The sequence below is a fragment of the Anguilla anguilla genome, chromosome 8, assembly GCF_013347855.1.
Source record: "Anguilla anguilla isolate fAngAng1 chromosome 8, fAngAng1.pri, whole genome shotgun sequence".
NCBI lineage: Eukaryota > Metazoa > Chordata > Actinopteri > Anguilliformes > Anguillidae > Anguilla > Anguilla anguilla.
The window spans coordinates 21,115,488-21,245,673 of record NC_049208.1 but is presented as its reverse complement, the minus strand read 5'-3'; the positions used below and the strand labels follow the sequence as shown (position 1 = coordinate 21,245,673).

General features: G+C 39.7%; 8 protein-coding genes and 1 long non-coding RNA gene across 22 annotated transcripts; 4 read left to right on the top strand and 5 right to left on the bottom strand.

The window, feature by feature from the left end:
* Positions 1-9,623: 9,623 nt before the first annotated feature.
* On the bottom strand, positions 9,624-26,305 carry snap47 (synaptosome associated protein 47). 4 transcript variants are annotated; one of them, XM_035429307.1, is made up of 5 exons: positions 26,189-26,305; positions 24,284-24,841; positions 22,025-22,530; positions 20,681-20,811; positions 9,624-13,649 (listed from the first exon to the last, which is right to left on the bottom strand). In XM_035429307.1, exons 2-5 carry the CDS (start codon positions 24,775-24,777, stop codon positions 13,503-13,505), a joined length of 1,278 nt encoding a protein of 425 aa, XP_035285198.1. In that variant the 5' UTR covers positions 24,778-24,841; positions 26,189-26,305; the 3' UTR covers positions 9,624-13,502. The 4 variants fall into 4 exon arrangements, with proteins under 4 accessions (XP_035285198.1, XP_035285196.1, XP_035285199.1 ...); XM_035429305.1 differs by having other exon boundaries at positions 26,199-26,305; XM_035429308.1 differs by having other exon boundaries at positions 24,284-24,829; positions 26,199-26,290.
* A 2,435-nt stretch (positions 26,306-28,740) lies between these two features.
* Positions 28,741-34,164, top strand: jmjd4 (jumonji domain containing 4). Its single transcript, XM_035428080.1, has 6 exons — positions 28,741-30,077; positions 30,531-30,696; positions 30,857-30,982; positions 31,491-31,758; positions 32,297-32,443; positions 32,794-34,164. Exons 1-6 carry the CDS (start codon positions 29,822-29,824, stop codon positions 33,103-33,105), a joined length of 1,275 nt encoding a protein of 424 aa, XP_035283971.1. The 5' UTR covers positions 28,741-29,821; the 3' UTR covers positions 33,106-34,164.
* On the bottom strand, positions 33,866-39,606 carry iba57 (iron-sulfur cluster assembly factor IBA57). The gene is made up of 3 exons (XM_035428089.1): positions 39,110-39,606; positions 37,912-38,264; positions 33,866-35,792 (listed from the first exon to the last, which is right to left on the bottom strand). The coding sequence occupies exons 1-3, from the start codon at positions 39,460-39,462 to the stop codon at positions 35,401-35,403; spliced, it is 1,098 nt and encodes a 365-aa protein (XP_035283980.1). The 5' UTR covers positions 39,463-39,606; the 3' UTR covers positions 33,866-35,400.
* A 2,198-nt stretch (positions 39,607-41,804) lies between these two features.
* On the bottom strand, positions 41,805-77,947 carry cx47.1 (connexin 47.1). Of its 7 annotated transcripts, XM_035428082.1 has the most exons (4): positions 77,809-77,947; positions 76,938-77,006; positions 65,473-65,640; positions 41,805-47,265 (listed from the first exon to the last, which is right to left on the bottom strand). In XM_035428082.1, the coding sequence occupies exon 4, from the start codon at positions 47,243-47,245 to the stop codon at positions 45,989-45,991; it is 1,257 nt and encodes a 418-aa protein (XP_035283973.1). In that variant the 5' UTR covers positions 47,246-47,265; positions 65,473-65,640; positions 76,938-77,006; positions 77,809-77,947; the 3' UTR covers positions 41,805-45,988. The 7 variants fall into 7 exon arrangements, with proteins under 7 accessions (XP_035283973.1, XP_035283974.1, XP_035283978.1 ...); XM_035428083.1 differs by lacking the exons at positions 65,473-65,640; positions 76,938-77,006; positions 77,809-77,947 and adding exons at positions 52,437-52,518; positions 54,581-55,598; XM_035428087.1 differs by lacking the exons at positions 65,473-65,640; positions 76,938-77,006; positions 77,809-77,947 and adding an exon at positions 65,196-65,462.
* LOC118232876 lies at positions 51,009-65,735 on the top strand. Of its 2 annotated transcripts, none has more exons than XR_004766415.1 (4): positions 51,009-51,352; positions 51,460-51,504; positions 51,783-51,916; positions 65,598-65,735. It is a non-coding gene; the product is annotated as an uncharacterized LOC118232876 (long non-coding RNA). The 2 variants fall into 2 exon arrangements; XR_004766414.1 differs by having other exon boundaries at positions 51,779-51,916.
* Positions 73,533-76,162, bottom strand: LOC118232872 (5-beta-cholestane-3-alpha,7-alpha-diol 12-alpha-hydroxylase-like). Its single transcript, XM_035428079.1, has 2 exons — positions 74,498-76,162; positions 73,533-74,457 (listed from the first exon to the last, which is right to left on the bottom strand). The coding sequence occupies exon 1, from the start codon at positions 76,122-76,124 to the stop codon at positions 74,589-74,591; it is 1,536 nt and encodes a 511-aa protein (XP_035283970.1). The 5' UTR covers positions 76,125-76,162; the 3' UTR covers positions 73,533-74,457; positions 74,498-74,588.
* A 3,206-nt stretch (positions 77,948-81,153) lies between the features above and the next one.
* LOC118233077 (atypical chemokine receptor 2) lies at positions 81,154-83,238 on the bottom strand. Of its 2 annotated transcripts, XM_035428423.1 has the most exons (3): positions 83,096-83,238; positions 82,134-82,753; positions 81,154-82,019 (listed from the first exon to the last, which is right to left on the bottom strand). In XM_035428423.1, the coding sequence occupies exons 2-3, from the start codon at positions 82,732-82,734 to the stop codon at positions 81,637-81,639; spliced, it is 984 nt and encodes a 327-aa protein (XP_035284314.1). In that variant the 5' UTR covers positions 82,735-82,753; positions 83,096-83,238; the 3' UTR covers positions 81,154-81,636. The 2 variants fall into 2 exon arrangements, with proteins under 2 accessions (XP_035284314.1, XP_035284312.1); XM_035428421.1 differs by having other exon boundaries at positions 81,154-82,753.
* A 3,754-nt stretch (positions 83,239-86,992) lies between these two features.
* higd1a (HIG1 hypoxia inducible domain family, member 1A) lies at positions 86,993-90,971 on the top strand. The gene is made up of 4 exons (XM_035430808.1): positions 86,993-87,110; positions 88,262-88,333; positions 88,620-88,754; positions 90,323-90,971. Exons 2-4 carry the CDS (start codon positions 88,264-88,266, stop codon positions 90,394-90,396), a joined length of 279 nt encoding a protein of 92 aa, XP_035286699.1. The 5' UTR covers positions 86,993-87,110; positions 88,262-88,263; the 3' UTR covers positions 90,397-90,971.
* A 584-nt stretch (positions 90,972-91,555) lies between these two features.
* ccdc13 (coiled-coil domain containing 13) lies at positions 91,556-110,336 on the top strand. 3 transcript variants are annotated; one of them, XM_035430807.1, is made up of 16 exons: positions 91,556-92,342; positions 93,615-93,797; positions 94,370-94,518; positions 95,448-95,590; positions 96,300-96,386; positions 97,180-97,296; positions 98,418-98,522; positions 99,529-99,687; positions 99,896-100,072; positions 101,807-102,013; positions 102,240-102,337; positions 103,109-103,186; positions 104,315-104,434; positions 105,702-105,856; positions 105,943-106,051; positions 109,141-110,336. In XM_035430807.1, exons 1-16 carry the CDS (start codon positions 92,335-92,337, stop codon positions 109,307-109,309), a joined length of 2,064 nt encoding a protein of 687 aa, XP_035286698.1. In that variant the 5' UTR covers positions 91,556-92,334; the 3' UTR covers positions 109,310-110,336. The 3 variants fall into 3 exon arrangements, with proteins under 3 accessions (XP_035286698.1, XP_035286696.1, XP_035286697.1); XM_035430805.1 differs by having other exon boundaries at positions 93,612-93,797; XM_035430806.1 differs by having other exon boundaries at positions 91,557-92,342; positions 93,612-93,797; positions 105,946-106,051.
* Positions 110,337-130,186: the final 19,850 nt, after the last annotated feature.

The following is a 130,186-nucleotide window of genomic DNA, read 5'->3' as shown; positions in this document are numbered from 1 at the left end:
TTGTGAAATCCTCTGTAAAATAAAAGACATCGGCTTGTTGAACCTATTTTAAAAATAAACCTGTGAGAGGGTTCTAGAAGCACTGGATTCATTTCATGCATTCTTTTTACCAAGAAAATATCCTTGAAGTAGCAACTTCCCCAGGATTCATAGTCCGTGTCAGGTCAAAAATTTCAGATGGATCCTTCGTTCTCATTCATAAACCACTCTATCCAGTATCCCGTCTGCTAGATTTATCAAAGCTTTGTTGACGTTTGGCCCTTAAAAACCATACTGTGCAAGTGCACCACCACCCTAGCCCTACTCAGATTTATCCTATCAATATTTACAATTACATTCCATTACAGGCATTTAGCAGACGCTCTTATCCAGAGCGACTTACACAACTTTTTTACATAGTATCCATTTTACATTTTACATTGTATCCATTTATACAGCTGGATATATACTGAAGCAATTTCGGTTAAGTACCTTGTTCAAGGGTACAACGGCAGCGTCCTACCCGGGAATCGAACCTGTGACCTTTCGGTTACAAGTCCAGTTCCTTACCCACTGTGCTACACTCCGTCACCTCTGAATCTGCAATTAAACGGATGGAATCTGATCTTAATTAGCAGTCTAAAATGCTCATGACAGCAGGTTCTTTGGGAGAACCAAAGGTTCCTCATGATGAATGGAAATACACTTGAATTTAAAGACACTCACACAACTCAAAAGCAAGCTAAGGCAGACAAACAGGTCTCATACCATAGACATGTTTTCCATAGCACCCTCTGTACAGTGTAACAGCATGGGCTGTTTCCACATGCAGCAGAACGTTCTGTTTATGCATGGCAATCAGGCAATTGTGCTTTGCTGGAGAGTTTCAAATGCGGTGTCACTGCTATTCATTGACAGAAAACACAACTTGTGCTTCACGCCAATCTCTTTTTTTTAAATGAAACTTTCCGTTTCCCCATGTACCCTTTTGACAAGTGCCGCATAAACAGAGTTTTGGTATTTCCTACCACAGTAGGTTCATGGACTTTGCTATAATGAGCAAAGTTAAACCATGAAACATGCAACATAGCATTTCCTCTGTACTTTTGATGCAACTCCTCTGTCAGTTCAAATGAAGCATGTTTTGCTTCAATGTTTTGCTCAATGGATTCTTTACTGTAGTACGAAACTAAGTGTAATTTTAAAGTTCTGTTTTGAGAAATTGAACTGTAATGCATTTTCATCAAAACATACTAGGCAACAACGGTTGCATTGTCATGCAATGTCAAAACACCTGCATAACAATTTGCAATTAAATAAAGGATCATGTACCTAATATGAGTAATGGACATGCATACATACCAAACTCATATTTCCAAAATGTTTATACAATTAAATTTCTTTACACATTTGGGTTCTGACAAAATTACTATAGGATTATTAGTTCTTAGACTTTTGGAATTAAAACAATGGGATTTCAGAATCCTTTGTTTTTGCATAAATGTGGTAATGCACTTTCATATGTTAGATGAATAAACCTATCCTGAATTTTTTATTTATTTAAATTATTTATTTATTGATTTTGGGTCTGGGGTTATATTGTCACTAATGTAACAATATAATCCTGGGGGACTGATATGTAAATCAGTGTGACAGATTGAATGACAGTGTTACATTACAAAATGTTCCCATATACTTTAAAATGAAACAAAGGCACTGTTCATACTTTACCCAGCGTGACAATCTTTATTCCTAAGCACAAGCTATGTGGCCAGCAACATGTTTCCTATGATGAACTGGGATTTTATTCCATTCACTGCAAACGCAGACAAAACAGATCTCTCTTCACTTTTGCCTTGAGCCGGTCATGACGATAGCCAAACTGTTTTGGAACATGTTTGCAAACAGAAACCCGTGCACATTCTCACGCCATCCCACAAGCTCGCGGGGCTGGTTTCCGGGAAATCTGTTCGAAGGGCCTTCTGGTTAGACACGCTGCTCGGCGAAGAAACTGACCATGCGGCCGCGCTGAAAACAAGATGGGTGAGTCAGTGCCATTAAAACCGTTGTCTCTGCAGCATCCCGACAGAAAGACGATGCCGAATCTGGTGTATCTGTGGCCAGCGCAGACCTCCACCACTTCCTTCTTACTGCCGGGCTGCTTAAAACCACACACATGTTTTCCTTCTGCCTTGGCCCTGTTTCAGTAGCTGGAATACTCAACTGCCTCCAGAGTTTACAGTAAGAGATCCCCACTACACACACACACACACACAAATCAAAGACATGCCCTACAAATTACACTTTCATTTACAGGAAAAATTAAAATTAAACTTTATTTCAAGATTCCCAAATCAAGTAAGAGCCACATACCTTCCTTTTTTAGTGAGAATTGCAGACAACAATACTAGTACACGAAAAAGAGAAAGGAAAATAAACATAAAATATTTACACAGGTAAATATGTAAATAATGTAAACAAAGGAAGAAAAAAATAATAAGTAGTAACTTCTGAGCATGGGCTGTGCAATTCACCACTAAAATTAATGACAGAAGAATCATGCCGAGCACTATTAGTGTCGCTATTACTGATTTTGATCACACTTATTAAAAACTTCAATGACTGCATTATCAATAAAAGTTAAAACGAGGAGAGTTGGGGTTGGCAAGACAGAAAGAAAATAATTTTTAAAAATTTGTATATATTTTAAAAATGTATATATTTACAGAAGGAATAGTCTGAAATCTTGCAAGAAAAAATACTGCATTTCAGTTGATAATGGACTACTATGAATTCTTACAGATTATTCTGGTCTGAAATGCAGTTACATAAACAACAGTGAGATAGTCCATATTAAAGTGAACATTTCTAGCGCCAAAGTAACTTTGATTGTTCTAAAAAAAGATTCCCAATGTTGTAACCTTTTCACTTAATTTGATTACTGTATGTATACTGTATAGCTATAGATATAGCCTATTAGTACATTCTATTGCTATGTAGAGAAAAAACTACTGAAGTTAAACTGACTTGATCACAAGCAGGGTCCATAGATCTACCATATGCATATATGATCGAAAATAACAAATGCCCTGAAAAATGAGAATAAATGCCCTGTCACATGCAGATGCTGTGTATTACAACACATGGCGCGTGCGTGCACATGTCAACGTGATGATCTATGCCGTGGTACAGTTGTCACCCACCTGTCTCGAGGCCACGCTAGGCCCGGTTTTTCCATAAGCACTCATTTTTCTGGGCCGCAGGGCGTGAGCAGTACTCAAAAAAGAAACAAAGCTGTGGTTTTGGCCAAGCATTCTTGCTCAATGGCCACCCCCCACCCCCTGCGTCAGGGACACCACCACCTCCCCTCTGCCCCTCTGTCCCCTGAAAGGAAAGGGGAGCGGTAAGGGCCGACCCGCCAGGCTGGATAGATGGAATAAACGTAGCCCTGTTCCTTTTTGGCTGTCTGTCCTCCTCAAATGCTCTGGAGCTCTTGCGGTTGATACAGACAGTAAGTGATTTTCTCCACGCGGCGCCACCACCTCCATTCATTTTCAATGAGAGGTGACTGGTTGCGTTCACAGGGCATGCTGGGATAGATGGCGGCACAGAGCTAGCTGGAGAAGCGGCAGGGAAGATAAGCCAAATTTAATTTCAAGCCAGAGGTGGCAAAACTTTGCATCGCGATGACCAATCACATTTGATCTCTATGGGAGTATTATTGTCTCAAAGATAAATAAATACACGTAACTGATCCACAAATAAATGTAGCTGATTTACAAATGAATGCAGCGGATCCACAAATAAATGTAGATGATCCACAAATAAAAGTAGCTGATGAACAAATAAATGCAGCTCACCGATCCACAAATAAAGGTAACTGATCCATAAAGAAATATAGCCTATCCACAAAAAATGTAGCCGATTCACAAATCAAACCACAAAAAGGCAGCAGCTGACTCACATTTGTGCATCGACTGCTGCCTGCATTTATTTGTGCATTTTTGAGAAAATCCTTGTGATACGATATACAAAAAAATCTAGAAAAAGGTTTTTATTTTTTTCACTGAGTCTAGCCCAGCCAATCAGAGTTTGAAGACGTCTTTTTGCTAACACCCACATTCCTCCCACCAATCACAGCACGTATACAGTTCAGGATTGTGTTGTGCAGCTCCAAGACAAACACTCGGTCACGAAAATCTAATCAGGAAAATTTAATTAACAAATGAAGCCTTCAAACCGTGGAGCAATGTGAAACCACATGATCTTATATTACTACAATACTATCCCATTAGATTGGAGAGGGGCTGAAGAAAAAAGCTGTAACGTTTAGTCAACATGGACACAAGAATTGCAACACAACTTCTTATATTTAACTAGTTAGCTTGCTACTGTAGGCCCAGCACAAACACTCATTTTAAACCACAACTATAGACGGGGCTAGTGTCATTATAGTGCTGAAGGCATGCTAGTGAGCCACAGTTTGACAGACACTAATGTTGACTAACTAGCTCCTGCTGGCCGAGTATGTCAGCAGGATTATTTGCAGTACTTCATTGTGGGACTGTTTTCAATAAGTGCGCTAATTAGCAAGCCAACCAGTTGAAGTTGTAACTAGCAAAGTGCAGGCTGATGTCAGGATTGTTTACCCTTTTACAGCATGATACTCAAGTGTTGCAGCAGCCGCAATTATTTGTGGATTATCAGCTACATTTATTTGTGGATCAGTTACATTTATTCATTTATTTTTAAATGATAATACCCCCATAGATCTCCGACGTGTAAATTGTCCCCCCTTTCAAATTTGTTCCCCAATCATTCCAATGTTCCGTCATAGAGCACACATTAATAACACGGTGACGACAGTGTTCTGGGCTGGTGTTATTTTAATTTGTATTTATTTTCTTTTTTTGGGGAAAATAAAAGCGAGAATGTATCCTATTTCATATGGGATTAATTAAATGAATTCAGACCCCTTTCTCCAGTCTCACAACAAATCACAAATATAGGGCTTTACCACCTGTGGCCTAGGCTATATTTAATAGCCCGACCCAAATACAAAATTCAATCTTCTGTTTTCATTTTTTTTTTTTAAATTTAATTTCAAATGGACAATGATAGCATACAATACTAAACTCGGCCAATGTTTAACAAACAGTGTGTAAAAAATAGAAGACCCACACAAGCGGCCATGTTTTCACCTTTAGGACAGCTCCGCTGCCGACATCAATAACGGAGGTGGGGTGGGGTACGTTGCCACTTGCCAAATGCTGTCATTTCTTCTTCTATTTACGCGGATGGCATTTCATGCGAGCAATGGGCAGGTTGGGGGGTTGCCGGGGCGACCGGGTGCAGACAGCTCAGAGGCCAGCCCTTATTGGAAGCAGATCTCCGGGGCTTCGTCTTCAGGCGTAATCGAAAGCGCCTTGCGGCCCTGCCAAATCAAATTAATCTGCGCTCTTGGCTCACGGTGGTCCCTTCTCATGAAAGTAGCAAGACGGGGCAGTGAGCAGATGCGGAACTCCTTGTGCCAACGGGCCGTTATAATAACAGGGTTCCCCTGCAAGTATGCGCGGCTGTTTACAAAGGACCCTGTTTTCATTACTCGGGACTGGTAGCAATTTTGACGGCAAATAGCTTCCGATGTCATTTCAGCAATGTTTTGACAGTCTCCATGCCTATTTATAAAGTTTGAAATACTTATGGGTGGTTCTTATATCGCCTTTCTGTAAATATTTAATTCTTAATTTTGTATTTATTTATTTTTTATTTGGTTTTATTTTTGTTTTGTTTCACAAATCAGGCAGCTTGGCTTGATCCTCCTCCTGTGATTTCATCCATGAGTATTCACTAGGAAGTGTCTCGGTGCCTGGAATCTTAGGGATTTCTTGGCCAGATTTTTATTTATGGCACAACCATGGTCTGATTCAGAACTGCTTTGCAGCTTCAGGCATTAATTGCTCCCGTGTTACCAAAATGCAGTCTTCTGTAATCTGACAGGATTTTCAGGATTGTTTCATACGATAAATTGCTTTCTTTTCACACAAAGCTGATATAAACTGGCTAAAAACAGCAAATTCATGATTTAGATGATAATGTGCAAGCTATATGTGGCTGAGTTTTAGTTTTAATATGCAAATATAAGATAATGGAAGGTGTTTAAGAACTGCCCAGTTCCATTGCTGACAGACAGTTCATTAAAAATAATTAGTAAAGAAAATATATCAATTCATAAATGCCCAGAACATCCTGTGATTAATGCACTTTTTCATAAAAGCATTCTAAAACACTATAAATACAAAAATACGAAAGATTTGACGCAGATGTTTGGGTCCAGACAAACAAATGACTAAAAGCAGAACACATGCACTGAAATGCCACAGTTAAAATAAACATGCCCAGAATGACAAACACAACCTCAAATGAACTTTTCAAGTCAGTTGGAAACAACTGAGAAGATTGGTTTATTTAAGCAATTTTTCTGAGTATTCACTACAGTGATTTTTCATCTTAAAATCCACTCCTTTTTCTCCATGTCTTGGGGAAGGCATGGTAGGGGATCTTCTAATCTGAACATGTTATGTAATGTGCATTCTCATTAAAATGTGTTGATTTTAAAACAGTATTATGTCTTCAAGCCTTTATAACATTTTGTGCAGAAAGAGTGAATAAAGTGTGATTAAAGGGGCAATGTACATATTTAAGTTAAAAGTGTATTCTTTGTTAAAGCTAAACTAATCAAAGTCAGCTTTGACAAAGAATATACTTTTAACATGAATATGTAAATGAGACCATTAGTCTATTTAAATTGTGTCTTACATGGTAGCATTTTTTGCTCCATCTCATGGGTGCAAATTATTCAGGTAAATGGCTCACTTGATTAAGAAAAAGAAAGAAAAATATAGCTGCAAGCAGCGATTCCCATGGTCCAAGCAGCATAACAAGACCTGGCAAGCACAGAGACTCTATGAAGGTGGACATTAACTTAAACAAACATATATATGTTCCAACTGAGCTGATAGACCATGCCAATAACTTAGGGACCTGCCTGACACAACAGTGATTTCTACTGAATTTTATAGTATTTTTAATATTTCCTCTATAACACAGTGTGGTTGGATTAGGCTGGAGGGCTGGAGTCTTGATCTAACTGTCAATGCACATCCCGAGTTTAATAACTTTATGCCAAATGGTTTTGGAATAATTAACATTTTTGTGAGAAGCCACGCACACTGCTAATTCATTGGCTTGTCATTCAGCTATATTTTGACAAAACCACTACAAAAAGAATATATCAATAAAGGTTTGTGAGATGAGGCAAAATACCAAATAAAATTTAAAAAAATTGGTTAATTTTTGTAGGACAAGAAGCATTTTACGTGTTTTCATGAAATTCTAAATGGCAGAAAATACTATACGGCAGACTTTATGGGTCCTTTAGGTAAATTTGTTCATCCTGAGGAGAGGGACCTACACCAATTTTTTGTGACACTAGGGCAAACAGGGCACAGGGGCTGGGGTCATGAATGTCAACATTTTTTCACACCACATCACCACCAGGTGTTCAATTGGTGTTTTTTTTTATTTTTTTTTACCAGCTGACAGTTATTTGAGGTGAATAAATAAATAACAAAAACAATATGGTTCCAATGGCTTTTATGATCAGTCAAGGCTATTGACATCAAGTACTTGGTACATTCAAACAAACACTTTTTATACATCTATTGAAAAAAGAAGCTTGATGGTAAACTTGATTTGTTTTTCCAAGTTTCCGTTTTAGCCTGGAATATCCGGTTTTACAAAGTACTGTTGCTTGTTTTAAAGTTCTTGCCAACATTTTACTGCATATAACCTACATTTCCATTATAATTATGACTGAATTCAATTTCTTAACTGATTTTTATCCACATACAAAACATGCCCAACATGTAATTATATTTAAAATATAGCAACTTGTAAAATTGAGGGAGGGAGAACTTTGAGGTCAAACTAAATTATATTCCAGAGCCACTGGTGATTCCTTTGGCAGGTCAGGTCTAAGACTGAACCAAAAGCAGTGAAGTTGGAGAAACCTTCAAGGAAAGGTAACACTTCTGTGTGCCATGTCTTGGACATTTCCTGAGTATTCACATTTGTGATGCTTTTAACTTTTTTGTTTGGAAAATATCCTCATTTTTTATGTAGAATAGCATCCCACTAGGTTTTAAATGACTTTTTAAAAGACAAAAAAGCATCATAAATTAAGAATTATGTTCAATAACATATTAGGTCAGGGGACTCAAATTGCACCTTTCCTGTACAGGCAATACAAAAAATATATGCCAACTGGAGAAACAGTAATGGTTGAAAAAAAATGTCTTCATAAATCCAAAAGTATAAACTGAGCCAAGAATAATTAGTCTTGCTCAGTACAAAATGTATATTTTCATGGTATTTGTTGTGGTTGTCAGCTCTACTTTGGTCACACTTTCTCCTGATTTCTCTAGCCAGGTGCTTGAGCTGATGGTCTGAGGGCAAAATCAGTTCCACATTCATCCACAAAAGAAATGTTTAAATAAATCTTGCCATCAGAATATCATAATCTTCACAACTGTTTAGTTGAATGTGAAACGTCAAAGAGAAAAATCCAAAATTGTTCCCTTGAGGCAAACTCATTTGCACACTCATTTGCCTGGTTGTTGTTTTTTTTTTTTTTTTTGAAAAGGCAAATGTATGTAGGGTCATTGATGGCATATTTTGTCTAGGACAATGCATCAGCCACAGCAGTGATTTGATCAACTACTGGTTGATTTTAATTCCTGCCTTTTAGGAATGGTCTTCCATGTGGTCTCAAACTTACTTACTTACTAAACAAATTTAATTAACAAAATTAAAAAACATATCACCCCACACACACACACACAACAGTGTGCAACTGTATATAAAGCCTTGCCCATTTCAAATCAAATGTCCTAATACACCAAGCAAAAACACTCTTGCAGCTTGTTTCTATGGACATTCTTCAGAGCTTTATTAAATTTATGTGTTTTTGAGCTTATTAGCAACACCTGCTTGGCATGACTCCCCTGCCAACTGAGTGGCAGCCCTGTGCTTGAGCTATAATAAGTCAAAGACTTTTTTATTTTCAGTGACACTCCCAAAAGTCAACATGCTTCAAGAAACATCCCGGCAACATAAGTGGAGCATCGGGGGAATCTAAACCCATAAATGTAATTTAACTGTAGCCCCCCAGACATCTTCCACTGGTACAGAGCCACTGGAGGAGTCCTCCAGTCAGCTACCCAGCCTATGTGGAGTTCCGGAGTATCATGTTTGTTACTAGTAAGTTTATGTTGTTTTCGCTGGCATGGGTGCAGACAGGGAAAATTTGACCGCCCACTCCCAAAAAAACAGAAAACTCTAAAAATAGCCCTGCTAATAATCTATGGCAATTCTGCAAAATCAGCTCTGACACCCCCCCTCCCCCATGTGCAAACCCGATCCCTGACTGCTCCAGTGTTTCTGTTCCTCCATGAGCATCCACCGGCCAATCGTTTCAAAGGCTCATGGGTTCTGAAGTAAACATGCAATTTCAATCATGAGGCCATCATTCCATAATTTCTAGATTTTGTGACAAGTTCATTGTAAATAAGCACGACGGCCGGTTAAGTGCATTATACAGTTTATTAATGGTCACACTGGCAATAGTTACACATTACTTTTGGTAGAGGTTATAATCAACAATGTATGCACCAAAAATCTGAAGGACAAGTCAAATAATGAAATTAACAGTGACAACACTTGAGAAATATCACTGCAGTGCAAACAAACTCCCTTTAGTTACATCACATCATGTGTGCCTTTCTACAGGCTGTAATTTGTCAAGTGGAAACACTGACTGAGGTTTGCCTAGAGAATCAATTCATTAATAACGTGGTGCCCTATGACCTGGAACTTTTAACATAGCATTTCCTTTCAACAAAGTATGGTTCTACAAGGGACAGACAAAACATCGGTATTCAACACCAAGGCATGCTACATTTCCAAAGCAAAGGGTACCAGGCTGGGATAGCTGGGAGGGATGCCAACTGGAACTGGAAAATAATAAATGCGCTTCATAAAGACAAGTGAGCGAGGGGGGCGGTTTAACTGGATTGACCATGGTGTGCTCTTGGGGGGGGGGGGGGGGGGTAGATGAGCTATTTGATCATTCTAAAATGTTACAGAACTCCCAGTCCATTGCAAACCAAGCTTGTGCCCCAGGGAACAGCAGCTGGCATCAAGGCCCAATGGGTGACAGACATCACTTGTGTCTACCAATGCTAGGCTGTGTGACCCCAAACGTTTGACATTACTGCTCCTCTTGTTTCTCCTTACAGAATGGTCGCCTCATCTTATGTGAAGACCTAGTCAATAAACTTGAGGAAATTATTTATAATCACAGAAACCCACTGTGTTTTATTTTGCTGTTGAAACTGACATAAAGCTGAAGTACTATGTTAAACCTGTTACGAAGCAGTTTAAGTTGCTTTGCTCTTTCCTTTGAACAGGACGTTTCTGATCATTTGAGAACAAAGAGCAGCATCAGATACAGGTCCAAACTATGAAATAGTCCGTCCTTCACAAACCACCGCTTCATACACAAAATGCTAAAAAGGCTAAACAAAGTAGTGTCCACAGTAATACTCAACAGAATTATTAAAAAATAACATTTCAATTATTTTGGAAAAAGTAACATCCTAAAATCATCTAAACACCTAAAATCATATTCATAAAGATTCATAGACGATTTAAATAAATACAACATTTAAATAAGACGCAATGTATAAATAACTTTTTTCTTTTTTACATTTCTGACAATTCACAGAGTCCTTTCCCACGACTACCCTGGGAGGCTAAATAAACAAATGAGTTTCATTCCAGTACACCTGCGTGAGCTAGCAAATGGGGGTCTCCTCCATTCTCAGAGAATAAACAGATTGCATCAGCGTTCACGTCCACTAGTTCCCTAGTATTGAACGGTCATCCAGATTGGAACAAGAACGAATCAACATTGTGGCCTGCCAGTATTTTTTGCAGTGACTGAGGTCTTCCAACAACATTTAGCTTTTTTTTCCCAGATGGGTCAGGAAAAGTTTAGATATTGAAACTCATGAGTCAGTCTCCATGACTGCGTCTTTGCACCCCATGCAGCTCCTGTGAAATATTACTGTAAGGCCCAAAGTACAGTCTGATTCAATTTCCAGCAAAACCAAAAAACAATCTTAACCTGTTCTTCTATGTGCAGTAGACCACATTTTCTATGCTGTATACAGCTGAATCAATGTCCCCAATTATTTTGGAAGTTTAACAGCAGTGACCAAAAAGCTGCAATAATGTATTTTGAAAGCTTTCTGTATCTAATTTTGGATAGTTTCAAGGTACCAACCAAAATTAGACAAAGAACTAGTGTTCTGTATTGGAACTTGTGGTGGTGATGATTTGAACATTTTGGGCAAAAAACAGTATTAAAATATCGACAGTATTAAAAAGAAATTAAAATTTTTTTTTTTTTTAAATCTATCACCAGGGCAGCAAAAATGTTACACAAAAACAACATGATTGAGGGAAATTTGGGGGACACTGGGAGAGCAGTGTGGTGGGGTTCAACCTGAATTTTAATAAGCTAGCTTGGGCTCAAATCAGCAAAGCCATAATGCTGTAATCTAAATTCAACTTCACAAAGAAAAACAAGCCTCCCACTCAACTGTCAGTACAGATTTCAGTGATAATTAAGGGCAGTACTTTCACATGACAGCTTCTATTGTTTCTAGGTCGGATTCTTTTTTTGGGGGGTATATTGTTTTTCAGTCATCGGTAAAGACAGCCATTTTCTGGTCCACAATGCTCGTCAGTCTTTTCTCAGTTCTGTAAAGAATGCATTGAAAGAAGAGCCATCTTTGCTGCTATTGTTTTTCGTTTTGTTTTGAGGTTTTTTTTGTCATTGGGAACACATTTAATTTTTCTTTTCTTTTCAATTCTTTGTTGACTCTGTTAACATTTTAAGAAGATGAGAACAGTTGGCACATGTCAGATTACAACTAGAGGATCAAAATTATTTGCATTTACAAGCTTTGTACAAGCAACCATCACTTTCCTCTTTGTATCTAAATATGTTACAGTACAGTACCTTTGGGAAAGTAAATATGTAAAATTAAAAATACCTGCAATTAGGATTATGGAAACTACTGATTCTTAGCATGTGTATAAAAATTGCAGTACAACCACCACGAGCAATACATTAGTAGCCAACAAGATGCAACTTGATCGCGTTTTAAATAGCTGTGCACAGTATATCTGATGTGAGAGCTATGTACAAGCTGAATGACAACTAAAAGAGGAGTGACACAACATTCACCTTTTGTACAGATGTCTCTCACAAGTAGCAACACAAAGTCTGTTTAGTGCATCTGCCTGTTAATTTCCCAAACTGTGCAGTACATTTCACTATTCAGCTATACATGTAAAAATAAATATTACTACAGACTTTTAATAAATATCTGAATCAGAAAATCTACATTTCACAGCCCTCTCTCCCTTTCATCATCTGTGGATCTTATGCTTATGCTGATATCTTTTTATCTATTTTTTAAATAACTTTTTTTATTCTCTCACCATGATTCACTGAAACATTCAAATGACTAAGCGAGATGACAACATATTTCACTTCGGCTGGTATGAATCCCATCAGCAGAGGTGAATTTACAAGCGAAACACAATCTGGAGTTTGATACAGTACAGACATCTGACAGAACCCCTGGTCAGAGAATGGGTGCCATTTATTTGCGGTTGGTAAGACAGACTTCATTTGGCTTTACTGAACAATATATTCCCCTTTTTTCTACATTGTATTGACTCATTGACTGAGCTGGTACTGTTTCACTAACAGCTGCCCGAAAGGAAATGCTGCTAAAACAGGCGGACTTCTCCAATTCACTCACAATGTGCTCTATTTTCTACTCCGCTGGACATACTGCATGTATCACAACTGCCAAACTAAAGGTGAGACTAAAGGTAAAAATATCTTTAAAAAGCATTAATTGAAATAGAATTATTTTCATAAACCTACATACATCCGCTGCTCCCAATCCAGGTTGCAACACCGCTGCTGAGTACTTCAACAGCCATCATCCTGTTCCTGTAATAACGCTTCCTATCAGCTCAGACCCACCAGCTTTTCTCAAACATAATAATTAGCACGTTAGCATTTATATGGCCTAGGAATGGCGTAGCCAGTGACCTGACATAACTCAGGTCTGCTAACTGCAGTTCAAAAGGCTGCTCTTTCAACTGCTTAGCTGTGCTTTTTAATAGCGCTGAGGGGAACTGCACACAGTGACAGGAGGGGGTTTGTCTGCATCTGGGACATTCTGTTGCAAAGCCACACGTTTCATTTGGGTGCAGGGGGGGAGAAGCGGGAGGCACTGTGACACACAAAGTTCTGGGTATATATATATATATATATATACATACATTTTTTTTGGGGGGGGGGGAGGTTATGGGGCTTACAGCAGCTTCCTCATGCGGCGAGTGTGTTTGTCGATGTGCATGGTGGCATGGTCAGTAGAACTGGCGATGGCGTCGAGCGCCTCATCCTGACGCTCCAGCTCCGTCTCGGCCTCCAGGGCCAGGGTCTTCAGCTGCATCAGCATCTGAGTGGTGAGGCAGGAAAACAAATGAAACTGCTTAAATACTGAGAGTGTTAGAAAAAAACAATGTCACCCATACATCTGTTTGTGATACCAATGATATCTCAAACAGCTTCCTTCCTGGTTAATGTAAGTAGCCGTAGTTCCATTGGTTTTTAGAAGCAAATACAGTACTGAGAAACAATAATGTGAAATTATCACAAAATTACCAGAGACAAAACTGTTTTGGAATTATGACTTTCTATAATTTCCATGTACAGACCTCTAAATACGTAGCATTAGAACAGCCAACAACAATACTTTAACATGAAAAATCTGTATGTGGTTAACACCTCAACCAAACTGTATGGAATTAGGCTGAATCACCATACTACCATGCCCACTGGTCCACCTTCCCAACAAGCGAAAAAAAAAATGTTAAAAAATAGACAGAGATTCAGAAAATATATATTTCTAAAGATTAATGTAATTTTCAATTGGGACTCTTGCAGCCCATACAGACATTCAAAGTTGCCAAGCAGCCAGTTAAAAAACCTATTATTGCTGAAGAGCAGCTGAAATATATCGTTTTCTGCCGGCGGCCATTTTGGTAACAAAACAGATGTACTTTTGAAATCTGTGTGTCCCATTACCAGGGCTTTAGTGGGACTGCCAAGGTTCCTGTTACTCAGCGGTCAATGGCATCCATTACATTTCATGTCTGCCAATTTGTAGGGATCCATCCATCTGCCTGCCTCCGAAACTGTGTAGCCATGCACGACACAGTCAATAGAACAACTTAAACAAACCAGGGACACGCCAAGTAAAATCTAATAAACACTCAACCCAAAGCCCTCCGTGGCAGTTACTAAACTAATATTATCCCATCCTACACATATACACACCCAGTGACATTATGTCAGTCTTCAGCAGCCGGTAGACATGGGCATAGCTGCAGACCACAGGAACTGTGCCAGACTGGCAAGAGAAGACAGCTGCTGACTTCACGCAGGTCGAGTGACCGCTGGCATCACTGACCCAGCATGTGCGGTCGAGACGACAACATGGATTCAGTGAAATCAGCGGGGTGTGAGACACGCAAACCCGACAGGCACAATGACTGTTTTAACTCAGGCCCTCCTGCAACTGTCAGTCACCTGTCCACAGCAGTCATACACTTTGGCTTCAAAAATGTTCATTGTAATGTATTTTCCTTATCAAGTCACTATACATTAGCTATGCATTTAATGCATAAAAGTAGCTATTTCAGATGCTCTAAAATGGTTCCATGTTTGTTGTTGGGACAGCAAAATTGTTTTTTGAGATATTTTCAAATATTTTCTTACTCCATGTGTGAAGCAGCCAGAGCTAAACATTTGTTACTGCTATGAACTGGTTTGTAAGAAACAGGCTATCTAAAGTGTCCTGGTATACACATTTATGCACATGGTTCTACATGGCAAGCTTTGGTCATCATTTGTTAAAGGCAGAGAATGACACATTGATGTGCCTCAATGGGCATTTGTCTCCCTTGTTCTGTCATGTATACATCAATGATATAAGCATCTAACAAGAGAGGAATAATCTCTTAAAAAATAAGTACCCCAGGGAGTAGTGCTTGGCCCCTTTGTGTTTCATTTCACTTACTTTGGACTATGCGCAATACCTTATGGTTTTTCCGCTATGGCATCTTTCTTCACTGCCCCATCCCCCCACCCCCCACCATACACACACACACACACACAATGGAATGAGACTCCTGCTCACATCCAAACAAGAATATAAAATTACTCTTGATGTTACTACATACTTGTTTGCTCCTACTCTGAATGTGAATAAATCTGAATAGAATGGATGATCAACCTCAGATCATATTCCTCCTCTTTTTTATGATGCACTGCACAGTGTTCAGAGCATGAACAACAGCAAAAAGAGGGCATTACCTCAGCACTGCAGTGATTTTGTTAAGAGAACAGTGGGATTGAGACTGTTTTCTATTTAGCTTTGCCCAAACTATGGTGCACACAGAGTTCCCATTGTCTTATCACAAGTCGCCCAAATTGGTGCTAAGGAAACCACAAACTAATGGGAACCTGTAACACCAAATTAGCCGGAAAAGTTTTTTAAGAGCCTGTAACTATGTTTTATTTGTGTAAAGAAATCTAAACTCTGATTATGGAGATGGCCACCAACTTTGAAACAGCAAAACTCCTTGACACTCCGCTTATTCATGCAAAGTAATGACTTCAGCACGTACTGGGTCAATGCTCAAGCAGACAGGACCTGGAGGAAAGTCCATGCCACCCTATTTCCACAAAAAGCTGTTGTAAATGGGAAGCGACGTAGGAACCCTGAGCTGATGGAATATATTTCAGAATACACACAGCCTGGCAACTTTATAGTTTCTAAAGCCTTTAAAAAGTAATTTCACTCACTGTTTCAGCCTGGCTTCGCTTACTACACAATATTGAAAAATGCTTCCTTGAAAAACTCTCAAACTAGGCACTGAAGATCAAATATGAATCAAGATTCAGCAAGTACATGGTCTATTTCTCACCTCAAATGTTTTTAGCGCAGTGGTCTCAAACTCTATGTGTATGCTGGTTTTTATTCCAGCCTCAGATCTTGATTATATAATTAGTTCAATTATTTTCTGAATTAGGGATGCAGGTTTGCACATAATGGTGACCCAACATCTATGGTGATACACATTTTCTAAATAAAAACTTGCTTATATTCTGTGCTTCAATGCAGTTAAATGCATATGGCTGAATGAGTAATTGGACTCAATTAAGGCAGCATTAATTGGTTGGAATGAAAACCTGCATACACACGGCCCTCCATGGCAACAAGTTTGAGACCACAGGTTTAGCGGATTTTTTAGGTTGAATATCAGAGTTAGGTTGTCATTTTTCTGCAAGTTTGAAAACGTTGGACTGAAACCAATCTAGCCGCTCAGGTGCCGGCAGCGTTCCGTCACATTAAAAAGTAAACGAACAAATTTCCGGCAACAATTTCCCAAACGGACATCTTGATTGACATTTATATGACGCAGAAGTACCTTCAAAGAGGTACTCAGACATCACAGTTGGGGCGGGAGTAGAGTGGAATGCAGAAGTAAAATTTCAAACATTAGAGGGCGGTAAAAAGACGTTTTTCAACCAGTTTTTCTCTGCCAAATGATATTATTTCAGAAATGTTGAAATAATGACATGAGATTAAAAGGCTTCATTATAAAGTAGGCATACAAACATGTTTACAGCTAAAAAAACGTAATCTAGAGTGTAATTACTCTTTAAAGAAAGAGAAGCACTCGGCAGAATAAACTGGAATTAAGCAAGTCTTAGCAAGGTCACAGTCATTCAAGCGCCAGCGAGTAAGAATTTCATACTTTATTAATTCTTTCTTTAACCTCTGCCAACTCGCTATCCAAGGCATTGTGCATGCATCGATACCTCTTCAAAATGTCATCAGAGACACCACCCTACCCTGGACAAAAATCCTTTTTAGAGGATTACTTTTAATAGTAAATTACCATTTGGTTGCCATAGCACTCTTCAAAGAATTTCGCTGGAACACGTAAACACAAACACATCAGCTCTTCATTCGCCAAACGTCCTGAAACGGCCAAAAGAATGGCAGGTGTTTACGGCAGCTTAAAAACAAGACACGCTACTGCAGCGGGAGTGTCAGCGACGGCAAAAAGAGCTTTGATGATGATGATGATGACGACATTGTTAAGACTTATCATTACCTAATAAACAGCAATTACATAATTAAGCAAATGCCTTAGCAGATTAACTTAACACCGAAGCTGTTTTTGACTGTTGCACATTGTAGATCACAATGGCCAAGTAAATGCCATACTGTGAAGTGATGCTGATGTCGACCTTTACAAAATCGGAATAATTGGTTAATTGCTCTTTAACCCCCATATCCTTCGAGAGACGTAAATGCAAGACATTTCTGAGCTTTTCCGTATTAGGGAGGACATCAATGGAAAATTTCACCCAGAATTTAAACGGTCTAATATTTGCTTGGGCATACAAAGGTCATTTGAATAAGATCAGGTTCACAGACGTAAACAAGCAAGAAAAACACTTTTAGAATTTACTATATACATATACACACAAATGTACATGCATATACATATAAATACAAACACATGCACGCACACACGCATACACACACACACAGACACACACAAACACACGTCACACACACACATGCAAGCATATACTTTCAAAGATTGCAGTTCAGTTAACAAGCCAAAATGAGTGTGTATTTGATTTCCGACCAATGTCCTTAGTGAAAAGAACAACAGCCACGCATTTGTGACGTGCTCGTCTGAGCTGATGTTAAGAATATGCCTACTTTGTACACAGTACTGGGCGCCTTTTGAAGAATGTACAAATATTTAACGAGACCGTACAGTAACTCAGCTGATTACCAGGAACCCGGTCATTTGTGACAGAAGTGGCAAGGGGCTGTTACGTTTAATCCCGATCAGTACTTGCAGGGAGTGAAGAAACGAGGTGGTGAGCCTGTTCGCAGTCTTGCTGCTGTCCGTCACTGTTGGGGTCTAATCGCATAATTAATCGCTTTGCGGTGTGTCCACAGACGAGCGGTTCCATGAAAGGCTTGCAGGCCATCGTGGCTTGTGATAGCGCGAAACCGCTCTGCTGCCAGCAAACTGACTCACCGACACGATGAAGTGGACTGAGAAAAAGGCTAAACAAACGGAAACATTTACAGTGTTACACCGTGAGGTCCCGTAACTGCATGATAGGATTTATCCAGTGTCACTCTGTGGTATTAGTTTGAATTGAATAAACCATTTAAATTAGACAAATAAACCTTCATTGTCCTAGTAATTACAGGCACTCGGGAACCTAATGCAAACATTATCGTCCCATTTGCTCGGCTTCCTTGCACAGTAACAATGCCAGTCTTTCCTTATTGGTGCATTGTAGTGGACTCAGAAACCCTTAAAACTGTTTATTAAATTATAAATATAATTTCTAACCACTAATGTGCAAATCAATCAAAGGTCTGGCCAAAGACTTGAGTGAACATTTTATATACCAGTGAGGATGTCAGGGAACTGCAAATGGGATTATCTGCATGACACAACTGTAGAACACAGTTCTAGGGTGGGGTGTAGGGCCATATAGGTCATAAAGATTTTTAATTAATTCCCTTTGATCAAAGAAATTCTTTGCATGGCAGGAAATTTATTTTTAAAGAATAATTTGGTAACCTACACACATATAACCACGTGAGGTATAACATTGCTATATAAGATGTGTTGAAGTTATGTGAAGTGTACTTTCTTACTTTAGACCACAAACCCTGAATGCCCCCATACCAGCCAAAAGACTGTCAGAAACTTCAGTCAATGCCTAAAATATCCTTTAATGGACACACAACTATCTAAGCCAATTGAAAACATACACTGAAACATAAATATCAAAAAACATTTTTTTAAACCAACTATCACTTTAAAACAGTAAAAACACTATACTACTTCAAAAGTGCTTATTTTTTGCAATTTTGCCTGAAATATTATAATACCTAATTTTGTTTCGACATGCGTCTGGACTTGTTTATAACATTTAAAACGTATTGCCGTCATGTACAGTGGAAAGAACAGTCTGTATAGAAAAATGTAGCTGCTTGTTGCCAGCTTGTTACTGCACCGTCTGCCAATCAAAAAAAAAAACTTTCCAGAGATAAAAAATTCAAATACTACCAGGAAACAGCATCAGCCCTCAAAGTACATGCCATTTATAGTATTATGCACGTAAATGTTTTTATTGCGGAGCAGTTTTGTGACCCAAGGCCTGAGGGGTGTAAGAAATGAACGGCCGTGGAAAGTTCTCCCTCTCGGGTTCTGAGCGTGATGTCGGCGCTCGCTGAGGACCCCGAGTGAACCGCTATCCTGAGGGAAAAGGGGGCGCTAATGTGTGTGTGTGTGCGCGCACGTGTGTGTGTGCGTGTCTATGCGTGTGTGTGTGTGTCTATGCGTGTGTGTGTGCGTGCATGCGTGTGTGTGTGTGTGTGCGTGCATGCGTGCGTGTCTGTGTGTGTGTGTGTGTGTGTGTCTATGCGTGTGTGTGTGTGTGCGTGCATGCGTGCGTGTCTGTGTGTGTGTGTGTGTGTGTGTGTGTGTGTGTGTGTGCGTGCATGCGTGCGTGTCTGTGTGTGTGTCTATGTGTGTGTGTGTGTGTGCGTGCATGCGTGCGTGTCTGTGTGTGTGTGTGTGTGTGTGTGTGTGCGTGCATGCGCGTGCGTGTGTGTGTGTGTGAGTGTGTGTGTGTGAGCATGTGGGCAGGGGGGTTAGGGGAATTCCAGGGCACCCGACTCGCCCGTCTGTGCTGCGGTCTGGCGGAAGTGTCAAATGGAAAGAGCGCGGACTCATTCCGTGCCCTCCCGGGCTTACATCATGCTGGCTGCCACACACCGTGGGCACCCTCTCTGCCCGTGCCCACCGTGCCGCCGTCTCTTCCTCTCACGATAAGAGGGAGAGAGTTCATGTCCTACCTGCACTCTGGCTATATATATGCATCATTACACTGTTTCTGCTGCTACATGTCGACAAGCTGGGACATTTAACTTCTTTAAAAAGCCAGCAGTCACCTACGTACACTAGGTGCGCTAAACAGTATGTGCACTGCTGACATGTGTAACCAATAGAATACTGTCATGCAATGAAGTTAATTCAAATTCAAACTGTCAGATTTACTCCTTCTTATGAGACAGTAAGCACATGGGCTTGTTTAAAAGCCTTGCATTCATATTTATGAAATGCTATTTTCCACACCTTTTCAAAACGGAAAATACGAATGATCAAAAAAATTCAAACAGCTAAAATACCAAACTCCTTATTCTTGCCCACGCTGCAAGGAATATTTAATGCCTTTAGACATGAGTGGAGATGTAATACCAACTTTTCCACTAATTAGTAATTATACGAACAATAACTGGCCCTGGTCATAGTTCAGTGCGCTGTGACCTCACAGCTGGGACGAGCCAGACAGACACAACAGCCTCACCTGCTTCAGCTCCTGAGCCTCTGAATCTGTCACCGTCGGCTGCAGGACTTGCACCTTCAGCTGGGCCAGGTCACCTGCAGGCACCTCCATAGGCACCTCTGTCTCCTGGCAACGCTGAATGAAGCCTGTTGCTATTTAGGGGGCAGGGGAAAGAATAGAATGACTCAGATCACATGCCCAATTAGTGATTTACACCCCCAATAGCATGTGTGACATCCCCTTAGCACGACACAGGCCCTCCTTTACAGACACAGACACTCTTTCTGATAATGCCGGTGTCAGAATATAAGGATCAAATCACTAGATATGCAACAGAAAATTTAAAGCTTCTGGCGTTAACTAACCTTTCTTGAGGCCACCTTTTGACTAACCCGAGCCTGCCCCGGATTTGTGCTAAAGGAGTCTCATGGCACTAGTACGCCTAACTTTTTGTGATCTAGCTAATCACCTCCTCACACTAAATGCCAAGACGTGCATGTTTACCAAGCACCTGTCATAGGACTTTACTGCCATCATGTGGTTAAAGAATTAAAGCAGAATGGCAATTCATCTACGTATCCACAATTACAAAAACATCGAGTTTAGACCAGAAAAATAAGGTATTGTAATTTATATGGGGCATGCCCCCGCCAAGGCGTAACTTGGCGGGATGGCATACCTGCCATCCCAATATACACATACACAAAGAAATTTGTATTTCACCACATCCAAGATATGCAGAATATTATGTGGCAGCTCAGCTTTGGAGTGTACAGCATATATTTTCATTGCTATTTGCTGGGATCTGTGTACATTTTCAAATCCATCAAAATTATAACATAAGTTTCAATTCCAAGAGGACCTCATAATAATATAATTTATTTTTCTCATAAAATAATTTTTATTTTTACTTCTTTTTCATTTTATGGGTGGCAGTGTAGAGAACTTAACTTGAAGCTCAAGAGGTTGACTTATCGTAGTAAATATCCAGCTGTGTGTGTTATATGTAAAACATTGCGCCACTGTTTTGCAGTGTAATCATTGTGTTAACTTTCTTTGATAATCACAACCCAAGGTAGTCAATTGCAGTTTATACTGTATTTGAAAAATCTGTCCTAAACTTTCCTCCCCATTTGATACTGCATCATCTGCATGCTATTACCTTTTGTACCTTTAATTAAATTCAGTTTGACTTAGATTTACTGTCCTGGAAAGGCAATTCACATTAATGTAGTAACTAAACATTAAATAAAAGCCCATAGCTGCGGAGTACCTTGTCTGACTACAAATGTTTGCAGAAATGGAACAGGCACATGAATACAGTAAACCCACACATTCCACAGGAGGACGGCCCTCAGTTCCTACCTGCGCTCCACACTGAGCCGCCGTCGGGGTCGCAGGGCGACGTGGCGGGCGTGGTCTGGAAAGCGGCGTAATCAGCGGTGTACTCCACCTTCTTCTTGTACTGCATCTCCAGCAGGGGGAGCACCTCGGGGAGCTTGGCGGAGAGCAGCCGGAAGCCCACGTCGGGCTTCCCGATGAAGCGCTGCCGCACGCTCAGCTCGTAGGGGCTGTGCACGCGCACGTCGTCCACCTCCTCCCGCTCGAAGCGGTGCAGGAGCCGCCCGCCGCCCTCCCGCACCTCCAGCGAGGACACCAGCACCGTCAGCGAGCCCGGCCGCAGGTCCGAGTCCCCGCCCCGGGAGACGATGGCCGGGATGCAGGTGATCACGCCCTGCCTCCCGGGCCCTTGGGGGCCGGAGGACGAGGCCTGGGCCCTGGCAGCCTCTTCGCTCTTGGCATCCTGCTGGCTCTTCCAGGGCATCTTCCCGAACGGCCACCATGGAGGGGACTCCAGCTCTAACAGCAGCCTAGGGACAGTTTGGAAGAATCGTACACTCATGACACATTCAAAAATAAAGCACAGTGATATAATGTAGACATGTGCACCAGGTCATCATCTGTATGGAATTCCTTCATGGTTAAAATCCATTATTCTTAATTCTTAATTATCGACCATATTTTGACGCAATGCACTCTTTACAAACAGGCAAGGGGGTGGGTGACATTTCACAACTATAAGCCAAAGGAAATATAATCTTGCACATCCCCAAAACAATTATATCTTAAAAAGCTTTGTGCTATTTAAAAACAGAGCAGTGGTTTGCAAGAGTGTGGTTTTTTTGTTTGAACACTAAACCTGAACAGCGAACTCTGGTGGCCAAAGACTTTATTATATACAAGTAGACTTTATTACAGTACAAAACTTAAGTTGTCATTTAAACATGAAGGAGTTATGTAAGGGTGATATCCATTTCCATAAATTACCTGTGCACATACCTCTATGAAATGATGAAAGAATGAGGTTGAAAAAATATGCCAACATGTGATTTTCTTCTGTTGAAGGTGTATTTATGACCATTATTTTGCATAGATGACTTGTTTGTAAGGTCAGAATAACTTATTTTGATTGCCCTTGCAACGTTACAAAATGAATGAGATTATTACCCCTATTCTTCCCAGAGATACAGACATCTTCCCAGATACAGATGCCTCCATAAACGGTGGGCATTTTGGATTACCATTGATCATTTATTTCTCAATACCTATTTGTTATCTGGAGCTCTAGCTTCAGTTTAATCTTTACAGATATGTAAGAAATATGTATATTAAAAATGAAGAAATTCTGAGGAACAGGCCCAAAGGCCTGGTCCATTTCCTGTGGAATGACTCAGCTGTACCCATGTCTCAAATTAGAATGTGTAAGGTCAGATGTGAATCTTGCGGTTAAAGAGTAATTGCATTTACTGTTTCAGCCTGGCTCCACCTACGACATAATTTAGAAAAATGCATTCTGAGGTGGGAGGACAACTCTATATGCAAATTAATTTGTACAGTATAGTGGCACCTGACTCATGAAACTCAGATCAAACTGTCAAATAAAGTGTTTCAGATCGAGTATTAATCAAGATTGAGAAATTACATGCCCAATTTCTCTCCTCAAATGTTTTCAGGAATTGAATCTAGCCAATCAAGTGCCAGCATTGTTCTGTCATATTAAACAGTAAACGGACGAATGTGTGGGTGGCAACAATTTTCCGGCTGGATATCTTGATTGACATCTAGGCTACATGATGTAATAGTACACACAAAGAGGTATTCTGATATCATGATTGCGGTGGGGCCAGAATGGAATTCAGAAAGCAAACGTTAGAGGGCAGCACCAAGATGTTTTATACCAGTTTTTTCTGCAATATTTCAGAAATGTTGAAATAACAGCAAGGATTAAAATGTTTCAGTAGGTATATTTCAAGTAGGCATACAAACAGCTAAAAAAGTGATCTAGGGTGTAATCAGCCTTTAAAAACACTCCTCTTCACCTGCTTTGTTCTGTATAGATAACTAGTAGTGTTCTATTAATATTTTTAAGTAATTCATACAAGTGTATGAATCTCTCAAAATGGAGTGCTCCACAGTGGAACATGTGAACCTGAAACAAAATTCCTTTCTCAAACTTGCCGGGCAGTCACTTCAGCAAACCTCTCACTACTCTCAGGGGGAAAAAAACACCAAAGTGTCAATTATCCCAGTGCCAACAACAATTTCAGGGCGCAAGATATGTACTTGTCTGCCACGCCCAAATCAGACTCGATCTTGTCCAGCCCCTGCATGATGTTATCGAACTGCTCCCCCTGGTGGCTCAGCACTTTTCCTGCGTCCTCGAGCCTCCGCTGCGCCCCTGCCACCAGCCCAATCAGTTCCCTCCCTTTGCCCGGCTTTGTCTCAGATGCCTGGGCTCCATTGGGTGACAGCAGCCTCTCCCTCCAGAAGTGCTCCAGCACGTTGTAGACTACCACGCGGTTGGGCCGCAGCGAGCCGAACCAATGTTTGATGTTACCCTCTTCCAGCACGGTGAGGGTGCTGAAAATGAAGCTTGATGACTCCATCTTGATCTCCATGATGCGTGAGAGGCGGAGGCTGGCCAGGCTGCCCTCGCCCTGGTCAGGGGTGAAGCGTAGGGTGGTCCGGGTCAGGGACAGGGTGCCGCTCACCCATCGCTTCTCACTGTTGATGTAGTATGACCCGGGCCAGCTGTGGATGGGGATGTCCCTGTTCATCTTTTTCCCCCTCAAGAGGCCTGTCTCAAGTTCCCCTGGGCTGGATGCTCACCTATCAGGAAAGCTGATGTGTGAGAGCAGTATTTTAGGCTTTGTACTTAACAAACATATAAAGGTTTATATCTATAAATCGTCAGGAAATGTGCAGCAAATGCTCTCCTTAAATTGTTAAAGGACCATGGCTAAAATTAGCATTCAGGGGTGTCAAACTCCAGTCCTGAAGAGCCGGTATCTGCAGGTATTTGTGGTTTCCTTTCAATCAGCAGCCAAGTAAGGCCTTGAGAACATGGTGCGTGAGACTCTTTAGCCATGACGTAAATAAATCACTCATGCTGAAGAACACCGCAAACCAGCAGACACTACAGCCCTCCAGGACTGACACAACTGGTGTAAATCTGGTGTAAAAGTACACTCTTATTCCATACAACACCAGTATACATTTTGTTATTCTCTGCATATTATAAATAAATAAAATCCTCAGTTTTTGAATGTATTTGGTAAAACTACCCAGATTAAAACACAATTCACAGATTTATCTGGATGTGTACCTAATTTTAAATGAAGATTACTATCACATTTCTATTTCCTGATCTCAAGTGTTGTTACTCAGCACTATTAAACAACTAAAGCAACAGTCTACGTGGTTAACACTCTTCACCATGTTTCTTGGGTTTTGGATGCTAATATACCGATGAAAAAAAAAAACCTGGAGCCTATACAGATCTCCAGGACCATGGCTGCAATCCTCTGCATTCGCATATCTAGCCACAGTATCAGCAGTTACATATTTCGATAAACATTTAGCTAACGAGCTCAGTTAACTAACGTAGTTCTATTGCTTTGTGGGTACCATGGGATTTCGCGATGAAATGCACCGCAATCACCAGGTAATGACGTCATGGTACACAGGTAGTAGGCAAGAGGAATACAACATGCAAAGATAGCTAAACTATCAACATACATGGTTAACGTAAAAACAGTTGATTAAAAACTTATATGATTAGCTAGGAGCTAGCGACGAGCAATCAGGAAACAAACAGCAATAAGCCATCCTGACTAACGACATGACATTCGTACCAAGGCAGCCACCGTCAGCTTAAATACTGAATTCTGTACATCACTGGAAACTGCAAATTATTTAACAGGCGACCTTCTGTAGGTAAAATGCTAAATGAGCTAACAGGCGACCTAATGTAGGTTAACGTTACCTAATGTAAGTTAAGTTTAGCCCAGATTTGCGGGTTAGCTAGCAAGCTACTAGCTAAGTTTATTATTAACAGCAACATGAACTAGGCTACTAGCGGGCCAGCAAGGCATCGTGTACAAAATTACTGAACAATATGTTAATACACGAGTGTTTTAAAACATTGTGAACTCTAGTGGTACAAAAATATACGCATAATGTTTTAACCTTTACATACTGTTCCTGTTGTTGAGCTACATTTCTGTTTTGCTTTTTCATCCGCGTCGTTATTGTTTTGCACTTGCACCTGCGCAGAATCCAATCCACACCCACAGTAGTGACAACTTCAATTCAGGACGCATTGATTGGATAGAAATGGAACCCCAAGGCTTGCTTTGCGATTGGAGAACATTTAGCCAATCATAAAGCAAGCTGTGGACAATATTTCATAACTTTATTTTCTGACGTTTTTTCCTGCTATGTGTTTTTTCCAAAGGTTTAATTTAGCTTGTGATTCAAGTACTGGTTTTATATTCGTAAATAGTAGGCCATTTTTAGTGATATGAACAGATTCAATGTTGATGATACACACATAAAGGGAATAGCTGATTCTTTTTCTGTCTCATTTGGTGATGTGATAAGCTACGGGGGCTTGAAAGGCAAAACACACTGGTGATCAGAGTTAGCACACAGATATAGAAAGTAAAAATGGAAACACAGCGCTCTCTGTTGAGACATTTCCCTGCATTTCTTGCATGCCTTGGCTCCATGTATAAGTGTAGAAGACTAGGTTGTTGCCAGTTGTTAATTAATGTCAATGGGTAATCATCTTCACCCAATGTTTCTTTCCTGCAAAGCGGGATTTACTTTAAGATGACAAACCTCCCTTCCTCAGAGCATGTGTAGCCACCACCTGGCTTGAAGATGATACTGACGCTATCATATACGTTCGCCTTCTTAGTCAAAAACCATCTTTGAGGCCAGGATGTCCCACCAACACAAAGCACGGTTAGAGACCAGTGATAGATTCCTCTGATTTGCACATTGTTATAGAAACACATAAAACATAAACTGAATTTTTTTTGTTGTATTTTTACCATTTTTATTCTGGAAATTAATAGTAAATACAAGACAATCTGTTGTCGAACCAGCAGTCACAAATGAGGAATAATCCACTGTAAAACAGGTACTTTACATTTATTAATAAGGATGTGGGCGTTTAACTGTTATACATAGTTACTCTATTTATTCTGTCAGGAATTCTATAAGATTGTTGTTAAAACTGATTTAGTTTCACCCTGGGCTACACATGGAGGCACAATAAGATTATATATTCTCCAAATAACTACAAGACCCGAGAAAAATACTTATTAATAGATTTGATATATTTCAATATCAGGTTTTTTTTTCAGTTCAGTTGCAAAAACAAATATTTTCGTCAAGCGTTTTCATACATACAAGCCTATTATACACACAAAATGACATGTCATGATGGTGACTTGAAGATGTGTGAAAGACCTCACGCAAACTATGTATGAGCTCCACTTAGAATGTATGGGTTCTGCCATAGAAACACAGATGTTGCAGCTAGAAATTGATGGACCAGTACACCAGTTTAAACATAAAATTGCTCTGTGTTTAATGTACTTTATTTTTCAGAGTCTTGGAGCATGTATCAGCCATAAATAACAAAGGGGAAAAAGTGAGAGAGTACTTAAAGTGCAAAGGAGGGAAAGAAAGTCACTGTGCATGTACTTGCATGTGTATTTGCCTTTAGGTCAGACAGGGAAAGGAGGGAGTTAGTTGAGGGTGGGGTGCTTCAACATAAATATTTCCCACGAGAAAGAAATTCAGCAAACTATTCACTTTTGTGCTGGAATATTGGACCACAGTTGTGCATCTCGATTTTACGTACAAAGCCTAAATGTTAGACAGAAGCACACAGCCAACCAGTAAAACAAACAGGTACAAGAGTAATCTGGTTAAATAAATTAGTATCAATTAATTTATTCACGGTGATTAAGGAACTGTGGTTTCTACCCCAACTGCTGGATGTAATTCCCTGAAAAATAAACAGAAATAGTTTATTCAATATCCATAGTTTTAGCACAATCAAATGTATTAATAAGCTGTTGGTCCATGCAACATTTAAGTCTTCCCAGTAGTGCCTATTTTGTTTGTCTGTTCCTCTCACTGATCTACAAACTGAATATACCCAATCCCCCACTCTGGGGGTTACAAAAGTTGGGAAACTGAATCTCAACAAATACTTCAAAGGACTATGGGTATGGTTGATAATTACTTCCAGATTTTTTTTTGTTTTTTTGGTTTTTATTTCTATTTATTCAGCATAAATCAATTCAACATAATCAAGGCAAAAAATAATGTTTTGAAAGAAGTATAAGTCGGTTCAAATTATCAATATTTGGCCTAGTTATAGGACGGAGAATTGCAAAAGGAAATCACAGATCCCAAACTTTAGGATACACACAAATAATATAAAAATGTCAAACATCCTGGCTCCTCGTGCAGAAACTGTTTCCATTGACTATGCATCATTCACTAAGTGATATGAGGCGTGTTTGAAGGTTTTTGTGACACTCTGCTGGATATCTATATACACATGACTTGTTAGGAGGACTACGAATACTGCTGGTGCTTGTGGCACAGGGACGTCCCTCCCCCTGCCATGTCAATGTTTACCTCCATGGTGAGAGGGGATACATTTTTAGCTTATTATTATTATTATTATTATTATTATTATTATTATTATTATTCTGATTACACCATGCTGTTCAAAGCCGCACGTGGACTATTTAAGTGATAGCGAATCGTTATGGTTCAGAACTGTCTAGTCGTGGCTGGTAGCAGTCGGGGTGCCACAATATTTACAGTCCGACTGCATTTCTGTGTCAGTCCTCAGCTAAGCTGTATAGGTAGCTGACTAATAACGTTTCTCCAGTTTAAATAATTATCTGAATCGGAAAAGAACGCTCACATGATATGAAATGTGGTTTCATGTAGCTAAAATGCACTGATGATGTTAAGGAACAGACCTACCAAAATAACTTGCTAGCCAGTTAGGTCTTGTGCGACAACAAGGAGTTCCCCCATGTGGAGTTTTGAAGCTGGTACTGTTGACAGCATCAGACAGTCATTCACATTTGTATTTTTGAATGGTCACGTTACATCGGCCATTAAAGCTATGTGTAAACCCCAGGCGGTGCTGTTATTAATATGAAATGAGGATCATTCAACGACAATCATGGGGAACGTTTGGACTTTTTCCTTGCTAGCTAGCTAACGCTACCTACCTAGCTACTACATGGCTAAGATGCTTTGATTCGAACGATGTGCCTTGGCATTAATGTGATACGTAGCTAGCTCGTTACCAAGCTTAAGAAAGTATTGCTTACATTAAATTAACATGAATTCTAGCATTGAGTGGGTTTATATGGACGTTTTCCGAACAGCTCATTCAAGTGAGTCAGTTAGCTATATTTAGCTACGTTTTACCTTTGTGAACTATTTATTGTGGCTAGCAGTTGGCTACTTCACTCGCGGCGGTAACAAGCTGATAAACCGGAATTTGCCACTTGGCTCGTCTGACGAAACGTTCTTTACTGCTAACGTTATTTAATAACGCTAGCAACTTGTATAATACAAAAATGATGACGAAATATTAGACCAGACTGTAGCTATGTCTATAGCAATCTGGCTGTAGGCATAGCTAGCTAGCTAGCAAATGTTTACTAGCTACGGACATAAGAATCCGAATAACTATATGTGGTTGGATTTTATTTATTAATTTATTTCCGTAATTTTGTTAATTAGTGTTTAGCTAGTGAGTCTAACCACATTATGGATAGAGAGACTTTTCATACGTGCTGCAGCCTGGTTAAAATCCCCAGGCAGTCGTACGAGCAGTTCAGATCTTCGCACTTCGTGGACTACATAGAAAAGAAGGATTTCAGCTATTCCCGATTCTTTAAAAACTACTTGCTTCCAAACCACCCATGTGTTTTTTCGAAGAGATTTACCGAAGACTGGAATTGTCGGAAGCACTGGGTAACTGAAACCGGGAAACCGAATTTCCAAAGACTACTGCAAGATTTTGGTAAATTGAACCTATCCGCTAGTTTTATAAACACGGCCTCATAGAAACGGTGGCAGTGCATGTGTATAAGGAAAAATACGTGGTCACTGTGAGAATTATGTTTTCCTCTAAGAAATAGGTGCAAGCGCATTACACCTGTACAATAAAACTACGTATCGTTTCCCAGCAACATAGGCCTACAACAAGATTGTGTTTTTATAATAGGACAATGTAGCCTATGTATTTGCGCATTTGTCTGTATTAAAACAGTGATGTTTTGTTCAAGTAAGATCCTGATCTTTATGTGAAAGTCACCAATGTAAACCCGTTAATGCAATCTGAAAGATACTAAAAATAATTGCAGCCACAGTGGATCTTATTATGGTTAGTCTAAGCAACAGGTTTTGCATCTCATGCTTGTAAGTACCAGGCATGGAACTGAAATTCCACTTTGTTTTATTGTGCATTTTCTAGAAGACACTCCAGTCCCTGTCGCCAATTGCAATGCAAGAGAATACAATGCCAATCCCAAGCAAATACTTCCTTTTAAAGAATTTATAAGCTACTGGAGGGAGTACATACAGAATGGACACTCTTCACCAAAAGGATGTCTATATCTGAAGGATTGGCACATGCACAGGTAGGCCTATGTGAAGGTGACCTGCAACTGACCTAATAGACATTTCTCCATATTTTGTTCATAGATGGATAATGTGTTTGTATACACAGATATTTGTGGGGTCATAAAATCACAAAATGTATGCTGTAGCCAAGCTGGATGTTTTGTGTGTCTCTGAAAGGGAGTTTCCTGAACACAATATCTACAGCACACCTGTGTTCTTCTCGTCTGATTGGCTGAATGAATACTGGGACACTATTGAAGTGGATGACTATCGCTTTGTCTACATGGGACCAAAAGGTTCATGGTATGACATCTGCTTATAATCATATTTAGAATGTCTATCTTTGTCAGCTTTATTATTATTAGTAGTAGTAGTAGTAGTAGTAGTAGTTGTAGTAATGTTTATTAGCAGTAGCAGCATTGTTAGCTAATATAAAAGAATCCAACTGCAAGGTCATTTACAGTATGTAAATGGCTTTGTATCTAACAATGTGTATTCATTCACAATTTGTCAGTTGTTCATACACTATAACAAACTAGACATTTCATTACATAATACAGTTATGCAAACACAATGTAAAACTCAATGAAAGAACAAGGTAATGCCTTTGCTCCCAACACTGTCCTCGCAGAGCTTGACTGCCACAAGCAGACTTTCTGGGACAGCCTGTCTGAAAGGAGACTATTTGGGACTGTGTGGGACACCTCTCTGTAACCATTACAGCTAAAAAGTTACAGAGAGACTACAGTAATTGAGCTTGATTATAAATTACATTGTTAAAAAAGTGTGGAAATTTTCCCTCTGTTACCAGGACTCCCTTCCATGCGGACGTCTTCCGCTCATACAGCTGGTCAGCCAACGTTTGTGGCAGGAAAAAGTGGCTTCTGTATCCCCCCGGCCAAGAGGAGTACCTGCGCGATTGTCACGGCAACCTGATCTACGACGTTACGGCACCCGTTCTTCAAGACAAGGGACAGTACCCTCACTACGAGAAGGCCTGCCAGCCTCTGGAGATCATCCAGGAGGCGGGAGAGATCATCTTTGTGCCAAGTGGATGGCACCACCAGGTCTACAACCTGGTGGGTGTCATTTAAGCCAATTTGCATGAGCTTTTCCAAGGCCATATTGTACGAAAATCCTTTCTCTGTTCTGTGAGCGAGAGAGAAAAAATAATACATAAAGATTTGTGGTACACCTACAGTTAACATTAATATGTCCGTGTATGTCTAGTCTGAGTTTTACATGAATGTAATACTTTTTGGAACATAATGGAAATAAATCATAATCATAAACATGGGAAAATCATCAATCAGACAGTTGGAACCAGGAAAAACTACAGTTGTAGTTATAATGATTAAGTTTAAATAGCAATCTGAGTGCGTTCATGGTAGCATGTTCCAACTTGGATTGGGTTTGAAGCAACAAATATAATGAAAAGTGAAGTGGCTATGGTGGAGTAAACATTGAATGTGGAACAGGGGAGTACCTCAAAGACAGAATTACTTTACAAATCTGTGTTGAAGGGACTCCAGGAAATGGCACAATGCTTGTATCATGCTCACCTGGTTCCTTTCAGATTATTCCGTAACATGGTTATTGGTTAATCTTGGGTTCCAGGAAGACACCATCTCCATTAACCACAACTGGCTGAATGGCTGCAACCTGGACATTATGTGGCAGTTCCTGCAGGGGGAGCTCTCTGCAGTACAAAGGGAGATCAGTGAATGGAGAGACTCCATGGACACCTGGCACCAACACTGCCAGGTATAGTTCAGGCGCATCTCAGGCACAGGCTCACGCATATACCCATGTGGGTACGCTTTTGAGCAGTGTTGTTCTGCACTCTGGAAGATTGGGATGATGATGTAACAAAGAACAGACAGAAATGACATAGTTGGCCATTAGACGTGGCTGTACAATACTTAATGTGTGCACAGAGTATAAATCCCCAGGTGTTTACCCCGAGTACAAGTAAGGATTGCATACATTTGCCCCAGATGTAGAACAACATTTACTTTCATAGAAGTCATGGGAGAAATGTCCAAGTATAGTTGGCCACGCAATTTAACAGTAACGTGTGGTTCAAAATAAGCATGAAACTCATTTTTCCCCAGGTAATCATGAAGTCGTGCACGGGGATTGACTATGGGGAATTTTCCTCATTCCTGAAGATCATTGCCAACAACCGCCTCTCGTTCCTGAACGCCTGCTCAGGCACCTCTGCTCCCGGGTGCCCGCGCCACCTGTCTGACACCCTGGCGACGTTGGGGCCCCACCACGCGGCCTTCGACCTGCAGCGGGTGGCGCACATCCTAGAGTGTATGCTTAGCAACGAGGACTTCCTGCGGCTGGACCCCACCTCTCTGAGCTCGCAGCCCGAGAGCCTGCTCCAGCAGATCCGTGACGCCATGCGCTCCGCGCTCTGACGGGGGGGGGTTGCACCCCGCCCCCAACCCCCTGACCCCTTCACATGAACATGCTACGATGAGCATCCGGAGCTGACTTAGATCCCGCTCACAATGCTTACAACTTAAGTTTTGTGCCCCCAGACACAAGGAGCCTTGCTCAGTCAATTGCCATAGCTACAAACGATCACAATTTTGATGTGTTCACACTTTACATTAATGACAAGTAATGCAAAGAATGTTTCATGATTTTAATGTACGAATGTTCCAGCAGTATTAATATTATAGTGTCATATTACAATATGTTGTGTGTTGACATGGCAACACAATTAGAAAAGGCACTCACTCCAGGTTAGTGTAGTAGTTGGTGTAGCCTCATTGCTTGTACCGTAGCCACTGTAATGAAAGAATCATCATTGTGTGGGTCAGTAGCTTGTGAGTACCACCCTTGTATTTTTTTCCTCACATAGACTGACCTTTGTGCATGCGCTTATTTTAAATTTGTGCTCATATATTCACTTGGCAATGCACTTTCAGCTGGGCTATTCGGAATCAAAGATTCCAGTTTACAGCAAGTGTGGATAAATCCATGCTTACATAGTCTTGTATTGTCGTGCTATATAATTTATATAATAGATTTTGCTTAAATGGGAAGAGCATATTCCATACGACGTGCTCACAATTTTTACAAAAACTCATCATGAACATCGGCTTAGCGATTTTTGTTCGTAGTGCAGTCAAATGTGAACTAAAACATGAGTAAAACACATTTGAAGCGATGTATAAATAATTTTATTTTTATTGATTATTAAACAATCCTCTTGCATGTACTGCATAGTCACAGGTTATTTAATAGCAAACGTGTTATTTCCCTGATTACTATGGTACTGTACCAAGACAGTGAGTGGCAATAAACTATGGAATGGACAGACCGATGCTACGCTATCACTGTTATCAAGGGCAACAATGTTGATGTGCAAAAAAATGGCCTTTGCCAATGCCTTTTCTGAAATTGTTTTTCACTTTGCTTACGAGTGATAATGAGCATGACAATGAAATAAACGGTTTGGATTTACCGTTGCATTTTGTTGCTAGAGTTATTGAATAGTCCAAGACATCCTCTGCATGTTTTATAGTGCTTTTCATCTTATGACTTCATAATGATTTACAGTGAATGGAAGAGAAACTATTCATCTACCACCAATGTGGGGCAGCCGTTTTGCACCAGAATGTTCACTGTACATCACAGGTTGTGCAGGGGTAGAGACATGAATTCATCATTCTGCCCAACCGCATTTCTTAAAGTAATCATTTGGCTTAGATGGCAAACCGGCTGTTTTATCATGTGCACATGAACTTCAATTTCAGTGAATCAGACAGACCATAGCGCCTCAGATGTGGCCTGAGCAGAGCCTATGACTGAAAGCCGGCTGGGACCTACAGAGTGCATTATTGGTTAACATGATGAATTCAGTATTCAAACTTCTCCCATGGAAAGTAGCCAACACATGTTCAGAAAGTTTCTAGAAGATGCTAAATGATGCCAAACAATAATTTGTACGTTTATGACATCACATACTTATGTGTATATGTGTGTTATATATAACTGTGTGTTATTAGTGGACGGTCGACTGTAGCTTCTCTCTGCGCTCACTAACCAGCCGGTTATGTCAGCTGTAGAGTGATAGCTAGCGCAAGAAAGACAACCCACTGAGCAGAGTTGGTGATGGTTTCCAAGGAAGCTGATGTCTGTTTAAAAAGTCGCTAGATTTGTTGCTAGGCTCTTTAAAAAAATAAATAAATAAAGTCGCTAAAGGTCTGAAAAGTTTATAAATGCAACGACAGTCACTATGTTGGCAACAGTGAATGAATGGAATAATTTAAATGTATATGAACTAAATAAACAAAACGTGGACAGGATTTAGCAGACAGGTGTTTTAGATGGCCAATGTCCTAAAACATAATACAGAAGTAAATGTAATGCAAAGCACCACACAAACATCATCCATTAAGAAAGCTGAATTCAAACGGACCATTATACACAATAATGGACCATTCACACAATAATGGACCATTACAATGCTGAAATGTCCAGCAATCACAAATAAAGGAAATCTTGCACTCAAAGATTGAAGCTGACAAGCTGGATTTTAGTTCATTAGTTTGTCAAAAAATTTTTTTGTTGTTTTTTTTTTTTTGAAAGCAAGTCAACAAACACCCAGCGCTAATTCAGGTAGGACGTGCATCCTAAAAGATCAGGGAAGGTGGTGTCGTGGTGTGCGTTCTCAGCATGGCGGACGGCCCGGCTCGCGTGGCTCACTTGGCTTTGGGGTCTCTGGGCCACCAGTCCGGCGCCCAGGCTTTGACGGTCAGGGCGTTGTCCTCGGAGGGCTTGAGGAGCAGCGTCTCTTTGGCGTGCGCCAGCCGCACCAGGCTCAGGCCCAGCTCCCCAACGTCTGCCCGGTGCTTCCCGGCCGGCTTGCCCGACTCGGTGAACAGGTCCGCACCCTCGGCTGGGACCCGGGCCGGGGGCGAGAGGCGCACGGGCATGAGCCGCTTGCGCACCACGCCCGTGTGGTGGGTCCTGGCCGTCAGCTCCTGGCCGATGTAGCAGCCTTTGGAGAAGCTGATCCCCTGCATGTACACCAGGTTGGACTCCAGGGGCAGGGCCACGCCTGGGGGTAGGTCCTTCACCCCTTCAGGAAGTCCTGTGTAGGCAGGAGGGAAAAAAAAAAGAAACAGGCTTAATGAGTTACTGAAGGAACTTATACTGAGCTTGTCTGGGATGTCAAATCAGCTTCTGTTAATAGTAAAAAATTAAAAAATAAATAAAAACTTCTACATAATGCTTAAAGTAAGCAAACACTGCCATGTAAAGTTCTTCAGATGATCAGAAAGGCTTTAATTCAGTAATATCAAGAAGTTATGCTCAAAATTAAATGCATCTTAATGGTATTTGTACACGGCTCACAGCCAATGTAAGAACACAACCGAGTTTCCTATATTCTTTAAGGCAGCATGCTGGTCATGTCATGTGACTAAATGAAAATTAAATAATACAGTTCAGATCATCTACCCCTGCAGAACCTTGACTTTTACACCCTTCCTTACCAGAGCAGAACCAGTTATTTCAAAAGGAAAGAAGCAGCAGAGTGACCCCCACCCTTATAATCAAGTTATTTTAGGACCAAGGAAACACTCCATTAATTTCAGCACTGCCTTTCTGTGCACAGATCTGGATTTTAAACATTTTAGCCAAATGAGGTAAACCATGCCTTTCTTCATGTGGGCTATTCTAAAACCATTTCTGTTTGATGTTAAAAACGGACAGCTTCCATTCCCCACTCTGTAGATTTTCATGAGCGACAGTCTGTCAAAACATTCACTCGAGCAGCCGTGCGCTGGATACCCCTTCCTGTCCCGACTGACAAGAAACAAACTCCCTGAAGTGCACTTACAGACATTTAAAGAACATGTTCCAGGAAACAATTACTCAACAACTGAAGGAAGTTTCCCCCTCTTCACAGCCTCAAAGAATTGATTTTCACAAATCTGTTTGTCTGATCCTGATGTCTTGCAATTCCAATATTGCCCATAGAGTGGCAGCAGAGAGAAATTCATGTAGTTACATTGTTTATAAAAAACGCTTTTCCCTAAAAGATACAAATGTGAGGGATGCAGACCCTTTAACGTCGCAGGTCAGGGTTTAGGAAAATAGTTAGTGGCGGGGGAAGTGCCTCAGAGGGTAAGCAGCGGTGGCATGAAGTGGGGAGCTGTGGTATTCACATGGCATAGCCTAAACCTGACCTAGGGAAAACATGACTACACCATGCCAATTTTGTTAAATAACACACATTTATTGGATGTTCAACATAAGATTATGGAGATCTGAGTCAGAGGTTTTATTAATTTTTCTCTGATGTTTGTGGAGGTGCTCATGAATTCAGCAATACCTCTGCCATTAGTACCTGGGTGAAACCATGCAGGTTCCAAAATCAATGATTGTAGCCATTTCATCTCAAACCAACTTTGTTTGAAATTCAAATTCTTCATTAGCAATATGTTCTCCTGAAAATTTTGTTGTATGTGTATGTGCTCCCCAGCTTTTCTGAATGCTGAATGCTCACTGCTGAAAGGTCAAAGTAGAACAGTCATCCCTCTCTCTCTGCTGGCATAGAGGGTAGGGATGGAGTTCCTCATGTAGCCTTTCTGCAGATATTTTTCAGAGCTCAAGTGCAATTTGGGGTCTTGCCATGTGCATGCGTGTGTTTGATGTATGAAAACATTTAAAAGGACGACAGCAACATTTAGTTCAACATCAGACAAACAGCGGTCCGCTTTTTTCTTTTCCCACGGTCTCCTTTTCCCAGACAACAAAGTGTGATTTTTGTGTGATTGCGGGCACTAAAGAAAGATAATGCATTATGGCAGCTTGGATTTTCAGACAGTTGAACTGGAAACTGCTGAGAAAAAAATTATTTTAGCTTGATTAATTCCAAAATTTACAAAAATGAATATGAACATTACATTCATGCTACAGTCAGGATAAAGGACAAGATATTGTTAATGCTTCTAAATTCTACCTTAGGTGGTATGTATAAATACATGAAAAGCAAAGTGCATGGATTAAAATCTAAATGACAACTATTTGTTGCTCACAGGGAGTTAATCCGGTGGAAAATTAAATAAAGACATCCCCTGGCTTCCCATGGACCAAACAACAGCAGCTTCCCCTTAAGGGCTATCCTTGTACATCTCTTATCTGAGCTCAGTGGAGACTAAAGCCAGACATCAGTGCTGTAGTTTTCAGAGCCGTTTGCACTGTACCTATTTTGTAGCGATGCCTGTGGTAATGCTCTGTATCCCCCTGCTGGACGTCTGCGATCAGCTCCAGAGGGCTGACCTGTTTGTCCATCACCAACCTCCAGCCCATGGCTTTGGCTCTAGGGTCCGCCCCCCACACCAGCGCTTTCTCTGGAGCTGTGAGCTCAGGCTGTGCGTCCCCCCCGACCCCCTCTCTGTCCCGGGGAAGCACAGCCCACAGAGAAAGGTCCGCACAGGGGCTGATGGTCACCTTTCTGCGAATCTTGTACATCTTCAGATGCCTCTGAATGGAGTCCTGCACTGAGCTGTCGCACTCCAGCAACAGCCTGGTCTCTCCCTCCTGCTTGTCCTTCAACCTACGCAAAATAAGAAAGATCAGTACAAGGACAAGGATAGTAGTTACAACATTCAGCATGTATTGTGACACCACAAAAATACTTTTCTAATGATGGAAAGAAAAGTTAAATTAATAGTATACTGCAGCAGCTTCCACAATATTACAATAAAGTACATACTTCTCTTTTTAATTAATGGCCTTTAGCTAAACAGGTAAATAGGTTGTTGGATGAGGAACGATGCATTGGTCGTGTGGGACTAAGTTTGATGGCTGGATGATTCCTTTAAGCGTGATTCTACAAGCGGTAAAGTAAACACAGTCAGGGGCAGAGCTAAGGGAGAACAGTGTACAGTCATATATAATCAAGTCAACTTTATTATCCCAAAAAGGGGAAATTCATTAGCCTCCAACACACAAGAACAACACCACCATACAGTGCACAACGAGGAAATACATTTTAGCTCCAGCACACAACACAAAGTTTAATAACAAAGACAACGGGCTGGTCATACTTTGATCACTGATCATTTCACAACATGAAGACAACCCATGGTCCCACTAGTAGCTAGCTATTCCATAAAACAAGGCCTCCTTCCATAAAAACAAGGCAATCTCCACATACCATACGGAGTTAACAGTCGACAGCCAGCAACCTACTTAACACCATAGGGCTTATCTGTGAGAAGGCAGGAGTCGTGACAAGATAAGCAAAACCCCGGCAATGCAAACTGCTGTATATCTTTAAAACACAGACAAGAACCGTTGCGTTGCATTCTGCAACTTGTAAAACGCTAATACCACCGATAGGGGTGAAATAATACACAACTTAAAAAGTACATTAATAATAGAAAGATTTAACCTCACCTATACATGATTACGTCATAAAGGGTCCTTCCTTGGACGTTTAGGATGTGGGTATAAATTGCAGTCTGCATGCCTTTAGTCAACAGGTCCACATCGTTGGTTATAAGACCTTGCAGAAAAGACCCCGTGTCGTGGCCTTGGACTTTAATTAGGGTCCTGTGCAGCAGGCTGTAACACACGAATTTATTCTGTCCTGTTACACAGTGCGCTTGTCTGCAGTTCCTTCCATCCAGCGTTCCATTACAAAACCCGAGTCTGCTCGAAACTGTGTCTGTTGTGTTCAGACCCAACCTGAAAACATTTCGAAAAACCACTGCTCCAACAATGCTATGAGCCAAACAGGCATTATACATTCTCCCTCTTTAGTTCGAAAGACTGTGTAATGTAAAATCAATTTATATTCTCCTCAAGGAGACCTTTCGCCATGAACAACTACAACCGTATGCACCATTTTGCATCCCGTCATGCTGCACAGGCTAAAGAACAGTCAACGAAAACGACACGTGATCGACTGACTGACTGCTTGGGTTATTTTTTGCTGCCACCTTCTGTCTTGGAATAATAGCGAAATGACTAAAACAGCATACCGGCAACACAAGGACCAGCGGCTCGGGAAGAGCTGGTGTTGGCTTTAATTCCGGTGTACGCGTGCCTGCTCATACCTTTTACAGTGACGATGATACTCATTTCAATAAGAAGTGCAGCACGTCTGATAGTTTACATAACACAGCTAGTAAGAATATCAGCCAATACCTATTTTATATATAATTATAAAATGTCCTCCTTTATTTTTCTTATGGGTACAAACATTATGGACTATTATGTTTACAGTGATTTGATATATATATATATATATATATATATATATATATATATATATATAGACGATCACTGTCTAGTTGTCCTTCAATAAATGTATTTGACTATATAAAATAGAGGAAAAAAGCGTTCACTGTTCACGTTCACGTTTGTAAAATTGTCTGCTTTGCTTTCTGCGTTTGGGAAGTATAAAGGCTAAATGTATTAGGCAACTGGTGTGAAGTTCACCATGGCAACTTCACATTCATTAATTTTATTTCAACCTAATTTGTTAATAAGAAGTAAAAATAAGGTGCAGGGCTTTCAACTTATTCTAAATATATGGTCAAAAATGCCACTGCAACCATCTGAACCTATGAAACATAAATGAGCAATAAAGCACGTGTTCGTGTGTGCGCGTGTGTGGATGGGTGCATATATATTGGTGCTGGTGGTGGGGGAGGGGGTTCTGAGGAAACAAGGACACAAGCCCCTGAGCTGCTGTCTCACTGGACTCAGCTCTCATATTCCAAAGCTGCCCCTGCGTGTCAGACTGATATCTCGCAATAATAACAACAAGCCTGCTAACTTACTCAGTTGGCCTTCTGGTTTAGTTCGTTCAACTTCTGTAACAAGAAAGCACTTCAAAGCCACCCCCTGGGCTACAGCTATCAGGAATATGAACTGATGGCTGAAATGCTGATCCTGAAACCAAGCAAGCAACAAACCCAACAGCATCTGTGGTCATGGAAGGTCAGTCGAATTCTAGCTTCTGCAAGCTGCCTGAAGTGACCCACAACTGAATCCACTTTGAGGTCCACCCCTTACTCTGATACAAATTTAAGTTTTTCTTTCTCACTGTCACTCATATACAGTAGCAGTGCCCAAAAAATCAGATGAGTTATGAATGAACTGAAATGCATGTAATTTATGAATTATTTGCTGAGTAAAAACTAAATTCAGCCGACCCTGTGGCTATCCACCACAGCTTATGCCTTTTATTTACACACTCGTGTCTTCTTTTTACGTGCTGTCAGGTATGATTTACATCAGAAGAGCCTGTGAAGAAAGAAGAATGTGGAGGATTCATTGTGTTGCCCTCTGGGCATAGCAACAGTAAATACTTCTCCATAGACCTGTTTTTCCTGAAAATATATTTTTTGTTCACTCATTCAAACTTTCAGTAAGCATTTGACATGCACAAATATGGTTAGTGAGGCACTCCAAGTTTCTTAAGCGTAGTCAAGGCACTGTTACCTTTTCTTGAAAAATAAATCTGATTTGATTTTCTTTTTCTGTGACCAATAAAAAAAAAAAATCATTCATAGATTTGTCATCATCCCCATTCACTTTAACATACAAATGTTGTAATGGTTTTATGCAAGGTGCAAGTAAAGGACAATTAATTAACAGGGACATTATTTCTTTATTTTTAGAAGTTTATTTAAAAAGTAGTTTCTACCAGGACATAGGAGAACATACAGATCTTTAAAACAACAGATATGGAGTTCAGCAAAAAGTCTTTACATGCAGGTATCAAAAATAAAGCAAGTACATATTTACACAATTATTGCTAATTTTGTACTAGCATCCATGTTGAGCAAAGAACTCAGAAGTAAATTCAAAAGGATCAAATTTCCCATTTTATATTCAAACACAATGTTATTTTGAGCAACCTCTTTGCACCTACTTAAAACCACTCACTCTATTATTCTGTTAATTCAAGTATTTCCAGTAACAAATTCTATATTTCACTGTGATCACTAGTCATAAGGTCACTAAATAAGAACCCCCAGAATCAATTCACTGTGAATGTTAAAAAATATAATTTTATATTATAATATGCATAGTATGCACCATGCACCTTTTTCTTTTTTGGGAGGCGGGGGTGGGGGGGGGGGGGGGGGGGGTGGGGGGTAGGCAGAATAAGTAACAGATTAAGATGTGTGAGTCATATTTTTTCAAACAAAAAAGTAGCAAAAGAAACATAAGAAAAAAGGATTGTAATCTGGAATTTCATGTTTATAGGTGGTTCAATGTTCATTATATACAGTATATATTTTTGTTTGTCCTAAGTTATTAATGTACATTATGAAACAGTCTTATCTCATCTAACAGTGCACTCTAAATCTGACTCAAATATTCAACTATGTGTGCAAGTACAAAATAAAATGGTTTGTACATAGTATATAATAAATTTATACTGAAACAGATGTAAATGCATAATTTTAAGCAATATAATTATTTATTTGAACCAACACTGTTCCTCTGTTCTTAATGGCTAAGGCACTTGGTTCTTTGAAAATTATGCTGAGGCAATTGACTTTTTCACCGCATCACTTGAAAATAATGTTGCATAATCTGGAGTAGACAAAAGATCACTAGAATACCTCGTGGTTATCAAATCCTCTTTTTTGTATGTTAAAGCAGAGTATCTATAGCTACTGTATCTATGCCATTGTTAGCACATATATTTAGACGGTTGCCTATATATACATCCAGGCCTTATATTCTGGTCATCAGACAATCCAAATTAATTATAACATAACAGCAATATAATTTTGTTATATGAGCAAGAAATGTATTGCATAGTAGCTATGGAATTAATTTGCATAAGGAGTGTTGTGTTGTGGATACTGTGGGTATGCAATTCATATGTTCACAAAAGTAAAATTCATAAGAGTGTACATTGAAAACCAAGATATGTTACACAGGACTAGGTGTAACTTATTTGGAAGCACCATGCAGTTTAAAGTTGTTGTTTTTTTGCCATTTTTTCCCTCCATGTGCAAATGTTTCATCCAGCACACCAATAACTAATACAGCAGCAGAAGAATCTGTTAGGGTAATGTACCGTGTACTTAAAACTGAAAACAAACTTGCTACTTTTTGTGGGGTTATCAAGCGGCCAATCCTGCTACAGTTCTGGTCTTCAGAATAGTGACATGCCTAACATACTGGTATTCAATTCCGAAGCCAGTGCAGTGATGAGACAAAATTAGAAATAGAGTATGACTGGGGATTCAATTTTGATATATAAGGACATTGTGATAAGGACCTGTTTTAAAAATTGTGCTTTTTGGTTCCCTGACAGAATCAATTGACTTTAAACTAGATCCTTCCATGACACATTGAGCCCTATTTTGAGGATTCAAAAGGCCTATCACTAGCACAAACTCAGAATTCACAAATGCAGATTGATAAATGGGAAAGGCAAAATAAGAAATGAAATGATGTTTATGCTGAGGTTACTATTTTCATCTGTCTTATAGCACAGGTTCTCAGTAGAACAGGCTGTCGGTTGTTTAGGGTTGTGAAAACCTAGAGTCTCATTTGTGAAATGTTTGTACAATATGTGCAGATTTGATTATAAAACTGTTGAAACCACTCCATTTATAAACCTCCAACTGGCCGTGAAATTGTATGAAATTAATTCTGAACAACACTCTGACCATTAAGAGCAATGATCTTTTAAATGTGATGGAAATCAAAAGGAATGAAGTGAACATTTATAACAGTCATTCCAAGCAGCCTTTTCAAATAATTTTTCAAAACGTGCTGATATATTTATATATCAAGACAAAATGCTGTTGACATTATTCTCATTGTTATTTAATGTAATGTCATGTTTGTGTCAAATTTAATTTGACAATGAAGCCCTTGTCCAGAGAAAGATATCTCACACTTAAATTGTTCATATTCATACTGTCCTCTGGATTAGATTAAAACACCCACTTAAACATTCCACTGCAAAACACACCTGAATGCTTGAACTCAGATTGAAAGGCATAGCCCATATGAAACAATTTATAATAAGGAATGATTTTGCAGGGGTTTTAAAAGAATAACTAACAATAAATAACTTCAAGTAATTTTCTTTGGATATATCAGTTATAAATATGTGGTCAAATATGCATATTTCAACATGTTATGTTAAAGAGTTATTTTTATTTTTGTAATGTAGCCTAAAGATACACATCTTCGACTGGAAAATACTGTACACATGACAAAAACAATGAACAGCAAAACATTTAAATATATACTCAATGTTTCAGTCTAAAAAATCTATTGTCATCAGTTTAATGTGCATGCCCATTTAGGACTCCACATGAACATTTCTCCTATTCATACAATATCTGCATGTGACCTTGAACTATACAAGCCATAACTGGATCGTTTTATATTTGATGGAACAAAGCAATTGAGTGTGAGGTCAACAGATTAAGGCACATTGCTGTTCCATGATGTAACTGGCAAATCTAGCTATATCACTTGTCCACTGGGAAAAAAGTACTTATTTTACATTTATTGCGTGTCCAAATGTATTTCAGCCATGAAAAGTAACTCTGATGCTGTAATGCTGTTAAAAGAATGCTAATTATAAAACTGGATGAGTTTAGTGATAAATATTTGCGCATACCATGCACATGTTTGAGCATTTAAAAATGAAAACACTGTATTCTATGTTTCTGCAACTTACTTTCAGTCTAATATGTTACTTTGCTCTTTTTCAAGGTTCAATTAACTGCACTATAATACTGCAATTCTTACACACATTTACTCCAATATTACCACTCATAGCAAACTGTAACTGTAAAGTGCGACAAAATGTGTGTTTATAAAACTTATTATAAAACTTATTCGCTAAGACATATTTTGGCATTTAGTGGGGGAAAATGTTTGGTATATGTTCATTCCAGCCATCCAATCTAAATGACAACACCAATCCTCGGAAGCAAATAAGTTTCATCAAGTATTATGAATGCAAACATCACCATCTCAATAAATATCAATGGTCGACTAATCAGTGAATAGTCCTAGATGACAAATTAAACTTTTCTGATCTACATTGAAAACGAATACATCTTCAGTGCACATTGAAGTATCACTATAAATCCATCACTAAAATCAGTGAATCCAAACAGGACTTTTCCTTGCGATTAAATAATAAACACGTTATTAACTTGTCTAAGGAAATTACTGCTTAAAAATTTTATGTAACTTCCTGCCGAGTCAGAAATAAATGGTAAATTGAACTGCTGGCTGGAAAATGCATAGAACAATGAGTTCATAATAGTGAATTTGACAAGACCAACATTATAATAGAAAGCTCAGATCTTCTGAAATGCAGTTGCCCATGTTTGTGCTAACATTTACATCTTTAGGGTATATTATACACTTTGGGTCATTATTTTTGTGACCCAAACGTGTTATTTTGATGTGTTAATAGTATGCCCAGGGCTTTCATTGTATTCACTCTTGAGTTTCTACAAATAAATAAGACATTTAAAAATATGGGTAATGGCACGCATGAGAGATAACCAATTAGACATTTTTGTGCAAATATTTTCACATTTTCTTAACCTGATAAATATAAACAGCACATCTACCATTTCTTCTCACCCCTCAGTTTTTGAAAAACACAAACAACTTTTAAATGTATCATTAAAAAAATTGTATTACCTATGGGTTCTCTTGTTCAGGGGTACTGCAAGGGATTTTGGGCCCCATGAAAAGATCTCACATTGGGCCCCACCACCCCAGACGATCCCATCCCTGCGCAACCTTTTAGGGACCCTATCAGTCAGGGCCCTTGGAATCATGATAAAGCCCCCACCCCAAGCACCCATGCTCTTTTTATCAATTATAATTAGGAAAGAAACCAAAATATCATGTGTGAAAATGTGTACAAAAATTATAATTATTATAACAAATATAATAATTACATAATTATATAATTTTAATTAATATATTATTTAATAATATAATGATTAATTATGAAGTCAAGGATCATATTTTAAAGGATGCAGGAAGGCCTGGTTGCATCTTCATCTTTTGCTTCCTTTCACGAGGCTTGCTCTTGAGCCAAAACCCTTTCTCCGTTTCAGCCTTGATCTAGCACATTCCTTTGGAAAACTTTCAGCAAAGCCTTTGATTTCCAACCCACCTTTCCAGGCACTGTGACAAATCCATGTCCCAGCACCGCCCATCATGACTCACCTTAAACAACTCACAGAACACTTCCTTTATAAAACCTCTCCGAAAGCGGCTTGTCACCTGAAAACCAAGCAACACTGGCCCCTAAATCCAAACGGACGTCTTGCCATTTTTTATTACGGTCCCAGGTTTCTCGGCACTGGATTTCGGCCTGGCCCCTTGCTTTTCCTGGGCTGTGTTGACCCGGTTCTGTTCAGCCATGGTGCCCCCCGAGGCGGGGCTGCTTGTTCGGGAGGGCTGCGGGTTGCTCTTATTGTTGTATGTCTGGAAGGCCATGTCCAGCTGCTCCTGCGCCACACGCAGGTGGTGGTGCAGGCTGGCCAGGTCTGAGGGGATGTTCTCATCGGGGCTGGTGCACTGCTGCTCCTGGGCCACATTGGCCAGGTTCTGCTCGTGAGTTATGAGGCTGTTGGGGATCGGGCCGGGCTTGTCCGACTTCACCACCAGGTTGTACCCTGGAGGGGAGGTGGGGATGTTCCGGTGGTAGGGGTAGCTGTACGAGGGCCGCTGCCCTTTGCCCCGGCGCCTGCGGAGCATGTCCCGGAAGGCCCCGATGCCCAGGTGGAACATCTCGCAGACGTTCAGCAGTAGGCAGAGGCAGCTCACCACGTACATGATGAGGAGGAAGATGGTCTTCTCCGTGGGCCGGGAGATGAAGCAGTCCACGCTGTGAGGGCAGGGACTCTTGTTGCAGATGTAGGACGGGTAGACATGGAACCCGTACAGGAGATACTGGCCTGCCAGGAAGCCCACCTCAAAGACGGCGCGGGCCAGGAGCTGCAGCACATAGATGCGCATCAGGCCCTCCTCCATGATCCTCCGCCGGCCGTCGTGTTTCTGCTGGTCCCGCCCAGGGGGCTTGGCCGGCTCCGGCTTGATCTCCTGCACCTCCAGGGTGTCCTCGTAGATCATGGGCTCCTCCTCTTCCTCTTCCTCCAGGACCTCCTCCAGGGTGCGGGTGGCCCTCCACTTGATGGCGTGGGGCTTCTTGCGGGAACTGCGATACCTGCGGCGCTCCTCTTCCGAGGATCGGGCGATCTTGTGGATGGCGTAGCCCAGGTACATGATGGAGGGGGTGGAGATCATGATGATCTGGAAGACCCAGAAGCGGACATGTGAAAGGGGAGCGAAGGCGTCATAGCACACGTTGTCGCAGCCGGGCTGCTTGGTGTTGCAGGTGAACTTGGTCTGCTCGTCCGAGTAGATGGACTCCCCACCAACCGCTGTCAGGACAATGCGGAAGATGATCAGGACAGTCAGCCACACTTTCCCCACAAACGTGGAGTGGTTGTGGATTTCTTCCAGAAGACGGGTGAGAAAACTCCAGCTCATGTTGGTCATAGGGCCTGTTCAACTAAAACCTGCAAGTACAGGAACACAGTCAGACCCTTCATAGTCAGACATTTCCACACATGCTAAACAGCACTGACAATATGCTCTATTTGTTCATTGTTTTCCAGCTGAATAAATGGTGATTATGCACACTTGCTTTTTCAATTGAAAATGGAAGTATTATGAACTGGGTGCAACAAAAGGATTCTGGATGCAGAAAAGCCAATCTGGACCTTCAAAATCTCCGCAAAACCCAAAATGTGATTGACATAAAGGAGACAAATGGTACAGCATTTTCATGTATTCACAGATTTATTTGTTGCCATTGTAAAATTATCTCTCAAAAAAAGAAAAAGTTCATCAGATCAAACTAATAATCTGGGTTTACAAAAAACTGGCAATGTTACATGCTGCTTATTTTAATAAATTAAATCATAAAGAAATAAAATAAAAATGATAAACTGTAAGAAAGTTTGTATATTCATAACTTGCACAGCTCTTTTAGCACATTCTATGAGCCTGCGAGCAGACCTCAGGAGTTCCCTGCCTGATACAACCTCTGGCAGCTAAAAGCCAAAAAAGTAATAACCCAATTAAATTCATACTATATTGTTCACAAAGTATCTGAACAGGAAAAGGCTCCAAGGCAAGTCAAGGATATGATGCTAATTAAAACCAACTTCCGTACAAAATTACCCAGTGACCATTTTAAAACCAGTGCTACCTAAAATCTTTTTCACACATTTGACAGATCAGCTAAAAAATGTAATATTTACAAAAAGTCTCGCATTTATGTATCTGTTCTGTATTTATTAACCTCATTCTAACACAAAGCCAAATACAGTTAGCCACACCACTGTACTAAAAATCAAGTCTAAATACAATGAACTGAACTGTAAACTTAAAGAAAGGAGCATATTGAGTCTTATTTTCACTCATATTAGACCGAACTATACAATTCAGGTTTGTCACACCATGACTCTTAGGCAGATTAATGTTGTGAATTAGTATTCACATTATGTATTTATTGTGTCTCAAGAACAGTCAGTTGTGCCAGAAGATTAACCCAAAAGATAGTTTCACATATTTGAGAGACTATACAGTAAGGATACTGGTAGATCACAACATACTTTTTTAACGTTACTATGACATCCACTGCAATTCACAAGCACAATGTGTTTAAGGCACAGTCATTTAAAAAAAATGGTATGTTGGATGTTTCAGATACATATATATGTGTATACATATTTAAAGATGTATTGCAATTTGTAATATAAACTCAAAGGCACATTTTGAAAACATTGTTTCACCTACGTACGCTCTGTTAAAATATTGTTCTGCTAATTCATGCATTCACATAATTAATATAAATCTTCTCTATTCCTAAAAAGTGGTACACAGTACAAAGACAAAAATATGGATGATTACTCACTGATCATGTCCTCACCCTGAGAGGAGTACTAAGCTCTAAAGTCTGTGATGTGCCTGTTTAGCTTAAAGTCCTCCACCTTTCTGGTGTACTGCCAGCTCCTTTTCCATGAAACATTTTGCCTGAACATGACTTTTGCATGCTATTTAAATTCCACCCGCCTCATTCCGCAGAACCTGGACTTGGCTCTAAACCAACGTACAGTCACGTACTTAGGGACTGAAGATGTGATTAACCCCAAACCCTGACCCAGCCTCTGGTCACAAAAAAACTGAGAACTGCAGGCACTGCTGACATTTCTATACCAGTTAGAGGGCTCTTGGTTCACTTCCAAAAATATTCTACTATGTAGGCCTATGCGTTACACTTTTAATAAAAAAATAAATGTCTCAATGAAAACACTATTGAAACTAAAACCACAGACTATTGGGGGCATGGAGACTGTATAAAAGGAAAACAAAAATGACACTTGAACAAACACAATAGTTTCTTTTTTCCTATAATACTTTTCTACTCTTAAGTCTTTCCTACTCACAGCTAAAATGAAAAAGAGCCTTTGAGAATGTCTGCCGCTCAGAGGGAAAGTGCTCCAAGATTAGTAGCATCTTTAATTCAGCGTTGAACAACTGAGGGCTACAGACTGCACTGAACATTAAAATCATTTTTATGCAATATGTCTTGACAGCAACTCGAAGTGACAAGCCTCCATACGCCTCTGAGCACTGAGCTAATATTCTGTTGAGCAAAAATAGTCCTAATGCAATTTGCCTTTTTGCTGAGTTTTTTTTGTTTTGTTGTTGTTGTCAGAAACCACACTAAAATGGGACCCACCCAGGGAACCACAGACTGATAACACAGTTTTATTGAGAATGGGCTAAAGCCATAAAACACAAATGGTCAAATCCAACCATTGTGGTCTTTGTTTAGAGCCTCCTTTTACTTAACATGTGATCTACTGAGGCAGAACAGGGAACGCCCCATCACCCTCTGGGACTGAAATATCATAACCCATCAGAGAAAGCAAAAATGGAATTATTATTGGTTGGTTTTGTTGGTGAGAGGAAAGTTTTATGCATATGTACAGGCACGCTTTGTCCCTCTATTTAAAAGTATGGCCGCTTGTTTAGGACGTCTAGGATGAACTAATACTAAAGGAAATATCACTGAATTTTTTTTATTAAATGTGTAAAAATTGCTAATGCAATATTCACAGATATGTACTGTAACCCCATTACATTTTCAAGGTTGTAAATCTGTACAAAGTCTGTCTGTAAAGACAGTGCTATATACATTTGCACCACAGAGGGGGCACTGGTTTGCAGTGATACACAGACATATGGCAGACTGAAATCTCTCTCTCTCTAGGCAACGCTATAGCCAATTATCCAACACCCTGTGAGGCTGCCAGCCACAGTCAGCACTAGTGTGCACTGAATTTGATACCAGACTGTCACACGCCAGCGTGACACCCCTGGGCGGGAGATATGGCAGTTTCGGGAAACACTGTTGGCTGCCGCATGGAGAGAGAGAGAGAGAGAGCGCACCCACACAAACCCAAAATCAAATAAACGGACACCTTCACCCTCCCCCCTCATGGGTTCCAGGTAAAAAACAATAAACTAAAACAACAAGCTAAAATAACAAAGACAAAAAAAGTAAAACGTCACAACTACTTTCCAGTGCACCACCCCTAGCTGGCCCACTTTCCAGCCTGTGCCCACTCCTCCATCTTCGCAGTGGCGTATTAATTTCTTTTTCATTCCTGATTGCACAAAACTCCAAAATAAAACAAAACGAAAATCAGAACCACACTCTCGGTGTGAGCTCCTGGTCTCGCCCTTGAACTGTGGAGACCAGCACACCTTTAAGCACCTGGGCTGATTAACTAATGCAACCCAGGTGTGTGTGCTCTGTCCACCAGTCAGAGCAGCCGAAATCAATCCGGTTTACCACCACACCAAATACCACAAAGACCTTTAGGCCAATAGTGTACTTTAAAAGGATGAGCTACCTAGCTCTCACCGGCTCACAATTGAACAAACTATGCATTGATGTTGTCCTTAAAACAACACACACGTAACAACCATGACTTTTATTCAGGGGTTTGTGCTCTAAAGTACTAAAAAACACTTCAAGCAACTCCACACCAACTTGTAGATGTTATTTTTCCAGGGGCTTGAAAACATACACTAAAATTGAAATAATGTTTCGAGAATAACTCCAGAAACTGAACTACCCCTTTAAACTTCTTGGATACCTTCATGGCCTGTTATGCCTCGTCATCAGAAACAGGGGGCAGCAAAGTACCTTATTTTTTCCCTTTCTTCACCACGCAAGAAAATATCTAATGATGTTAAATTACAATTTATATAAAATGCTTTGTATTAATATAAAAATTCAAAATCCACTGACAAAAAGTATTTTGCTCTTCTTTATGTGTGAATGGCATGGTTGTTTTTTTCTTCTGATACACTCATACCGTGTGAGGACAAGGTGCTGCAGAGAGCTATATTTTATGATAGACGGTCATCGGTCAGACTGCGCACATATACCGCAGTGATACGTTTCATCACAGCATGTTTCAGAATGAGGGGGGCGCAGGAGAGGCGCTAATTACACCCCGGGATGCAAGCGAGACGACCGGCGTCATGGCAGGGGAGGGGTGACTGCTCTCTCGTCCTTCTGAGGTAGGCCCCGCCAAATAGCCTCAGCATTGCCTGCTTCATGTGCTAAACCTTCAAATCCGATGTGATCTTGGAATGCCCAGTGTTTACTGAAATTTTTCACTGGGCAGATGCCAAGGTCGTGCGCCGAGAGAAGCCTCTTCGGAAGCGTGAGTGTGAGTGGTCTCTGTGTGTGAAATGGGTTTCTGAACATGTGCTAACTTCTAAGATTTTAACAACTAAATACAAGTGGTGGCAAATGAATACGGACCGCAAATAGGTTGGTTCTAATTCATTAAAAATGAACATGTCATGGCCATTAAATACATTTCAGTAACTGAACAATGTTTTGGCAGGAACGCTAAATATGCTACAGTGTGCCTGTATTTTTCATTTCTTTTTATTTTCATTCATTTTAATAGGTCTAAATTTGGGATCTCTCTCTCCTAGGCAGACGGTTAAAGAGAATAAGCATGACTTGCCATCTTGGGCTTTAGCATCACACCCCTCCCTCTGCTATGGGACATATCTTGATCTACACGGGGACTGGGATTGAATGGACAGAGCATGAGCGCTGGTGATGCCTTGGTGAGTAGCTGCAGATGGTTTTCACCATGTGGCATTCATTTACATGCGTGTGATGCCTTTGGAGAAACTACAAGCTGCCTGATTGGATCCCAATCGGGGGACGCAACCCCAGCCTTCTACTCCCCCACCCCCACCCCCACCCACAAGTATAACAGGGGCGGGTTGTTCTCTCTCCCTCCTGCCTCTACCACAGACTGAACCACCAGATCACTTAAACTGTCAGACCCTCTTCACTCACACTGATGTTTAGTAACAATGTAATATGTACATTATTTTTACAAGACTTGGACCCCAGCAGCTCCCAGGAGTGGGCCTATTCAGCTGGTGGTGTAACTGGAGGAAGAACTTTTGAAACCGCTGTAAAAACATCTATTTGCGATTATTTAGATATTACTATTGTGAATTCCTCTTGCAATTCAATCAAGATTACCTGCACCTGCATAGAAACTTGCTTAGAAATCACTTTGCGTTATATTTTATGTATGAAAAGTGTTATACAAATAAGGTTAATTCTTATTACTTCTGCCAAGGAGGTTATGTATTGACGTCCATCCCTCCGTCTGTCTGTTTGTCCGTCCGTCCTCCGTCCGTGACAGACAAATCTGGAAAAATAATGGTCGTGTTGCCGTGAAATTTGCTGTGCACATTCATGTTCACAAGAGGAAGAAACCATTTGATTTTAGTAACCCTATGCCCTTTCCTCTAGCGCCACCCTCAGGCAAAACATATTTCGAAAGTAATGACTGGACTACCAAAATATTTGCGGTGCACATTCATGCGAGGGGAGATTGTTATGCCTTCCTGGAAGCCTGCATGTTCCCTTCTAAATGCTCTTCTTATAATGATGGCTCCTTCACTGACAATCGCCTCTTACAAACGGTCCATTCATTTCTGCTGTTGGTGTGTGTGATGTCACCGGGGGTGGGTGGAGTGTACTATGAAGTGAGATTATGGGGTTAGCAAGCGAATTTAAAGGGATATTTCACGTTGCTATAACACAAGTAATTTTGTGGAGCTTACCTTATTGTGTTTGAATAGCGTGAATATGACCAATATCAGCAGTCCCTGTTGACCGTTAACGGCATCGCCATTCCTCTCGGTTCTTCAGCTCCCAGTTCACTCCCATTCATTTTTGGTTGAATCATGTGAGCTGACAAGTTGTTTACAGGTTTACAGATGTGTAGAAATACAGCAAACCATAGTCTGAGTTTTTAATGCAAGTGCCCATGTGAATATGTTATTGTGCTCAAGGATACATCGCTTAGCTAAAATAACAAAATTTTCTGGATCTTCTTTTTCTTTTAGTGTCAAAATTACATCAGATATAAAAAACTTATGATTGTGTTTTAGTACTCTCTTTTATCAATCTATTATTCTCCATAGTTATTTTGGCAAGGTCTTGAAAATGAATGGGAGTGAACTGGGACCTGGACTACTGGGAACGGCAATACCATTAATGGTCAGCATCGACAGCTGATGTTGCTAGTATTCACGCTAAGCAAATGCAATGGGGTAGGCTCCACAAAATTGCTTGTGTTATACCATAGTGGAATTTAAGTTTTACCTCCAGGTTTTCTATATCACAAAGCTGACTCATTTTAAATTTGGGTATATCGCCATGGTAATTAATGCTGTAGAGCCAACTTGCAGGGGCCTGTATCATGAAGCAGGCCTTCCGAAGTCATTCTGCGAAAAAGAAATTCCATACCTCTCTAGGCTCATTGTTGCAGACACCGCCCCTTTTATGGGAACGTGCATGAGCTTGATTAACAAAGCCAGTGACCACTTAGCAATTTGATAACCACCATCATGATACCAGACAAGCTCGACCGCAGTTGGTAGGTTTTTTCAAGCCAGATAACGCGAAGAAACTCTAGGTATGTTAAGCTTCCTTTATAGTATAACTCCCAGATGACTTATATAAGCTATGTTCATGTTATCCAGCTGACTTAAGTTTTAACCTTAAGAGTTTTTGCAGGATTGGGCTTAAGACCTTGTTGCTAAAGTCTGGCTAAATTGTGAACTCCCTTTGTGAAACCAAAAATCCTGGGTTTATCCCAAAATGTCTAAACTTATCAGCTTAACTTAGCCACATACATAAAACAGGGCCCAGTAGTCTAGCCAGTTATTTATCAGTCTTTCAGGTTAAATTCTGAAACAACTTAAACAGGTCTTCAGCTGCCTCTTTGCCGAATTAGATCATTACAACTCTTGCAAAACAAATCAAAGTATTTATCATTTTTAATAAACATAGTAACTTAGAAGTTTAATGAAAGTTATCCTTTTTGTTTCATGGAATGCTAAATCGTTTTAATGATACAATCTTGAAAAGCACACGCTGAGAACTTATTTCACCCTGATAAGGCCTACTACAAACACATTAATCAAATAACAAATGTCTTGAGGTAGTTAAAATATATATATTTAAATCCCCCAACAAAAACAAGCCAGCAAACAGGCACAAAATGTTTCTCCAGGACAAGGAGGTGTCTGAACCCTGGCATAGAAATAAAAAGGAAGGCGAACAGCTCTAAATCCCCCCAGAGGACAGGCATTTTTGTTGGGAGAGAAAATCCTTAAAAATACAAGGATCACTGAAAGGGGAAGCCTGAGACATACTTGGTTTGGAGCAAATTCAAGTGAAATAAAACTGACTGAACTCACTTGGAGATGTGGCGCCCACTCGCTCCAGCTGTGTCTTTTGCTGCATTCTCACCGCCCGGTCTCCAAATCTCCCGGTTCAGTTCCTCAAGGACGGATGGCCCATTCCTCAGACACAACCTCCTACCAGCTAGCATATGCTACATCCTGACTCCGACATGACAGGCGACATAGTGACAAGCCCGCAGAGGGCCAGAGGCGCGGCCGCCTGTTTATCCTCCCCTCGTCTGACAGCAGCTGAGCCCTCTCCCTTTTACGAAAGCCTCATGCTCTGCAGCGCATCTGGTTTCTATTAAACCAGCCTTTAGCTCAGGAAGAGAAAATAAAAAAGGAAGGAAGGAGCCCTTGTCTGGAAAGTGACCTTCATTCAAGAGGTCGGATCTGAGGACAGTTCGGCCACAGCGGCTTGTGCGAATCATTCAAGGCAACTACCACTGCGTGAAACCACTGTTAAAAATCAGCAGAACATTTTTTCCCCGTTCACCTTCACCGATTAGTATACATAAAGCCAGACATCCAAGGGATTACTCTTTCAACAGTGAGAAAGGCATGTGCGCTTGCAGAAAACCACACATACACCCTGAAAACATTGATACTGGAGAGTACCATGTTGAGAAATAAACAAGCCTTGGGATTCCATAACTTGATTACATAACGTTTAAACATGGAGTGGTGACCCTAACAGACACGGAAACAGGCTGAAGGCTGGGATATCGGGAGAAAAGAAGAAGCAGACAGGGATCAGGTATGTGTGCTCACCCAGCAGATCCGCCAGCGCGTAACGTTCAGGTATATTTTGTCATATCAAGTGTCAAAATATTTAGACTCTGACTGGGCGTTCAGCCAATGGCTGAGCTTGTATCCAGGGCTTGCACTCTGTTGTACTTCTTCTCGTCCTACAGAACTATGGACTGTTTACCCTGACAGCACCAGCTTGGAAGAACAAAGGAGAACAGCGTTGCTGACTAACTACCCATCTAACTTCTGCATTGCCTCGCAAGGAAATGTCCCTGTGCTAGTATACTTAACATAATTCATACATAAAATGGGCTCCATAACTTTGGGACAAAGACGTATTTTATCTTGATTTGGCACTGTATTCGTCAATTTTTGATTTGTAATCAAACAATGCACAATGCAGCATTTATTAGTATTAGTATTTATATTAGTATTTCTAAGTATTTTATCTTTATATTTTTTATATATTTTGGTTTCACCATGTAGAAATTACAGCACTTTTTATATGCAGTCCCACCATTTCAGGGCACCATAATGTTTAGGACAAATGGCACACATGTTTGTGATTAGTGAGGTGTGTTCAATTGTTTCCATTGTGCAACTATAAGAGAGGTTTCAGTATCTATTTTTGATTCTAGGCTTTTGATTGCCTTTGGAGTCTGGTATTGGTGTTTGTAAACATGAGGACCAGAGGTGTGCCAATTAAAGTCAAGCAAGCATTTATGAAGAAGTCAGAGACCTAGGCCAAACCTTAGGCTTACCAAAATCATCTGTTTGGAACATTCATAAGAAGTAAGAAAGCACTTGTGAGCTCAGTAATCGCATAGGGCCTGGTAGGCCAAGTAAGACCTCTACAGTTGATGACCGAAGAATGCTCACCATAATGAAGAAAAACCTGCAAACACCTGTACGACAGGTCAGAAACACTCTTCAGGAGGCTGGCGTGGATGTGTCAGTGACTACTGTTGGAGTAAGACTTCGCAAATAGAACTACAAAAGCACAAGATACAAACCACTAGTTAACCACAAAAACAGAATGGCCAGCTTACAGTTTGCTAAAAAGCACCTAAAAGAACCTGCAGAGTTATGGAAAAAGGTTGTATCAGAGTCATGGCGAGAGCAAACTATGGAGGCCAAAAGGAACTGCCCAAGATCCAAGGCACCTCTCTGTGGTCTGTGAAACACGGTGGTGGGAGTGTTCAATGGCTTAGCTGAGTCTGAGACACTCTCTGAGCCACCCTTTTAAGGGTATTGCCTATTTCTAATTTCATTTCATGGAAAGGAATAGGTCATACAAGTGTTTTTTTGTGAAAGATACTATCAGAGCTTTAAACAGAGCAAGCATAAGTGTGTCTTGCATGTGAATTATGGCTCTGTGGAGGACCAAAATATACCACAGTAGGCTGAGGGGGAAAACATAAACCTCTACTTTAAAATCCGAGGCTGTGAACCACGTAGGCGTGGATGGCATCTAAAAAACAGCCAGTTGGGGCCCCATGGGAGCAACGCCTTTGACCGCCGCCCCGAAGGGCAGCCGACAGAAGGGATCTGGGATTGCACGCTTCCCTGGTGAGTGAGCTGGGGGGGCTCCCTGAATGAGTCTCCAGCCTGGGCTCGCAGGGTTTGCTGTGGCAACCACATGCTCTCCCCCAGGGTTTCCCTAGAGACTGAGAGAGGCACGTGTCCCCTGAGCACCATGCTTTGGCTGCTAAACTTCCTGCTGCTCAAAGGCACAGATGGTAATCTTTCTCAGAAAATATGCTGTTGAATTTTTTAAAATATGAAATTTAATAGAAAAAAGTCTGAGAGAACAGATCATTGACAATTTTGCTTATGATGCTTCATAGCTGTTAACTCTCCATAACCCCCATTACATCATGAGTAAAGTGAAAAGGCAATACGTATCACATATAGTTATTCTGTAATTATGATTGGTTTCCATAGTATTATTTTTTTGATGTTTTAATTCAATCCTTCCAGCTTACTAAACCTATGTCAAGAAAATGAAATGGAATACAGCAGTAACATTATGCAAAGAAGCCATTTGTACTATCAAATGCATTACATCATTCCATTATTGCGAAGAACATACAGGCCCTTCATTGACCTGATACAACAAGGAAAGTGGCTAAGTTCAAAGTTTCTCTCCAGATAAATTCATACAAGTTCTGTTAGCAAATAGCAGATGTTATGGAAATGATGTGTTTTGCTGACAAATGGCTTGGAGACTAAAAAGAGACGCAGGGCCAAGGCACATCAAAGCAACAGTAGCTTCTCTCTACCCTTGCCAAAGTCAACTCAGAGTTTGTCTCAAGCACTAAGTTGATCAGAGCGGACTGGGGCCACAGAGGTCCCCATTTACGTAACGGATCAAGCACAGTCATGTGACCGGGTGCCCCTGGAGGCAGGGTGACATGTGACACCAGCGAACGTGCGATCTCCAGTCGTCACCACCCCACCAACCAACCTCTACCCCAGTGAGGTGGCGGAGTATCCGAAAGGCAACCTTAGAGTGGTGCTAGTCCATTCTCATTTGATCATATCCCTCCTTTTTAAGCCTCCCCCCTCCCCCCACTCTCCCCCACCACCCTTGCTAGTTTGATGGAATCTGGAGTCCACAGAAGCGACTCGGATCAGGACCCGGGAGGCAGACGCCAGCTTTGCCCGAACAAATTCCCATCCTGAACGGCAGGCAGCTCATCGCAAGGACAAGAGCCCAAAACAATATCCAGTATAGAGCTCAACTGGAGCAAATGTGCAACCGGCTCCAGGCTCCAGCATTTCTGCGTTTAGCTCAAATCACCCTTCGCTAAATCTACATCTTTAAGGTAAATCTAACAATGCGGATATTCCATGACTTCTACAGTTGCTGAGGATGGAAAGAAAGTGAGTTGTCCTTTACTAATTAAATTCAAAGGACATTTTTTTGTACTTGCCTCTTGACCGCAAGCAAGGTACAAACAAATGCCACAATAGAGGCTTTTCTGTACTAAATGAAATAATTAATGATAAGCAGAGATATTTTCCCAATATATGCTTAATAACACAGGAAAGAAAAAACTTAATTTATTTGCCTCTTGTTGCAGTCAGATATTGAGCAATCTGTCTTCCATGCACCTAACTCTCCGGGTGTAAATTATCAATAAAATATATCTGTAAAAATATATTGAAAAGGTCACTCATGCTGTGCCTATAAATAGTATTGGTAAAAAAGTATTTCTCCAGAGCTCTCTAGAAATAGTCCCTTCAGTATTCACATTTAAAAATACCCCGTGTTAGTGAACAAAAATGTGATGAACTTGATAAAATAAAAATGTAATTGTATTTCAAGACATTTTAAATGACATGACATTCCAGTCACCTTGACATTTTCTGGTACAGCCAAAAGAATGCAAGAATCTTCACAACCCTTCACGAAATCAATTCCAATATTTCAGGAATTCCTCAGTAGTATGTAAAATATTTAAAGTAACAATACCCTTCAGTTACCAAAACATGCAGCTAAACTATAGTTTGAACAACAGTGAAATTATCCACCACATTAATTCACAGATAATAAGACATATGCATATCACAGTGGATCACCAATATGATTTCTGTGCAGAATGTCCCTTCTCTGCGATAATGACTGATTAACATAGAAGAGTGCCCTGGGTTCTGAGCACTCCTATCATTCACACCAACTGTCAGCTGTCAGCTATTATCTTTATTCAAAAGTCTTCTCCCAGCCAGGTTTGGAACATGAATTGACAACCACCAAGACAGTACAGAAACATCCTAGCCAAAACAACACTGTTGAACCAATTATTATCACTAAAAAAACCCCACTTCTCTCTGTATTTAATTAAAGAACAAAAGAGAAAAGTTACTGTGTTGTAAATATGTCACTGGACTATCTGTGAATTGTGTTCCAACGTTTTCTAGTGTTTGTATATTTTTGAAAAAAATGTCCCTTAAAGTGAATTGATGTTTTTTTATTGAATCCACAGGCATGTCCCTGCACTACTGACAAAGAAATAGGTGTATTGTTACCCCCATGCAAATAATGAATGAGAGGTTACACTGCAAGCCACCATTTAAATGTAATTAATTCTTTTTGCAGAGGGAGCAAACACAGCTCTTAAAAATGTATTTTCACATCATCACACCTTTCGTCACAAGAACTCATCAGAGTAGTAGTTTTATATTTCAGGGTAAAACTGGTAAAGAACAAACAAAAAAAGGCATGCTTTGGGTTGTGGGAGGGAACTCTACTTCAACAAAACAGAAAAGAGCGAATACACAAAGCTCATCTTTACCTGTGACCAGATTTGAAAGAATTCTTGCTGACCCTGGTACCAGAAAGAGACATGTGGAGCCTTGGCAGAGCCAGTGTCATCCGCACACCCATCATCGAGAGAGAGAGAGGGAGACAAGCACCGGATGCCTCTGCTCTCTGGGGATTGGCGAGGCTGAGTCTCCAAAGGGGGGGGGGGGGGGGGGGCGCGACTGCTTCCCAGCACGATCACATCATTCACTACTTGCACAAGAGCGTTATCGCTGAAAATACAGCCGTACATGTCAGACTGTCTGTCTTGTATGGAGAAAGATCTGCTATTTGTTTATTCATAATGCTGATGAAAATAGCGTGTAAAATAAATATGTGTTGATGCAGGACACATAGTGTAAATACAATGTAAACACATGCACACACACACATGCACACACACACACATTTTCCATTGCCAAGGCAACGATTAATATTTTTATGGACTCTCTACCGCTCAACATTTTTTGAATGCTCCACTTTGAGAAATACCACACATGTATAATTTAAACCAAATATTTGTCATTGGTAGAGCTATAACATTTTATTTATAAATCCAACCCTTTATTTCATTAGTTGGCACTGAAGTGCATTCATTAGCTGTATATATTTCTCATTACAAAATGTAAATATGTTCTGCACATCTAACACAAGCAGCAGTTTCAAGAGCTGGGATGATTATTTCCTTTTCCCCCAGAAACTTGGTTAGAAGAGTGGCACTGCTCCCAGGACATTCGCTTATAGCCCTGCTCATATGAGAGTATTCTTGGGTCAGGTCTCTAGCCTGCCCTATGCTAATATACAAGTTCATTGATTTAATTGAGCCTACAGAGTTTTTTCTGTGCGTTCAAGTGTGCATGAGGGAATGAAACATGAACAACTGTCCTGAAATCATCCTTCTTGCTGTAAAGAATAATATTTTTTTCTCACTAATTCAGAATAGGTCACTGCATTGCTCAATTCATTGCTATACAACAAATGTACGTTCATTTAATGAGTCTTAAATCTTATATGATTTATAGGATACATATAGGTTGCTTGGGTTTATTTTGTTAAATCAATTTCTGGCTTTTTTGAAACAAAAAGCAGCAAGTATTAGTGTAGTGTGTCTCATTGTACATTAACACAGTGCTGAATTGCATTGCATGTCTGGTTTATTAATGACTATTAAAATTGTCAGTTTGTTTCAAATGTTTGTGGTTTAAATGTTGTGAAAATCTTGTTCAAAAATATTTCTGAAAGCTGGTGAGACCCAAAATTCCTATCCATTTTTTGTTTTGAGGTCTTCTGTCTCACGCAGTAATCTGTTTCTCTTCATCCGTATTAATGTTGATGCAGAAGGCCGCCCCACCATTACAGTTTCAGGCTACATGCCTGTGCCATAGGATGGCATAAAAACGAATATGGTGGACCATGTAAATCACAAAATTATATGGCATAGCCAAGATAATGTGTGTACATTTTCAAAAGTACAGGCCTTTTTTAGCGATCTGGCCATCACGTCATTAAGAGGTAAATACTTTGCCAGAAATAGTGTCAAATCTTAATCTTTCGGTGAAAAATTCTCACAACAGAGAAAACTGAAATAAATAATTATGTGCGATGTATTCGCTTGTATCCTTTGAAGGGTACCCATGGTATGTGTGGATCTTAAACTATATAAGGCATGTAAGGCTAACTAACAAGTCTGACACCCTGCCGGTGATACTGTGAGAAATAGTGCTACTCCGGACGCATTCAATAGCTGTGTAAACTTCTCCACCTACTCCATTCACTTTGGGCCACAGATATGCACAGATTGTTTTAGCTTTGCACTTCTGCAAGTTTATTAAAATGATCCATGCTGGCTGTGATGGTGTATGAAACAACATTATTGTTTATAAGTGACACAAAACAATGCTGACTATGACGGTTTATGTAATTGATGCTAGAACAATGACCGTGTCTTGCATGGTAATATAATACTGTTTGAAGGGGAGTATCTCAGAAATGGATGCAACTTGAGTATTTCATTGCTAAGGCAATGACTTTTTTTAAAAAACATAATATGCCCTGTAAGATAGGACACTGATAAATGATAATAAATAATAATCATTTTCATGGTTGCTTTAAATCGAGTTTACAGTATCAGGGCAGAACAGCATCTGCAAGCATAGATGACCGCTACATGAATGGTAAATTGAAGAGCTCTAGAGGTACCACCAGAGTGAAGATCCTGTCCGAACTGATCCAATCGACGGTTGACTGGGTCTTTGGATTGTTGTGAAATGTATGAGGTAATATCTCTGGCCTGAGTTCAAAGAAATACAACCAGACTACACCTGTGGGCTTCCCTGAACATGTGTAAACCTGCTGAACATTGATTTTCATCTGATTTCAGCATTCAAAGCATGTGGTGCAGCTGTAGATGTTGGTCCTTGTGCATGCTTCATTATAGAGGTGCAGTGAAGAGAAAAATTTCAGAAACGCATTGCCGAGTTGAGAACTGTTCATCAGTGTCAAAATGGAAAACAATGGTGAAACACTGTTTATGAAATCGCTGTATATTAGCAGCTGTTCAGAAATGCAAGAATTAGGCACTACTGCCAGTAGGGGGCAGCAGTGATCCAGACAAATGTTCTCTCCCACCGTAACAATTTGTAACAGCCTAACAGCCTGAGTAGTTTTTTTTTTCCTCTAGCTATACAGAAAATGTTATCTCCTGACACATTTACAGTGGTAACAATGAAACAACCCAATAGCACAATCTGACTGACCTTCAGGTAAATTGGTTTATTATTTGTTTTCAAACATTTCTGCAGGCTGGATAACGTTGACGCTGCAAATAGCTACTGTGTCAAGAGACAAGAAACCTTGTTAAATATCCACATGGAAATGCTTAGATAGGTAAAAAATGGAACACTAAAAGTACAAAACACAGGACACAGCACTATTATAAATGCAAAAATATAGAATACCTTGAATGCATTTGTAATCGAGGAAATACAATTGAATTTAAAGAAAAGCATGCCAGCATCCTCAGTTATATTTGAGGAACACCATGCTCTTCTCTGTAGTTTAATATTGGCAGGGAGTCTATTTGGCAGGTACCCTTTTCTACACCTGGGAAGGTTGGCTGCTCCATCTCAAAATGTCGCCATCATTCAGGTACTGGTTTGAAAAAGAAAGACAAACATCCTAAATAAGAGAGGGCAGACACCATTGGAGTGAACATGCAGTCGTGAATGCGAATGATTTATTTAATGTTTACACAGAAAAGCATACTGGCACTCTGAGTCTAGAGATGCTGTAAAGCCTGAGTTTTCAACAGGGGGACCCTTTCAACAGGACCCCTGGGGGTCCCCTGATGATACTGTTGGGGGTCCCTTGCCAGCTGGCACCTGCACAGATAGACTCCTTCCCATGGTCCGCAATCACAGTCTCCTTTTGTAACTTATCATGGGGGTGTCCTGGATGTGACTGAGCCTGGGTGGGGGTTCCTGAATCAGAAAACATTGCAAACCCCAGCTGTACAGGAACCATCAGACTGTGCTAGGGTGCATTTATATTTCAACCACAAATACATAAGTACATCATATAGCAGTCTTAGGAGGGAATTTGAGGAGCTATGTGAGGTTACTACATTGTCAACAACTGCCTTTTGAAGTGCGGCTTACCATCAGAGTTAGTGAAAGCCTTTGAGTATCATCTGAAATAACCAATTTATTATAACCAATTTTTAACCAATAAATAAGCAATGGTTTTAATATCAGCAACAATGAAATAATATGGCCTGCAGTCAGTAATAGTATGCACAACAATGTCATCAGTGGATTTCTGACAGCTAAATTAATTTATTTGCGGATCAATATCAACAAACGGCATTCCCCATCTCCAGAGAAACATTTGCTTTCATTCCAGATTCAGCTTACAGAATAGCATAAAGCCCATATGGAAACACACTGCCCACATCTGATTGTGTTAGTGTGCTTCCTCCATCCACACCAAAGTGATTTGCTCTGTGATTCATCAGTGCTGAGTCATAAATGTGGTGGATGGAGTCAGGTGTTGAAACTGAGGTGTTTGCTAACAGCACGCAGACATTCTAGGAGTCGTCACTGTCCCACAGTGCAATGACACATGTTGAGCAAGGATGCCCTCTTGGTATCTAATGTGGAGTGCAATATAATTCTGGGAAAACCACTGTGCTGTAATTTGATTTATACTCTCAGCCCTATTCTCAATACTTACTTGTCACAAACCATAATACAGATAAAAGAGACGGAAGCGACAAAGTGAGGGTCATTTGAAGTTCACCTGAGAGTCATTGATCAGCAGCAATAGTGCACCAGCAGCATTTTCTGTTTTTTTTTTTTTTTGCTACACACAGTGGGTATTGGGGATCACCTCATTGTAGATATAGCTGTATTTCAGGCTCATTACTATTAAAATGTAAAAAATACACATTTTGGGGAACTTCTAACAATAACTTGCCAGACCAATAACTTGCCAAGCCCGACAGCCACTGCCCTGTGCAAGGACCTGTGGAAACACTTTGTTCCAAACAGTTACTGCTCTATTCTGTTCTGTTGCCTATCAGACAAACACCAATTAAACAGGTTGACTCTGTGATCATAAAAAGAAATGTTTTCTTTAAAAGAAAATACTGTTCTTGGCAATTGTAAATTATGAATAATGAAGTTGCAAACGACTTCACTGTCTATTGTCTGTTGTTCACAACCTCTGCAGTATTCAGGAGCACAAAGCTACTTCAATTTCATAGACACACGCATCGCAGTATGTTCAAAGGCAAAAGGGGACATGCAAGATATGTGTTCTTTGGTTAGCTGAAAAAAATTAAACTCGGAGTACTGCAGATAAACAGATAAAGTTCACTCCACTGTGGCCTTCCTATTCTATTGACATGGAAAGCAAAGCCTCTTTCTCTGTGGAAACACTTTTCAGAGGCCAAAGGTAGCTGTTATAGACAAAACAAGCCACTGATAGGTCAACAAACATTTTTCAAGTGCACTCTTAATCACGAACCACAAAACAGAGTCTCACAGCAGCACCCTGTGTACAGGAAAACATCCTCCGGAAATGTAGTGTGCCACTGGGTCCTACACATTATTGCATAAGCAGTTAGACATGGCATGATAGCATAAGCACATGACTCTCTGGAAGAAGGAGTCTTTCTGCCCCATAGAGGCATTGCTTTTCTAGCACAACCAACAACCCGGGGGTACTCACTGTGCTTATTAACAGTCCCACACATTAACCACAAGAACATATAAAAAATAAAAAAAGGTTCCCTTATTTCAGCATGGAGGCTGTTAAAGCAGAATTATCCAGATCAACAAACAATATGTGCCTGCTTGCACACCCTGTTCTTTTAAATCAAAGAAACAAGTGAGACAATCACAGGTGACTGAAAACAGCACAGATCTCTATCAGCAGAGTTGAGTGATTTCAAAAAAAGCATTCAAAGTTCACTTAATAACAATGAATAGCAAAAAAAAAAGAAAGAAAGAAAACATTGGTGAAAATGTAGAAGGTAAAATCAGCAATCATAAATAAATTGAGCAATCCCATTACCTTTTATTTCTTCTACAGGACTTAGAGCATCTCCTACATACTGGTATAATATACAGATCCATATTGTCATAACTGCTTCCTGTTTTTTGATGACTTGAACTATTACAGTAACATCTACTGAATGCAGATGCAACCTTTCCCATGTTGAAAATATATATACTTAACAGGATAACTGCACAACTTATTCAAAGTTATGATTCCACAACAGAACTATTTTTGATGTTTCAATATTGTCAGTACGAACACTATCATTATGATTGAAAGGAAAATCACTTACTCCACAACATGGTCTCATGGACAGCGAAATCATTACTCGACTGAAGGGTCAAATGGGTGGAGAACACCGTACCTACTGTCCCCGTAGAGAGAAAACAATGTTCTTTTACTGTTCTGTCACTTCAGAGCTTCCTGGGACGGCTTCCGGACCCCGGTAGTTGTTCTGGCCCTGAAACAAGAGAACAGAGACAGTGGGATCATTCTCCACCCTCCCAACGTAAACCGCTCACCACCAAGTACAGGCAGGACTACTCGAGAGATGAGCCCAGTTCCAATACCCCCATTGTTTCCCTGGCTGGTTACAATCACTGTCGGGGGCCCACTATGCCTTTATTTTATCAATCAAGAGTTGTGTTGCAGTCGTTCATTCAACCTGGTATTTCTACAACCCCTGGGAATTCAAAGCCTTTATGAATTCCCAGCTTATGTCTGGGGAGTGGAGGAACAGACAATTTGACCTTTCTATCATCAATGATTAAAATAACTTGATCTCTTAAACTGCATTGTGTTTCTGGACTCAAATGTATTAGTTCAGAGTAGATTTCTATGTTTGAAAATGGCCAGGACTTGCAGTAGAATACTTGGTGTGACAGGTTATTTGCCAGATATTACAGATTATTTATTGGCACAAATAAAACATATCTGTTGAGAGCATATGCTGGTTTGTTTTTTGGGAACCAAGGTGAAGAGCAAACAACAATTCTTCTTCAGTCTCAGGGAAAACAACAGTATATTCCATCCTTTGTTTTCCCATGAATCTACATGGCTGTGTTTTTAGCATGTGAGCGTAGCATAACTCACTGTGAACCCCGAAGGCTAACAAGCTAATAGGGAGAGACACTGAGCGAAGGGGATACCACAAACAGGATGAAAAACTTCAATTTCAGTTTTGTTCCCTCTGCAGAAACCCCCAGCCTGGCTATATGTCTTTCCCTGATACATCAATTTTTCATCAAGTGCTACGCTAATTGACAGCTACATCATAACACATGAAATGTAATGAAATGTAAAGAACGTATGTGGCTTTCGTAACAGTAACAGTAAACACTAAAGTCAGGTGAAGACAGCTTCAGCTTACTGATGTTTTATACTTAATTTTGACTTACTGTGTTTACATTGTCTCGGAAAAAAAACAAATATTTTCCCCCAATTTGGAATTGCTGTATGTATTTAAAAGCCCATTTAATCACTGAAACATTTTCCATCAATTCAGATGAGTGCCCATAAGCACGTTATACATTACAAGCTGTAAATAATTTCAAGGCCAAAAAAATTGAGGCACATGACCTGGGAGCTTTCAGATAACGAAACTACCCACAGCACCATGAAAGAGCTCCCCCCCACTCTGATGATCAATGTAGAAAACAGACCCACAACCTGTTTTAAAAAGTACTGAGTATGTTCAAGTACTCCGAGTCTGCGCAAGTCCAACAGGGGAGGAGCAAAGGTGTTGGATCTATTGTTAGATTCATAATGTTATGTCTGAGATGTCAAAAAGGATAAACTGTGGAAAAGAACAAGGTGTGGCAACCAGAACACTCTGGCTGTCAAATCTTCCATATGGACATGTTTACTGAAGCACATCCTTCTCCCTGTGAATTGTTCAAGGAGAAACAGGTGCATTGTGTCTTATGTCGAGTGGGCTAAGACACCACAGGAGAATCTGTTCTCCATCTTATTCAACACCAAAGGCCTTAATTGGCTAACTCATTTTTCTGGTTTCTGCTCACCTGATGGCAGTGTTAGACTGACCCACAACAGCAACTGACGTCCTTGGAAAACCCCAGTCTTTTCATCATTGTCCTTTGTTTTCAGCCTCATGACATGCTTCACTGACATTTGTGGGGTGAAAGTCTTGTGTCATTATATTATATTTGGTTATATTAAAATTATTTTGATAATTTTGATTGAATCTAAGCTATTCTAGTAATACAGTATGAGATGCACTTCAAATCAATATTATCATTAGGCAAATAATAGCACAGTTTAGGTGATACTAATATCTGCCCTCGGATGTTATTTATTATGGTATTATAAGACGTGTTAACCACTGTAAGAAATTTCTGCAGCTTATAAAAGTTGCTTTTTCAGAGACAGATGGTCAAAGTCAACCTATCCTGCTTCTGTGAATTCTGCTCATACGCACAGCCTCAAATCATGGCCAGCCTATTTATCACAACTGTAGGCTGATTTTCCTGCTTGTGAAGATTTACAGTTGGAGAGGCTGCCAGACATTGACCTTTAGATTGACCTTAGGCAATCACACTACTATTACAAACACTGAGATCTCAAGGTTTGATGAAAGGATAATTTAGCTCTGAATATATGTGTCGCAAATAAACTTGTTGCCGTGATGTTATAGCATGTACACAATGCTCTGTCTCTGCTTATACTACAGAAACTATTCGCTCTGTTCAGCACAAAGTCGACTTTGCGTTGGCGGCAACCACACTTCACAATTTCTGCAGGAATTGTCTAGTTTTATTTTATCATGTTTGGAAAGCACATTTAGACTTGTGGATATGAGCTGAAATGTTAAAATGCCAAATGGAAGATGATGTGGCAAGATGAAGAAACACAGACCCAACTTACATAGTTGACATTGGCACAGTCAACCCCAGATTGCCCATTAATGGCTGCCTGTGTCCTTGTGTCCTGCGTTGGCTGCTTAAATTCCAACCAGAGAAATTTCAGATGTAATCTTTGACTTGTTGAATGAGTTAATACTGAACAGATAATAAAATCTGATATAAATCTGTCAGTCTGGACTGAGTTTTATTGTCTGAGTGCGGGCTTTATTGATCATTAATGTCCAGGAAGCTGGATTCAAATTCCAGGGACAATTGATTATGTTAATATTTCTTTCAAGGCGTAACCCAATTATAAGCAATAGATTGTAATAAAAACTATTAGATTATTATGACCTATTCAGCAGTCAAGGACAGGGTGGGCATGTATCCTGCACTCATTAACATTCATATCCATAAAACACATAATATATAACCATTCAGGTTAGAGCAGTAGCCTTACACTGCCAGACAAAATGAAAGAAACCAAAATAGGCTAGGCTTATAATAGTTTAATAGAATACTTTTGCCCCCACAAAAAGTGCAGACTGAAATAGATGCCTCATTACATTTTATTTCTGTTACCATACATTCTACACTTACTATACACTAGGCTGGTCAGTGGAGCAGAGAATGGGCTCCCTCTCTGTAGCCGGGTTCCTCGTGAGATTTCTTCCCTTTGAGGAGTTTTTTTATGCCACACTTTCAGCGTTTTTCTTTGTACTGGGGAGATTTTACCTCAATTACTCTCTGGGGATTCAGGCTGGGCTTTAGTCCAACTTTCCTTCTGTTTCTATGTAAAGAATCTTTGTGACAGTTCTCTGTAAAAAGCGATATGCAAACAAAATTTATTTGACTTATTGAAAATGCAACGCTTTTTAAATATGAATAAATATAAAAATTCATTTTTGTGTCATGCAATTGTGTTCTCAATGTTTAAAAATATTTAAATTTGATGATATCACTGATAAATGCACACATATATAACACATGCACACGCGCACACACACACAATTTATTTTACAAGCAGTTTTTTTTTTTTGAACAAGAGATACAATAACAAATCCACATTAGATGTATGTATTGGTGACTATTTTATCTCTAATATTGCCAATGGCTTGTACTGAAAACTGGATTATTTTAACTTCACTAGGTAGGTTAACAGAATAAATTGTGGGGGATCCACCAGCCATTGCCGCAGATTTTAACCTCTCATCACCAAAAAAATATCTTATAAAGCCAGAATACACAATACTGTGGAATGTGTGGACTAACAAATCTGCCAAATTTAAATATTGTTAATCTCTTTATATAAAAAAGAAAGCTACAAAGGCAAACACAAGCCTAAATAATTACTGATGTAAAATCATAACCAAGAATAACACTCAAAAATGTATTTTTGTTACTCATCAATAAACTTAATAAGGAGGCCGCGTTGTTAATGGGTGCCTGTGACTAGTGGAAAAATTTGGCCACTCACAGTCTCACAAAAGTCAATCTGTCTGACCTAGTTACATCACCAGACAATATGAGGCATTGTCACAGCATGGAGATTTACCCTTAATGCCAAACAATTGTGGTTGTGATAGCCAGGCACCAACCGTATACTGTCCATTGTTCCAACACCTTGCCAGCTGTGTGTCTCGGGCACTGAAGCGAAAGCTGAAAAATTCAGCCAAAACCTTTTTTTGGTGTTGCTACAATGTTGTATGTCCACACTTTCACACCAGCACTTTTCCACCGGTTGTAAAATGGTTGTAAAGTTGTAGTTTCCAAGAGTCAGTTTACAGTCTACAAAAGCCATTGCCACATAAAGGATACGGAAGCCCCTCTGATGATATCATTTGTGCACATTGAATTTTAATGTGCATCACCCAATGGCCAGGCATGAATTCTCCCTTGTCCCCTCTTTTAGGACTTCACATGCCATTCTCGAAATGTCTTTCACCACACAGAGAAGTTCTCTCTCCACAGCACATTGCTGAGTGTTAAGTGCTGCTGACTCACCTCCACAAAGGGAAACTGGCACATGCTAGTGAAACAGCAACAGAATTTAAATTTCAAAGAAAGGCATCTATTCAGAAGTGGAATAATATGAGAGCAAACATTGAAGTGTATCACTTATTTAATTATGGAGATTTAAAGGTGAGATTTAAATTGCAAATATTGTTTGAAGCTTCAGACAAAGCCTATATTCATGGACAGCATAAAACCAATAAAGGTCCTGCAGACAACTGATTTTTTAAATAATAATTTTAAAAGAAAGGTCTAATTTCAACAGTATTCAATATTCTACTACAACAGATGCGAGTTGTCCTCAAAGATATGCATGATGATGCCGGGCCCCACGGCCAAAGTCGTACCTTCTCACTTGCACGACAGTGGTTACCAGCTAATTAGTCTAACACCAGGGAAACAGGTCAGTCCAGGTTTTTATTCCCTCAGTTGAGTGTAACTGAAATGTGCACTTGATAGAACAGCATTTTTTGATAAAAGGCTTAGCCAACTAATTAGCATAACACTGGAGGAGATGATGCTGCGAGGCAGAGTGTATGCTGCCAGGTGGTTTTTTTACAGTTGGGGCATGTCAGCTTATGGGGTCACTGACATCGTTATTTTTTTTAGCATGAGGGAAAATATCCATATTTTCAGCCATACTGAATCATAACTTCCAGTTACACTATTAGCTGTGCTTGAAAACATCATTGTTCCATAAGAACTTTAGAATCTACTATATCTACCTACGGTGTTCAGCATTTCGTTCAATGCTGCTCTGTCAAAAAAACATTTCTGGGACAGCATTGGCTATAATTTGTTTAACTTTTCCCTTTATTAATTTCATTTTTTGGTTTTCTTTACCCTTTTTTATTGTATCAATGAATATTGTCATATGTTACTAGATGGATGTAATAACTTGTACAAGGAATTTTAGTTTCTACACATACAAACTTTACACTGTATAATTGATGGGAGGGTATATATATATATATATATATATATTCCTCCCAGTGCAGCCCTAGCACTTCTGTGTTTTTTTGTTTCAGAGGAAGTCGTCGTACATGTTGACATGTCAATCCCACCTTGTTCATTAAAACAGTGCCTTTTGCCCTGAGCAATGTGTGCTCCAGTTGTCACGTTCGGGAGGGTAGGACCCAGATGCAGAGTGGAAAAAACACAGGAACTCAAAAGGAAAGTTTAAACAAATGATTTTACTATAAACAATAAACAAAACAGGGAACCAAAAAGAGGCCACGACAGGCAAAACCAAAAAACTCAAATACCAGAAAAAACTTGACAAGAAAACAAATGACTAGGACAGAAACAGTGAACAGAAACAGGAAGGCAGAATACAAGCAGGTCCAAAACTCAGGCAGGTAGAAACACATGTGAAACGTAGGCAGGAAAAAACGGGCAGGAACATACGGTCAGAAACAAACACAAGTCGGAAACAAACACAAGGAACCAGCACCTGAGTCAAGGGGACAAAGAACTTAAATAGACAGGGGTAACAAGACACAGGTGAACTCAAAGAACAATCAAACCAGAAAAGGAGGGGATAACAAGACACAGGTGGGAACAACGATAGAATAACGAGACAATAATGGAAAACAATAATACAATTAACATGGGAAAACAATGAGGGAATGAACAGAAATACAAAAACTGAGAAGTGCCGCCAACTAGCGAAAAATAGAAACAAAAAGACAGAACCATGACACCAGTGTCCTGGCTATTGAGCACCCACTCAGTCCTCTTTTATTTAGCTGGCTTGAAGCATGTTGGGCATCTTCTTTATCATACTCCTTTGTTGCACATTCTTTCTGTGTGTGGTGTGCCTGGCTGGCAAGTGGCTTTTTTTTGAGTGGCAAAGACAGTGGCTGTGGCGAAAGTAAGTGTACCGACAGGAGACATTTTGACCAGTGGGTTGTTGAAGAAGACAGATGGTCTATTCAATTTGCAAAACATGTCAACAAAAAGGGTCCAACACAAGCTTCAGCATCTTAGAGATCACCATGCACCCCTGCATGCCCAAGCAAGGTTAAAAAAAAAAAAAAAATAGTTAATGTTATCTATGTTCAGCACTGGCCCAAAACTGTGACATTCACCCTGGGGCAGTGTGCAGTCCTCTATACAAATTTTGTATTTAGTAGCATCATGTTCAGTGCGTACAGGACTTGAGTTTCAGTTTAAAGTTTCAGCTTGTTTTAATGAGCAAATAGTGAGACCGGGCTTGTATTCCCCCAGAAACCAGATGTGTAATAAAACCACCACCTTTGAACGTGAAAACCATCTGATGTCATCTTTTTGGTGTTGGAGTTGTCTGTCAACATGAACTGGACACAGTGCAGAGAAGGCTGCTACCACTATCAGCCGTACAGATACAGACTCAATGTACAATGTGTGTGGTGTGAACTGTTCCTTTTGCTAGTTAGTCTGACATTTATAACAGGAAAGAAAGATACTCCCCTGCTACACGGGGTTGAGAAATGATTGTACTGTCCCAGCAAACAAAGGTCAGCACAGGTCTCCACAAGGACCTTGTGGTCTGTTATGCCTAACAGAGTCTCTAGAGGGAAAGACATGGTGTCTCTATGTTGGCCATAGCCATTAACTAAGCAAACGCCAGGAGATATTTGTTTCCCAAGTGATCCTGTTAATTGGTATGCAAATGCTATTTTTGTCCATTTACACATGATTGAACAGTCTGCATGTCTGCAAATTTCACCACTCTGGAAAGGCCAGAAACATAATCATTTGTGAGTGAAGTACAGAGGCATGCTTTCAACAGTGATAATTTACAGAAGTAATATTAAATAAAACTATTTATATGAAATAATAATTAAAAACACAATTTTCATCAATGATTTACCATAACCCACTGTGCCATAATATACCATTTGGCCTTATTCTGAGTAATTTATTCCAGAAAAAAATAAATAAACAAAAAAAAATAAATAATTGTGGTTCTATATGGAGGTAAATATAATATATTATGTGACACATTGTGATACTGCATTTAAATATATTTAGAATGTTAAATGTATTCAGTGTTTTGTCATTGTACCTACTGTTGTACCAATGCAATGATATTTGAATATATTTTGTGGATAAGATTTATTCCAACTAACAGTAGGTTGGCTTACTGAAATGGCAACCCCCTACAATGAAGTGTGAGACACCTTACAAATTATCATGAACTGTACAGATCATCATGTATACACTGTTTTTGCACTCTGCTGCATTCCCAATTACCTTTCTGTATCACCAGGTCAAATTTCAGGCAAAACAGTATCTTTGTATTCAAATGGTGTAGTGACTTTTTGAAAACATCATATTGGTCAGTTCCACACATTCATATTTGCGCTGTTGACGACGTCATCAAGTTTCAAGCTGAAACAAATAAAATTTATAGGTTTTTCAATGATGTCATTACATAATCTATCTGAACCTGAGTGAAATGATACTCATACTCATAGATTCAAGTCAAGTCAAGTCAAATCATTCAAATTTATACAGCACTTTTTCTGACCGAGGCAGCACAAAGTACTTAACAGACATTGACATGTACACACAGGTAGAGAAATATCCATGTGTACATGTATCCTAAGTGTAGTAAAAGAAAAAACAATTTATTGTGGTTCAAAATAAGAAATTTAGAAACATAAAAAGCTATTTATTGTGGTTTAAAATAAGTAATTATTTTAGATACGCACATTGCTAAATTAATTGTTTATTACATGTGGGTAAACCATAAGCCACTGACTGCTCATGTGATTGTACTTCAGGGGACAGAAGAACCTCAAGTTATTTCTGGGATGCACATGATTCAGGGGGTCCAGCTCTTTTGCAACATATTCAACATGGCATTCCTCCAGCAAAAATAAATTAAAAAATAAATAGATAAATAGTAATGATAACATGCAGTGCAGCTGCAAAACATTTGGTGCAACTAAAATTGTTTCTTTATTCTGCATTTACCAATCTTGATCACACAGCTACACGTGAAATGTAGGCAGGATTAGTTGTTGTATACTGTTGTATATTCTGTTCATGAATTTTATTAAGAACACACTTGCTCTTTAACCAATTGCATCTTTATTTTCAGAAGCGTGGGTAGGATGCATTCCACCAAGTTGTCTATAATGGAAAACTGAAAATGAAGTTATTTTAGATTTAACTCTTGAGAGCATACAGGAATCAGTAGGCTAAAATTGTTTTGAATATTGCCAGACATATTGTTGAATAAAGTCAACGTCTACCAAACAAAGCTAGGCTTTCCTTAAAAATATCATTTTACATAAACAAAAGCTAAAACATATAAAACTAAAACTATGCACAGCAGACAGCAATATATTTTTCTTTAAAAATATAATGTTATAGTTTTTGCTTTTTTAAACATTGATGGTTGATTTTTTATTTATTTTTTTGCTCAACATTGACAGTCACACTCACAGATCAGTTGTTAGTAAAAAGTACCCTAAAAATGTGTTGACAATTAATTGAAACCTACCCAGCATGTAAGCTTCCCCTGCATGGTCTTTAGTGCAATCTAGAAACGCCGTCTGTATCTGAACTGAATGTCTCTGACTGGATGCATAGAGCCAAAACCCCATCGCTTGACGTCAATGGCAGGGATCTCTTCATGAGGGTTCTTCAGCTCAAAGTCAAAATATGTGAGCATGAGGAAGACAAACTGCTTCAGCTCATTGGTGGCGAAGAAGCGGCCTGGGCACATGCTGACCCCAGCACCCCAGGGCATGTTGTAGTATCTCAGCTTTTTGCCGTTCTTGTAGAAATCGGTCTTTTTGCTGCCCTCTGGTGTGAGAAAGCGGTTGTACTTGAAGGTGTGTGGTTCAGGATGGACCTCAGGGTCCATCTGGACAGCAGAGTAGGGGAAGAGGGCCACTCGGTCGCCCTGGCGAATTCTGTACTCATTCCCATCAGCCATCTTCAGGGACATGCCTTCCATCACGCCCCGGATGAGAACGGGGGCAGTCTTGAGCCTGAGAGTCTCGTCCACCGCGCTGTCCAGGACAGGTGTTTTGAGCAGCATGTCACGAGTGAGATCAATGAGCGGCCCTCCTCGCTTTACCTCCTGCCCCGTCTCCCTTAGCAGTTCCTCAACCTCGTTCCGGACGGCCTTCAGTGCTTCAGGGTGCTTCATGAGGTGGAGGAGCAGCCAGAAAGAAGATGGTCCTGTGTTGCCCTGGGCCGCCCAGAGGAGGAGGAACAGGTGCCGGTTGCGCATTGACTCATCCATCCCCATCTCTCTTCTTGCCTCCTGTTGGTCCAGAACCCAGCCACTGATGTTCTCCTTCTCGCTCAACTTATGCACTGACAGTGTACTCCAGAACAGCCTCTTCAGCCTCTCCACCTCCATCTTCTCCCTGGGGGGCAGGACCCCATATGCGAGCCTGGGGAACAGTTTGTCATACTTCCTGAATTCGTAAAAGAACTTGTCGGACTCCAAGCGGTCGACTTCATGGGCTTTGTCCAGGGTGCCACAGGTCTTAGCAGTCTCATTGCCGAACAGGGCCAAGTAACCTGCCCGAAAGACGATATTGTAACTGTAGTGGAACAGCCCATCCTCTTTCCAGGCGCCCTGCTCTGTTGTGGAGTCAATGCTGTGCAACATCATGCTCTGTAGGTTTTTCATCATAGATTGGGTCATGACCTCCAGGCCATCACCCTTCAAGTGCTTGTTGCTGCTTGCGTGCAAGAGTTCGTGGTCACTGTCCGTGGGTTGGTAGTCAAACACTCTTTTCACCAAATGCCTGGCAAACTTGTTGAAATCAAGCTTAGCCCGGGCCTCTTTCACTATGTTGCCAAAGGACAATGGATCCATGATGAATGTGAAGTAGAATCCAGCTAGCTGCACTGTGAAAATGTCCCCGTGCTTCTCTTTCATCCTCTGGAGGAACAGGGCGGTGTCATTCCGAAACTCCAGGATGTGACCCAGCCAAGGTATGGGCCCCTTCTCCAGTGGCGGCTCTCCGGGCTGCCGTTTGCGGAATGCCCCCAGGATGTAGAGTCCCCCGATCACAGCTGCCACAAGGGCAATGAGGGCAGGCAGCAAAAGCCCCATCTTGTTGCACTTGGAATTAATGAACTGCTGAGGAATTCCTCTGTATTTATCAGCAACAGCTTTACTCCTCCCCTGTCTATTGCAACACCACTTTTGTATTCAGATCGAATAACGAATGACGGTAACATTAACTATTTCCCAGCTGACTTCTGTCAGCTATTTGTGAACTTAGTACACAGTGAGGGTGATGTTTGGATATATATTTATTTTTAACATATGGAAACATAAGGTGGACCACTAAAAAACTCAACAATGTCCTCACATAAATCTTTGTTACCAAACTGAAAAAGAAACAGAATGACGGCATGAAATGGTAAAAAACTGATTCTTGTATAAATGGTTAATAAGTAACAGAAGCAAAAGGATAAAGATCATTTCCGAGAATCAGTCATCAGTGTGCTGGTTTGGAAGTTATTAAGTACAGAAGAACTGACAAAAAAGAACACTGTATGATTTATAATATTAGAGTATTGCAGGAGAGAGAAGAGGTTGCATAAATCGCCTTTAAGAAATGGCAACTATTCTTTCAAATGTTACCAGTGTTGGGCAATAGCGTCGGTAGAAGTACAAGTTTAACAACATTTCTCAGTAGCGTGGTAGTAGCGTCGCTGTTTTCTGAATCAAATAGCTTTTCAGTGGCGAAGCTCTTTTATTGCTCAAGTAGTGCGGTAGCGTCCACACAAGCTACATTTCCCCAAGCATTTCTGTTATGGAATGCCATTTGAGCATATAACGAAACGTTCTTCCATACTTGCTGCGGTCTGAAATAAAACTGCTAAGGATCAGTAAATGACGCCACCGCTATACACTGACCTGTATGTGTAGCCGACAGAAGCACTTCTGTATGACGGTGACATCACGTCGCAGTCCTTGGGCTGATGCCTGGAATACAAACACACGCGAGCTTGAGTTTACTTGATGGAAAGATAGGTATGTAGCTAGGTACGCTATTTATTTTAGTTATTGCACTCGCGCCTATTCGTTTAATTGTTGCTTGTATTATTTGCATAGACTGCTTTGTTGCGTCATTGATTTTTTGAATTACATTTCTACATTTCTCTGCGGGGTAGCTTCAGTGTAGTGAAGCTTCATTTAATGTAGAGTAACTGGTAGTTTAGCTTACTACACTTTCCAAGTAGCTTGCCCAACACTGAATGTTACCCACTGTTACAGATATGAATGCATTGCATTAAGAATGTTATCAGTTTCTTATTTTTTGATATACATTTGACAGTCTGTCCTTTAAAAACTGTGAACACTGGGTTCAAGGACATAATACAGCATATGATTAAATGTTATCCACAATGAACTCTACATAATGTGCATTTTAAAATAAAATTTATGTTTAAAGCATTGTGCTAAATAATCTCAAAGTGATTGTACAGTACATTCCCAGAATGAAGCAATACATGAATTGCCAAGATATTTGTAAACAAATTTCACATTTCCAGTGGGATGTAGCAGTGGAATTTATGTAGTAGCAGGCCATTCACTGTAGTATATTAATTCATTCAACTCATTCACATGATTTAAGTACAATTTTAAAATAAATCCTCCTTCCTCATGATTCCATCTATTTTCTGAAGTGCACCAATCCCTTTTCCAGCAAACCATCCCCACAACATGATGATGCCACCCCCATGCTTCACAGTTGGAATGGTGTTCTTCGGATGAAAAGCCTCACCCTTTTCTCCATGCATAGCACACATCATTATGGCCATACAGTTCCATTTTTGTTTCATCTGACCAGAGAACACTCCTCCAAAAGGCTAGGTCTTCATCCTGGTGGTCACCTGCAAACTTTACTCTGGCTTTTTTTTATGATTTTATGAACTTTTTGGCTACAGACTGCAGATGACAGATGTTTTCCAGGAACTTAACTTCAGGGGGCAATGAACCGGGGTAATCCACAACAGTGGGCTTCCAAAGGTTTCAAGTCTTTACTGTGCCCTACGAAACTTATTGAGCAATGTTGCCATGGTATCGGTGACATGGTAAGTTATTATAGGTCAGCAAACAGCAATTCCCTTTGAAAGCAGGCAGCTAACTACACATTTTTCAAACAATAAAGTCAATGAATTAACAAAATTGAATGATATTGGCATCCTCTGATTTCATTAAAAAAAAGAATGTCGTGAAAAAAGTATTTGATCCCTTCCAGATTTCCTCTAAGATTGCATATTTGTTGCACTGGTTTCAGATCTTTGGACAAAATGTAAGACTAGATAAAGAGACCTTAATTAAACACAAAATGCAAGTTTTAAATTTCATTTAACGGAAAAAACACACTATGAAAATACACGAAAAGAATACCCCACATTATCTTTTATGCTAGAAAATTTGAAATTGTATTCTACTTTTTCTTTCTCTGCACCAAGTTGATGGAGAGCAATGTAGGATCTCTTGACAAGTGTGTGTTTGGTTGACTAAAAAATAAGACATTTGGTTGCATTGCAATAACAACTTTCATATTTAGTTACATTTTGTGGAAAGGTGGAGTATTCTGTTATTCTCATTTTCCTGTGTTGTTCCACACACCAGCGCCTGACAAACCATTAACATCACCCAGTTCCCCCGTACTGTCTGAAGATCTGAAACCATTCAGTGTGACAAATAGGCAATCCTAGAGGAAATCTGGAAGGGGTCAAATACTTTTACACGACACTCTTTTCTTTAATGAAATCAGAGGATGCCAATATAATTTAATTTTTGAATTTTAAATTAATTTAATTCATTGATTGAAAAAGGGAATTGCTGTTTGCTGACCTATAATAACTTACCATGACACTGATGCCATGGCAACATTGCTCAATGGGTCTCCTAGGGCACAGTAAAGAGTTTTGGGAGCCCACTGTTGTGGATAACCCCAGTTCATTGCCCCCTGAAGTTAGGTTCCTGGAAAACATCTGTCATGTGTAGTCTCATTTGTGCCCATATGGCACTTGTTCATAATTCCTTTATCAGTTGTCATTTCACGTAAAATGTACATACACAAGCACTTATAGAAACATAATCATAGAAACATACTGCAGTAAAAAAAAAAAACTCCATATTTATGTCACAGAACTGTATTACCCCTAATTTAGAATAGTTTAATATCTTAATCCAAGTGTAGGAAGTTGAAATCTGGAACTAAGATTAACAGCACAGAGGACATCGGAAGTACCACAAGAATCTTAAATATTATTATGCTTTATAGCTACATGATAACCGGTGGACTGCAGAGTGAAAGTGGTGGCTTGCTCACATTTTGTGGAAGTCAGTGACCTCACATGTTTAAGGTCAACACAGTAACTGGATTGACCTATAACACAGTTATGGTTCCCATATTATGAAGAAAAACAAATTCTGCTCATATATATAAAAATGAACTGTCTTAGTTCAAGTTCAGTATCCCATTAGATGAAACAATACTGACATCTGCTGGTTAAGTACTGGAACATTAATAATTTTCAACGGTTTATCCCTCAGAAACATATTTATCAGCAGTAATATTTATCAGCCAGCAGGACCTGTGAGAACTGTTGAAAAAATAAACATAACTATTCTCATTGTCATCCTGGAAGTGGACCAGAGCTGCTTATACAAGTGGACTCATATTTTGTAACAAACATTTATTTCAAAATGTATTTAGCGGAGATGGCATATGTTATAAACAAACAGTAATATTCTTCAGAAATGTGAAGTACAGCTAAATATTTAAAATAGAATCTGATGAAATCATGCATACATATATTTCCATTCTTAAAAAGAATGTGTATTTACCTGTTTTGTTTCTGTGTCTTGGGTGCACAACTTTATTACATTTTGGAAGTCAATCAGATGAAATGGCACACCATTAAAAAAGGCTACAATGGAGTAAAATAAAATTAATGTAATTGTCTCATAAATAGGAGCTTTAGCAAAAGTTCTACCAGGAAGACTTTTGAGTGATTCTAATGTGCTTAGTGCCAGTAATGGAATAAATCGTTTTTAATTCATTCTTCACTGTCAATTTAGTTTTTCTGCATCCCCTTCCTACTCCCTGCCACCAAAACCTTTGGTACCCCACCTTAGGGGTCACAAGGTGAATTTAACAAACAGTTGATGGAATATTGTACAGCCATACTGTATAGGTCAGTGATAAATTGCTTGAATTCCATTACATGTTGCCTTCAAATTATGGTCTAATAATTATATACTTACAAATTAGTCACATATCACTCAATGTGGGGAACCTCTAACTTATCAAATGGTGCTTTGAACTCCACTGGCCTTAATGAGTATTGGTTCTTAGTTTATATTTCCACAGACAGCCAATCACAAATAAAAGTAACAAAACGATCATTTGAGAGTCATAGAGAGCCAAAGACTAACACTACCTTTAATTGCTATGGCCTAACAATATAGATGCAGCACATTGTGAGACTGGCATGGCATATATACTATTTGGTTTGTCTACTCATATGTGTACACGATTTTCATCACAACAAATCCCACCAACATGGAGACGTGTCTCCACCTGCTGGTTTGGAAATTACTAGGAGGCTGCTTCAAAGTCTAAGTGTGTTTGTAACTTACATACATATGTCCTATGAGCAAAATATTGTTCAGAACAAATATTCTGTTCAAAACTGTAGAAATTAAAAAAAAAGACAGGCCATTCTTAAGTGAATTGGGCAGGTAGACACATAGTATCTGTAGGAATTCATTTAGATTTTAAATGAGGCATCTTGTTTATGAGCAGGAAATAGCAAGGAATCAAGGCCAGAACTTCAGTCGGTGTCACTGGAAATTTTGGATTTATAATTAAAATATCTGTTTTAAGTTCTCTCATTTACATATCATTATGGTTGATTTTATATTTTTATTGTGACAACTTAAGGCAATCATACTTTATGCATCTCCTAATTAAATTGCTTTACCAACCACCAACTTTACCAATACCAACTTTACCCTGGCCTTTGAAGTGAACAACTGAAATGTTCTGGGCAGTGTTCTGGCTATGTTCCAAAGGAAACAGTCAGTTGGAAAAAAAGCTTGAAAATCATTTCCTGACCCCTAGCCATTGGGACAGATTTTTTTAATACCATGAACTAGAATACAAACTGGAACAGAAACAAATTAAAGCGTCTACATGATTATAACCAACAGTTTGCTGAGTAAATCCAGAGACTGTTATATGTGTATTATAGTGGTACACAGCATGCTATGGGTGTCACAAAAATGCAATGGTACTAGTACATTTTATTTTCAGTGAATATTATTCATGTACAAATGATATCTTACATTTTGTAATTAAATGCAGAATATATTGAATATATGCTTTATTTCTCACATATAGTCAGGAGAACATCTGCAGAGGAAATACAAATTAATGCAATTACTGTAGATGGCATTGGAAATTGAACCTGGATCTCACAGGTGACAGGAAAGGCTTCACATCCTGCTTTTAGTCCTGCCAGGCCTGGGAGTTTTTGGATACTGATCAGTTCAGAGCTCCGAGTCTCATCTTGTTCAGAGTCACAAAAATTCACTGAACATTTTCCACCATTGTCAGTTCAATCCCGGTATTCAGATCGGAAGAAATACTTGTGCTGCCCGTACACTCAAGTGAGTATGCCCTTCCTCTCTTACAAACTTTTTTCAGGATCTTGAAGAGGCAGCTACGGAATCTTTTGTTCACAAAGGCATATAGAATGGGATTCAGACAGGTGTGTGTGAAGGCCAGGCTCTCTGTGACTTGGATAGCAAGGTCTAGTCGTTTGCTGGTGGCACAGTCAGAAATCACGTGGAGGTCTTGAAGGGAGTGCAAAAACAAGACCAGGTTGTACGGGAACCAGAGCACAAAGAAAACCACGACCAAGGCAACCGCCAGCTTCAGAGTCCTGGATTTCTTTCCCAGCTTCATTTTAACTGCAAAGCAGCCGATGCTCAGATAGAAGAAGAGCATTGCCAGGAAGGGTATGAGAAATCCTATTATGTTCATTTGGAACTTTAAGAAAATTCTCCATGGCGACAAGTGCTCACCTCCAAATTCATGTGTGCAGGTCTTCTTCCCATCAAACTCCTGCAGCTTCACAAAGTTCAGATCTGGAGCTGCGGCCAAAAAAGAGAGAGCCCAAACCACAATGCACATCACATAACACTTAGGCGATTTGACAAACCTGTTGGTAGAAGAGGCCCAGACAATGTTCAAATATCTATCTAGGCTGATACATGTAATGAAATAGATGCTGCTGAACAAGTTCACTGTGTAAATCAATGTGATCGTCTTGCACCCAAAGTCACCGAAGATCCACTCAGAGTGGGCGTAGACTGCCCAAAACGGGAGCGTCACCGCAAACAAAATGTCAGAGGCAGCCATATTTAAAAGATATACAGAGGTTACACTAGAAGGTTTTATGTACTTGATCAGAATAAAGACCAGAAGAGTGTTTCCCACAATGTCAAGAGCGCACACAAAGGTGTAAAAAACAGGCAGGAATATCCTGCCGAATGCTCTCACGTGCGTCTTCTCACACAGTCCATAGTCTTGGTAAGAGCCATCAGAAAAAGCATAGTAGTGACTGTAGTCATAATCAGAACCAAATTCTTGAGGGGCGGTAACAGAGATGTCCGGCTCAGGCATATTGCTTTGAGTTATGCAGCTGAAATGAAAAGAGTCAAGAATATTAGGTTTCAGTCATATTGATGCAAAACTGGCAGCTTCTGTTGCAAAGGACACAAATAAAACAGCCAACTATATCAAGGGAACATCAACTAAGTGCAAGTTCAACATCAAAAGTATCATTTCATAACCAAAACCACTCATTCAGTCCCTGTGAGAAAAACAGTACTTTCATCACACAAATAAAGATTTCTTCACTCAGAATGTAACTGGAAATATGACTAAAGAAATGGCAGCCATTTTGTTATTTTTTGAACAGAATGTAAATAAACTACATTTGCATTAAATTGAAATAAATTAAAGCATAATTGTGCAGACATACCGTTGTGTTCCCACCAAATCTTCAGAAATACAGTTGTGAGGCAAGTGATTTCCAGAACTTCCTCAGGAAAAGTTGAACACATACGCCCTCATACCAAGCATACCAAATGTAGGCCTAATAAAAGTGTTTTTCCATTTAAAGGGGCGTTCACCATCCGTCTGCTTTTGTGTCACTGCTGTTTTTCTTGTTCTTTTTTTTTGTTTTTACAGCAGAGCAGAGCCAACTGTAGATACAGATACAACAGCATGGAAAGTGCCATCGGGGTCTGAACACCAGCCATTTGGGGAGATTTACATTTGGTACCAAAACTTTTTATGTTAATATACATAATATGCATACATTTCTGATAATGGACCAAGTATTTTGTTGACTTGTCTTAGTTACATCCTGTAAAGAAATCAATGCATATTTTGCATTCTGGCATTTGACAGAGACAAAAAATAATCTGAACTCCTTGCATTTTCTAAATTTGATAACTAAAATAGCTCTCAAAAAAGTGAAATTATCTGCAGGCACATGCAGTGAAAATGTCCAGTGTTAATTACTCCAGAGTGGGATCAAATATTATCTGTTAAGAGTTGTATTAACACTGCCAGAGTTGAATTAACACTGGACATTGTACTGTGCAAGACTCAGAATAAAGGCTGTTTGTATGTCTCTATAGCTGACTGACTCCAAAAAAGGAGTACACTATCAGGGGAAGGTGGTATCTCTATATCTCTCTCCTTTACTCACAAAGTTCATAATTGTTAAATTGAATAGATTCTTTCAGTTTGGATTATTATAATTAGTTCCCATGTAATTTAGCTATGCTAAGTGGGGACAGCATTTAATTGGCGGTGTTTTTTTTCTTTTTTTAGCTTCTTTCTATATTTTAGAAGCCAAGAATTTTTTTTTTCTTGTGAGCAAAGTGTCCTGTTTTTGCTCACCAAGTGTTTTCAATAGGGTTAAGGTCAGTTTCTTCCCACAAAGCTTCATAAATCCACGGATACAATGGATACAAATCCTCTCAGAGCTGCAGAGACACCAAAGACCAAATTGAAGTGGAATTTGTCTTGTTTGCAAAACTTTTTACAATAGTGTTCATCCTGTTTCTGATTTCTAATTTCCTTTACCTTGCAAATGTATTCATGCTTTCACTTTAAAAGACAATATATTAGCACGTACAGGGACAATCCTGTATGTCCACAGTCCATAGAAATACACAAAGCAAATAAATAGCATATGAATATCTATGTATTGCAAGTTGTAACCTTGAATACCAAACAGGACCAAAGAAGGAAGGATATTCATTTTTTCAGTGCAGCTTAATGGTGTCGTCAGGCGTTTAAAGCTCAAAGGTAATATACGCTGGCTTTGAGAATGTTCAATTTTGTGCTTAATTATGTGTCTGGTGTTGCTTAGTTGAAGCTCCTGGAGCTGCATATTGGGGCTCATAAAAGATATAGAAATGACTTGTCATCACATTTCACATAAAAACCACGCATGAGCTCTTATCTGGTTTCTATTGTTTGTGAAAAGTGAACACACATCATTCATGTCCCTATTCTATTTTCCCTATGGCGTATCAGGATGTGTGCAGAAAGAATAGGCCTACTGGACATTTCTCCCCACTTGCAAAAGTGTGTCTGCAGCAAAATCTGCTCTGTGGAAGACAGGAGCAAAATGCAAGCACCATTTGATTTGCTCCATCAGTCGAATGTGCTCACTGGGTATAGCTGTGGTTCCTCTCTGCCATGGATTCTTGTGAGGGCTGTCTTTCTGTGTCTGGTCCCCAGGTGTCTGTTGGGGACCAGGGAACAATAATCTGGGGTTGTCTTTGTTGGCATGCTAGTTGTAACTGTACGTAACTCTGCAGTGCTGCAAAGTGTTGACTTCTGGAACTAGTACGAGAGAAGTGAGCTCCAGATAACTGTGAACTATATCAGCTCATATCAGGTCAGTGCAACTTAGCACATCTGTTTCCACTCACATTATTGTTCATTGTGATGCTTGGTTGTATTTATAATTAATTTGTGACACGTACAGCTGTGTGCATCCGGTCCACTGTTTGGTCCTGACTGTGTCAGTGCGGACTGTGGCTGCCAGCCTTGCAGAATGCCAGATAATTGACCACAGTGCCACCAGGGGGAAGGGTTTTAGTTTTTTGCCATATAGCTCGCCACAGAAGATATGGCTCCCAATATTCAGCTGAGAAAGAACTCTTCCCCAGAAGGCTCTAATTTATGATGTTAGCTAATCAGCTACCACAATAGCTGCTAATGCATAATTACCAACTTTTACCAACATTAATCAAACCAGGAACAATGCAGACTTTAGTGAGACATCTATCAAATTTCAGCAGGCTATGCTGGAAAAAGATACTGAAGAGAAAGCTACAAAGAAGCTGAACTTTATTAGTTGGACCAAGTGTCAAGATTCACCCTTGCATTTATGCTTTTATATTGCCATTTAAATCAACTTAAGACAAGGAAATGAGTGCAGAATGAATCGGACAGCTACTTACTGTTTTGTGGAGAATCGTCCTGCTTCCTCTTCCATCTTCAGACCGTAGGCTTGCAGAGATACATTGCTGTTCCATGGTAAGATGACAATCCCACTGAAATCCTCCCTTATTTTGTGATGCCACAACTAATAATTCACCATGGGGGGCGACTGGACAAAGCACTGCTTTTCTCCCTGCAGTCCCACGAGTTCAGCTGCACAGTAATTGCATTGGAGGAGTAGGCTACATTTCACTAGGACCGTGTGCAGGCTCACTCCAGATGCGATTTTCTAGAAGTGTAGGCTGGAATATGTGGCCTTGACTTGTTAGTTTGAGTCTGGACTGTCATTAGCCCATTAATCCCACCAAGGAGTCCACAGCAGTGGGATACAATTGATTTTCCCACCTAAGTTCTGACCTGGGACTTGAAACTGTAACCCTAAGGCAAACTCCAGCTTCTAAACCACTGCAGTGCAGTGTCACAATACAAATAGCCTACTTCAAGAACTAAGAGGATTATTGTTGTTACATGTAGTCACAGCAAGAAGGCTGTTAAATAGTCCCATACTCAGATCACTTACTGTGCAGTAACATTATCCTCACACACCAGAGTAATTTTGTTTTACATAAGGGCTTGTTGCTAGGGGCAAAGGGAACCTATAGCTGAGAGACTGAATACGTAATGAATGTGTTATTCATTTACCAGGAGGATTTATCGGCAGTCGGAACAAAAGCACAACGAAACAAAGCATTAAATCAGACAAATGTTGGAATTTTTGTTCAATACTGCATGTCATCTTAAATTGATTATTTAAAATAGCCCACTGCTTGTCATTTAAAAAAAATATTCAGTAACTTTACAGATTTTGGGGATATTCATTTAAGTCAAACGTGTATCCCCTGAAATAAAAGGCGGTCTCAAGAACAGAAGTCCGTTACACTTGACCACGTTGTCCTTAGGCTCGGCTCGGCTCAGCTCGGCTCAGCTCAGCTCAGCTCAGCTCAGCTCAACACAGTTATAAGGACCCTGGCTAAACATGGCACATTCTGTTCCATTCAAGGAGATCTCCATTGCAGCACGTGGCAGATATTTGTCACACCGTTGTCAGGAACACCCATTAAGTTACGTCATGTAACCTTATTTTAGTTGCCTTCCGGGAAATGTAGTCTTATAAAATAGGACGTATACATTCTTTTCATTATATCAAATCAAATACGCACGACAAGACCAATTGGCTAAATATAAATATATTAATACCAAATAAAAGTGTGTAAGTACTAAATAATAACAGTGTTCATATTATTAAACGTTAACTTGAATTTACTTGAAGAACTACATTCCCCAGCACATGTCCAAGCGAGCACGCCCATTAATACGTATGCAACAGAAACTTACGTCATGCTTGCTTTCGTAAGAGTTATATCACATCGGAACACTGCATGCCGGTAACTTTGACTGAAAACCGGGAGGTGTGGCTGCATTTCTGTCTAAGAACTCTATCAACATTAACCTCTTCATCAATATAATAGGTAAGTCTAGTAAGCCAATATCCATGGTATTAACTGTTTTTAAACAGTCTTAAAATGGTAAATTAACGTACGGTTAAGCCAGCGTTTCTCCATTACACACGAAGAGGCTGCTTTGTGAAACATGATATCTCTCCCTGAACATACGACAATGCGTAGGCTGTTGGCTAATTAAACGAAATGTTTTAAACTTAAATGTGAGCCTTATGCGACGGACTTGCAAATTACATATTTTAATTGTTGGCAACGCTTGCCAGGATTTAAACGGCGCTCGTAGATTTTAAACCTATATTTTTCATTGAGAAGAAACATTTGGCTACCTGTGATTAACGTACGGTTTAATAAGGATACTTTTGCTATAACCGCACGCAACATAGTCTTTGTAACGGGCAACCATGTCATCTTGTCGTCGCAGAATAATGTGTTGTATGGATTTTGGAAGGGTCTGACTGACTTGACCGAGCGTGCTTTCAGTGTCCTTGCCACCATTTTATAAGTTGTCTCAGTGCATCATTGTAAAATCATTATGGTTTGTGCTTCTTTAGCGATGTGCTGGTCACAACTTTTAGGCTGAACACCATGGGTTAGATGTGTTAGAGTTGAGATTGCCATTGCATTTCATTACAATTCTTTGTGGAAATATCATATCTGGTGTATTTCAAACGATATCCGTTTGTTAAACTTCCTTGTTGCAGTGTCCTGTCCACACCTCTAGTAGATAGGGTTGCGTCCTAAAGTCGTCATTTCTTGCAGCAGAAATCGGGTCCAAAGTGATGATAAACCATGAATGTGAACTATTGTTAGAGAAACGCGTTTGCTTCTCTCCAAAGTGCCCAAAGCGAGACTTTAGTGAAACTAGCTAGGTTTGTACTATTTACTTGTGGCAACCATTTTCGAGTTCAGAAGGGCTTCTCTGTGAATTTTCAGATTTGTTTACATACAACACATCAGAAATGTTACAAGTGAAAAAACTGGGGTAGAACTTCCAAACTTTCAGTCTGAACATGATTCATGTTCTTGTAAACCACTTAATTCCACTGTTACAGTAGTTGTTATACTCTGTCTACTTCCTTTTAAAATAATGCTTACATTTGTAGGTGTACTATTAGTAATCTCACGTGTGTGTTTCTTGTCTGTTTCATTCGATATTTCAGAAATGGCGACCTATGATGAGCACGAGTCGAAGTTCATGAGGAAAGCTAAGGAGAATCCATTTGTCCCGGCAGGTAAAAGATTTTATGAATATCCTAAAATCAAGCTATAGAATGTTTTGCCGATAAGTCGCACGATTGTGTATAAAAATTTAAATTATTTAATAGTGCTCTGTTATCTGAATTACTTGCCAATCACACAGTAATTAGCCTTAGTAAAAGGACATTCATTCCTGTATAGTACAGAGAATTCCAGAAGCTCCTAGCCATTATGTTATACAATGACATTCAAGTTTAGTACAGCTTGTTGGTGCTGCCTTGTAGCAGGTTACAGCAATAAAACTCTTGGTATCTCTTTCAGGGATGGCAGGATTCTTTGCAATTGTGGGCTATGGCCTGTACAGATTGAAGAGCCGGGGGGACACAAAAATGTCCGTCCATCTCATCCATATGCGTGTGGCTGCCCAGGGATTTGTGGTGGGAGCAATGACCATCGGTAGCCTCTTTTGCATATTATTTATTGTTCCCTAACATGCAAATGGAAAATTCATAACAGCCCTCGAGTCGTAACTCAAAGCTAGCTTCACAGCTGGAAAATTTCTGTTATGCTTCATATTTCCAAAACGCTAGGATAAGGTACCACATGAGACTCATTTTCAAAATGAAGACAGTTGGAATTACAGGAGGTATTTCAGAGTGGGTCCGGAACTGCCTACAGGGCAGAACACAGAGTAGTAGGAGGGATTTTATCTGAGAAGGGTACTGTGAGAAGTGGCATTCCACAGAGATGTAGAGTTGGGAAACTTAAGGCAGGACTACTTTATGGGAGGAACAAAATTTGAATGTGCTCAATTTGGGGAAAAAAAACTTGAGTAGTAGTTGATGAAAGACTCTCAGGTTGTAGGCACTGTGCTGTAACAGTAAAAAAAAAAAAAAGTCCACAGGATGCTGGGATATATAGTCAAATACATTGAGTATAAATCCAAGGAAGTTATACAATATCTTTGTCAGACCACACTGAGTATTGTGTGCAGTTCTGGGGACCGTACTACTAAGACGTGGAGGCTCAGGAAAAGGTTTAAAGAAGGACAACCAAATTGGGTTCTGGTATGAAAGATAAAAGGTATGAGGAAAGACTTAAGATGCTTCTCTGTGATAGACTGGCAAACTGTCCAGGGTGTATTCTTGACTCTGGGATTCTGCATGATGGGATAGGCTCCAGCACCTCCCCTGACCTGGACCAGGAATCACCGGGTATAGATAATGGAATGATGGGATTTAAGATGCTTAATCTCTTCAAGTTTAGTAAAATGAGACTTAATGGCGATTTGAATATTGAGGGGGCTTGAATGAAATTTACCAAAAGTTAGATTCCGGACAGACGTTAGAAAGTATTTTTTCACACAGAATAGTCACTGCATGGAATGGCTTACCAGGTCATATAGTACAGGCAGAAATTCTGGGGTTTTTCAAGACCAGGCTTGATACCGTTCTAGATAATATCTAGTTTGTTGATAAACTGAGCTCTAGGTAGGTACACTTTAGTGGTTGAAAATAGGTGAGCATGTTGGGCTGAGTGGCCTGTTCTCGTCATTATGTTATGTTATATGTGTTTTCTGAATAATATTCCAATTAAATTTGATGTTTTGGCAAGCTCTTGGCTCTTGCCAAAATTTTATTCAGTTGTACTAAACTGAACAATAACCACCAAATAGCTGCTGCAAAATGTAGATTTGGAGTTGTAAGTGATGGTGTGGTGTAGTGCATGTTATCTAGACTATCACAAGCTGGCAAAAGTGACCTTTAATTGTGTTACTAATACCATATATATGGCTTAACATGACTATGGCTTAACAGGAATCAATGGAACTTTCCCCAAAAGTTTGTGTTACCTTTTCTTGTTTTAAAATTGTGTAAGTAATGTTTAGTTGGCTGCTACTAAAAATTACTAAAGGCTAAACTTGCGGTGAGAACAGTGAAGTTTTAAATTCCAATTTTGCTTCTATATTGACATTTGATTGCTATGTTTTAATGCTTGTTTTCAATGTGTGTCTTATTTTACATGAGTCATTTATTCAATGTACAGAGACTACATCGTGAAGCCCAGAGAACAGGAGAAAGCCCTGAAAAACCACTGAAAATGTTCACCGGCCCATTTTTTATGTTCTCGGATGACGCCTCATTAAGGTGTTAAGTCGTTGATGTACTCTTAATATAAGTGCAATTCATATTCGCTTGTAATGGTGTATGAATTGCTTTAGCAACCTTTTGGTGCATTTTTAGATTGCACCTTCTGACCACATATATCACTGTGCTCTATCAAAATGTAATGCCTAATCTGTACAAAATGCAATGATTTAATATTACTGTTATGGACTTCAGGGTAGATCCACTCCATCCAGTAATTTCAAACTGGGTTGTCGTACATTAATCAGGGAACTCTCATTCCACGCTGAAAATGACATTAGAGCAGAAGGCAGCAGAGTAAAAATGTGGAAATTTGTTAAGTTCATTTCACAGTGCAACTGGGAAATGGTTCCAATTTGTGAATGCTTGAAACGTCTTTCTGGGATCAGTAGTGGAGTCAGATAAATAGTCTTAGATTAAAAGCAAATGTTGGGCTGGAAAGACAAGGTTATTTGTGAAGGAAAGAAAATTATTAAAAAAAGGAAAGAACCCTCTTTGTGCAAGTGCCAGGGCATTTCAAACAGGCATAAGATCAAGATATTAGTTTATTTTCATATTCAAAAGACCTCCTCTAGTAGGACTTCATCTTTATACAAGAAACATTTTGAACTTATACATACTGTTCAGAATTTCTGATTTATGGAGAGAACATGTTTGATACCTCATACTCTTTTTTGTTTTCACTGGTCTGTTTAATAATGGGAAATGCATTTTATTTATACTTTTATGATGATATTAGGAGAGTAAAGGCAATGGCATTCAAAATGCCACATTTTATTTACAGTGTTTCATGATGAGAACAGCAAATTGATTATTATGTAAGGAAAATGATATTTTTGTGGCATTTGTTTCTTAAAAGAACAATGGTCACATAAATGTAAAAATTAAAGTATTCTTGGTGGAATTACACCTTGGCTGTGATACACAGTGAATAGGAATTGGTGTGAAAATTTAAATGGGATACGCTATTTATTTGATTTATTTGTGTAGAGCACAATTGTCAGATTTCTGAATGTCAGGGAAAATGACTATCTGTGCGTGGTGTGTGTGTGTTGGGGGGGGGGGGGGGGGGGTTATAAGGTTATGTCTAGTCTATTTGGATCTCTTCATTAAAAGTTTTTCTTGAATTAATTCAAATGCCTCACATTTAATTTATACTGTGATTCACAGTATAAGTGATTCACAAACTTCAAATCCAGTGTATTGGAAGGTGGATGTCATCATAAAGTATAAATTAGGCTTAAAAGTTAAATTCAAGATGTAGCCTATTTTAGGGGAAGACAACTATAATCCAAAACATTTAACAAACATCTTATAGAACTTATTTGTAAATCTCAACCGTCACCCTTTGTTCACTGTTTAAAACCTTAACTGTGTGGTTACTATGCTGTAGTGTTTATGTTTATAGATTTACAATGTTCTGAATAACTGCTTGGCTACATTTAACCACCAGAGGACTGAGCAAATGTACCTGTGGACTAGAGTCAGCACGGGCCTCTTTCAACATCTTCTGGTTAAAACTATTATTCTGTTTTAAACTTTTCATTTGGAGAGAAAAAAGTAAAAGAAGAGTGGTCCACAATAGGCACTGCATTTTTCCAGAGCAACACATTCACGACTGTGCCTGTATTAAATAGGATTGAAAGTACATATTATCCCCTGGATGTGTTTGTTTTTGATCCATACAATCAACATTTCCCCGAAACTGTTGTCATGGAGACGGTAGCGTCGGCAGGGGTCTCAGGATGAGGAAGCGCTGCTTACAACATGGCTAGACAGCAAAATGGCTAGCTAGTATGCATGCTAGCCCCATCAGTGTTTTTCCCCCCCAGCAGCATGTGTTATTTCCTATCTGAGTGTTCTGAAAGAGCTAATCACGACGGCTATTTATGATCAGGTGAGTGCAAACTTAGCGGGAGCTAGAACAGACATCAGAAACCAGCTCATCTGGCCGGTTAGCCACTAGCTAACATCAGACTGCAGTGTCCCAACGTTTATCAAGTTAGCAAACGGTACTTAACTGTACCAGACTAGATAGGGAGCCGTAGCCGAAACGTCTTTCAGTCACAGAATTAATAGTGAAGTTAGCTAGGAACCTGGGGCTTATTCTGTCTAGCTTGCTAAGCAAGTCTGCTACGGTGCGCTATTTAAGTGCGTGGTGTGTACAACAAACGGGCTAGATATGAAACAATAGATGGTTGAGCAATTCAGTTTCTGGCAGCTGTTCGATCACATTCTCAAGATGCAGAGCGAGAGAGCAAGTATCAGAGCAAAGTTACAGGCAAAACACGTGTTATAAAGTAATATCTGAGCAGACCTGGACAGTGTGTAAAGAAAATATTAGGCAACAGCAGTGTGGCATAGTGCTGCAAAAGCGCCAGTCCCTGGTGGAGTGTCCCTGAATTGCTTCTGACGGTATTCATTGGGAAATATGTAAAATGTAAGCTTTGTAAATCACCTTTAGGCCGTGCATCAGACCATTCACGTAATCACCAAGTTATTCAATAAGAAATACTAAATCACATTTCACAAATGACAGTCAACCTGTTGTAGAAAACGACACTGCAGAGCAGGACTAAAGTAAGTACAGCTAAGGATAAGCTCATAGCAACTTCGTCTTTTTTGTACATTATAAACATGAATCAATAGAATAATTATTTGCTTTTTTCTTGTAAATTATAAGGATGCATCAATTGAAGGATAGTCAAATTCATTTTTGCATCTTGTGAGCAGTGAACAACTATGCATTAGCTACTGTATATACATTAAGGCTTGTTGATATTAAGAAGCAGCAGACTAGGTAGTTGTCAAAATCTATTTCCCATCATAGTTATTTGGAAGTGTACCAGTTAATGTTGATTGCAGGTGCATAGAAAAAAATAAATATGCATGAATTCAACTTCTAGGCCAGTACTTGCATTTGTTAATCTCACTTATACAGCCATGCTTTCAGAAACATAATCTGTGGCTAATAGTGCTGTGGAGTATGGAATATTAAGTAGAAGGGGTCAAATGCACATATGCAAATACCACAGTGTGTGGAAATTGTGTTTATTTCCAAGTAAACATGGATATTATGGTATATCTGACTAGAGAAATGCATTCTAAGAATGCTGATGTGCAGTTCTACTACAACTGGTTGCATTTGGAAAATATTTGTGGACAGCAGGATGGATAATGATGATGATGGGTTGGAGAACCTGAGGCTGCAGTTCCAGGCACTGCAGGCACAGCAGGAGAAGCGTCTGCAGAAACGAATGGAGAAGAAGAGAGAGAAGGAAACCACCAGCGAACAGGATGACCTGAAACTTGCAGAGCTGGATGGCAACACTGCAGACGGTCTGAGCAAAAGGTAAAGCTACAATTAACTGTGACAGTGGTTCTGTTTACTCAAGGAAGTTTATAGCCAAGTTCCATAATTTCATATATCTTTGATCTTTTGTCAGCAGTTTTGCTTTTGACATTCACAGATCATGTGAACATGTAAGCAATATCTAATTGAAATTCACCTGAACAAATATTTTCTCTGTGTTACTTGAAATATTATTTATATCAATATTGGCTGATGTAGCTAGCTTATTATTAATGTGCTCTATTTTTACCATTTCGGACATTATAGGCTTAACAAAATAATAGCTAGTATGGCTGAGTTCTAGCTAGCTCAACACTAGCTCCTTAGATGTTTTCACTGATTGCTTTACTGTAACAAGCTACAACAAATGTAGGTTCCCATATTCAAGTGGATCTGGGGATATTTCAGGTACCAAAAGCATTTGTTAAAGTAGAGTGCTTCAAGAGGAGCGTTGACTTTCCTAGATCCATTTGAGTACTGCATTTTCCCTCAACAGATTCTCGGGCCTAGCAAATGGACTGTTTTTGCCACTCACCTGCTTAAATAGATTTTCTGTTGTTGTGTGCCACTAGATTACTGCTGGACGAGAATGAGCAGCTGCAGGATCAGGTCAGGGAACTTCGTGATGAGAACAGCAGGCTCTGCAAACTGCTGAAGGAGAAAGACTTTGAGATTCAACGCCTGAAGAAGAAAATGGAGGAGGACAAACAGGCTTTAGCAGGTGTGTGACATTCCGGCACCGTTACTTGACCCAGATGCCATGCTCTGTGGCCTCAACTTTCCGTAATACACTACAGTCCAAAAGTATTGGGCCACCTGTGGTTTCTTTAAAAAAAAAAAAAAAACTAGGTAGAGAAGAATTCAGTTAATATATGCACATTTATTGAATAACAAACCAAAGTATAAACGTTTTGTTTTTTCAATTTTTACGTACAATAACACACACAAAAAAAATGGACACGACTTTCCTCAATTAGCCTACTATGGTTTTAATTACAATTAAACTAATTATTGGTCTATCCAGTCATTTTAAAATCGGGGAGTGGGAGGGAAGTGGAGGGGTAGTTAAATTGACTGAAATCGTATCTACATTAAGCTTTTTAAAACAGCAGGTAGCCTAATACCATTGGCCTGTAGTGTAAGTAAAATAGACACTAAAGCCGCAACACTAAAGCCGCAAGAAGACACTAAAGCCGCAAAGCGTTAGGCTTGGATGTGCAAGGCCAAGTAAACATATTGTGGCAAGTTTATTCCCTGCAAGAAATTGCAAAGAAGCTTAAGATTTCTAGGTGCAGTGTTCTGTACACACTCAGAAGCTGATGGGTAGTTATGTTAACAGGAGAAGACCAGGAAGATCAAGAAGCAGTAGACAAATGTCCACAGTGTACAGGTACAAGTGGCATAGTGGTAATTTGACTAGCCCAGTTGTTGTAAGTAATTTAGGTAGAATGAAAGGCGGGGAGAGATTGTTATTTGATTGTTAATTCTCCTGAAAACATTAAATTGAAAAACATTTAAATTCACTGTGCCTCAGCAAATGGTAACTGTGGATTGAAAATGGTAGTCTTCCAGAGAACAGCTTGAGGTCATATTTTGTTTAGGTTTATGTTTTGTCAAGTTTCTAGATTAACTCTTTGCCCCACATCTCAGGCACAGCTGGCATGACTGGAGACGTGGCTGCCACCAAGATAGTCCAGCTGGCGAAGAAGAACAGAGAGCTTGCCACTGAGATTGAGCGAGAGAAGAACAAAGTCAAACAGACCAGCAACCGGGTTAGAGAACTGGAAAAGGAGGTACATGTTCACCTCAAAATGAGCCAGCAAGAGAATCGTCATGACTGGATTCTGGCTTGAGCCTAAGCAGCTGAATAGAATTGCGATGATGCCAACTAGCAAAACATCTAGGCGTTGCTCAATAGTGTAAGAATTCAAAGTTGTAGAGTCCATAAAAAGCAAGATGCTGTTTCAGCAATGGAGTATTTACAAGCAAAATACTCATAGTTCAGTAAGTATGCACACAACAGAAATACCATGAATAAACCAAAACAATGAAAATAGTATTTAAACTTCAGTTGCAAACTGTGCGTATCGCTGCATTTATTCTATGTAGGTGTGGAGAATTTCTTAATGGTCTGTCAAGTGTCCTATTTCACAGGATGTGTGTGCTGTCTGCATGTACTAAAAAACATCCCAATGAAGACCATAAATCGACAATCAATAATAGGCTAATCTTAAAAATATATATTTTACATTAAACTGCATTAATGCTACTCAATATAACATGGCAATGATTATCTCTAATTGGACTGATAGATATTTTGACTTAACTGTTTCCTTGTTGTTTTTTACTTGGTAATTAGTTGTTACTTGATTCATTTTAACTGGTTATATTTAGTTACTTATATCAGTTTGTCACAACTTGCATTATGTTTGGTTAGTTATAACAAAAAAAAGAAATTCCATATATTCAAGAATGGACCTGGCTTTTGATATCTTGTCACAGCTGCAAGGTGCAATATCCCTTCATCTTACTCCTGAGGAAAAGATGACATCAAATCCGCTCCATTCAAGATCTACAGAGGGATTCACGGTAACACAACATAATAATCAACTTGACAAAATGTAAAAAAAAAAAAATATTATGTGAACTTAAACGATTAATCAGGTACACTGCACAGTGAAGCTTCAAGTGCAGTACAGGCTGAAAAAGTATGTCACTACTACTTTTTTTTGCAAATTACCCCTCTCACAGTGTCAGAATATAGAGTTAAAACTGGCTTTAAAATGAATGAATGTAAATTTGTGTAAATTACAACTTATTAGCCTTCTTAAGAGCATGGTACTTTGTTCTACATTGTGCTTAAAAATGCCAATAATTCATTATAACTGGGAATTGTATTGTATGTGTACTATCTGTCTTTCATGTGTATACTGTTTGATTGTTAATCATTTGTTAATTGCTAAACATTTTCAGATTTTCAAACAGCTGTACTCAGTAAAACTATTCTTAGTTATACTGTAATCCCAAAACACATTTTTTGAGAGTGGTACTCCATCCCTATATTTTATCCCGATCCTAATTTGCTAGATGTGGAGAATTTAATGGCATACATTGTTTTATATGAGCCAAAAGAGAACAGTCAGTGCAACTCTGGACTCAATACCCTATTTAAGTAACTTAAAAATGAGTACACTTCACAAAGGCTACACCAAGGACACAGTTGCAAGAATTTCTGGAATTCGATGACCACACCAGTGGGAGGCTGGAAATTTTTTTTGACAGGGATCTTTGTGCATTTTTATCTCTGTATGTATGCGTAAGTTAAACACAGCAGGCCCCTTTGACACTTTGATACTGCCCCTTTTTTCTATTGCCCTCAAAGCCATACAACTCAGAGGTGAAAGCCCTTCAGGACAAACTGGCTTCAGCCAATTTCAAAATGACAGAATATCGTAATCAGATCCAAGCGGTGAAGCAGGAGCTGAAGATAGCTCAGAAGGTCAGTGTTCTGAATCTTCTCCTCATTTCTTTTGTGTCAAAATGCATGGTGAACAGTTCATGATGGGAGATGAAGATAGTCGCATCTTTTCTATGCAGGAACTTAGATCGTTATTGCCGTTATTCCAAGTTTTGCCTAAACCTTCGATGTCACCACCAGTTCTTCCCCCAGTTCTTCATTCACAGGACAAACAATGTCCTTAGAGTTCAGACCTGCACCTGTGTTGTTGCTTGCAACAAATGTAACAGAGCAAAGCCAAGGGTCTGCCAGGAGATTTGGGCTAAATGGTTAAGATTGTATTTTCCCCATTGTTTGATAAAGATATTTTGTTAAAGCAAGAATACATACATAACTACTGAAAAATGGGTGATAGTCTGTATGGGTTCATTGTCAGTGCTAACACTGGGTACACCTGCCACTAACTATGGTCATCTTGAGGTCTTTTATGATGCCTTGACTTGAAAAAAAAAATAAAAAAACCTACTTTATATCTCAAAATCTTCAGACAATACAGTGCTCTCCACAGTATTGCCTCCATTTGGAAACATCAACAAAAAAGGCTGTATAAAATAAATAATACAGGCAATAAGCCATATTTCATGCTAAAATGAGATGCCAATAAATTTGACAACTATGTTTATTTTTGGGAAATAAATCTGTGACTTGTTATTGAGAAATTTTCTAAGTGCTTGTATTAGTATAAAATAATGTCATTTTGCCATTTATTTTAGCATACGATATTGTTCATTTCCTGCATTACTTTATACAGCCTTTGCTACTGATCTTTATAAATAATTTTCAGGGCACCATGCTGTACACAAATGCTCATCCAACAAAGATTTTATTATTAGAAAACACGTTCATAAAAACGGACTTAGAAGCAATAACCTTCTCAGAATTGTCATAATGCGGTCCTAGTCTGAGCAAAATGAAACGACGAGTGGAATAACCTGTTTCCGTCATGTTCTCATTCAGGAAATTTGTTTTGTAGGCAAATGTGGATAATAGCACTGGGAAAATGAATGTGATGTTAAACCGTGCACTGTGTTCTCCAAGTTGTAAAAACATGCCACAGAAATGGTCTTCAGCACCATGCTCACAGGGCGAATCCTTGGGTGCAGGTGCTGACCAACGAGGTGGGCGAAGACGTGAGCATCCAGCAGCTGCTCAGCTCTCCGGGGAACTGGCGTGGGCGCTCCCAGCAGATCCTGGCCCTTCAGAACAGGGTGAGGAGCCACCTGACTCCTTGTCCGCCCCCTTGTCTTGTAATTAGCTTTATTGCTGCTTTAGTTGACACCAGACTCCTTGAAACACATCCTGCTCGAGGGGATGAAAAGCCTCAGTGATCACCTGCAATACAATTTGGCTACAGTCACTGGTCTGGTCCTGACGTAGCGATTCATTTTAACAGCTGAAATGGATTCCAGCTTAAATTAAATATATGTATCTTACAGGCCGGGTATTTCCTTTGAGATAATAGTCAATTTGTCTTTTGATGTCAAGGAGACAAGAGCCAAGGCCCCAGGCTACTGTATTTGAAGGTTCACGGTGGCTAGGCTGACCCCCTCTGGCTGTAATCAAAATGCATTTTGTCCTGCTGTTTTATGGCACCTGTGTTGATTTCCTAATGTGAACCCAGTGTCATATGAACCAAATTTTAATTTAATTCATTTAGTTTCCACAAAGCAGGAAATGAGTGCATCAGGATTCTTTTTGAAAACCTAATTTGCCTAATTGAACAATCATAATCCACCATGTGTTCACTGATCCAGGTCATAGATGTGTATTAAATTCAATTTGATGATAGGTATATGCCGTTCTTTGTTGGTTTCTTTTTTAATATACAGAAATATATTCTCAAAAATGTATATTTCTCTGAGTTCCTATTTTGTGAAACATTTTGTGTTAAAATTTGTTTATTAATATTACTAACACGGTTTGTTCCATAAACATAGACAATGCACAGAACAATACAGGTTTTTTAATGTACATTTTAAAAATTAGATTAAATTTACATTACATGGATTCAGATTTGCATTAGATAGTTTTAAAATTTGCCGACAGCAGAGTTTTTATTCGTAATGGGAAGTAGCAATTTCGAAGCAGTTGTGAATGCACCACTAACGTGTGCAACCACTATATATGTGTTTGCACATGTACATATTTTTGTTATTCTGTTTGTGTGTAATATATTTTGTGTGTATCTAATGGTGGCCATGCTTGGGGATTCAGGTGCGAGAGCTGGAGCAGCAGTTGGGTCAGGCCACCCACAGGAAGCAGCCATCTGTACTCAGCCTGGAGGACGAGATGATGGGAAGGAACCTCCCACAGCAGGACAGGAACATCAGCCACCTCCGCGCCATGGAGCGCGATAGGAAGGACATGGTAGAGGTGCAGTTAGAGCCAGGAGACACAGCTCTTATACACCGTACCATAACACTTCCAAACACGTAAACCCTTCTCAGCTGGTCATATGTCCATTTCTTTGTCTAAAGAAATCCAAGCACAGATAGCATTGGTATTTACAGTCTACAACAGACCTGGCTTGCCATTTGTAGAAAAATTAAGCGTCGTTATTAACTATTCTCTGCCTTGGCAGAAGTTGAACGGAGATTATGCGGCCCTTCTACGGGAGCATGAGGAGCTAAAGAGGAAGTTTGAGGCATCCAGAGCAAGGAACACGGTCCTGAGCTCTGAAGTGAAGTCCCTCAAGGGCCAGGTCTCCACCTTGCTGGAGAAGGGCAAACACGATGATGAGCTGGTGGACGCACTGCTGGTAAGGCTGCGGCCACTGGTTCCGTTCACAGATGCTCTGTGTACAAACCAGACAATTTGTTTTCTGTACGTCTTTATTCCTTCTGTCCTCTGTACTTCCTTATTTCTTCTGTCTTCTGTACTTCCTTATTCATTATGTCCTCTGTGCTACCTTATTCCTTCTGTCTTCTGTATATCCTTATTCATTCTGTCCTCTGTACATCCTATTCCTTCTGTCTCCTGTACTACCTTATTCATTCTGTCCTCTGTATGTCTTTTTTCATTCTGTCCTCTGTACTTCCTTACTCCTTTTGTCCTTTGTACTTCCTTATTCTAGAGTCTGGTCGATAACAGGCTGTGGCTTTGGTGGTGTAATCATCACTATGCTAACTATGGATGTTCTGTCTTCATGTATGCTCATTTATAATTTTATTCGTAATTCATAACCATTGAGCCAATCAAAACGTTTTGAGGTTCAACAATACCAGAACCATTTCATTTCAACTTTCATAACTGACCATCAGGTTTTATTTAAACAATTTGGGGTAGAACCCAACCAGTGGTATGTACTTATGAGTGACAAAAAATGCAACAAAAAATATCTATTTTCCTCAAAGTCTTTTATTAATGTAACATACTGTTTTTCTAGTGCTAAGCTACATATCAAAAACATCTATGTAGTATGATTTGCGCCAGAGTTTCATTAATTTCAGAACGCAATTGGAATTCGAATTGAAATAATGTAAAGGATGCAGAATGAACTGGAATGAAAAGAAATTCAGTTTCAGTTCCAGCATGTTCCACTCAGTCTTAAACATAAATGGCACTATTTATGTCGCATGCATCTCGTCAACCTTGTTCTGCACAAGCCATTAGCTGTGCCCAGTGCTGTCTAGGCAAGCTCGGTGCTTCCTGTCGAACTACAATGTGTGCGCTCACCCTGGCCATAAAGGGCCACGGTTCAACAGGTTTCCCAGCTCGCTATAAATCTCTGAGACCCAGCTGAAAATACAGAAGTTATGTGCAAAAATTGTATGATAAGCCACTGAGATTGCTCTTGGCTAGATTCTTGTGCTCGGTTATAATTACTGTTTGTGCAGGTGGCCGTGCTAATCTGGCACTGCGCAAGTTAAAACAAAAGTTTCCACCAGATTCTCAGCAGTTCATCAAAATGGTTTTACTTTATTTGAAAACATTTTATTAAAGAAGGTATAAAGCCAGCAGCCATTTTAGCCATTTTACCCATGGCTAAAACCATACAATCCATAAATACACTTCAGCCATTCTTTTAAAACTAACTCAAATACATGATAATTTGGGTTGTTGTAGTTAGCTTCAGTCAGTCGCTTAATTTACAGTAGGTGAAATACCCAGTACATTAGCAAGCAGCCAGGAGGATACATAAATTACATTACTTATTTTAGGACACTGCAATTAAACAAAGCCCATACAATAGATTGGGGAGCTCCAGGGCTATGTACAACAGAATTTGCACAAATAAAAGAAAACATACTGATATCTTGGCCAGGGTTCACCTGAAAAGCGATTTTTGTTTTCACTCAATAAGACTCATCTGGATATGTAAAGGATGAAAATAAAATGCATTTTGAATACTAAGAAGAATTGGAGAAGGATTACAGTTAAGAGAAAAATGTTTAGGCTGCAGGTGGAATGCAGACCTGCTATACCGCCAGCAGAGGGCGCTGTTGAGCCAGCAACAGCTCCAGGCTGATTTCCCCTCCCCCCCCCCCCACAGAAACAGCAGAAGCAGCTGCAGGAGGTTCTGGCACGCCTGAGCCAGCAAGATATGCAGACCAAGGAGGCCCAGCAGAACCTGGGGCAGCAGCTGAACAGCGAGGCCCAGCGGCACGGCTCCCTCGTCCAGCAGCTCAAGCACATGGTGTCCGAGAGGGAGGCCAAAGTCAAAGAGTTGGAGGAGGAGATCCGACAGCTGTCATTCAAGGCAAGGAGGGCGCTGTCCGTTTACCCGACCCAAAACAATACTGTTTTGTGTCTGAAGCTGTGGTGTTGCAGACATTGGTGAATGACTCAAAATCAGCCATCTGCATAATGAATCGCCTTATTGTAATGACACTAAGTCACGTTATGCAAAACATTATAATGAAGATTATGAGTTGAATTTTATACACAGCTGAAGCGTGTGTGTTCCATGTTGTTTTGCGCTGCAGAGACATGATGGTGAGGAACCGGGTTCCAAGTCTGCTGTGTGTGGTTCCAGACCTCCAACAACAGGGGGCAGTAAGGCTGAGAGGCTGTCCTCTTCCCGGTAAATATCTAACATCAAACATTTCTAAACATGCAACATTGCTATAAGTGTATTTTAGTTGACGTTTCATTAAGGGCCAGTGCGCCTTAGGAAATGGAATATACATTAATATATTGAAATAAAATATATTTTCATGCTCAGAAAAGATACTGGTAAATGCACTGTAGCATATTGGAAAATATACAACTATTGCTGCTGTCAGGTGATGCAGTATTTCTGTAAATTCTTCCTGCAAATGCATTGCTGTGAAATACATTTATCATTCTATTTTCCAAAAATTACACATTTTTTAAAAACTGTGCAGTTAATGCAAATCTTCAAAGGTCATAAGGGCCAGTGAAATAAATTAATGTAAAAGTGTTTTCACTGCATGTTGAACTATAAAACTGTCATTGTTACCCGTGAGGCATTGATACTGTGGCCACAGCAGTATAGGTTTGGAAAGCATCTGTATTGGCAAACTGAAGTGCTTCTGTACGTCATTCTATTGTTCACTAATTATAAGTTGTGGTATCACTGAACATGTCATTTGCACAACCGATACTTTAAAATCCATTATGATATAACAGTTCCGTAGCCTTGTCATTCATTTTGTGGTAATTTGGTATGTTCTTCAGTGTGATGAACCTTGAGCAGACCACAACTTTGCTGCTCAAACGTATTGACATTTTGAAGCCTTTTGGAAGCATTACAGAATGCTTCCAAAAGCTTGTTTGCTTTTTTGCAAGAATGCTTGTTTGACCAACTCACAACGTCTCCTGATTTTTGCAGAGCTGTTTCCAAACTCGGCCACAAACTCGTGGAGACGGCAACCACAGTGCCTCTGTCGGGAACCAGCTCTGCGGTCGGGTCAGTTATGCGTCCGTCCTCCTTTTCTTTTTCACAGCTAAGGATTGGTTCTAACCTTCTGGGATTAGTTTTTTTTTTTTTTCCACTGATTAGACTGGGCCTTCACGATCTTCATCTCTGCCTCATATGGATTAAAATAAAAGCACAACTCTCAATATCTCTACATATATAGTGTGAAGAGCAAAACACTCATCCTTGAAAAGCACAAGCAGATCCTTTGCTGTGATATCAAACAGGGTTGTGCAACACATAACGCAAGATGAATTAATCCCTGAGAATGTGTGTGTTTATGCTCGAGCACAACTACTGCGATAGAAACACATGGAAGGATATGTTTGTAATTCTGAAATGTTTGTAGCTTTGAAAGTGATGCAAAAATTCACCAGTTTTAAGAATGTTATTTTTTTTTAAACAAAGAGCATTTTATGCTTTTACCTCTTTTCTCTCCAATTTGGAACAAGAAATCATTTTTGCCAGCGCCCATAGCTGCAAGCTGTGCTGTTTGAGAGAGCACAGGTTGTGCTGTCCTATGAAGCACAAGATGTCAGCTGTCGCTGCTTGATATGCTACAGTACACTAGTCAGGCTTGCAAAAACACGAGTCTGAGGAAGCGTTTCATGTGCAGCTTAACAGGTGGATGTGCAAGCGTGTGATCGACCAGCAGCGGTCGCCGGTGATGGGGTCGCTGGCGATGAGTCACAGTCATCTTGGCAGGCTGAATCCCTCTCATCACTGGAGCCAACTGTGCATCGCTCGACGGGGCTGATGGCCACAGTTGGCACTGGCACAGTACAGATTATTTTGATGCCAGACCTCTCACTAGAACAGTGACCTAACAAGATGAACCATCCGGCAACACCATTCCTTTCAATCTTTTTTCGTCTGATTGAATAGAATTGTATACTGACATTATGGTAGCCTTTTCTGAACCGGATACTCAACTTTTGTGGCTATTATCCTTTGTCATGCATGCGAACCGTTTGATTCTGCTGGACTTCCTACATATATTATTAAGCAATAATTGGCCCTTTGTCTAAATTTGATAGCATTTGTGGTTTGAGGTTCGTATCTCTGAGGTTCCACTGCATTTTGTAGAATTAGGAAGAGATTTTTTTTTCCATTTCACAGATTGCACGATGCGGAGATGAAGGCCTTGAAGGCTCAGTGTTGTGAATACAAAGCCCTCTATTTGGCTGCCACTGTGGAGAGAGATAAACTCATGGAGTTAGTGAAGATGCGGGAGACCAGGTACAGCGCCTCTTAATCACATTTCTGCAACTGGAGTTTACACCCTTAAATGGATTTCACTTGGTAGAAGGTGCCATAATTAGTGGATGTGGATTTTTTTTACTGTCCTGCTGTAACAGAAATGATTAATACACTGTATCCTAACTGTAGTAACGGGGACTGAGCAGTATTCTATTTTAGGATCTTGGCTGCTCATTAAAAAAAGATTTGGAAGACCGTGTCCTATCTACTGAAAGCAAAACTAGCATAGTAGAGTGTTTCTTCATGTTCGATGCCAATAAATTATTTCTCCCAGGATCCCTTACAATGTAATAACCAATTTTATTTTCTTTAAGCATTATCATTGTGACATTTCCCTTATATTAGTCAGGCAAACTTTTGCACATTACAGGTTCTATAATCTACCAAACAACTGCAAACAGAGCTCTATGTTTTTTGTCTCACATTTGCCCTCAGGAGTGTGTCACTGGGTCTAAGTTTAAATTTAATGAGACCCTCTGTGATTGTAACCTATTTTTGCAGTAATCCAATTATAACCATAAACATATTCAGCAATTATGCTCATGTGTTTATACTTGTCCAGTTGTACTGTTCATAAGGTGTTAGTGTAAGATACATTTGTACAGATGGTGTCGTCCTGTATTCAGTCTTCAAATGCAACACTCTTTTGTATTAAATTTTGTAATATTAACTATATTGTAACTATTTTTTGTTAAGTTCACTGACAACTGAATTACTGCTATTGAGAAAATTAAGAAAGAAAAGCAAATACATTTCTGTTAGACTATAGCAGTGTATTTATCTTGGAGTGCTAAATAATATACTAATTATAATTACCACTTATATAAATAGTACTAAATAGTACTTTAATTAGCACTAAATAATAAATACCACTTGGATAGCTGAAATAGTTTTGTGCTAATCAGTGTTGCATCCGTGATGACTTTATAATTGCATGAAAGAGCTTTTTTTAATGTGGCCAAATCACAGAATCACGGTAACATGAACATAGCTCAGGGTTCTACCGTGCTCCCATTTTAGGAGCATTTGCTCCTGAAACTTGCTGTGTGCTGACTTAAAAAATAATTTAGGCGCACATCTACTAATTGGGATGCATTAGTGTGCTCCTTGGAAAAAAATGTTAGCGTAGAACCCTGTAGCTTCTGATGTCTCGTTGAAATGTAAGGCCAGGCCAGACCGATGTGCAGGTGTGTGGTGAAGGCTTGAGGGCCTTGTGATTAACGGAGGGTTGGGCCCCACGTGGCAGGGAGCAAGAGGCCAAGGAGAAGGGCTTGGAGGCGGAGCAGAAGCTCCAAGGGGAGAGGCGGAGGGCCGTGCTCCTGGAGCAGCAGCTGGAGAAGGCCAAGCTGGACGCGGGAAAGGGCGGGGCCGCGGGGAGGACTAGCAACAGGGGCAGAGCAGGTACGACACGGCGGCAGCTCTGATCAATCGTCCGCCCGCCACCCGCCATTCTGACCCGTCCTCTGACCTGTACGCCTTTCCCAAAGCAGGCGTGTCAATCAGCTGCACGGGGCTGTCTGTGAACCAGGCCGACGTGTCCCCCAGGAGTCCTGCAGGCCCAGCAACAGAGGCGCAAGTGAATGAGCTGAACACCAAGTAAGGCTCCGTGACATCACATCTTATATTTGAAATGTACATATTAAAATGTAATGCCATATTTTATATGTTCCATTGTCCATTTAGTTTCAACTAAATTAGGTGGATACCTTTTTTAATGCAGTTATTACCACAGAAATAATTCAGTGTAACCCACTGTGGGACTTTTGGGACCTTCGATAAAATGTAACAGAAATCATATTAATGACTTTCATTTGTTTAAATTAGACTTCAGAATGAAATGGGATTCCATAGACATCTCATAACTATTGTTTGACATAGAAAGTGAAAGTGGCATTCAGAGTTGAAGTTGCAACGTTACTGCCCTGGGTGCTCAATTCCGCAAGAGAAATTTCCCCATTCATTTTCCCATTGACTTTTCTGCTACTGACATATAAAACACACCATGGTATCATACCAGCATTATGTTTCCATTAACATTACTGCCTAACACCCAAACTATCTACTTTGGGAAGCAATTGAAAATGTATAATCATTTAAGTAACGGTACAAGACTGTGGTCTATTTTCTTTTTACTGACAAAGGAGCAACACTAATATAATGTTAGCACGTCACTGATCAGACAACACTGGTCTGTGGGGGAGGTCAACGAGAGACAAGCCTAAATTGCGGCCAGTTTTTAACGTTACAGCCAACATTACATTCTTTAGACTTTTGTACTTTATCCTTCTAAATATTATTATATTAGCCAGGTAGCAGAGATGGTGCAGTGTTTTGTGGCAGACTGTCGATCATTTTTTATGCATTTCCGTATAATACAGAAGAGTTGCAGCTATGGATTAAATTGATAACATACGTTAGACCCACTGTCATCCCAAATAAGCAAAAACCAGTAAAACTAAATTTGTGCAGTAATCCACTCTGGTTAAACACACCCAACCCATAATCTCAGGTTGTTTGAATCCCAATTGGGAAATTCATTAGGGAAATTTACTTCTGGAACTGAACTCAGTGGAAGTGACATCACACTTCAACTCTCTATAGGGCAGCTTCTGAAAACGGACAGATAATGGGGTCTCCCAGGCGGCATGTCCGGCTAAAACATTGGCTCCCTTGATGCAATTCGGCCCAGGAACCGAATATTGACCCAGCTGCCAGAGCTGACTGTGGATGGAGACTCATACGGGGTGGCGGATATTTGGCAGTTACGCTGCTCAGGGGGAGGGGGTTGAGAGAGGGGGTTTCCAGTAACAGGGTATTCCTTGTTTCATTGCAAAATAGTGACTCCTCTGGTTGATTGGGCACACAGTGGGGAGGTGGAACATTCTGCTCGCAATGTAACCACAATGGGCACAAACAGCAAAAAAAAAAAACATAAAACAAATAGGCATTTGGGCTCACTCAACAGGTCTTAATGAAGAAATCATTAAAAGATGAGAAAATCTGACAAAACTTTAGAAGTCAGAAATGAGTATGCTAATTGTATTATGTTTACAAGCATTTGTGCTTGCACTTAACGCTTCACCAAAATCAGTGAGGTCATTTAAAAAAAGATCTAACCTCATTGAAGGCATTATTACACATTTTATCACAAAAAAAACTTACTATAAAATGTTATAGATGTTAATGGTTTTTATTTCCTCATACGTTCGTATATTCAGGTGTCTTAAAAACGTTACAGCCACCAGTGTTCTGAGGGACTTTTAATTGTATATTACATTACATTACATTACAGGCATTTGGCAGACGCTCTTATCCAGAGCGACGTACAACAAAGTGTATAACCATAACCAGGAACAAGTATGACGAAACCCCTAGAGAGAAGTACCGGTCCAAGTACAGGGAACAACCGCATAGTTCAACCTGGACCCTGGTGGTTAAACTGATTAACACTAACAACGAGAACGGCAACAACGCAATCTATGGAAAAATAAAAATAAATAAAAATACAAGTAGTCGTTAAGACTGGCGCATCAACTAAGTCACCTATTAAACAGCTGCCTAGTTACAACCCTAAGTTTAGTGTATAGCCATATAGTATAGTGTATAGCCATTTCAGAAGCAAAATGGCACCAAAAAAACTGGCACTTACTATCTTATTCGAAATAACCCCAGAAGGCATTTTGTATTTTTTTTTTTTTTTTTGGTGAAATTAAACGTTATTCAAATTATAGCCAACCCCTGTCTTGACGTTCAACCTATATTGAACAACAATATTTTCATATGTATATCTTCAACAAGATCTTGTCTACAGTGTGGTATAAAGAATAATAGTTTTAAGAATGTGTGTTTTTTGTAATTACGGTGAAAAGGAGACATGCACCACCTTCTGGATTGCGAATCCCCAGCAGCTAGAATAGCAGGCTATGCCACAGCCAGCTAACCTGCTGCCAGTGTACATATTTTCTGATGGCTGTCACTGAGAAGATGAGTTTGAACAGCGATATTTTTACATGTATTTGTTTGCCAAGATCCTGTCTAAAGCATTTAGTTTAACGAATGGGTGTTTTTTTTACGGTGAAAAAGGGGACATGAGCCTAGTCGATTTGAGTCCCCAGCTGCAATGGAATTTTTGAAGCCACGGGCCACTAGGTTTGAAACGGAGACGTTTTTGCACGTATAGTGTTTTGAGAGTACACCTTTCATTGAATGTCATGCGTATAGTATATTAGTTTTACTCTGCGAATGCCACTAAATATTAGTTCATGCTGTTGAAGTCCTTGTGTCACACAGGTGATGGAGCATTTCTCTCCAACGATAGTGATTACAAACAGTGGGAAGTGGCTAATTTTAACATTGCATTAAAGCAAACAACTGCTATATTCTGGCAAGTTAGCTATTTAAATGTTGTTATTACACTGTAGCATTTATGACATTATGCATGAAAAATAAACTGTCAAAATATGTTTTCTAAAAGATTACCAAAAGAGGTTCGACCTCCCGACTCATAGGTCTGCCTGTGTCAACTTTGCCTAGACCTACATAGCGGAATGGCTCACTTTGTGGGTCAGTATGTGAAGGCAGTTTGCTAGGACAATGGGATGAGTCTTTATTTGCGACCCTGCATCCCAAATGTATAAAAAGCAGTCAGATACACATGGAAGCACTAATCCAATCCTTTGCCGCAGGCTGGCCATTCAGCTGGATGAGAACGAGGCCCTGAAGGCGGCCCTCCAGAGCACGCTCAAGGCCAAAGAGGAGGACCTGCGTCTCTACAGCGACATGATGAGCCAAGTCAAGCACGTCTTCCTGCAGGCTCTGAGGCAGCACAAACATGACGCTGGCCCCACCAGCTAGCGCCCGCCGCCACTAGTGCCCGCCACTACTGCTGTCACGTGAACCCAATCGAGCGCATCCAGAAGTCCTCCGAAGCTCCCAGCTTTTTGTTCTGCCAGACCCATTGAAGACGTAATGTGATCAGGAAGCTCTTTGATCTGACACATGTAGAAGCAAGTCAGATCTGGTGTCCTTTATAATAGCCACAATCGCAGTAACCTAAAAATATAAAGGGTATGATTTGGAGTTTGTAGACAACAGACCTTCAGTAAGAACCAATAAGTCAGGTTGTTGAGGACTTCCAGAAACATAAACAGATATTATTGCGCCTTTCAAAAATGCTCAAGTCTCAATTATTTTACTAAATACTGTTATTGTGTGCAGTTAGATGTGTGTTTCTATGGCAGCGTATCTGTCCTGGCGCCTGTAATTATGTAAAACAAGTTTCAGGTCTACCACTCAAGTCTCTGCAGGATTTATTAAGTAGAGTGCACTCTGGCCTTAACTCAGAAACTAATTATTATGGATGAAAACAAATGCTGCACAGCTACTGTTTTCCTATTACCAGTTAAAAAGAGAGAAGCAACAAGGTGCTTAAAGAACAGATTTACATTTTTTTTATTTTTGGTGAGGGGGAACTTGCATTGTAAAGCTATAGCACTGTACTGTAGTTTTACAGAGGGTGCTTGCTGGAACCATGTGCGAACTGTGATAAGATACTGTTTCTAATCTAGATCCTTTTAGGCTCTCGGTGTTGTTTAAATGTATGTATTACATTACATTACATTACATTACATTACAGGCATTTGGCAGACGCTCTTATCCAGAGCGACGTACAACAAAGTGTATAACCATAACCAGGAACAAGTAATGTATGTTACTCCAAAGAAAATGCTGTGTGTTTATTTTTTCCACTGTTTCTCAACTTGATGCTAAATTACTGTGTTTAGCTGTTCTATAACGGTGAATATAACCATGATTGTCTTGTAAGCTGTCCTGGGCAGGAACATCTGCTACGCGAATAAACAAATGCTCAGGCAAATATTTGGACTTTATTTATGTGACTTTATATAAGCGTAGTGAAAAACCCAGGTGCAAATGTGTTACCTCATAGGTTCAAAAACAAACTGCACTGCTGTCAGCTCAGCAATGGTGGAGTGGGGAATGCTTTTGAAAATGGAGAGGGGGCTATGTGTTGCCTACAATTTCCCATTTAGCCCATATAACTTCCCCAGAGCCCCCCAAACACATATGTGAACATCAGAGCATCTCTCACTGTGTCTTAAAGAGCTGTCGCTCCACCAGAGTACTCTAACGGGAGTTGTTAGCCTCCACACTTATCTGCTTATAGAAGTTGCTTTCTTCCAGAATGAATTCAACAAGATCCTTTTTTCTTTTTAAACCCCCTACTCTTCCCCCATCATGCTTAATTTAAACCCATGGCTGACTTAGTGTCTGGCCTCAAATACCACACAACCTTTTCCAGAACCTTGTGGCATCTTGGCTCGTCATAGTCCAAACCAAGCGAAAATCGCCACAGGACAAAAATATCTGGTGCTAGAAGCGATCAAAAAAGCCTTTATGCAGCAGGAAACAAACAACGGCCTGTGTGCTACACCTCAGAGATGAAATGAGATGCAGTTTTTTTCATTGCGCACTCCGAGCAAAGAAGTGTGTGATGGACGGGACCGGATGGACATACCGACTGGCATAGGGTTAAGCGCAAGGCGAACACGTCTGTTCATCAGAAGACGCGTTTCCTCTGCGGTTGGTGAAGTGAGCAACTGTCAAAATCGGATAAACAAACATCATGTTCCGCCTGCTGCGGCAGTTGAAATGGCAGAGAAGTGTATGCAGTGGGGAAAAAGCCCTGCAAATATAGTGTGTTGTTTTGTATCAATGAGATGGAATTGTCTGCCTTTTGTAATTATCATTTATAGGATGTGCAATTTATTTAAGAGGATACAAAAGATTCTCATTTACAGGAGACAAGAATATAAACCGTTTGTCCTCGCTTAAAGGGACATCCTTATAATGGAGTGTGTGTAATAATCATGCTATAAACAAATTTTCAAGCAAATATTTGATGAAATATATAAAATGCTATTACAGAGAGTGAACCAACTAAGAATAGTACACTGTACTAAACGGACATCTAGCTATCCATTGTAACAATTGTAATTATTTGACACATTCTATTTAATGTTTAAGGAAGCAGATTTCAAGATGTAACTTTTTGAACACTTTTTAATATGAGTATGTGGGCTGTACTGTTGAAGGTAGCTTCACATACAGTACACTAACACATGGATTCTGATTAAGCAATTCCCAGATTAGCCACTAAAAGGCTACATTGGCCCCAGTATTTTATGTTTCAATGGGCTTTCTTTCCCAAAGAGAATCAGCTCTAACATCCATATGCTTGTACGTGCAGCCTGAAAGTGAAAAAATAAATATAACAAGGTATACTGTGAAAGTAAATATTGTTGAACACCAACTGTAAACATTTCCTAGGAAATTTATGCTTTACCTAGCTGGGTAGGTTAAGCCAACGTTTATCATGCATGTTGGCCCGAGAGTCTTTTGATATATGCCTGAGCTCACAACCAATGGGCAATGCTTACACTGAAGGTTGTGCAATGGTGTAGTATTCATCAAAAGGGAGGACTGGTTACCTGAAAGGTGTCTGAGCTTAGGCAGCAATTTACTAGTCATTCTGAGGCGCCGTGTTACCATCCGTGCAGGCTTTAGCCCAATATAAGTCCATGTAAAACCTGGCTTCCGGGTGTGGCTAAATTCTGTTCAATTCATGGTGTCATTTTGCCACACGATACACTGTTTGAAAGTATGAAAACTCATGCTTATATATCTATGAACTAATTTATGATGCCAATGTTTTAGCGACAATGATACTGCAACGGTAGCGCCGATAGCCGGAGGTAAACAAAACATGGCGAAGCAGCAGTGAGGTCAAAGAACCCAGTGATTTTTTTTTTACAGTGCCAGTTCCCAAATAAGTGCAAAACATATACAATGAACAAAAATACTAGAAAATAAAAACTGTACTTAACAAAAAGAAAAATAAAGAAATAAAGCACTTTACTAAATTTGCCTATACATTACAGGCCAAAGTCTGCTACGCATGTTGAGTCAGGATAGCCAGGAGGAACTCGGTGCTTTATACAAGTTGCTCCTCCCTTGGCATGAACCACCATAAATTAAATCAATTAGCTTAGAACAGCAAAACTGCAATATATAAACAATACAGAAAACGTGATACCAATTACACAAATAATCTATAACCTAAGAAAACAAAATAAAGGCACTTGAAATGATATACACGCGAATTATAATGAAATACAAAAATTTCCTTCTGTAAACTGAGACTGCAGTGGTAGCTGCCATCTACACCCGTGTACATTAGGTTGGTTTGTTCTCTTGCTCGGTTTGGCACTGCATGGAGCTGAGACACGGAAGTGAGTATAATTAACGTCAACGGTCAATGAAAATAGCGGTGATATTTGTGTTATTCAACCAAAACATTTAAACAGAAACATTTACAAACTTGCACCAGTAGACCTCATCTGGTACAAGAAAAATAAATAATCACATTATCAGAACAGACATTGCCACAGCCACATGAATACCTAACACAAACGCAAATTTTCCCCATGTGAAATAAGCCGGCGTTTTGGGAAAACAGAGTTGCGCTGTCTTTAATAAAAACGAATAACGTGGTCCACGGGCTCGTCACGACCTACGCCACGCTGTTTGAGCTGTGCGGTTCTCACCTCCAGTCATGAAAATACCAACATTTAGTAAACCCAGTGTGCCCATATTCTGCCCTATTGACTGTGCCCATGCACCCTACAACATTGATTCTGGAAAATAGAGCCCTGAATGTTGGTAAGCTCTGCTTGAGTTACTGTTAAGGGGCTATGGAATCCAGTGTTTCCCCAACACTTCTGAATTTCTGGCGCTGCTGCTACAATTCTTTTTTCTTTTAAGCTATGCTTAGAGGACAATGGGCCCAGTGGCTCAGAATAACAAATTACTGTGGTCTGTGCCCTGTATTGTCTTGCAACCCCCCTTTCCTTTTATCAGCAGAACATATTCCTTGCTATATTGTTCATATTTGGGTATGAAACTTGAATAAATGGTAGCATTTGTAGTGTCTTATCATAGTTAGTTGTTTCGGGGAGTTTTATGGGAGTCTCTTGCAGCGTTGTTTGCTACCCCAATTCATCCATACTCGATGGTAAAAGCATGTAAGTGATGGATGACTGGCTTTATGGTACTTGTGAATGAGATACTGGGCATAAACATCGGTGAATCAGCTGAAGCGCAAATCAGCTGTAGTAAAGTTCCAAGAATCAGCTGTGTGAGCACATGTATGTACGGGTGAATGCAACATTGAGTTGCAACATAAGCGTGACAACCTTTGAGAAAACTATGTGCTGCTGCTGGAAAAAAAAAAAAAAATACTGGAATCCCATTTTAATATGGGGGCCCCATGTGTGCAATCTTCTCAAATAGGAAAATCCAGCATGAAATAAACATATTTATATAAATACTCTTACATTCATATGAAAAAAAAACAAAAACAAAAAAAAATTTCTCAGTTAACTGAAATACTGCAGCTGGCTTCCCCTGCACATCAACTTTAAAATCGATGCAGAAGCTGTAACTATGGTCTTATTTATTTCTGCAACGTAGGCAAACGTGCATGACAGGTGTGATATTTTTGTTATTAAGTTGCGCATGTGGGTCATTTCAAGAGCGATCAGTTCAGTAGTATCGGATACAGGACACATTAAAAATGAATGTGAACAGTCAAACAAAAAATCAGATCTCAGCAATAAATTTGAATTGTGGCACTAAGACTTGAAATCTGAGAATGTAGCCAAAGTTTCCATTGGACTTGGAGTAGCACATCTTCTAAATTTCTCAATGCTAGGATATCGATATCAATGTTGTTGGTGACACCTGGAAAATCTCCTGAAATCTGTTCAAAATGTCAAAAAGAAGAATATGCTCTATTTTATCTGCTAAAGAGTGTAACTCTTGCAGCATTTCTGGATAAACCTCCGTAACGCCAGTCTGAATGAGGCGGCAGACATATCTAGTCAAACTCTCCGCAACTGGGATGATTAGCCTATGGCATGTCAGAGCCTGTAGACAGACCCACATAACCACCTAATAAATAAATGAATGAATCTGTGATTTGTGAGCAAAATATTATGTATAACATTAATCAGCTACCAAGAATTTTCCTATTTGAGAAAGTGGCACACGGGCCCCCATATTTAAATCTTAAATTGAATAAATAAATATGCCTTTATGGCCTCTAGGAGTCCTTGAGGAACAGCAATTACAAATTATAAAAAAAAGATAATACCAAAGAGGCGGGGTTTGAATGCACATGTACCAAATCTAAAGTTTCTTGAAAAAGCAAACAAGTAAACACCTCATTAATTAACACCATACCCAATGCCCTCTTCTCACAAGTTTCTAACGCTCAATAGCTTCCTTGTCATATTCCTTTCAACAGTTTTTAACACGTTCAAGAATAAACAATGCTAACTGGGGCAGAAACACACTTTCCCCTGTTGACACATTTTTGACGCAGCACAGCCACTCTCAGAGCACGTCACAGAGTTTAACCTCGGCATTCACAGAGAGCTTGTTTACTTTATTTTCAGGATGCACTCGATAGCGAGAAGGGGAGCACTGGTCCTGAACGAGGGATTATCTCTAAGGAGAAGGACGGAGAAAGGGCCCATTCAATCCCTGACATGACGAATAGGCGAAGCTGTTCACGTACCCGCTGTTTACGCACACAGTATTTACGTAAGAACGAGCTTGGCTTAGTGAATTATTGGACGTTTTGCTATAAATTTACACCTTTCCATTGCAGTCTGGCTCGGCCAAAAATCGCAGAGCTGTTTTGGCACTATGCAATGCTTTGCAAAGCGACATGCTTAATTACTGGACTCATTAGGATGAAGTCTGTGTGCCAGGGCGATAAAAAGTGTTTATATAAGACCGCGGCTTTCCACTAAGTCTATTCAACACAGCCTTGTACATAATTATGTGCTGTTACAGGAACTGCTTTATACAGCATTTCCTCTTGAGCACATATGAGAACTCCGTTGAAATATAAAGTGCCATGAAAAAGTATTTCCCCCCTCCTGATTTCTTCTATTATTGCATATTTGCTACACTGAATGGTTTCAGATCTTTAGACAAAATGTTATATTAAACAAAGGGAACATAAGTAAACACAAAACACATGTTTTAAATGATTATTTCATTTATTTAATGAAAAAAGTTATCAAACATCCATATCACCCATGTGATAAAGTAATTGCTCTCTTAAACTTAACCGGTTGCACTACCTTTAGCAGCAATAACTGCAACCAAATGCTTCCAATAATTTAACATCAGTCTTTCACATCGCTGTGGAGGAATTTTGGCCCACTCCTCTTTTCAGAACTGCATTAATTCAGACAAATTGGTAGGTTTTTCAAGGAATTAACTGCTTGTTTCAGGTCCTGCCACTGTATCTCTATTGGGTACAGGTCAGAACTTTGATTAGGCCATTTAAGAACTTTAATTTTGTTTCTTTTCAGCCATTCAGACATGGACTTGCTTTTGTGTTTTAAATCATTGTCTTGCTCCATAAATCAATTACGCTTCAGCTTTTGTTTCATTCAATGAAGTGTAATCATGTCAGAAACAGAATGTAGAACTTTTGATCAACTTTAAGGCGTTGTGCCCTCTTTAACTTAAATGCATGAAGGCGCCATACATTATTACACAACAGAGTTGAATACATTAATTATTATTAATAACACAAATTATTATAGTGGGGGCCCCTAAAATATTAGAACATAGGATTTCTGGGGTTGTGGAGCCAAATGTGATATCTTTTCTTGGGGCCTAAAATTCCTGCTGGCGCCCCTGGTTGGATAGAGTATACAGACAGAGGCACTGCCTTATGGCTTGTTTAATGTACAGACAGTGAAAAAGTACATGGGATCAACAATGTAACTTCCCTTGATATGGTGTAGGGCCTCCTTGTCAAACCAGTACAACCTCTGCATGTTGTGAATTTCTTTCTATAAGCATCAGGATTTTGGTGATATAAACATGTATCTGCCCCCCTCCCCTTCCCCCGACAATTATTGCTGCTACCATGAGCACAGTATCAGTTAAAAGTTAAAACTGACCACATTTCGTTTGCAAAATGGCTAAGAAGACAAGACTTTTTGTCTTGAATAGTAGCATATAGGCCACAACCCACAATTACCACTATGCATGGTCACATCAATAACAGAAAACTGCTGACTACAGTAACAAGTAACAGCTCAAACACTCAGGTTCCAGAGGCTTTAGCCACCCCCAGAGTAAAGAGCAGCAGGGCTTGCAGCCTCTTGGTACACAGCGGAGAGAAAGAGCGGCCTGTCACCACACTGCAGCTGCAGTCACCACCACCGGGTTCCAGGAGCCCTGTCAGCCTAACATGAAGTACCCTGGGAAAAGAATTTGGGTAGATTTTGGGAGATATTTGGGAGAAATATGACTGTATTGACCAATGAGGTTGGTTTATGCAGTGACAGTGGCTGCATAATATTGGGATCTAATAATCTCATTATTTCCATTAAGACATACTATCTTATGCATAATAAGATGTGCTCTTGTGCTTTCTGGTTTGAGTGCTGACAGACAGCTAGTGTGAGTACATGAAAGTAGGTTTCTTGTAGTTTGCTGTATGAAAAGCTTGAATGCAATAACAAAAAGAAAAAAAAATGTTTTTCAGGCTTTATATTGTGCCTCCTTCAACAGCAGACATGCACAAGGATGCTATTCTACCTTAAATATCCCAGTGGAATGTTTGCAAAGCTATCGCTTTAATGGTCTGAGTGATATGTCCAAACATTTTTCAGGCGTGCAAGCAAAACTGGGCATTCACAATATACAAAAAAAAACGGTTTTATTGTTCCATTTAATCAAGATAGCCATTCTGCTTCAGCTAGTAGGCAGGCTCAAGTATCACTGAGCCTGTGAAATAAGCTTTAATAGGGAAAGTCGTGGGCTTTTGTGTAGAGTATTGATATGTTAATATGGGATACCATGTTTTTTGACGGGTTCATTTGGTTCATTCAGATTTTTTTCATGTTTGTGCAAAATGAATACAGTACAAATCTATATAACAACGATCATGAAGTGTGTGTATGAGGTATTTTAGAAATGCAAATTTAGTTTCAAGTAGTGCAAAATAGGTCAACAGATAAGCATATCAAATAATAATACACATAAAAATGATGTCACAATTTTTCCTTTCTGTTGGCAGATCCTCCAGCCCAAACTATTTTCTGGTGCCTGTGACCACTGGGTGACTCTTTGGGCTAGAACATTGCCATCCTGAAAGACACCCTTCTCTACAGGAAGCAAATGAGATGAAGAGGATCACCCAATAACAGTATGCAAAAAAATAACAGTAACTTTGCCTTCTAAAGGCATGACTGCATAAAAACCATTCCTCCTCATATATGCCACCTGCATAAACACGTATATATGAACACACATAATATACAGGACAGTATACAAATAAGCTATTGTTATATTTCCTGTTGGCAGTGTGGGTGAATGCAGGAAGTGAACTAACCCCAGGTACATTATGCTTTGAGCCACAGACTGCTCAAGCACAGCCTTTATTGTGTAGCCTTGCTCACTTCCTTAACACAAACGTGAGAACAAGTTTCTTCCAATTGACCGCTGGAAAGGAAAAACAGAGCAACGATGCGTTCTTTGATGTGACTGAAATTACACTCAGTGAGGGGCTTAGATGGTCACTGGTTTTTATCTGGCCTCAGGAATGAACCCGCTTTTTAGCTTTGTTCTGGGAAGGCAGATCTTGCTCATCAAAGGCTTTGAAGGATTGCACCATTTTAAATGTCTTGCTAAATTAAAACTACTTCACTTCATGCTATTGAAGAGAGAAGTGCTGTTACCTTGTTCGAGCACTGGAAATGATGATAATTTTAGCATCTCCATGGGGTCCCAGTTAAGGTGACTTGGAATTACCAGGAACAATCCTTGATTTAAGCATTGCTTCCCTGGGAATAATATTCTGTATTTATTCAAAAATGCTCACAGGTAGCTTGGTCAGCACACAGTGAAAATGGAAAGGAATGTAATGAGCAGGCCGAAGAAGGCAAATGTACTCTCTGAAATAACTATAATGGAAATGAACTCAATTCAAATCTATGTCATTTGAATTTTCCCTATGAGTACCATTTAGCTCATTATCTATAACCTATTCTGACACCCATACTCCAGTAACCATGGCTACAAGGCACAAGCTTCCATTGAAACCCTGTTTAATTTCCAAAGTCTTTCCACTTTGATCACTTTATTTCATGTTTTCATTCAGAAATCTGTCATGCTTCCAATGTTTTATTTATTAATGACAAATTTCCCTAAAATCCAAAAACAATCTGTCAATCTGAGCGGCACCACAGCAGACCAGAAGTGATTATGAAGAAGCTGGTAGTTACATTTATTGTGTTGCCTCATTATCTTTAGTTTATTCTTTCTCTTTGGGTAATCCCATGAACAAAATGAATGAAATTTGGTTATTTGAGAACTGTTCATTTGCATTTGCACGAGTCAGTAAATTATTAGTAAATTAATCAGTTGCATGGATGCTGAATGTTGTAAGATATATCTTTCTGCATGCCCACCCCATCTCTACAGAGAATTCTTACTTGTGAGAAATAAATTAGAAGTTGGATACTGTTTTCAGTATATAAGATTAAACCCACCATTGGATCCCCAAACAGGGACATCAAAGCTTTCAAACAGCATTTTACACATTTTTATGAAACATCATCGAAGCACTGCAGTGGGATTACTCATATCTACTGCTGATGGGAATTAGAAATTATATTTTGCTGTTTCTAATAGAAGAACAGATGGCTACCACTAGATGGCGGTGAATAGTTAGCTCTACCCCAGTTCTGTCCCAGGTCATATGCATGGACTTCATGTTTTCTTAGTGTACTCTGTTACAAACCACGATGGAGTGAGTGGATTCCAAATTAAACATCAGCCAATGTACAGAAGAAGGAAAAAAAAAAACACAGTTCTGGAACAAGCGAAGGCTTTTTAAAGAAAGCTCCATATGTTTGGACGCAAAAAGAGGAACTGTTGCAAGCATTATCTTTTATATATATAGAGAAATGTAAATGATCATAGTTATAGTAATTACAGTAAAATATGACATGTTTGAGTACAGCCAATCAACCGTTTTCACACAGCAAACTTGGTCTCTGTGTGAGACCCAGAAAAACTGAGCTTTCTCACAGAACCAAAGCGCTTATTTGATGGTTAGCGAGTGGTATTATGCCCTGGAGATTATTTTGCTCTGCTATTTGCAAATACTTCTGGGTTTCAAGGACACACTTACATATATATGTTTTATGAAATGATATTATTTGTGTTTTGATACAAAATGTCAGAGTAAAACTCCTTAAGCATAAATCTTAGTTGTGACTCAGAAAGGGCTTTTTTATGTCTGAAATGAGGTATATTCTCACCTTGGTTTATTCAGTAAGTTTCATTTAGGAAAAGATTTGACAGGTATTGGTGAATTTGTAAGCTGATATACTGTATAACAGAACAGAAAACATTGGGGAAATGCATTACAATTCATTAATCCCATTACAAAATTACAAAAACATTTATAAAGAAATAAGTCAGAAATTTCAAAAGGTGGTTGTTAGAAAACTGTCATGTAAAATGATCAGTTAAATTTAAAGGCTAAGCATTAAATGCTAAGAAAATTCAAACAGTTAGACAACCTTTGGTTCGTTCTACATATGACAACAAGGTCTCCGCTGTGACCAGAACAACTGGCACAATAATAACCAGATGGAGTAGTTACATTTTAAACTATATAAATTCCATGTTGGTGCCAGGTTTCAGTTATACACAAAATTCAATGTTGGCAGTGAGTATATTGTCATGTAGCAGAAGAGATTTGTTAATGAGGGACTGAGTGTTAAAGAGCATCTGCACCACTGGAGCAGCCTTTTTGGATGAGAATGCGATCTTGTGCAATCTTGTGGTTCACTCCATGATTTGATGTAATCCCAGATGTATGGGACTGAGTTTGTGCAATATTTCCACTGAGAACTGGGTTACTATTGTTTTGAATTTTAATTTCAAAGCTGTGTTGGGTGCCACTTTGAATGCAATCCCCAAAACCGTTGTTCAGATCTTATCTCAATATGTGATTTGTACATTTCTGCAAGTTCACCAGCTGAGAAACTGGGTATTTCCTCATGATAAAACTAAAAAGTATACAACATTAAGCACCAACCATGTTGCCATTTAGACTACTGTAGTCCCACCAATAAGCTATTCACTCAAGGATTTCCACAGATGTTCAAATGAGACTTGCTAACAACAACGTACCTCCACATTCATCCACAACAGTGGGCCACAACATTCTTCATGCAAACCCAGAAATACCAGATTTATTGGACTTTAAATAACAGCCAAACAACCAGATCAGGTAGGAGTTGAGTGAGGTATCTAGTACAAGTCGACCTAAGGCATGTAAAGAAGAGCAATAATGGGACAACTAAGTATTACCTACTTATTTTTTAAATAATTTTTAAGAATGGCACCTAAGTAAGTCCAGTCAATGTAGTTTCACACACAATCAATTCAGTCAGCTTGCTGCTGAGAAAAAACAAACAACAACAAACTAGTTGCAGAGCAGTGTCAACTTTGCCAATGTACACATAATCAATGACTCATTTGCATAGTCCCCCAGACACCTTTGCATCAACCACTGGAATATTCCGGTGAGTTGCAAGGGTCGAACGTCAACCGCTGGAACTCAAACAGTCCGCTGGCATCGTGAGTACAGGTTTCTCCCAGTCCTGTGGGTACATCACCCCCTTGCCAGATGGAATACCACTACATCTGCTTCATCCCTGTCAAGGACTCTTCAGTGTGTGGCAGAGGGTAGGCATCATTCAGATTCCACACAGAACTGCCATGTATCGTCCTTTCTCATCACCGACTGTATGGGGGTGGCTCAATAACAGGAAATTCTGTTAACTTTTAATACCACAATAACTCCACTCTCAAGCATTCCCTTCAGGAGGGAACGCAACTCTGGAAACAAACAAGAAGACTCAGGGCTAATCACCCAGCGCTGAGGGGAGTGTTCTGATGAGGATGTGACACAGGACTGCATCCATTCATCAAAATTCTTTAGTGGAATTCAGCAGATGCTCTTATCCAGAGCAGCTTACCGTGCAAGGAGAACTCCTACTTGTGGGCCGCAAAAACACCCCCAACCGCTATTCCAGCTGGGCCAGTAGTTGATGCTTCTGTCAAGCTTCAGTCCTTCCACCCAGGAGGTCCACATAATGTCCCATCCCAGCTGGTGCCTCCACTGCATACACTGCAGCTTCCACTTCTCCTGGTGGGGGGGTCTGCAGTACCACATCACGGCTGCATTTGCACCTGTGAGGGCTCTATCAGAAATGTTCTCAAGAGGCACCTGCTGGGCACATGAATTAGTTAGGGGTGCACTTTAACCAGACAGAGGGGCACCAACCTGCCTGCACCTGCAAAAATAACTCGGCCACCTGCCTATCAACCCCTTATTCCACCATCTCCACCGAGCCCACATGTTCCTCCCCACAGGAACCCCTTGCTACCTCATCTCAACACTACAGCTACAATTATAGTTTGTCGTTTAGCCGACACATTTAACCGAAACAACTTTCCATAGCAAAGTGCATTTCAGTTTGTTCAGAGCTCTGACCCAGGTGGTACCACTGCCCTATCTTTCCAGTTCAGCTCAATTCTTTGTGGCTCATATTTAGCTGGTTGGCAGTTATGGACCTAGCGACAGATGGTGAAAGCCTTCTGCCACTCAAACACTGAGCCTGGCCATGCTGTGTCACAGAAAAGGTGAGTGCCCCTTCCAACAGTGCATTATAACAATAATCCCATTCTTTTTCTCCAAGCGGTCATGTTTAATGGCCAGTACTCACTTCTGAGGAGTGAAAAACCCCAAAGATAAAGTCCCAGATGACATTCTTGGAAAAGGGAACATTGAGTCCATTAGCTGCTTTCAGGTCCAGCCACTCCAAGGTGGCAGCCTCCCGGACAGGCTGGTCCCCAGCTACCTCTGGCAGAATCCTTCACTAAACAAGTTTAGGGGCACTGCTCTCCAGTTATTTCTGTGGCTTGTTATTAATTGCAATCATAGCCTGATCTGTGCTTGGCTTTTAAAGTTCCAAAGAGCACAGAACAGGCCAAGTGGTATCTCTTTGGACAGGATCGTCAAATGCTTAGTAATCCCGAGGCTTTGGCTTGGAGGTTGCTCCACATTTTTGCAGCCTTGTTTGTAGTTTGTCCATGTTATCTGACTAGTAGTGACAAAATAATCCAGAGAAGTGAGGTTACAAGCACTCATGGGTATTCAAAGAAGTTTAAGTGCCATTACGGATTATTTTTCTAGTCTGTATTTTTCTTGTGTGAACTTGTACGCTCTAACTACATTTACAAAGAAAAAATAGTCATTTGTCAACAGATGTTTAAAGCAAATGAAAAACCTGAAATTTGCCCAAAAATTGTTACTTCAGCTGGCATGCACTTGGGAAGAAATCTGGTCCTCTGGTTTCACAAAAGTAAGCGCAGTGCATTGGTGGTGGTTAAGTGAGTGCCCCCTTTATGTTGAAAAGGACATATCCACCACTAGGTCCTGTATCAATGCAATCCATTATTATTAATACAAGACAGCTCAGCTACGAATGAATGCATTTAAAATTGTGCCGGCTAGAATGTGAGAAAAGTGCTCTTTTACCGATTATGCCATTTCCCATCTGGTCCAATGAATGAAATGTGCATAGCAACCAGTTCAAGTACTTCAGATCCCAGATGATTCATAACTGATACACATTTACATTTCACACCATACCAATGACTTTTCCTTATATGAAATCAAAAGGAATCCTTTCAACATCCTGGCCGAAACACTGACAGAGAAAAAGGGAGAATGGATAAATAGGCTATTGAGACAAATCCGGAAGGCTACATTTCCGTTTCTTCTCTTCCTATTTAAAGGTCCAGGAAATTCAAATTGTGGTTATATTCCCCACGAGTGACAGTTGATTGTCTTCTTAGTATTCCTTTCAAGTTTTTAATGCAATTATAAGTATTGTTACAAACAGTATTAGATTATCATGACCTGTTCAGCAGATAAGGACCGGGTGGGTGTGTAACCTGCGCTCATCCATATTCATATACGTAAGACACGTTATATGGAAACCATTCCTCATCGCTAGCTTAGAGCATGTTATCCTGTGCAGAAACATTAGACTACCGAACAACACAAAAGAAATGAGCATAAGCTAGGCTTTACCAAAGTATAGTTAAACCTGCAGATCATTCAATGTGTAATGACATGACATGTAACACCGAACTACTGCACACTAACATTAGAACTGACAGCAGTATCGAACTCTGGACATTACACCTGAATAAATATAGGTAAGGTAAGGAAAGGTATTTATTCATCACTAGCTAATTGTAGGCTTACTTACCCATCCATCATGCGTCTGTTCTGCGACAACCAGGAGTGTTCTTAGCAGCGACAGTTGAGAGGGAGGGGGAGGGAGGGAAGGCATTACACGATGCTCCAGCCATAGCATTTGCAAAAATGAGCTCTACAAATATTAACTTTTGGGGTTATTGCAATATTTCAGTACGTGTGGGCCTCTATTTTTAGGAAAAGAAAACGTATTAGTTTTTCTACATGCTGAGAAGGCACAATGCTTAGGGATTTCCAATTTAGCTTGTCAGCACAAAAGTGGCAAGCGCATCATTACATAGAGTATTACTATTAGAAAGGATCTGATTATTTCTTAGCGTTTTAGTGACGTACATTGTACCTAGGTAACCCTGCCCATTAAAAACCTGGCGTTTAGCCAGCCAGTCTCAGCACAGGCTTTTCTACATATTTTTGCAAGAATCATTTTTAAATATTAAATGTACATATAAAATGTAAAAAAGTAATAAGAAAACACATCAGCAAAGTAACACTTCAGTTTTGTGGACCTTTGATTAGTTTCACTCTTCTGTTTGCTATGTATGAAATTTTATAAAGAACCTTGTGAAAATCAGCATTGTCACATCTGATCACTTTCAAGCTCTTGGAGAAGCTGTGGCAAAGCACTGCCAGTACTCCTTCCTTCTAAAACTTGTGAGGTTGCTCATAATTAGCTACCATTTCAAACACTCTGATCGCCAATTCCTGCCTTCTCTTATGAAAGTTTGTGAGGCATTACTGCTACATGACCTTTTTCAAGATGAAAGTGTACTTTTTTATTCCTAACACATGCACCAAAGTTTTTAAACAAAGACCAAACGGTAAACTTTCTTCTACTCTGCATATGTAGCGCCTGTGGTGAAAAGCCGCTCATGCTATGTATATCAGTGAAGTGTACCCAAAGTAATATTGGAGGACGCGGCGGTCTACACCAGGGGGGAAATGCAGCACGTGAGAACCGGGTACAGACATAGCCCTGCTGTACGTTCCATATTTTTGTCTTTCTGCATGGCACAGCACTGTATTTATGCACATTTTCTCTGAAATGTTGGATGTAATTCCCATAATTATATTACTGCAGGTGTGTCCCTTGTTCCCTTCTGTTTTTGAGCACCCCTGAACAAATGACATGCCTTGCTGATTTTTATAGCAGAAAGTTAACACATATTGCTGTAAATATTAATGCGCATGATTTTTTTCTACTGATTGAGAAACTAAATGGTAGCAAATTCAGAATCTACTTGACATTTTTATGCTGCTTTTGAAGAAATTTGTTTGATTTATGCATTTATTTTCTTTCTCCCATTGCTTTGTGTTTTCCATTGGGATAACAGGGCTTCATAGCTAGCTGCCACTGGATATATGCTTGCTTCTACATCATACCCAGGGGGAAAATACAGCAGTGAATGGAATAGCTCATTATGAATGGAGCCCAGGTGAGTATTATTACATAGTCAATGGAAAATGTAAGGATATTTCAGATCAAATGATGTGTGTTTTTGGGACTTCTATTCATCACGGTAGGCGATACAGAAAAATGTAATGTATAGTATGTTAAATGTCACTTTCAGCCAGCAGCCCCCCATGCCAATGAGGCCCTGTGTTGTTGAAATGGCTAAACGTACCCCTGCTTCTATGTGTCACAGCCACTACTCACGCAGTGTAGATGCAGGTTAAAAATGTGTTGTGCATTTTATAAGTCCACACGTGCCAGCAACATCCGTTTTTAGATTTTAAATATTATTGTGAATTGAACATTTTAGTACTACTATGCTTACAATTTTGAAGCTTCGTGTAAGAGAAGTTTGTAAAACACACTTCATTTTAGAGGAAAACAACGAACCCTGAGCATAGCTCAGCACACAGATGACATATTATATTTTTTGTTGAGACCAGTGCCAATAAATTACAATTCCTTAACATTTTGAAAATACTGTTATGGGTAAAATCAAACAGGATATAATCAAATTGTCCTACACATAAAGCCAATTGACAGTAATGCACTTTTCATTCTGAACCCTCACTTCCTGCAGACAGGCCTGTTACATGTTTACATAAACTGACATAAATCAATAAATCTGATTGCTTTCCATCAGTCTGTACAGCTACTGTCGATCATCTGTGTTATCACAGCTCTGCACTCTAAGAAGAAATGGTTCTTAAAGGCTCCTCTGTGTCTTCATAGAGCAGGGTTTACCAAACCTGTTCCTGGAGATCTACGGTACCATTCTGTAGGTTTTTAATTCAACCAAATTTGGCAGACATGCATCTACTAACTAGAGCTGAACAAGATCTGGCTGTTGAATGAACTGTGCTTTTTTAGGGTTAGAATGAAAACCTAAAGGGACGGTAGATCTCCAGGAACAGGGTTGGTCGCCACTGTCATAGAGGAGTCCTTTCTTGGTCAAACCCTTTTTTCTGAGCCTGTGTTAGTTCAGTTTCACAGCATGCTTAAATATGAGACTGGGGCTTAGGTTTGAATATCTTACATTGCACACATTTTTTTTTCAATTTGCTGGTTTCACAGACACAGATTAAACTCAATCCTGGGTTAAATTGAGTTTTGCATGGAGAATCCCTACTCAAAATTGAATTTAGTCTAGCACTAGGCTTAATCTGTGTCTGGGAAACTGGCCCATAGTATTTCTCTGTTGTCTGGATAAATGCCATACAGAAGACTTTTATTTCGATCATTCTCTTGAATAAATATACAGTGGATTTTCTTCTGTTCCTCTGCATGATTTTTGAATGGCAGGAGACATTTAAAACTAGAAGCCATAAAATTCATAGACTCAAGTTTTATAACATTCTTTAACCGAATGCAAATGTGGTGGATCTAATACAATAGCATGAGTCATAATTCATACTTTACTTCAGAACTTGGTTGATTGGCAACATCCTGGTAGGAAAGGTGAAGAGAGTTCATGTAATAGTTCATGAAATTGATACAATAAGTACCGATTAAATGTCACCAAGTTTTTTTTTTAACTGCAATATAATCACAGTGTATTACTTACATCAGGAAATATTCAGTCTAAAACATGCATTTACGTTTGGACTCAATTATGGTGGATTGGTACTTCCAGCAGAGAATGTCCAGTCTCTTTCTATCAAAACTTTTCAGTAGTACTGGCCTTTAGCTAAGGAAGTACATAGAAGCCATGCAATATATATATATATATATATATATATATATATATTTGGTCTATATTTTTTTTGATTTGTGATTGTGATTTTATATATTTGGTCTCGTTATCTTGAGATCACTAATTATTACCTTGTGATCTCAATGTAATGGAAGTTGTTTTCTCCTGATCACTCTGCAATGCACAGTGTTTGTGTGTGACAAACTGGGGATAGCACAGCATTGCTTTATGAATCTGTAGATTAAGTTGCTTGTATAGCAGACCTATATGATTGAGATTGTTTCGAGTCTACTGCCTGGAGTGCCAGATGGGCGGGGTTTGCAATCAGACCGATTTCAATGTACCAAGCACGCTCTGTCATGAACATCTAATGATGAAGCATTTAAAAATATATTTTCAATGCATAATTAGCCCTGGTCTGATCAACAGTGAAATAATAATTTTATAACAAATCAGTAATGTATTGTCGTTATTGTCTTATATTGCGCTTATTTAAGACAAGGTGGCAAAGTCACTTTGACTTCTACACAAAATAAATAGATAGAGAAACTTTATTATCCACACATGTGGCACATAAAACACATTACAAACATGAAACATGTACTCATAATGCAGAATAAAATGCTCAGTAATTGTGTGTGATGCACTGGACGATAGCATGTTGTCCTATGAAGAATGAAGGCATTCAATTTTACTTTGAGCAGGGACTGATTTAGGTAGCCTGATTTAGGTAGCCTATAAATTAAACCTATAAAAGTTTAATATAATAATAGACAACTTCCAAGTTTCTGCCTGAAAGTCAATCCCGGTTTTTTATTTTTTTTATTTATTTTTTTTTATACAGTGTTCATGGTCCCTATTGGGCTCATGTGTACTAAATTGAGTTTAATTATCACTGGACATTTTACTATTTTAGTAAATTATTTGATTTTATGCATAGTATGACTTTTGAGAGAAATTAAGTTGAGTCACATCCTACAATTCCATGTGGTCAAATGGAGACATAATCACACGCACACACACACCCTAACAAAAAGTTGAAAACAGAACTATCAGCGTAACAGGACAGTGTGAGCAAGAGAAGAAAAATGAATATCTGAAATAAGGAGACTAGTCTAGAGACTGTCAGACTGATTGAATAGGCTCTTGGGTAGTGATGTGTGGTTTTGTTAATGAAATATGATCGGGGAGCACCGGGTGCAAATACACAGCCAGGCAGCATACAAAACTGGTAGTATCCATCCATCTCATCTATCCATCTGCCCACAGTCATTGACTACTCAGTATGAACTCAGGCTCAATGTCACAATGCCAAACAGCAGCTCTATTTGATGAAGAACTGAGTATAACTATATTTTCCCTTCTCAGACTGAATATTAGTGCTCACATCTGTGAACCATCATAAAATGAAGATTTAGAGCTCTCGTTTCATATTAAATGATGGAGTGTAGAAACTGCAAGCTGATTTAAAGCACCGTAGCATCTGATCTCATCATGTGTGAGATTTTAAATAATGGCAGGACATTTCTTGTGGGGAGCATCAAGCAGATCTGTGTCACCTTTGGATTGTAACTCATAGAGCAGTGGTGTCAAACTCGTGCCATGGAGGGCCGTGTGTATGCAGGTTTTCATTCCAACCAATTAATGCTGCCTTAATTGAGTCCAATTACTCATTCAGCCATATGCGTTTAACTGCATTGAAGCACAGAATATAAGAAAATTTTTATTTAGACAATGCGGGTCACCATAGACGTCGGGTCACCATTGTGCACAAACCTGCATCCCTAATTCAGCAAATAATTTAACTAATTATATAATCAAGATCTGAGGCTGGAATGAAAACCTGCATACACACGGCCCTCCATGCCACGAGTTTGACACCACTGTCATAGAGGAAGGGGATAGATGGATAAGAACCATGCATTTAGTGCAAGGAAGAGATCAGAAATGGTTCTTCACATGTATACTACAGTCAGGGCTGGACTGGGACAAAAAATAGGCCCTGCCATTTTTGGCTCAGACCGGCCCACCGCAATCGGTCGGACACCGCCCATCAGAACAACATCCTCGCAGACCGTTCAATATGTATATGATGCATATCTAACCATTTGCCAAACCCCCTACAGAGCGGAGTGTTATGTCAAGTATACCAATGCAAGTGGAGCAGTGTACTCACTCCCTCTTGATCCTGGTGATCAGAGGTGGCTGTGGAGTAAACAATACCCATACTCAAAAAGTAATTATTAAAGAAAAACTCTGCTAGATGTTGTATGAATAATTCAAATGATTTAATACAATTTTATGTAAAAAAAAAAAAAACACATTCACTGTACATTGATTGCCATTCAAAGGCAAAGAATAAAGGTCTTAAATAAAACAAATACAATACAGACTCTCTACAGTAGACAACGTAGAATGGAACATGCTAAATGCTAAGGCAACTTCACTTTCACTCGGTTTAGTTTTCTCCATTTAACGCAAATGCATCAGAATCGTCGTCATTTAGAAAATGAGATCGCATTGATGTATGATCGTGATTTTTTTTACAACGAATCGTGCAGCCCTATTCCATACATTTATTTATTATATCCTTGCAAACTTAGCTACTTCTCCTGCCTCCTCATTCGTAGACTACCTCGCTCGCGCTGACTAGTATCGACATGCACCTCTCTCTCGTTCCTCCGCTCACACCTCTGATAGTGTAGTAGTGATGTGTCCCGAGTGTTTCCGTTTTTGCCATAAGAATTTGAGAATACAAGGTGTTATTGTTCATTCTGTTAAAATATTCTGAGAAAAGCAAAAGCCCAAAAGCATTTTTGATCGACTTGTTTATGTATGAATCTTATTAAACCCGCCCCATATTAGACAAACGGTTGTGACTGGCCCGCCATATCTCAGGACGAGAGAAATCCGTTTAATAGCCTGAGTGACCAGACTGATCTGCAGAGCGAAATTAAGTGTGTTTTAGGTAATGGTATTATCAGAGGCAGAAGAACCACAGTACAATATTTTTAGCTCATCAAGGAAAACACAAGAGAGCTAAGCTAACGACAGTGCATAGTTACCCATGGTGTCTCCCCAACATTGATAATGATAACGCTAGCTTGC

Excerpts from the sequence above, each read along its gene's own strand:
- cx47.1 (XM_035428082.1), bottom strand. The coding sequence starts at position 47,245 with ATGACCAACATGAGCTGGAGTTTTCTCACCCGTCTTCTGGAAGAAATC.
- jmjd4 (XM_035428080.1), top strand. The coding sequence starts at position 29,822 with ATGGATAGAGAGACTTTTCATACGTGCTGCAGCCTGGTTAAAATCCCC. Across the intron at positions 30,078-30,530 it reads AAGACTACTGCAAGATTTTG|AAGACACTCCAGTCCCTGTC; the intron begins GTAAATTGAACC and ends TGCATTTTCTAG. Across the intron at positions 31,759-32,296 it reads ACCACCAGGTCTACAACCTG|GAAGACACCATCTCCATTAA; the intron begins GTGGGTGTCATT and ends CTTGGGTTCCAG.
- snap47 (XM_035429307.1), bottom strand. The coding sequence starts at position 24,777 with ATGAACAGGGACATCCCCATCCACAGCTGGCCCGGGTCATACTACATC. Across the intron at positions 22,531-24,283 it reads GATTTGGGCGTGGCAGACAA|GCTGCTGTTAGAGCTGGAGT; the intron begins GTACATATCTTG and ends AACTGTCCCTAG. Across the intron at positions 13,650-20,680 it reads AGGCTCAGGAGCTGAAGCAG|ATGCTGATGCAGCTGAAGAC; the intron begins GTGAGGCTGTTG and ends CTCACCACTCAG.
- higd1a (XM_035430808.1), top strand. The coding sequence starts at position 88,264 with ATGGCGACCTATGATGAGCACGAGTCGAAGTTCATGAGGAAAGCTAAG. Across the intron at positions 88,334-88,619 it reads GAATCCATTTGTCCCGGCAG|GGATGGCAGGATTCTTTGCA; the intron begins GTAAAAGATTTT and ends TATCTCTTTCAG. Across the intron at positions 88,755-90,322 it reads GGTGGGAGCAATGACCATCG|GAGTCATTTATTCAATGTAC; the intron begins GTAGCCTCTTTT and ends CTTATTTTACAT.
- ccdc13 (XM_035430805.1), top strand. Across the intron at positions 99,688-99,895 it reads ATAGGAAGGACATGGTAGAG|AAGTTGAACGGAGATTATGC; the intron begins GTGCAGTTAGAG and ends CTGCCTTGGCAG. Across the intron at positions 104,435-105,701 it reads GTGAAGATGCGGGAGACCAG|GGAGCAAGAGGCCAAGGAGA; the intron begins GTACAGCGCCTC and ends CCCACGTGGCAG.
- LOC118233077 (XM_035428421.1), bottom strand. The coding sequence starts at position 82,734 with ATGCCTGAGCCGGACATCTCTGTTACCGCCCCTCAAGAATTTGGTTCT.
- LOC118232872 (XM_035428079.1), bottom strand. The coding sequence starts at position 76,124 with ATGGGGCTTTTGCTGCCTGCCCTCATTGCCCTTGTGGCAGCTGTGATC.
- iba57 (XM_035428089.1), bottom strand. The coding sequence starts at position 39,462 with ATGTATAATGCCTGTTTGGCTCATAGCATTGTTGGAGCAGTGGTTTTT. Across the intron at positions 38,265-39,109 it reads TATGACGTAATCATGTATAG|GTTGAAGGACAAGCAGGAGG; the intron begins GTGAGGTTAAAT and ends TATTTTGCGTAG. Across the intron at positions 35,793-37,911 it reads CAGGCATCGCTACAAAATAG|GACTTCCTGAAGGGGTGAAG; the intron begins GTACAGTGCAAA and ends CTGCCTACACAG.